This window comes from Mixophyes fleayi, chromosome 2 (genome assembly GCF_038048845.1).
Source record: "Mixophyes fleayi isolate aMixFle1 chromosome 2, aMixFle1.hap1, whole genome shotgun sequence".
NCBI lineage: Eukaryota > Metazoa > Chordata > Amphibia > Anura > Limnodynastidae > Mixophyes > Mixophyes fleayi.
Genome location: NC_134403.1, coordinates 303,558,565 through 303,681,814, shown reverse-complemented (window position 1 = coordinate 303,681,814; position 123,250 = coordinate 303,558,565). Strand labels below are relative to the sequence as shown.

At 41.3% G+C, this 123,250-nt stretch overlaps 1 protein-coding gene across 1 annotated transcript; it reads right to left on the bottom strand.

The window, feature by feature from the left end:
- Window positions 1-33,374: 33,374 nt before the first annotated feature.
- LOC142140431 (arylsulfatase D-like) lies at window positions 33,375-98,571 on the bottom strand. The gene is made up of 9 exons (XM_075198183.1): window positions 98,428-98,571; window positions 93,024-93,145; window positions 91,681-91,803; window positions 72,491-72,914; window positions 50,328-50,464; window positions 42,410-42,544; window positions 41,585-41,747; window positions 40,282-40,403; window positions 33,375-33,789 (listed from the first exon to the last, which is right to left on the bottom strand). The coding sequence occupies exons 1-9, from the start codon at window positions 98,568-98,570 to the stop codon at window positions 33,437-33,439; spliced, it is 1,722 nt and encodes a 573-aa protein (XP_075054284.1). The 5' UTR covers window position 98,571; the 3' UTR covers window positions 33,375-33,436.
- Between the last annotated feature and the right edge of the window lie 24,679 nt (window positions 98,572-123,250).

The window sequence follows — 123,250 nt, the reverse complement described above, 5'->3', positions numbered from 1 at the left end:
ACATAAAATATATGCATAGTAGTCAATTATTTCTTAAACTAATACAATTTGAATTTAACATTTAAAATCATATGATTCAAAATATGCATTATTGTACATATCGCTGATTCAATGGATTTCATATCATAAAATAATTCATAAAAACAAACACAAAACCCTATCGTCAATCCAGAAGTATCTTTGATCTTGGAATCTTGTTTGCATTCAAAGCCTCTTTCTGATATCCCCATTTGTTCACAAATCAGTGTTAAAGTTAGTACCAAGCCTCAATTTAATTTGCTGCCAAGCCTCATTTTCAATCCCATTGTGGCAGGTAGGTATAATGATGTTTTATATTGAAATTCCACCGTGAATGCCAAAAACTGTTGATAATTGTTGTGTATTCTACGTGTCACCTCCCCCTTATCACCCTTGTTCTCTGTTGGGCACCTAGAGATGGTCAGACATGGTGCCTCAAGAGTATTACTCCGGCTGGGCGCACTGCACTCATACCCTGTGTCCTGAAAGCACCAGTTCCATCTGTTGTGCTTGAGTCCCACGTTGGGTGCCATTTTGTAGCCCCCTATCTCTGTGTGTAGTGTTGAGGTGCACAGTTTAGGCAGTGCACCTCCTTCTCAGCCCTGGCATGTATGTAGATGACCAGAGGGCCCCCCCACATGCAGGTCATTTTACATAGACTCTGTGAAGATGTTGGGACACAGGTGACGTAACTTAGTGGTGCAGTTCAATCAGATGTCTCCATAATGTGAGCACCGTACCATCACTATATTGCAAAATAAACTCTTTATTTACACTCCTTCACTCCAGCACATTTTTAACTGTTGCAGTGATAAATATATACAGTTCCAACATACATCTCCTGTCTCCTCCTGCACAGTTCTTAAGGGCTACATGGACAGAATATCTATGGGGCAGTCACATCCAAAATGGTGGCTCTCTAGCTCACCCTCATCTCTTGCTCACAACAGTGTTCAGTCACCCTTCATCTATGGGGGTGATATCTCTCTCCCGTCCTCTGCGGGGGTAATCTCTCTCTCCCATCCTCTGCGCGGGTACTCTCTCTCTCCCATATTCTGCGGTTGTAATCTCTCTCAGTTCATACCAGCTTGATGTTGCTAAGCAACATTCCCAAGGTGGCTCCTCTGGGTCCTAGTGCTAGGCCACACACTCAGTCACTGAGACGTGTGAACAACAACACTAGAAGGGGTGTTACAAATAGAACAGATACAAATCCAAACAGGCAAATATAATGTGCAGGTATTTCTACCAGAAAGATGTAGATATAAAGTATATAAAGTATATGTCATATTCAAATTCTGGGATAGATGATAGCTGACAACCCTTATCCATTCAAGCAGTGGCTCCTACCTCACATAGCCAGTATTAGCCAAAGTGTTTCAGCCCAAACAAGAGGGTCTTTTTCAGGTAAATACTGGATAGGTGAACAGGAACCATATTTATAGTGTTTGAATCGATCATGTGACATGAAAGTCACATGATCGTTTTCCTAAATCAATTCCTCTTTCTAAAATAACGTTTAATAGATATACTAAGCTAACCACAAATATCAAGACCCAAATGCATTCAGTATTACATAAAATATATGAATAGTAGTCAATTATTTCTTAAACTAATACAATTTGAATTTAACATTTAAAATCATATGATTCAAAATATGCATTATTGTACATATCGCTGATTCAATGGATTTCATATCATAAAATAATTCATAAAAACAAACACAAAACCCTATCGTCAATCCAGAAGTATCTTTGATCTTGGAATCTTTTTTGCATTCAAAGCCTCTTTCTGATATCCCCATTTGTTCACAAATCAGTGTTAAAATTAGTACCAAGCCTCAATTTAATTTGCTGCCAAGCCTCATTTTCAATCACATTGTGGCAGGTAGGTATAATGATGTTTTATATTGAAATTCCACCGTGAATGCCAAAAACTGTTGATAATTGTTGTGTATTCTACGTGTCACCTCCCCCTTATCACCCTTGTTCTCTGTTGGGCACCTAGAGATGGTCAGACATGGTGCCTCAAGAGTATTACTCCGGCTGGGCGCACTGCACTCATACCCTGTGTCCTGAAAGCACCAGTTCCATCTGTTGTGCTTGAGTCCCACGTTGGGTGCCATTTTGTAGCCCCCTATCTCTGTGTGTAGTGTTGAGGTGCACAGTTTAGGCAGTGCACCTCCTTCTCAGCCCTGGCATGTATGTAGATGACCAGAGGGTCCCCCCACATGCAGGTCATTTTACATAGACTCTGTGAAGATGTTGGGACACAGGTGACGTAACTTAGTGGTGCAGTTCAATCAGATGTCTCCATAATATAAGCACCGGACCATCACTATATTGCAAAATAAACTCTTTATTTACACTCCTTCACTCCAGCACATTTTTAACTGTTGCAGTGATAAATATATACAGTTCCAACATACATCTCCTGTCTCCTCCTGCACAGTTCTTAAGGGCTACATGGACAGAATATCTATGGGGCAGTCACATCCAAAATGGTGGCTCTCTAGCTCACCCTCATCTCTTGCTCACAACAGTGTTCAGTCACCCTTCATCTACGGGGGTGATATCTCTCTCCCGTCCTCTGCGGGGGTAATCTCTCTCTCCCATCCTCTGCGCGGGTACTCTCTCTCTCCCATATTCTGCGGTTGTAATCTCTCTCAGTTCATACCAGCTTGATGTTGCTAAGCAACATTCCCAAGGTGGCTCCTCTGGGTCCTAGTGCTAGGCCACACACTCAGTCACTGAGACGTGTGAACAACAACACTAGAAGGGGTGTTACAAATAGAACAGATACAAATCCAAACAGGCAAATATAATGTGCAGGTATTTCTACCAGAAAGATGTAGATATAAAGTATATAAAGTATATGTCATTTTCAAATTCTGGGATAGATGATAGCTGACAACCCTTATCCATTCAAGCAGTGGCTCCTACCTCACATAGCCGGTATTAGCCAAAGTGTTTCAGCCCAAACAAGAGGGTCTTTTTCAGGTAAATACTGGATAGGTGAACAGGAACCATATTTATAGTGTTTGAATCGATCATGTGACATGAAAGTCACATGATCGTTTTCCTAAATCAATTCCTCTTTCTAAAATAACGTTTAATAGATATACTAAGCTAACCACAAATATCAAGACCCAAATGCATTCAGTATTACATAAAATATATGAATAGTAGTCAATTATTTCTTAAACTAATACAATTTGAATTTAAAATTTAAAATCATATGATTCAAAATATGCATTATTGTACATATCGCTGATTCAATGGATTTCATATCATAAAATAATTCATAAAAACAAACACAAAACCCTATCGTCAATCCAGAAGTATCTTTGATCTTGGAATCTTGTTTGCATTCAAAGCCTCTTTCTGATATCCCCATTTGTTCACAAATCAGTGTTAAAATTAGTACCAAGCCTCAATTTAATTTGCTGCCAAGCCTCATTTTCAATCCCATTGTGGCAGGTAGGTATAATGATGTTTTATATTGAAATTCCACCGTGAATGCCAAAAACTGTTGATAATTGTTGTGTATTCTACGTGTCACCTCCCCCTTATCACCCTTGTTCTCTGTTGGGCACCTAGAGATGGTCAGACATGGTGCCTCAAGAGTATTACTCCGGCTGGGCGCACTGCACTCATACCCTGTGTCCTGAAAGCACCAGTTCCATCTGTTGTGCTTGAGTCCCACGTTGGGTGCCATTTTGTAGCCCCCTATCTCTGTGTGTAGTGTTGAGGTGCACAGTTTAGGCAGTGCACCTCCTTCTCAGCCCTGGCATGTATGTAGATGACCAGAGGGTCCCCCCACATGCAGGTCATTTTACATAGACTCTGTGAAGATGTTGGGACACAGGTGACGTAACTTAGTGGTGCAGTTCAATCAGATGTCTCCATAATGTGAGCACCGGACCATCACTATATTGCAAAATAAACTCTTTATTTACACTCCTTCACTCCAGCACATTTTTAACTGTTGCAGTGATAAATATATACAGTTCCAACATACATCTCCTGTCTCCTCCTGCACAGTTCTTAAGGGCTACATGGACAGAATATCTATGGGGCAGTCACATCCAAAATGGTGGCTCTCTAGCTCACCCTCATCTCTTGCTCACAACAGTGTTCAGTCACCCTTCATCTACGGGGGTGATATCTCTCTCCCGTCCTCTGCGGGGGTAATCTCTCTCTCCCATCCTCTGCGCGGGTACTCTCTCTCTCCCATATTCTGCGGTTGTAATCTCTCTCAGTTCATACCAGCTTGATGTTGCTAAGCAACATTCCCAAGGTGGCTCCTCTGGGTCCTAGTGCTAGGCCACACACTCAGTCACTGAGACGTGTGAACAACAACACTAGAAGGGGTGTTACAAATAGAACAGATACAAATCCAAACAGGCAAATATAATGTGCAGGTATTTCTACCAGAAAGATGTAGATATAAAGTATATAAAGTATATGTCATTTTCAAATTCTGGGATAGATGATAGCTGACAACCCTTATCCATTCAAGCAGTGGCTCCTACCTCACATAGCCGGTATTAGCCAAAGTGTTTCAGCCCAAACAAGAGGGTCTTTTTCAGTTAAATACTGGATAGGTGAACAGGAACCATATTTATAGTGTTTGAATCGATCATGTGACATGAAAGTCACATGATCGTTTTCCTAAATCAATTCCTCTTTCTAAAATAACGTTTAATAGATATACTAAGCTAACCACAAATATCAAGACCCAAATGCATTCAGTATTACATAAAATATATGAATAGTAGTCAATTATTTCTTAAACTAATACAATTTGAATTTAACATTTAAAATCATATGATTCAAAATATGCATTATTGTACATATCGCTGATTCAATGAATTTCATATCATAAAATAATTCATAAAAACAAACACAAAACCCTATCGTCAATCCAGAAGTATCTTTGATCTTGGAATCTTGTTTGCATTCAAAGCCTCTTTCTGATATCCCCATTTGTTCACAAATCAGTGTTAAAAAATAGTACCAAGCCTCAATTTAATTTGCTGCCAAGCCTCATTTTCAATCCCATTGTGGCAGGTAGGTATAATGATGTTTTATATTGAAATTCCACCGTGAATGCCAAAAACTGTTGATAATTGTTGTGTATTCTACGTGTCACCTCCCCCTTATCACCCTTGTTCTCTGTTGGGCACCTAGAGATGGTCAGACATGGTGCCTCAAGAGTATTACTCCGGCTGGGCGCACTGCACTCATACCCTGTGTCCTGAAAGCACCAGTTCCATCTGTTGTGCTTGAGTCCCACGTTGGGTGCCATTTTGTAGCCCCCTATCTCTGTGTGTAGTGTTGAGGTGCACAGTTTAGGCAGTGCACCTCCTTCTCAGCCCTGGCATGTATGTAGATGACCAGAGGGTCCCCCCACATGCAGGTCATTTTACATAGACTCTGTGAAGATGTTGGGACACAGGTGACGTAACTTAGTGGTGCAGTTCAATCAGATGTCTCCATAATGTGAGCACCGGACCATCACTATATTGCAAAATAAACTCTTTATTTACACTCCTTCACTCCAGCACATTTTTAACTGTTGCAGTGATAAATATATACAGTTCCAACATACATCTCCTGTCACCTCCTGCACAGTTCTTAAGGGCTACATGGACAGAATATCTATGGGGCAGTCACATCCAAAATGGTGGCTCTCTAGCTCACCCTCATCTCTTGCTCACAACAGTGTTCAGTCACCCTTCATCTACGGGGGTGATATCTCTCTCCCGTCCTCTGCGGGGGTAATCTCTCTCTCCCATCCTCTGCGCGGGTACTCTCTCTCTCCCATATTCTGCGGTTGTAATCTCTCTCAGTTCATACCAGCTTGATGTTGCTAAGCAACATTCCCAAGGTGGCTCCTCTGGGTCCTAGTGCTAGGCCACACACTCAGTCACTGAGACGTGTGAACAACAACACTAGAAGGGGTGTTACAAATAGAACAGATACAAATCCAAACAGGCAAATATAATGTGCAGGTATTTCTACCAGAAAGATGTAGATATAAAGTATATAAAGTATATGTCATTTTCAAATTCTGGGATAGATGATAGCTGACAACCCTTATCCATTCAAGCAGTGGCTCCTACCTCACATAGCCGGTATTAGCCAAAGTGTTTCAGCCCAAACAAGAGGGTCTTTTTCAGGTAAATACTGGATAGGTGAACAGGAACCATATTTATAGTGTTTGAATCGATCATGTGACATGAAAGTCACATGATCGTTTTCCTAAATCAATTCCTCTTTCTAAAATAACGTTTAATAGATATACTAAGCTAACCACAAATATCAAGACCCAAATGCATTCAGTATTACATAAAATATATGAATAGTAGTCAATTATTTCTTAAACTAATACAATTTGAATTTAACATTTAAAATCATATGATTCAAAATATGCATTATTGTACATATCGCTGATTCAATGGATTTCATATCATAAAATAATTCATAAAAACAAACACAAAACCCTATCGTCAATCCAGAAGTATCTTTGATCTTGGAATCTTGTTTGCATTCAAAGCCTCTTTCTGATATCCCCATTTGTTCACAAATCAGTGTTAAAATTAGTACCAAGCCTCAATTTAATTTGATGCCAAGCCTCATTTTCAATCCCATTGTGGCAGGTAGGTATAATGATGTTTTATATTGAAATTCCACCGTGAATGCCAAAAACTGTTGATAATTGTTGTGTATTCTACCCAGAAAGAGAATATTCAGAGTACCATCCAAGTACTAACCAGGCCCCAATGCTGCTTAGCTTGCAGTTGAAATCTCATTTTTAGTGCCATTTTAGAAACTTAACATTATATGGTACATATTCCACTGGAAATTATGTTTTATTCAAGGAGATTGGGATAGCTCTTATAAATTTAGTATGAGTAAACTCTCCAATTCTCATATACTGAAATTATGTGAGTCCATTCATTTTCCACATAATTAAAAAGTTTAAACAGTGGGTATCAGGAGATATGACTTTCAAGTGACAATATAGATATATATTGGAGCTTAATAATAAAATTACACATATCATTCTAGGGGATCAAAATGAACTCACAGAGGAGAGTGTTTATATCTCCAAATAGCAGAGATGACCCAAAATGTCTTCATGAAAAAATATTCTAAAGATAACTTCAATTCAAAGTTCTTATTAAGATCAAAAGGGGTTAAACTGTTTAATTTATAAATCCACATCTTCTCTATTTTTGTTAATAAGCTCTCTAGGTCTCTGTAACTCCATTTTTTAAACACCATATCTATGGCTATATAATTCTTCAGATCTTTTGTGGAGCAGCATGTTTGTTCTTAAAGTGAAGACAAGGAATGTGGTTCATAACCAATTTTAATATTTCTTAAGTGTTCATAAAGTCGCTTTTTTAGAGGTATTTTATGTATTTTTATCAATGGGATAAAAATATTATCATTAAACTCGCAGACAATGGGGTGGGGTAGTAATCATGAATAGGGAGGATTATATTAAAGAAGTAGAAAGACTATTAATTTATTCAAAATTAAAGAATTATCCCATTCAAAAAATACAGGAACATTTTGAGAACTTCCTTGGCATATAATATGGTAAACATAATGTTTTGAACAAAGACCAATTAGATTTCTTGAACATTAAGACTTCCACTACCCCCTACATTCTTCCCAAAATTCATAAAAAGCAGGCAGATTGTCATTGAAGTAAATAGCATTTCATCCAATATACCTCTTTTTATAGACTCATGTCTGCAACTATTAGTAAAAAAGACGTTTTAAAAAAATTTAACGAAATACAATGCAATGATGAGATGTTCATGATAACAGCGGATGTTACCTCACTGTACACAAAAATTGAGCACTCAAAAGGGGTAGAGGCAATAAAATATTTTTTAAATAAAACTGATTTAATTGAAGAATTAAAGAACTTCTTTTGTAAGGGGTTACCTTTATTCTAAATAACAACTATTTCTGCTTTACGAGTGAATATTACATCCAGAAAATGGGAATGGCGATGAGTACCAGGTTCACCCCAAGCTATGCTAATTTATTCATGGCATTTTGGGAACTACAATTTATAGATGGGCGGCTTGTGGCGAACCTGGTATCCTGGAAACGTTGATCTTTTTTTGGAGGGGTGGTAGGACTCCTTCTGTTCATATCTTAATTCCAATAGTTGGAATATAAAGTTTACTTTTGATATTAGTAATACCTCTATACATTCCTTGGATTTAGAAGTGTATATTAATAAGGGAAAGATATGCACTAAGTGTTGCAAGAAACCTACGATGGCAATACCTATATCCTGCATAACAGTCAACACCTCCAAGATTGTCTGCATGGTATTGGCCAATTGGCATGTGTAAAAAGAAATTGCACGGAAGATTCAATTATGTTTAAACAGATGGATATTATGCTACATAATTTTAGGGAGAAGGGGTATGAATCACAAGTATTGAATATAGCAAAAGAAAGAATCTCCAAGATTGACAGACAGGAATTATTGTTCCCAAAAGAGAATGATAAGGAAAATAATAACAATACAAAAAATATTAGCTTTTATTGCAGAATACAAAATTGCTATTATAAAAAAATTGAAAACATTTTCAATAGACACTGGCAGACTTTCAATATAGAGCAATACCTACAGGAATACTTTCTTCTAAACCCCAATTCATTTATAAATGATCAAAGAACTTACAGGATAATTTATTCAAAATAACCTTGGTACAAAATTTTAATAGAGGGAAATTATCTAAAGGTTACTATAGGTGTGGTCTGTGTCCAGCATGGAAGGCAATAAAAAGTGATAAAAACAACATAAAAAAGCAACCAAATATATAATACATAATATTCATCACTTTTATTTTGTGCAATTCATGTTATTTATGTCCTTAAATGTACATGTGGATTATTCTACATTGGAAAAAACTACCAGACCTCTAAAAAAAGTGACTTTATGAACACTTAAGAAATGTTAAAGTTGGTTATGAACCACATTATTTGTACTTTTACTTTAAAAACAAACATAATTGCGTAGTCCATTTTGCGACTTTTCAACTTCGCTAGCTGGGTGATTCATATGGGCAGGATATTTTGTCTCAAATTGGAGCAAGTGACTGCGGGGTTCACCCAACTTCACTGTCAGATTCCGCTATCGGCTGAGATCAAGGGGGATTTGTCTGTTTGGGACATGTTTCTGAGTGACTTTAATAAGGTTTGTGTATGGCCCGACCCCGCCGGACTCCAGTATGGAGTTGCAGCTGTTTACAAATGCAGCAGGGTCGGTCATTTTCGGGGTTATTTTTCTGTGATTGGTGTGTGGCACCTTGTCCCTGTGATTGGATTGGACTGTTTCTTCTCTCCTGTTACTTCTTTTTTTACTTCTCTTTTCTTGTTTTTTGGTGCATTTTTCTGACCTTAATTTCCTCACGGTTTGTAGGGCTCCTTTTATTCCTATATCTGTTTTTGTTCTACAGCTGCAGTATCTAATGTCTATTTTGCTTACTGCCTTTACAGTTCATGGGACTCCACTGTGGATCTGGGTAGTTGGCCACTCCTTTGTGTATTAGAAAGCTTTGCACTGGGTGTCTAGAAATGCTTTCTCTTTCCTACGCGCTCTGGTAGTCTCTTGATTGGGTCAGCGGGGGTTGCATTGGCCTGGGTTCAGGGAGCTACTGTCTAGGGAAATTGCCTGGTGTGGGGTGCCCCATATTTTTGTTATACACCTTGGGGAGTAATGACTTTGGCCAAGTTAAATCTGTGTTGCTCATTTTGCATATTCAGTCCTATCTGGTGTGGATACATGTCTACAGGCCCAATTTGCTCATATGTTGATCTGACATAGTTCCCCGGTAACTGTGGCTGTTGTTTCCTGATGGGCTAATAGTGGATAGAGAAAATTAATTCAGTGGTGGCCAGGTTTCTCAGCTCTATGAGTGGGCTACAGATTGAGCACCATTTAATTCGGTTTCAGAGTGCATGATGAGATTCACTTAACTGAGGAATGCTTGAGTTTACTTTTGGTGAGATTTATGAAGGTTTGAATAGTACCGGTTTGGTATGATGGCAGCCCTAGGTTCTTGAGACAACCAGGTGTAGCCCGAGAACACTATGCATTCAGCGGGCAAGGTTGGTGGGGTGCACATTACTTGTATTGAGGCATTAGGGACTAATTTCCTTTCGAAGATTCAACTTAGGTTTCGATTCAAGTACCGCCATTGTGGGTGGGCTTGCAGATTGCATAACATTAACTCAGAAGGTTTTTCGTGTTCTGGAATGCCTGGGATAAATTGTCCCTATTTAAAGATAAGGATAAAGGTGCGCACAGGTAAAAGTGGTGTACAGGCTATTAATATCCAGAGGGTAAGTGACCCGCGATTGAACCCCTGACTTCACGAATGTTATTGTGACTAACACCTTAGTGCTGTTTGTAAATTTTGTGCTCACCTGCACAGTTTCTCATATGTTTAAAGACCTTAGTGACCTTTAGAACTATAAGGCCTACTATTCAAAATATGATAATATGATATCTACAGTAGGGTACACTTAAGTGGTTGTATTTAATTATTACAAATGCATGTCTCACAATGTTTCTATTTTGAAATATTTCTCTGGACTGATTGCAATGCAGTTCATCAGCATGTGTATTTTATTTGTTACAGACAACACTACTACTGCATCAACTGCCCTTAAAAATTGAAAAATTACTATTTAGCTCATATCATCATCATCGTTTATTTATATAGCGCCATTAATTCCGCAGCGCTGTACAGAGAACTGACATCAGTCCTTGCCCCATTGGAGCTTACAGTCTAAATTCTCTAACACACACAGACAGACACACAGACTGGGGTCAATTTGATAGCAGCCAATTAACCTACCAGTATGTTTTTGGAGTGTGGCAGGAAACTAGGGCACCCGGAGGAAACCCACGCAAACACAGGGAGAACATACCAATTCCTCACAGATAAGGCCATGGTCGGGAATTGAACTCATGACCCCAGTGCTGTAAGGCAGAAGTGCTAACCACTTAGCCACCATGCTGCCCAAATATATCATATTTTATTAGATACAAATTATGAGGCTCTACTTCAGATTCTAGAAGAATTGTCAAAGGAAAATAAAGGACCAAAAATATCAAAACTATCCAATGTTTAGTCTATGATTTTCAATAATTAGTTACGGAAACTTGATCAGAATAAGTCATTTATGTTTAAACCTAAGTCTACTTTTTTCCCTTTACAACACAAAAGCTCCTTTACTGATCAGTTTTACAGGTTGACCCATAGGGATTTTAAGAACCTATGTAAAATGGAGGAAAATCATGGTGTCAGATCTTATAATCTTATTCCCCTTGGGATTATAAAACAATGGAGAACTGCCCTCTTGTCCATTATCATCAAACCAGCTGACAAGGGGGATGGGATTGTAATACAAAACACCATACATTATTTACAGAGTGTATTGTTATGTGGGAAATTTAGATTTTTATTGCAAATTTGATTCACATTCTACTAACCAGTTCCAATAAAATTTGAAGGAGCTGCTTCTGGCCGCTTTGATTGAGGGTGTGATATAGAGAATACAATACCTTTACTTATTTACATCACATCTACAGCTCCCACATATTAGCACTTACCGAGATTGCACGTCATTTGTTTCACATCCTGATTATATCTGTTGTTGGTTCCATCAATTCCAAATTTCCTTGTTTTTTTTTATTCATTTATACTACATATTTCTTATGTTTGATTAATAATGTACAATGGAAGCCATCTTACCGCCTTATTACATGTTATGTACAGTCTTTGTACTGTAGTATGACACATCACCTCAGATAAAAGAGCATATATAATACTCTCCATTCTGGGAGTCTCAGGGAAGGCAGTTTATTTTGGATTCAATTTATTTTATTTTTAAACATAATTATTTTATTTGTGATGGTATTTATTATTTAACAGACACTTCCCACCAGTTTTGCTCATAGAATCAACAAGCTCTATATGGGTGAATTTGAGGAATGGTACATTTGGTGTAGCGACTTTGGGGCAAACCTTCTGCTCTCATTGATGATTTATTTTTTGATTGGGATAGGAATGCTCTATTGAGAAATTTATTTGCTATTTAAATGATAAAACTTTAACTTTTACTCGCACCCATAGCACTTTTTTTTGTAAATTAACACATTATTACCCTCACAGTTAAAGATGACAAAATTCATACCAGCACTTCTCCAAAACCAGTGGATTGGAACAATTATTTAAATAGAGCAATACCTATCTTCCTTGACTGAAATTGTACCTTGTTCTGATCAAAAAATGTTTAAAATGGAAGCTAAAGGTTTATTACATAATTTTAGGGAAAAGGGTTATCTTGCTTACCTACTGGATGACATTTCCAGCAACTTTGCAAACTCAACAGAGACTCTTTTTTGGAAGACAAAGAAGCAATCAGAAAAGAAAGAGAAAAAAACCCAGATACATTAATACTGTTTATTTCCAAATACGTTAATAAATCACATAAGATCAAAATAATTGTGTTTATATATTATCCTGTTTTGCAAATATATCCAATTCTTAAGCATTTTTTACCAGTGAGACCAATGTTGAATTTTTAAAAAAAATTCAGAACTCTTTAAGATTATCTAGTATCTCACCTAGGGTGGGAAATAAAATGTTACAATTACAATCTCTTGGGGATAAATGTATCAAGCTGAGAGTTTTCCGGTGGGTTTGAAAAGTGGAGATGTTGCCTATAGCAACCAATTAGATTCTAGCTATCATTTTGTAGAATGTACTAAATAAATGATAGCTAGAATATGATTGGTTTTTCAAACTCGCCGGAAAACTCTGAGCTTGATACATTTACCCCCAAAGTTGCTATTGCTTTAGGAGAATTTCTTGTGTGACATGTAAAGATATGAAACACAAGACTATTGAATTCAGATATGAAAGAATAAAATTGTGCATAAAATATGAAACTTTATAAACTGTGATATAAGATATGTTGTGTATGTTGTGGAATGTACCAGTTCTTTATGTTGGACAGACTATCTGTTCCCTTGGGATTAGATTTCTAAAATATTGTCTAAATATAGTAAGGCACTCCATTTAAAAAAATGGACAGTGTTTCATGATAGTAGTCCCGCAGAACTATTAGTCAGTGAACAAGTTAACCTTACTTGGGGTGGGGGGGGGGCGAACCAAAAGTAGTGTAAGATGGAAACATATTGGATTTATCATCTTGTCACAATGACCCCTGGTGGATTAAATGGATTAATAGCTCTTAATGGATTCATTTGTAAAGGTCCTTTTGTGCCTTTCTCTCTCCTTTTGCTAAGTATAAATATGCAGCGGGCAGTCTTTTTATAGGTTAATATATGTGCATCTCTTTTTCCTAGATTTACATGTGTATGTAAAGCATATTGGATTTCATTTATTTATTTATTTGGAATAGACATTTGCATCTGCTCAATATTATTTCATGTATTGAATCATCTCATAGACTATATATGTTTATGATATAGCAAATACACTTTCACACTATAAACTAAGGAAATATATATATATTTATTTATTTATGCATCAAAATGAGAGAACTTGATTTAAAATTGTACCTACATATGTTATTTAGGGGTTAATGGAGGGTTAGTCCAGGTAGGTTTTATGATTGGACAAAGCTGATTTAAATGTCCCTCCTTTTTCTCGACTTAAATACCTCTGATGAAGTCAATTTATATATGGAAACGCATCAGGTGAATACTGTTTTCTGTGGTGCAACATTTTGATACATTTCCAACTGATAACTGTTATGTTCAGTTACATACTCTAAAAACCAATAATGAGCATATTGTATATATTTCTGAATAACTATAGGATATGAAAGCATGTAAACACAGCTTGGGAGTTTGCATAAAAATCTCGCAAACCACTCTGTAACGGCATGGTATGTTTACCATCAATACTATGAGGACTGTGATCATTAAATCGGAAAATATTTGTAAAGGTCTGCTTGTGTCCCTGCTCAGATATGGGTAATGTTGAGCGGTGAGAGACATTTCCGATACACAGCAGGATGAGCTATTGGAATAAACCGTTGTAGGGTAGTAAGACTGGTCTGTTATTGATATACAATCCCATGTGTGGTTCTTTGGTTCTGCTAGATTGGAACTTGGTATATATATTTACACATCTTTAAGATTTTCTCCCTGGATGATATCATACTGTGGGACTTCCATTTTCTCACAATGCTTTTTCATCTGTATTTTGTAGCTGCACTTGGTGTTAAACCACTAGGTATATATACATACATACATACACGTTGTTATGTTTCTTTTTATGTGATTTTATGTTTTTTAATAAATTAGTTTATCTTGTGATTTAAACTATTTATATCATATATATGTGTTGTTGTCTCCTCTTTCTACTTTTTTTTATTTGTTACAAGGCTTATTTATTATCATTATATAGTGCAAATATGTGTACAAGTGTGCAGTAACCCTCATCTCTGGCATCTCACCTTGATAAGTGTCAATGTCAAAATATAGTGCTGTCAGGAAACCTGTATTTTCATAGAGGACTCAGTATTCAACTCTCACGGCACAGGATGGCAAGCACAGCTGATGCAATCAGGCCATTGCTGATATCACAGAGGGGTTGAGCTTCTAAACAGTACAGTCATGGCTAAGAGTTTTGAGAATTACACGAGTATTGGTTTTCACAAAGTTTGCTGCGTCAGTGTTTTTAGACCTTTTTGTCAGATGTTGCTATGGTATACTGAAGTAAAATTACAAGCATTTAATAAGTGTCAAATGCTTTTATTGACAATTACATTAAGTTTATGCAAAGAGTCAAATTTGCAGTGTTGATTCTTCTTTTTAAAGACTTCTGCAATTCACCCTGGCATGATATCAATCAACTTCTAGGCCACATACTGACTGATGGCCATCCATTCTTGCTTAATCAATGCTTGGAGTTTGTCAGAATTTGTGGATTTTTGTTTGTCCATCCGCCTCTTGAGGATTGACCACAAGTTCTCAATGGGATTAAGGTCTCAGGTGTTTCCTGGCCATGGACCCATAATTTTCTTGTTTTGATCCCTGAGCCACTTAGTTATCACGTTAGCCTTTTGGCAAGGTGCTTCATCATGCTGGAAAAGGCATTGTTTATCACCAAACTGTTCTTGGATGTTTGGGAGAAGTTGTTCTTAGAGGATGTTTTGGTACCATTCTTTATTCATGGCTGTGTTCTTAAGCAAAATTGTGATTGAGCTCACTTCCTTGGCTGAAAAGTAACCCCGCACATGAATGGTCTTAGGATGCTTTACCATTGGCATGACACAGGACTGATGGTAATGACTTTACCTCAGTTCTCAGCATTCCTGTACCTTTTGCAGAATATCAGTCTGTCCGTAATGTTTTTCTTGGAGAGAAATGGCTTCTGTGCTGGCCTTCTTGACACCAGGTCATCCTCCAAATGTCTTTGCCTCACTGTGCATGCAGATGCACTCACACCTGCCTGCTGTCATTCCTGAGCAAGCTCTGCTCTGGTAGTACCCAGATCCCGCAGCTGAATCAACTTTAGGAGACGGTCCTAGCGCTTGTCGGATGTTCTTTGGCATCCTGAAGCCTTCTTCACAACTATTGAATCTCTCTCCTTGAAGTTCTTGATGATCCAATATATAGATGATTTTGGGGCAATCTTACAAGCAGCAATATCCTTGCCTGTGAAGCCCTTTTGTGCAAAGCAATGATGACTACATGTGTTTCCTTGCCGGAAACCATGGTTAACAGAGGAAGAACAATGATTTCATTCTCCACCCTCCTTTTACAGCTTACAGTCTGTTATTCTAACTCAATTAGCATGACAGAGTGATCTCCAGCCTTATCCTCATCAACACTCTCACCTGTGTTAATGAGAGAATCACTGACTTGATGTGAACTGGTCCTTTTGTGGCAGGACTGAAATGCAGTGGAAATGTTGATTTTGGGATAAAGTTCATTGTCATGGCAAAGAGGGACTTTGAAATTAATTGCAATTTATCTGATAACTCTTCTTGAAATTCTGAAGTATATGCAAATTGACATCATAAAAATTGAGGCAGCAGACTTTGTGAAAAATAATATTTGTGTCATTATCAAAACTTTTGTCCATGACTGTATATAAACCAGCTCTCTATTGTGTTATACTGTTTATTGCTTGATTCCTTATTATTGACTTGGCTTATTACTGACTTACTGAAACTTGGATCCTGACGTTATACTGCATTGACAGATTTGACTTTGGCTTTTCCTGACTATCCCTCTGCTTGCTGATTCTGTTCGGTTTAACTGCATAAGTATAGTAATTAGTCCTGAGGAAGCCCGCCTAGCGCGGGTGAAACGCGTAGACCTAAAGGGATGGCACTTCTTTTTTAACATTTTTTATTTATTTTTTGGTGGCCGAATGACTTTTTAGGTTTCTTTCACTATTTAGCTGCAAGGACCTTTGGATTTCTCTCATGCGCATGTGCCAACGATCGGAGGATACTGCAGGGACTGTTACCATTCAGCTATACTGTCAGATGGAGGACAGAGAGCGCTACCGCTGAAACCCCCAGAGCAGATGCAGTGAGTAGCAGGAGCGCTTGTGTACATTCGTTTCAGCGCTACCAAGGACAGTTTCTTTGACAGCAGAAATTGATCAGTGGACCATTAGAGCATTTGTATGGTTAAGCATGGTTTTTTCTCTATCAGGAGGACTATAATGTATACTATTAAGTGGTTACACTTACTCTCAGGCCCAACAATTTTCTTTTTATATACACATTTTTTTCTTTTGTTTTGTGTTTTTTTATATGCATATAATTTTTTATTTTTCATTGTGTCTGCAGACCTTGTTTTTATTCAGCTTTTGCAATATCATTGCTTATACAGGTGTTTGTTTCTATAAATTTACCCATTTATCCTTTACATTTCTGTCTCTGCATTTCTATTTAAGACTAGCGCCGGGAACTGTTGTTATATATTAATCTGTGGTTATTTGGAGAGATTTAGGGATCACCTCTTCTTGTTCCCAATTTGGCAGCTTATTCATTTAGGGTGAGCGCTGGTATATCTATTTAATAAAGTATAGTGCTTTGCCCACCCTGCAAAGGGCCAGTTTGGTGGACTGCAAACTGGTTACTACATGCAGCAAGATCCATCCTGCTTTGCATTGGGGACCGGATGAATATCGGTAGAAACTTAAATTCCGCACCACCGTACTCTTGTTGTGTCAGTCTTAGCCTGTGTTGTGTTCACAACCCTAGACCGGATAATATACTCTGGCCATGGACCAGCCTGGAGCAGCTAAGCCTTGTGACTTGCTGCAAAACCTCATTGGAAGAATTGAGAAACAGGAGAGTAGTCAAGTCCAAATCCTGCAATGCCTCGATGGGTTATCCTATTGCCTTGATTTCCTGCAGACAATCACAGGTTACCCCCAGCTTCTCCAGCACCTCCTGTTATATTAACATCCAGCCAACCTTCTGTTCTCAGGATTCCAAACCATCCATTGTATGATTTCACAGCTTGCAGAGGATTCTGAACCAGTGTGCCATCCATTTACAATTACAGTCATTTCCCAACTCTCATTCCAGGTCTTGGCTTGGGCATTACCATTTTGGGAACATGATCATCCTATGTTGCAAAACAGTGCATTTTTCATTAAGAAGCTGGGCCACAGATTGTGGGTCAATATACTATCCAATTTCCCACTTTTGCCTCTGAAGTAAGTTGGACACCTATAGCTCCGATGAGTCTATGCAGTTCAGCAGCAGCAGCTATTTATATAGCGGCACTAATTCTGCAGCGCTGTAAAGAGAATTTACTCACATCAGTCTCTACCATACTGGAGCTTACAGTCTAAAATTCCATGACATACAAACACACATACATACACACACACACACACACACACACACACACACACACACACACACACACACACACACACACACACACTCACACACACACACAAACACACAGACTAGGGCCAATTTGCTAGCAGCCAATTAACCTACAAGTATGTTTTTGGAGTGTGGGAGGAGACCGGAGCATGCGGAGGAAACCCACATAAACACAGGGAGAACATACAAACTTCACACAGATAAGACCACGGTCGTGAATTGTACTCATGACCCCAGTGCTGTGTGGCAGAAGTGCTATCCATTGTTAGGATGTTCTCGGTTGACAATCAAAGTCAAACGAGGCATCTGCTAGAGGGGGCGAAGCATGAAATCATTGTATACACTGATCATAAAAATTGTATTTACAGTTATTGTCTGAAAACTTGTCAAGTAGAACCACATATCATAGCAATAAGTCTTTATTAAAACAAAAACAAAAAAAATATATAAGCCAAATCACTTTCGATTCATAAGTAATGTGAAGTAAATTGAAGGGATTTGGTTTATACATCTTTTTTTGTTTACTGTTTTAATAAAGAGTCATTGTTAAGATATTTGGTTCTCCTTAACAAGTTTTCTGCAATCACTTTGATTATACCTATTTGTAAATTTCCTCATCTGAGCTGTTCCTTATTTTCGATAGATGGAATCCACTTATTAGGGGTTGGTATTTTCCCCAGTGAAAGTTCAGATCTCTTTTTCTTAATTGCAACTGGACCCTGGATTGGTCCTTTTAGTGTCTGATATTCATATTATTTTTGTGATTCTTTACCCTCAAGGGTTTTCCTTCTATGGCTTCTCTAGCCGATCTATTCATTAAGGAGGTCTTTGGCTTCAAGGATGCCTGGAGAATATCATTTTAGACCAAGATATACAATTTGCATCCAAGTTAACTTAGTATATTTGTCTCTGGTCATTAGGCTAACTGGGTAGAGTTGTTGCTATGGGCAGAGTTTGCCTATAATTTCCATACCATTGGTAGGATTGTAATGTCCCTTTTCTGTACTCTTTATGAGTATCATCAGTTTACACCCATACTGTTTTCCCTCCCGACATCTGAGGTTCTTGCAGAAAATTCTGCTTTATGCAAATTTGCAGATGTTTTGGCTCAAGTTGCGGGCCAGGGCTTGCCGTGGTACCCAGAGCCCACTGGGAACTGCAGTGAACCAGAGAAAAACATAAATGAAACACACATGCACTGATTTAAAAATGTAATTGAAATAAAAACACCCCCATACAGCCAAGGTTGATCCTTTTTATTTCCTCACCTAATTGTTATCCTGGCATGCATGTTTATCTTTATATGTAAGCAATACTGATCTTCACAAAATAAAAAAACTCATAGGCACCATCAGGGCCGCCTTCAGAAAAAATCGGGCCCAGTACGGGCCCCCGTGCCACCCGGGCCCCTCCCATGAGTGCCCCCCCCCCCCAAGAGCAACACATACTTACCTGGGGCCCACCGCTGGTCTCCGCTATTCTGTCTTCAGCCTGGCTGTAACCGTGACAGCCAGGCACCAGGATCCGATCGCAGGGGTGGAGGAATCATTCCCCCTGCGATCATGTGATCTGTCACAGGCAGAGCACATGATCGCAGGGGGAATGAATCCTCCACCCCTGCGATCAGATCCTGGTGCCTGGCTGTCACGGTGACAGCCAGGCTGAAGACAGAATAGCGGAGACCAGCGGTGGGCCCCAGGTAAGTCTGTGCTAAGCTGTTGTACAGGGCCCCCTGGTGAGCCTGGGCCCGGTACAACTGTACCCCCCGTACCCCCCTGATGGCGGCCCTGGGCACCATAGACTAGCTCCATTAAGAGCTCTCATCGCAAAAGACTTCTTAGTGCCATGCAGTTATATTTATAACCAGGAGATTTCCCACAGGTCACAGGATTACAGCGATATTGAAGAAGTTGTCAAGCAGGTCTTTGAAGCAGAGTGATGTTTATTGCTCAAGTGTCCTGACAATGACAGTCTCACTGATTTAAGGTATCAGTGGGCAGGTCAGATGGAACATCAGAATGATACATTTCAGTGAACAACCAGCCATTTTCCCCTGAAGGATTATGATCAGTCCCCACAGTAAAAAGTCGTCCATACAAATAAGGTTGTAGTTTTTTCACGGCCCACAAAATGGCCAAACATTCCTTCTCAATTGTGGCATACCCCACCTCCCAGTTCAGCAGTTTTCTGCTCTAATAGGCCACGGGCTGCTCCTGCCCATCAGGCCCCACCTGGCCAACTACTGCTCCCACTCCACACTGTGACGCGTCAGTTTGCACCATAAAGTCCTTGTCATAATTAGGCGCCAACAGTACTGGAGCAAGAACTTCCTTTAATGACTGAAATGCCAGCTCACAAGCGGGTTTCCAGTCAACAATTTTGCAGAGTTTATTCTAAGTGAGTTCTGTCAGGGGCTTCGCTACAGTACTAAAGTCTGGGACAGAATGTCTGTAGTCCCCTGCAGTCTTTAAGAATGTTAGTACATGTAACTGGGTCATGGGCTGGGGTCAGGCTCGGATTGTCTCTACCTTAGCTGGTTCTGACCTAACCCTTCCACCCCCACATGATCATCCAGGTACTGTAGCTTTGACATCCCTTCTGGCACTTCTCTGCCCTAACAGTCAAACATGCCCACCCAATCTTCCCTAACACCAGCCCTATTTGCTCTAGATTATCTTCTCAAATCTTACTGAAATTGGAAATGTCATCTAGGTAACCCTGAACTCTGCCTAACTCATCTACAGAAGCATTAGTACAGGGCAAGAGGCAGGTGTCAGACATGGGCACAGACAGGGGATCTACTATATCCACAGTCACTTGCTGTAAAGGTTCCCCAATTATTGGCAAGGACCTGAGGGGAGCACGAACACTGGGGTGCCCAAGATGCTGACACACATCACAGGACTCATCAGACATTCCAGGCCAGAAAAAGTTCTGTGTCAGGCGCTTCAGTGTTCGGTCTCTGTCCTGGTGTCCCGCCGTAGGTATTTCATAAGCAACAGCCATTAATTGCGCACAAAAGCCCCGTGGTACCACCAGTTCAACTTGTTCCCAGACTGGTTTATCCCCATCTACCTTCCTAGCTACACAGTACAACATCCCTTTACGCCAGGTCACACTCCTTACCACCCTCGCTGGAAGGCTGCCTCTAGCCTGGCACCTCATGCCTTCCAGTGAGGGATCAGAGAGCTGCGCTGGCCTGAACTCTTCCCTCACTATCGTCTCAGTCAAGATATGCTGCAGGTGGGTCTATGCTGGGGTGACTAAGGTCAGTCAAAGTGGGGAAAGTCAAAGGGGGGTCACTGTGGTCAGCTGTACTCACCGCTGGATCTGGCATACTGCTAGGGACAGGATTATCACCGGGCACTCCCACAAGATCAGGTTGGCAAGAGACAACATCCTCTGCATTGCTAGGGGACGTAGTTTTTCCAGAGACAAAGGGCTGGTTGTTTCCTGAAGAAATAGCAAATGTGGCCTTTTCCTCTGGCCTGGCTGAAGCGGTGGTTGCAGGTGATGGCTGTTGTCTAGCAGTTGTGGTCTTTTTCTCTGGGCTGTGAAGGTGTAGATCCTGAAGACTGTAGCTTAGCAGCTTGGGTCCAGGTAAGAGAGTTCAGAAATGCGGTCACAATTCCACCCCCAACATCGTTGCCCAAAATCACATCAGTTAGGAGGCCATCTATAACGGCAACATCTCGCAACTCATGGCCATCTCCCTAGTCCAGAAACACCCTCGCTACAGGCACTTCTTTTTCCAGTCCATCTGCCACAGTAACCTTGGCAGTGCGATCCTGCAATACTGCAGCAGGATCAATAAGATGGGGACTCACAACAGTATTTGAGGCCCCTGAGTCTCTCAGTCCTTCACCCTGCAGGGGTCCAACTTAGACCAGCTGCAGGTTTCTCAACATGTTTTTAGGGATTCATTTAAACACACAGGTGACTCTCTCCGCTAAGTCACCTTCAGACACGCCACACTCCACTGGACTGGCAGGGGTGGAAACAGTCTCTACTGGCTCACCTTCGCCAGTTAAGCAAGTCAGCTGACCCCCAGGACTCGGATTAGGGGCGCGAGTCTGGGGTGCTGTGGCTGTGGGACAGTCCTTCCTTAAATGACCAATTTTCCCGCAACTGTAGCACTTTCTCTCCAGCCTGGTCTCCGATGGTCTCTGATAACTCTCAGGGACAGGGCGGGGCAGTGGCTGGCGAGGGGTACCCGAATGGTTAGGTACTTGCTTTTGGGGGTGAGTAGAAGAGGGGTGTCCCCTTGATTGTACAGTCATTTGGTGTTGGCTGTTAACCTGGTGCTTCTGCCAGTGTGGCCTTACTGCCACATACTGATCCGTCAGCTGTGCGGCTGCTTCCAGGGTGCCTGACTTCCGGTCCAGCACCCATTCTGTCACGATGAAACTGCTGTTGGCACATCAAGTCTATTACCTCATCCACTGTCTGGGCACCTGCTCCGCGCACCCACTTCCTGGAAAACTCCCGCAGCAGGTTGACTCCTCATGAGTGGCGTGGAAGTCCTTTGCTAAGTCCCAGAACTTCAGATGATAGGTCTCTGGGGTAATAGTGTACTGTTTAAGGAGTGCCCTTTTCACTATATCATAGTCAGCACAGTCCTCTGTGGGCACCCCACGGTAGGCCTCCACTGCATGTCCTTGCAGTGTGGGCACCAGATGCTTAACCCTTTCCTCTTTGGGTACACCTTGTAGCGTGCAGGTCCTTTCAAATACCTGCAGGTGCTCAATATTCCCAATACAGTCCTCAAATTTAGGGCAGGGTAAAGATAACAGTCCTGATAATCTAGGTGGCACCTCCCCCCTAGGCTGCATGGCTGGTGCCCTTCCCTCTTGGCGCCATGCCTCGATGACCTGTGCCCGTTCAGCTGAAGATGTGTTGTCCCCTAAGGCCGCCGGCTGGATCTTTAGCCAGGCAGCCCAGCATAATAGGTTAGAGGGGCTGGTTGTACGGGTAAAGTCTGCTGGGTAGAGGTCGTTGTTGTCTGTTGAACCAGAATCTCTGCTGTCTGGGCGTCTGGGGTACCATGCTGTCGGTGCCATTCCCTCAGCGCCTCTCTCATCTCTGCCGTGTTTGGCGAATGGCTGATGTCAATGCCTTTGGCACTGCACAGAGTCTCGAGATCCGCCCTGGACACATTGGTGTAATCAGACATCCTGTGCATTCTTCTGGCTGCAGTTATTCCTCTCCTGAATAACTGAGTTCTCCTGATTGCTTCACAAAAAGCCGCCTGCGGTTATCCCACCGCTCGCCACCAGAAATCTGTGACAGGATGGACCGCCTATGCCACCCTGTCTGTTGTTGCTGGGAACCGGCTGAGCTTACTTTGCCACCATTCCCTTTCGTTATCCCAAATGCGCCCTTTTGCTGCAGTGGGAGGGGCTTATAATGCTGCCACCACTGAACTCCTTTATGGCGCTCAGAACCACGTTCCTTCTGGTTAACTGTCACTGCTAGTGTACTCCTGTGCTGGTACACTTGGGCTGGTAACTCCAGACCTCTTACTATGGATCCGGGTTGCTGTGGATGGATCCTCCCTGGCCTATCACACTGACCAGAGCTGCAGGTAGCAGGCAGAGTGGTGGTACTGGAAAAGCTTGGGTCCAAACCTCAGAATCAGCCGGAGAACGGATTAGATTTAGGGTCTAATCGGCAGGTCACAGGATTACAGCGATATTGAAGAAGTTGTCAAGAAGGCCTTTATAGCAGAGTGATGTTTATTGCTTAAGTGTCCTGACAAGGACAGTCCCACTGATTTAAGGTATCAGTGGTCAGGTCAGATAGAACATCAGAATGATACATTTCAGTGTACAAGTCAGTTCATTTATACCTTTCAGACACATGCTATTTTTAGCATCAGGATATACTCTATTTACACAAACATAGATTTACATACATTGCAAAGCCACTAATATTTATACTTAGCTATAAATTTCTTAAAAATCTTGCTGTGATTTCCTGCATCTTATTTCAGAAGAAGGAGACCCACTAGCAAGTCAAAAGGTCTGAATGGCATGAATACTTCAGACAGTCGCCGAATACCCATTCCCACAGAACAACAAAAAACCCCAAAACAAGCTACTTCCCCACATCACAATACACCAAAGCCTTGGTAAACACAGGCTGATTGTATCAGATATATACATCATAAATAGGCATATTCTATAGCAAGGTTAAACAAGAGACAAATTTCTTCCTCATGTCTCAGAAATAACGATTTCCTATATCACAATATACACAATTTCAAAAAATAAGTGCATTGGCAATTTATATAAATCAGCGGCCTGCGCAATTTGCTTTAAATAAATTTTTACCAAAAGTTATTTAATAGTGATCCAGTCACAGGTTGCTTATGAGAGAATTGCAAGCTGTTTAACCGACAGTTGCTTGGAGAGTGTTGCTTATTCCATTAGACGGATTGCTAAGTGAACACCATTGTTTACGGAGCTCAGGAGTCACACAGGCATCAAGGTGACTACTTATTTCAACTTGTATAAGTAAATAAGGTTCATGTGGCAGCTGAAACTTTACTTAAACCTGTGGATTACAATGTACCCCCTTGGGTTTTGTAAAGTGATTCTAGTCTACAGTAATTTCTTCAAAAGCATCTAACCTGAATTAGTCTTTTTTGCATCTCTATTGATTTTTGTGTGATAAGTATAATCTGTATCGTTGCACTAAAAGATTGTGATTGATTGGTCTATATTATCTGCTGCCACAGCATTTAGTGTAATGGTCTAATTAACTTGTAGCAACCAGTTGTCTCCTAAAGTATCTATCAAATGAAATCCATTTCACTGAAACACAGTGCGTAAAGTGGGATACATTTTTTTTAGTGACCTATGTGTGGTGTTGATTCATGTTTGCATATTGGTGAATCAAGATTCCTAAAATGTAATTTATTTTGTGACATGTTGAATAGCATTAAACGTTGATGGTATTGTGGTATTACTTACCTACACCACCGCTATTTATCTGATGCTGTGGTAAAACCTAATGACACAAGCAAAGAGAATAAACCACAGAGTTTATGCTGCTTTAGCCATGTGTTCCTTGTTTTATTCCAACACTACTGAGGGGACCTTCACCTCTCTATCATACCCCAGGACTGTAGACTCCTTCCACTACTTCTGGGGTGCCAACCATACACCCCAATACATATATATCTATATCTACACTGAGTGCATTATAGTAACTGATATACAATTCAGCAAACATCTTGATGATCAATATACAATAGAGATCATATTAGATAGACAATACAGAAAAGATTCTAGTGACCTCTATACAATACATGGAGCATTCTAGTAACTTTTATTTTTTTAAAAAAAGGGAATAATCTAGTGATACCTATGCAATTCAGAGAGTGTATCTATAACCACTATATGATACACAGAGCATCGCTATTGGTGGCATAATGCATACCTTAGATGACTGATGGCTACCCAAATGAAATATTTACAGAATCTGTTTTCCATACTGTCTCTCAGGGATCTGGAGAACAAGTTTTGCTGTTCTGGGACATCGTCATAGCCATTAGGCAGCTCCCAGCACTCTGAACGGTGGATAATTTCAGCCATTCAACAATCAGTGTGTGATGACTTCCAACACACTAATTGATGACTAGCTAGTACAATCCACCAATCAGTGTACTAGGAACATTCTATTGAGTATAACAAAAATCATTTTACCTAGTAACATGGAACGGTTCATTGCTGTGCCTGGCAGCAGAAAGAAAGGCAGAGAATGCACCCTTGCTATTCCAAATTGTGTATATAATTAAACAAGCCCAAGAAAATTCAAATTGTACCAGATTGGGGCAGGTAACCAAACATGCATTTGAAAATTAAAGTATGCCTATGTTTGTGTAGATGTAGTGTATCTTCTGGCAAAGCAAGAATGACCAGTGGAGACAGGACCAGATCTGCCTCACTCTGACTGAGCCCTGTTGTCAATGACTGACTTTTTTTCCAGATTCATAGCCATTGTTGGCTAACAAAAAATGGCATGCACATCCTTTCCTCCCATGGACCTTTGTGGAGCCAACAGCCGCTGGGAGAAGAAGAAAAAGTTTGGTGTCTGCACCGATTTTGTGTATAATTGTGGCTTATGTTTGTGGTGATGATCATTGTCAAACTGCACCAGCAATCATCAGCATCAGCATGCAACAATATTTTGCCCCAGAAGGATGATAAATAACTATTATCACTCTTGGTAGTTATTAGGCATGACAGTTGAGCTTTATTAATAAAAATATTGTTAAATTGCAGTTAAAATTAATTTTGTATCACCATGAAAAGCAGCGATACAAAGTTACACTTATTGCAACAAGAATTTTAAAATATAGGTCCCATACTGTTACATATAAACACACAAGAACATATTCAGAATCCAAATCACCAATAAAATCAGTCAAATAATTGTAAATAGTAATTTTTTGGGTATACAACTCCAAATAACCACAGGGTCTTTGTAGCTTAGAGTAAAAGAAGTTCATCAAAAACCAAATGGGCAAATCTGAGAAGAATTGAATAGAACTAAGCAGCTAAGATATCAGCAACAATTTTTTGATAACTGTCTGAGAGGGAATGTCCATTTTGAATAAATGAAGAGGAGGGAGCTCTCAGCACAGCTTAAGGAGATTTAAAAATATGTCTAAATTTGGTGGGGGGGTGTGGCCTGGTGGTCAAGTAGTGTGGATGTGCCCTGGTTGAGCTCTTCAGGACAGCAATATATTTGTAGCATTTGGGGCTCCCCTTTCTCCCCAAAACCAGCATACATTGTTGGCTAGATCCTCCTGTTACTGGAAGTTCAAAAAGTAGAGCCACGAACCAAACATCTTCTCCAGCCCATGCTAAAAATGTGAGGCCTACCTCCCACGGCGGACGCCATTACCAAGCTCTGCACTGCTGGCGGTGCCCACTACATCTGCTGACTTCATGGGTGGTCATCCTGCTCATACTCCGCGGCTGGAGCGGAGTGCCCTTCCAATATTATGTTTATCGGTAGAATGAGGATTTGTGGCACATGATGGGAGTACACCTACCTTACCTTTCTGGGCCTCCACTTGTCCTTCAGCCCAGGGTGCCACTCACACATCTGCTGATGGCAGGGGTCTCATGTGTCAGGATTCTAGGACCAGATAACCTCTGTGGTGCAAGTACTTTCCATCTCTAATCAGTACTAACATCCAGCCTATGGATCCCCACCATATTGTTAGCACGGTCCATATTTAATGGCAATCCCTGCTCATTACAACAATATAGATCCACTGGGGCTTCTGCAACCCGTATCTGTGGCATTCTTGCATAATTTTTCCTGCTCCAGCTCGCTGTTACATGACTTGCTAGACCTGGCTGGCTACTATACTCTTTTTCCTAATGGTGATAAAGAACTGAATAGCATTGGAGGCTGCTTGGTGAACGCGGTCTAGTTTCTCATTAGACTTCTCCTCTCAAACCTGTCACACTTCATGGATGTTTATAGTCTCCTAAGTGGCCTACCTACAGCTTCATCCACCTTATGGGCCTATCTTTGCCTGTACCATTCACCAAACAAGAAACTACCACCACATTTGTATACTATTGTACAGCTCAGGGTGTGCTACCTGGGCAGCATATGTGTTCTGAGAGCTGACACGGTTTTCTCCTTCCTGGTCCCTGGTGTACCCTGCTGGGACAAGTCATCCTCTGGAGATTATCTGCTATGAACCTGTGAGAATGTATACTAATTATCTTCTCTGGGCTTATACTCTGACCTTGCATCCATCCATGCCATAATATCTCTGTGCATCTGCTACAGGAACAGTCCACTTCTCTTCTAGTGTCTACACCATTCAGCCAGGCTCCCCGATCCCCTACTGAGGACATGCCACCCAAAAAGATACAGGCTTCTAAATCGGCTCCTCCAGTGAACTTTTTTGGTGCAGGCTCCACCACTACCTCATCTACCATACCTCACTTTCATGCAACAGTAAAGGCAGCATGATAAACTTCCCAGGCCTTGTCTCCAAGCCCGCACCAGATGCCTACTAACTCCCTGGGGGTATCCCAGGCTCTCAAAATTGACAGCCACATTACTCTGAGGTCTATTCAATTCCTACTAACAATTCTCAAGACAGACATTACCTATGAACTCATCGTCGATTAAAGAAATTAAAATCGGAGGTGGCGAGCATAGGCTCTAAAATGGATCATCTTGAGAACAAGATGTAAGGGCTTGATCTTGAACTCTACCCGGATATATCTGCTGCTAGTCTGGGCAAATGTAGACTGCTACTACTGCCCTACACTCAACTAACATCCAATATTTATGGGGTTTTCCAACGAAAATCCTCGTCCACAGGAATGGCATATGGTTGCGAGCCCAACCTCGGAAAAAGGCTTAGAGTTGTTGAAAGACTGGGATATTCAAGAACTGGAGTCGTTCCCCCCTCCCAAGTGGTGGTGTCACCAAGGACTAGTCAATGACTCTCACTTGAAATTTTCTTCTTCCCACTAACACCCTGTGGCTGTCAATGTAAAGTTTGTCTGCTGATGGTCATGCAACTCACAATGTTGGTTCTTGACTTGCCTTAACCTCCTTGACCATCGGCTGGTAAGACACTTTACTGATCCTGGTTACCTTACCCCTCCCTCTGCGGATGCACTGTTTTAATTAACGTAATATGATTGTTACTGTTCTGATTTTTCCTTTATTTTCTGTGCTCAAGTTTGGCTAATGTTTTGCCACTGTTTGTAACGGTTTCCCTCACATGTAGTTTTATCATTGCATATCATTTAGACATCATGTTAGGTATGTGTAGTTTTGATTATGCTCGTTTGTTATGTTTCTGTTTAATATGATGATAATTAAGTTAGAGTGCTCTAGGCCTGGCCCCACACCCCCACACCTATTATTTTATGCCTTTCTATAGTGGCATAAGTATTAGTTCCCTAATAGATACTATTTCAGATTCCCCCTCTTTCCTTCTCCCTTTCTTTCATCCTATCTTTCCCCTTTTTCCCTGTCCAGTGGTAAACTATCTGGAAGAGGCGCCTGCTCCACTATCACGTCCTACGGAGATGGCCTATGCACTTTTTTTTTACCAATACCAATCGTTAGGGTTCTTTCTATAAATGCCAAGGTACTGAACTCCCCTAACAAGTGCAGACTTGTCCTCAAATACTTTGAGATGCAAAAAGCTGATATTGTCACAGTCCAGGAGACTAATTTCTCTGTGCATTCCCCTCCTCAATTCCATAATTCCAAATACCCTACTTGTTACACCACCTCCAGTCCATTGAAGCATAATGGCATGGCTAAATTGATTTATGTTAATTGCCCTTTCAAACTGGAGAAAGAGGTTGCTGATAAACATGGGAGCTACCTGATCTTAATGGGAAAAATTGGACAGCAATATTTTACCTTGGTCGCCTTATACGCCTCTAAAGATGTGCCAGATTATACATAATATTAAACATGGTATCCTTTTTTATGTGTGTGAGCCCAAACTGGACCATACCTCTAACCTCTCCAGACAGTCATTTGCTTCACTTAGTTCCATTTCCTCAGTTTTCTCCTAGCTTCTAACAGAGTATGATCTATACAATGTCTGGCGGGCTTACCATCCAGGTGAAAAGGACTACAAATATTTCTCTCATGTACACAATTCATATTCCAAAATTGACCTTTTACTGTCAGACAGCTGGTCTCTTCAACGACTTGCAAATGTGGCTATCCTACCTATACCATGATCGATCACACTCCGTTGCCGTTGGTGTGGGAGTTGTACCTCATTGCTGAAGGTCGACCTCCTAGGCCCTAGAGACTGGCTGATTTTGTATTGACAGACATGGTGGGTGCTCAGGTTTTGCAAGATGCTCTTGATTACAAAATAACAAGTCTGAGGACACCTTGGTCTACACCCACTGGTGTGCCCTTTAGGCAATTATGAGGGGGGTCACTTCTTGAATCTGTAGAACCCAAACCTAGGTACTCTCCTCCTATTGATCACAGTTAATTTTGCTAGAGGCCCAATACAAGCTCTTTCCCTCAGACTCCACTATCAAAGATGAACTGGGTGCGCTGCGTCAGAAAATCAGTGATATCTCTTTTCTCAATAATGCTATCGCAAGGCTCAATCATAAATTCTATCCTTTGGGGAACAAAGCAATCAAGCTATTAGCTCACAAGCTCCAGGAGAGAAATACCATCAATCGGATCAAGGCTTTACATACTGATCGGATGATCACATTTCCAACCTCTTGGAAACTGCAAACAAGTTCAGTGCTTACTACGGACGTCTGTAAGTCTCAAAAACAAACAAACTCTGACCCATCCCATTGTGAAGACTATCAGTGATTTTCTGGCTTCAACTGAGCTTCTATCTCTGTCTCAAGATGAAGCTTCAACCATGTGCTCGGACTAGATGGAGGACGAGGTTAGAGGCACCAACAAATGTATGAAATGCGGTAAGGCCCTGGGCCCTAATGGTTTTACACATGACTTCTACACCTGCTTCCAGTCTGCACTCATACCTGTTCTAACTACGCTATTCAATAATGCCACTCAAGATGAGTACCTATCCAAGGAGATAATTACGAAATCTAAGCTAGGCAAGGACCTGTCACATTGCTATAACTACCAGCCTATTGTACTTCTTAATTCAGATCATCAAATTTTTTCAAGGCTCATTGAGAATAGGCTGAATCCCATCTTGCAGCAACTGATTAATCAGGATCAGGTGGGTTTTGTACTTAGTAAACAGGCACCAGATAACAAGATGTGTCCTCAATAGCTTAGAGATGCACACAGACAGCTCGGCACCTCTGTTGCTCCTCTCACTAGACGCCGAAAAGGTGTTCGATAGGAGTAACTGGAATTATTTATCCTCTATTCTAAACAGATTTGGGTTCTGTGGTTTCTTTACTCAGGCTATATACTCTATACTCTAGACCCTCGGCCAAAATCTTCAATGGCTTCCTCTCCTCTGTCTTTTGGATCACCAACAGCAAAAGACAGGGCTGCCATTTGTCACTGCCAATTTTTGCTCTGGCTATGGAGCCCTTGGCTGAAAAGATTAGATCATCAAATTCTGTTAAAGGGACCCAAATCGGCAACTTTCATCAAAACATTTGCCTTTTCACTGATGATGTCCTTCTATTCGATACGGAGCCTGAATCCTCATTGCCTGCTCTATCCAAACTCTTTTCAGACTCCAAGACTTCCTACTATAAGCTCAACTCATCTAAGACAGAAACACAGGGGGTGGCCCTCTTGCAGGATTCCCTCCAGTCCCTTCGGGCTATACATCAATTTCACTTGTGTTCGGCTTCAATGAAGTACTTAGCAATCCTCATCCCCCCAGATCCTCTGCAGGTTATTGAATGTAACTATCAACCAAAGTTGAGACAATATGAATCTCCCTCACAAAGTCCTGGACGAATTATGAATTTCGTGGTTGGGTAGGATGGCGTTCCTGAAGATGATGGTCATCCAGAAAATCCTGTACTAATTCTACTCTATCCTATACATAGTCCCCCTGTCACTCCTCAACAAATTTTATTCTATTACGCTTCAATTTGTCTGGCATGGTAAGGGCCAAGGCTATCTCGGGGCAGTATGGTGGCTTAGTGGTTAGCACTTCTGCCTCTCAGCACTGGAGTCATAAGTTTGATTCCTGACCATGGCCTTGTGTGGAGTTTGTATGTTCTCCCTATGTTCATGTGGGTTTCCTCCGGGTGTTCCGGTTTCCTCTCACACAACAAAAGCATACTAGTAGGTTAATATGCTGCTATTAAATTGAGCCTAGTCTATGTGTGTGTGTGTGTGTGTTTGACTGTAAGCTTCAATAGGGCATGGACTGATTTTCTGTACAGCGCTGCGGAATTAGTGGCGCTATATAATTAAATAAATAGTGACAAAATGATTACCGTATGTTCTGCTACAAGCTAAGAGGGGGGTAGCTGTCCCCAAGTTGGAAACAAATTAGCAAGATTCCTTATTGGACCAGCTTAAAGACTGGCAGTCCCATCCTCAGTCTAAAAAATTGGTCATAATAGAATCCTCTCCATTCCCTTTGGAGGTCTTATTACGGTTGGACAAAGCTAGTAGACCGATCTCGTCCACCACTCTTGGTAGTATTACTGACTTACTTAGTGTTTAAGACAAAATAATAGCTGGGACCTAGGATACATGCCTTCCCTCCTTCAATCTCTCTGTACTGGCACTGTAAAATTTGATCCTAAACCTCTGCCTAGATTTCTGGAAGAGTCAGGGTGCGACTCAATTAGAGGATCTTTGGGAGAATGATGCAATCTTGTCCTTCTCCCAGCTACAGTCTCCCATTATAAGATACCTCCAAATTAGACACTGGATGCAATCATATCTGCCTCACTCCACCTCGCTAAAACCTGGCCACCCCCGATTGCCCAGCTGTGGTAGTCCCCAGCTCTCGAACCTTTCCCTAAAATCGTTGTAAAATCCAACGCAGTTATGTAATGGAGACCAAAGGGTTTAAATATTCTACCTTTGTCTCCTTTCCTTTCAAAAAGTGTTCTTGTATGAGATTTATGTGAGACACCCGTCCTGCCAGATCCATCGGACTCTGACTAGGGCCAATATATCCTGCTGCTTGCATAGTCCAGCAACTCTAATGTTGGCTAGATACTCAACTAATGTCGATGTCTCCTCCCGCTTTCTCCCCATCTTCCCTCCCATTTCCCCCCTTCTGTCTTTCTCTTTCTGGTTAACTTATGTTTCTCTGTATTGTTATATTTAATATTTTTTTTATATGCTGCTGATTGTAACACCAATGATATAAATGACTGTATTTTGTTTCTTTGTTGTAAAACTTTAATAAAAAGTATTAAGTTAACAAAGAAAATGCCTGCATTGGTGGCGTATTGTGAGTATTGCACCTATTTGGAAAGGAGCAGCAACCAATCCAATGAGGTGGCATATACCGCACACTATATCCTAGCTGTCTGATTTATTCACTTTGCTAGTGCTGACAGTTCTCTCTCATTTGTGTGCTCATGATGCGCTGATGATTAGGTACAGGAAATGGGTCCTAGACAGACTACTTTGGTGGGGCTTGCTAAAGGGGGTAATTTAAAGTTTATTTTTAATAAAGTCAGCAGTAAATTCTGCTTCACTCAAAGACAGAATTAAACATGACAGTACTTTTTGAGGCTGATTTTTATTAGATTAATTCTATTACATTTTCAAAATGCAGTTTTCACTAGTATGAGACCAACTGGTTAATACATTCATATGTTCAAAGACCAAATTGTGTAGCTTGCAGCAGGAAATCAAAAGAACAAATCAAGGAATGTTTTTCACAAAAATATATAATCAAATGAAGGAATGTATTACACAATAATTTTATTTCTTGAATTGGTTCTCACCACAGATCAACAATTTGGATTATTTGTCATTATAAAACCACATTTACATTTATTTGTAAGTGATTAATTGGTCTCGCCTTTATTGCACCAACAGAGTGGAAAGGTTCCACAGCATAGCTGTAGCCTAGGATCCCACATATTGTTTAAGCCATTCAACTGCTGAGGTACAGGATGCAAAGTTGAGTTATGGTGTGCTATGGCCTCTTCTACTATCTGCAGCACCTCATTATACAGTGCCAAGTCACTGGGAAGAGGATTGTTCTCTGAAGGATCATTGGAGAGGTTAAAAAGTAATGGTGGGACATGGTAGATGACCTGATCACCAGAGCATCCACATACCTTTGAACCATAACATGCCCCTGCTCCTTCTGGTTTGAACTTCGGAGAATAGAAGTGGACCTTCCAAATGGTATCAACTGATTGAAAAGAAAACAAAGCACACATTGAGTAGGATTGTTCTTTTCGATTGATTCCATGCAGTGTTACTTTTAAATTACATATTGCAGTAAGGACAATATATCTATATCTATATATTTGAAATTTGAAAATCAACATCTTAGTCACAATTATTAGGATATTATTGGGCTGTTATACACTGATGTAAAGAACAATATTGTTTGAGAATCAGTATATAGATGTCCGCTGCTTTAAGTCATTTGCATTTTGTGGGTGAGCTTGAACATGAAGTATGTATTTGAAATGTAAATGCAGTCTCCTACATGTTGCACATACTATTTTATGCATGGAGAACTTGAAAAATAGAAGCTACACAATTTTGGAACTTGTATGTACATATGTAGGTAAATCAACATTTAATTATGTCATTGGTAAAGTAACCTGAAAAGTATTATCTACATTTGTCCATAATCATGTTAAAATTATGTTGTAAAAGTATTATTTTAGCTATTCCAGTGTCTTTAACCAAGCCACATTAATCAAATAATTCATATTAGAGGTATTTATTAGTGAAACAACATCAGTCTATGCTGTGAATAGCCACAGGTTCATAGCACTTACACATAGAGATGAGCGCACTCGGATTTCGTGAATCCGAGCCCACCCGAACGTTTCCGATCCGTGTCGGATCAGAGACAGATCCGGGTATTGGCGCCAAATGAAAACCTGAAACCGAGGCTCTGAGTCATAATCCCGCTGTCGGATCTCGCGATACTCGGATCCTATAAATTCCCCGCTAGTCGCCGCCATCTTCACTCGGGCATTGATCAGGGTAGAGGGAGGGTGTGTTAGGTGGTCCTCTGTCCTGCTAGATCTCGTGCTGTGCTGTTTAGTTCTGTGCTGTGCTGTGTTCTGCAGTATCAGTCCAGTGGTGCTGTGTGCTATGCTCTGTCAATTTTGAGTTCAGTGGTGCTGCTGGGTCCTGTGCTGTGTCCTGTTCAGTCCAGTGGTGCTGTGTCCTGTGCTCTGTGCTTCTAAGGGCATAGTTATTTCCCCATTATTCCCAAGTGTTTAAAAAATTTAAAAAAAATTATAAAAAAAAAAAAAACAACAAAAAAAGTAATTATAACAGAATTTGCAAAACCAATCCAGCAGTATAAGTCCATTGGTACTGCAATATTACCAAGTTCACACATTCTGCAGTATCTTGTGCTACATATAATGGAGAGCAAAAATTTGGAGGATAAAGTAGGGAAAGATCAAGACCCACTTCCTCCTAATGCTGAAGCTGCTGCCACTAGTCATGACATAGACGATGAAATGCCATCAATGTCGTCTTCCAAGCCCGATGCCCAATCTCCTAGTACAGGGCATGTAAAATCCAAAAAGCCCAAGTTAAGTAAAAGTAGCAAAAAGAGAAAATTAAAATCATCTGCGGAGAAACGTAAAGTTGCCAATATGCCATTTACGACACGGAGTGGCAAGGAACGGCTTAGGCCCTGGCCCGTGTTCATGACTAGTGGTTCAGCTTCACCCAAGGATCTTAGCCCTCCTCCTCCTCCTCTCTCCCCCTACAAAAAATTGAAGAGAGTTATGCTGTCATCAACAAAACAGCAAACAACTCTGCCTTCTAAAGAGAAATTATCACAAATCCCCAAGGCGAGTCCAAGGGTGTTGGTGGTTGTCAAGCCTGACCTTCCCATCACTGTACGGGAAGAGGTGGCTCGGGAGGAGGCTATTGATGATGTAGCTGGCGCTGTGGAGGAACTTGATGATGAGGATGGTGATGTGGTTATTGAAAATGAGGCACCAGGGGGGGAAACAGCTGATGTCCATGGGATGAAAAAGCCCATCGTCATGCCTGGTCAGAAGACCAAAAAATGCATCTCTTCGGTCTGGAGTTATTTTTATCCAAATCCGGACAACCAATGTATGGCCATATGTAGCTTATGTAAAGCTCAAATAAGCAGGGGTAAGGATCTTGCCCACCTAGGGACATCCTCCCTTATACGTCACCTGAATAACCTTCATAGTTCAGTCGTTAGTTCAGGAACTGGGGCTAGGACCGTCATCGGTACAGGGACACCTAAATCCCGTGGTCCAGTTGGATACACACCAGCAACACCCTCCTCCTCAACTTCCTCCACGATCTCCATCAGATTCAGTCCTGCAGCCCAAGTCAGCAGCCAGACTGAGTCCTCTTCAATACGGGATTCATCCGAGGAATCCTGCAGCGGTACGCCTACTACTGCCACTGCTGCTGATGCTGCTGTTAGTCAGTCATCTTCCCAGAGGGGAAGTCGTAAGACCGCTAAGTCTTTCACAAAACAATTGACCGTCCAACAGTCGTTTGCCATGACCACAAAATACGATAGTAGTCACCCTATTGCAAAGTGTATAACTGTGGCTGTAACTGCAATGTTGGTGTTAGACGTGCGCCCGGTGTCCGCCATCAGTGGAGTGGGATTTAGAGGGTTGATGGAGGTATTGTGTCCCCGGTACCAAATCCCATCGAGATTCCACTTCACTAGGCAGGCGATACCAAAAATGTACAGAGAAGTACGATCAAGTGTCCTCAGTGCTCTAAAAAATGCGGTTGTACCCACTGTCCACTTAACCACGGACATGTGGACAAGTGGTTCTGGGCAAACGAAGGACTATATGACTGTGACAGCCCACTGGGTAGATGCATCCCCTTCCGCAGCAACAGCAAAAGCTGCATCAGTAGCAGCATCTACAAAATGGCTGCTCGTGCAAAGGCAGGCAACATTGTGTATTACAGGCTTTAATAAGAGGCACAACGCTGACAACATATTAGAGAAACTGAGGGAAATTATCTCCCAGTGGCTTACCCCACTTAGACTCTCCTGGGGATTTGTGGTGTCAGACAATGCCAGTAACATTGTGCGGGCATTAAATATGGGCAATTTCCAGCACGTCCCAAGTTTTGCCCACACCATTAATTTGGTGGTGCAGCATTACCTCAAGAGTGACAGGGGTGTGCAGGAGATGCTTGCGGTGGCGCGCAAAATTGCTGTACACTTTCGGCATTCAGCCAGTGCCTACCGCAGACTAGAGGCACATCAAAAAACCATGAACCTGCCCTGCCATCACCTCAAACAAGAGGTTGTGACGCGCTGGAACTCCACCCTCTATATGCTGCAGAGGATGGAGGAGCAGCAAAAGGCCATTCAGGCCTACACAGCCACCTACGACATAGGCAAAGGAGTGGGGATGCGCCTGAGTCAAGCGCAGTGGAGACTGATTTCCGTGTTGTGCAAGTTTCTACAGTCGTTTGAACTTGCCACACGAGAAGTCAGTTCCGACACTGCCAGCTTGAGTCAGGTCATTCCCCTGATCAGGCTGTTGCAGAAGCAGCTGGAGAAAGTGAGGGAGGAGCTGGTAAACCATTGCGATTGCACCAATCATGTAGCTCTTGTGGATGTAGCCCTTCGTACGCTTTGCCAGGATCCGAGGGTGGTCACTCTTTTAAAGTCAGAGGAATACATTCTGGCCACCGTGCTCGATCCTCGGTTTAAAGCGTATGTTGTGTCTCTGTTTCCGGCGGACACAAGTCTACAGCGGTGCAAAGACCTGCTTGTCAGGAGATTGTCCTCTGAAGAGGACCGTGACATGCCAACAGCTCCACCCTCATTTTCTTCCACAGCTATGGCTGCCAGGAAAAAGCTCAGTTTTCCTAAAAGAGCCGCTGGCGGGGATGCTGATAACATCTGGTCCGAACTGAAGGACCTGCCAACCATTGCAGACATGTCTACTGTCGCTGCATTGGATGCTATCACAATTGCCCTCCAGATAGTACAGAGGGACCTATGGTTGTGGAGTCCAGCGGGGACGAATTGATAATGTGTGAGGAGGAGGAAGTACACACTGTAGGGGGAGAGGAATCAGAGGTTGAGGATGAGGACGACATCTTTCCTCAGTAGAGCCTGTTTAGTTTGTACAGGGAGAGATGAATTGTTTTTTTGGTGTGGGGGCCCAAACAAACCAATCATTTCAGCCACAGTTGTTTGGTAGGCCCTGTCGCTGAAATGATTGGTTTGTTATAGTGTGCATGTCCTATTTCAACAACATAAGGGTGGGTGGGAGGGCCCAAGGACAATTCCATCTTGCAACTCTTTTTTTGGCATTATGTGACCATTCAATAGTCGTTTGCCATGTTCAAAAAGTAAAACAAAATGTCAACAAATTCAAAAAATTAAACCAAAAGTAAAATGCCCTGTCATTATTTAAAACAAGAGGTATTGACATGCTAGAATTACTGTAGTGTTTATATGTTATAAACACTATACTTGGAAGTTGGAGGAGGTAATGTGGCCCCGGTAAAAAATTGTGTAATTGTGTGTTTTTTGGAATTCAGACCCGTGGAGGGTTTTTTAATTATATTGTAGGGTCCAGATAAATTTTTTGGTGCGATTCAGACCCGTGGAGGGTTTTTTAATTATATTGTAGGGACCACTCCTCTACGCAGTCCAGGTACATTTTTTGGTGCCATTCAGACCAGTTCAGGGTTTTTAAATTATATTGTGGTGACCACTCCTCTACGCAGTCCAGGTACATTTTTTGGTGCGATTCAGACCAGTTGAGGGTTGTTAAATTATATTGTGGTGACCACTCCTCTACGCAGTCCAGGTACATTTTTTGGTGCGATTCAGACCAGTTGAGGGTTTTCTTATTATATTGTGGTGACCACTCCTCTACGCAGTCCAGGTACAATTTTTGGTGTAATTAAGACCAGTTGATGGTTTTCTTATTATATTGTGGGGACCACTCCACTACGCAGTCCAGAAAGATACCTCGTTGCAACGTTTTGGACTAATAGCAATATTGTGAGGTGTTCAGAATACACTGTAAATTAGTGGAAATGATTGTTATTGAATGTTATTGAGGTTAATAATAGCGTAGGAGTGAAAATAAGCCCAAAAATTTGATTTTTGAACTTTTTATGCTTTTTTCAAAAAAAATCCGAAACCAACACCTTAAATCCGAACCAAAACCTTTCAGCAGGTGTTTTGCGAAACAAATCCGAACCCAAAACCTCAAGAAAATCCGAATCCAAAACACAAAACACGAGACACCAAAAGTCGCCGGTGCACATCCCTACTTACACATCTGAAGTATTACATTTCAAATCGATCATTGAAAAACTTGGGGGAATTACTTTTACTTGTACACAAAAAAAATGTACCGTCATCTAATAATTGGTAATCAGTGGATCCTGGGTATAGAATAAGACTTGGGCTCCCAATCACTGATAATCCATCTCTGATAAAATAGTGACCAAATGTTATAGACACTATGGGGTAAATGTATGAATCTCCGGATTCTACATCTCCGGCGTGTTCAGCCTCTTTAGCGCTTAAATTTAAAGCGGCGCTGCATTGTAAAGGGAAGTTTAAATTTAAGCGCTGAAGAGGCTGAACATGCCGGAGATGAAGAATCCGGAGATTCATACATTTACCCCTATATCTCAGGTGGAAGTGGGGCAGCCTTTATGGCTTAAATTAATGAAGAGAGTGTGGGGACATCTGAACATTTTTATTACATGTGGTACTTTGAAATATTTGAAGATTTGCAAAATATTGGGTAAAATGCATCTAGAAATGTGCCTCTCCCCTGAAATGCAACTATGTCTCATAAAAAAGAAAAAAGAAAAAAATAGATGCTACAGAGTCTTTACCATCTCAGTCCTGGTACAAAAGTAATTTCCTATGTGAAGAGTAAATAGCTTACACTCCTCAGCACAATTGTTCCCCTGCACTTTGGGGGAGAGCTCAGTGCACTTGTACAACTCATGGAGGATAACACCACCAAAAGAGGCTTTGCAGCCCACTGTAACCCCATGTGGACTTTAGAGAAGCTTCAGATATTACGGTGTACATCTCCATTTTATGTATTAGGAGGTCAGAGTGCAAGCCTTGCATTCATCTAGCCAAATAAAACATCAAAAAGCCAAAGTGTGAATCTATATTTCATGAAGAGCAGCAATTACCTTCCCAGCAAGAACCACTCTGAGTGCAAAAGTTTCAATTGATTAATGATGTTCTTCTATTGTGATACCTTATGAATAGTTTGTTATGTTTACTAAGCAAAACAATGGTATAACCAATGTCTGGAAGTTTCTTTGTACTTTATTAGTATAACAAGTGATTTCTCTGATGTTCAGGATAATTTGGTGGCACTATCCTATTACAGTCTGTCAATTATATTTAATTTTACTTTGCTTAAACAATATGGTAACTTTCACCCATATTATCAAAAGCAAATTGGCAGATACAGAATATATGATTATTTGATTTACTGAACATTTATTTGTAAATTGTACCTAAAACACGATAAAACATTTAAGTATATTTCTTTTTTACTTTACTGAAGTTTTGCAGATATGTGGGATTATCTAGAACAATACAATTTATATTATACCCCTTGCAACTGTATCTAAACACAGTAAAAATATGTTTAAGAATTACAACAGTATACTTTCCTATACTTACTACTGGTTTGTTGCCATCGCACTGCGTGTAAGTACTCATTACAATAATGAAACATGAATTTGTGATCGGAGTTTGCTACAAGTCCTTGCACGAGAGGCATTAGATCCTTGCCATCAATTATTCTAAAACATGAAAAAACAACGATTCATTTATAACAGTACTAGCAACCATAAATTTATTTCATATTCTCTATAGTTCTGCACACATATAATGTAAGCATGTACGAAAGTTTCAGAACTCTGAATGCCAATGATGTCTGGAAATGAGACATATTGGTAGCTTGTAGTTGGTGACAGTTACAGTATGAAGATAAAGTATTCTAAGGCCTCATGTAGAGTTACATGCACAACTGCTTTATTACAATACACTATGCATTTCCATATTATGAATGTGCTCAAAAATTATGCACACTCACATGTCCATCTGCAAATTTGGTCAAATCTTGTACTTGCGACTGGAAAGAAGGAATAGAGGAGCAGATGTGGAATGGGGAAGGAGAGTGGCGGCGTTTACAGCAAAGGTAAATAGAGATAGAACTTAAAAGTGTTAGTAGTAAATATGAGAGTACAACAAAATATGCCTTCACGATCTGCCTTTGGCTGCAACCCTGCATCTAGATGCTGCTGTGCCTTTCCCTGATATTGCCTGCAAGGGATATGTCTGAACTCTGTCATATATGTTTCCAGTCTGCAGTATCACTATTCCACCAAAGCCGCCACTGTTGTACTTGGACTGTTCGACCTGCTACTCCAGGATTCTTAGCACCTGTCTCTGGCCTTCAAAAGACTGCTTCTCCCAGCAGTCTTAGCCAGTTCATCTGTTCCCTTAACTACTGCTAGTTTTCCTGCATATGATTCCTGATTGATTTCCTAAATTTGTCCTCTGCTTAACCCTCTGTTCTGGCACCCCTTCCTATGACCCCTGATCTGGCATTGTTGTGACATCGCTCCTGCTTTCTCCCTGGTATCAAGGTGGACCGTCTGACCCTTGGTTTGTTTGACCCTCCTGCTTTTCTGTGTCTGTAGTTTATTGCTCCTCTAGCAATCCAACACCTACAGTCTGCAGCATCTCCAGCTATCTAGGTCCCATGTCTGGGTTTATTAAAGATATTAGATTTCTTCCCTGCTCTTCAAGTACATGGCCACTTTCAGTCATCTTACTGGATGCAAAGACACAGAAATAGAGTTTACTGTGCAAAATATCTTATGTATATGTTTTTCTTCAAGGAAATATAAACACAACAAATAAAATTGTTATCTCTCCCTGTAACTGTAGTATATTTACCCTTTCAATAGGACCATACCTGTCTTGTGGTAGCTTGCCTCCTCCAAGTTTAGCAACTGTAGGGAATATATCCATGAGACTTGTTGGCTTATCATTAACTGAATTAGCAGGAATAACACCTGGCCAGCGTAGTATTCCTGGCACTCGTACTCCACCTTCTAGACCTGCCATGCCTTTACCACCTAGAATGTTAAGATCAAATAGCCTAAGTACACATACAGCAAGAAACAAAAAGAACAATCTGTATGTGTCAACAGTGGAAGTGCTCTTAATTATGTTAATTTTAATCTAAGGCAGACAGCCGAATAGTTATGGTAACTATAGTTTACACAATACATTTATAGATAAAGGGTCTATCTCTAAAATGATTGTGATTCAAACTCCAGCCCCATATACAATAGCAAAGATGACACTATACAGGCCATGTGTTCTCCTTATGTGGAGGCACATTTTTGGGGTTAAGAAAAATAGCCCTGCTAGACTAGATAAACTGTTGCAAAACAGGTTATCATGTCTGGTAAATTAAGTGTTGTAGTGCTGGTGAGGGCAAGTCCTCCTGAACTGCAAGAATCGCTGTCACAGGACCGCATGGTTCTGCTAATTAAGTATTAACTATCAGAATTATATACTATTTAAGTTTTATTGATCTCTACTGTAAATGTATCTGATCATGAATATTAGAGTAACCTCATGGTGAAGTATTAATAGAGAAAAATTATGAATGTTGCATTTATGCTCTGCACATGCTCATGGGCTAATTACTGCTCTCTTGATGACTTCACTACAGAATAGTACACCATATTCAATAAACATATACAAAGACTAATGGATGTCATGTCCTCACCTCTGTAAATTCCACTGCTGCCTTTCAGATGAGGACTTCCCGCCATGCCTTCCAAATATCCACCATGGTCAGAAGCAAAATAGGTAAGTGTATTATTAACTAAACCTTCCTGATCAATAGCATCTAGTATTTCCCCTGTATATATAAAAAATAAAATTAGATAAGAGATGAGCGAACACTTCATATATACCGCATTTATAGGTGATGCTACATTAGGCTTTAAGAGTGAGTCTGCCATGAATTAGTGATTGTGAGCCCATCAGGGGTAAATATTATTTAGGTTCTTTCTTTTCATTTGACAGAGACACTGCAATGTAGTTGGTACATAAAAACGTTCTATGCATTCAGGGTTAACCCTAACTCTAAACACCAATATTCAAGAAATATTTGGTAAAACAACTGATTTAAATATAATCATACAGAAAAGGTGTGGTTACTCTGGGTAACATGTCATATTCCTGCTGTCATTTTTGTAGTAAGGTGCAGAAAATGACAGCAATATCTGATAGGTTGCTATGAGTTTGAACCTTTTCTTTCATAACTTGTAGTTTAAACAGTTTTCATAACTATACCCTGGAATATCCATATAACTTCTCATGTTTTGTGCTCAAAAATGATGAGGCAAAATGAATGTTTTTGTTTTAAACTTGTCTTTTTCTTAGAAAATAGGGGCCGCACCAGCCCTGGGCCTAAACAAATTCAAATTTATTAGGTGAAGGGGGCCTCCACAGTGAATTAAATGACAGAGCGGCCACCATTAGGCAGAGATATGTTGGAGAGACTTCTGCATTGAAATAAAGAGGCAGCAGGAGGCACCCTTGTAGGCAGCGCGTCTGCTTCCACTCAGACCTAGTCCCCCAGGTGCGACAAAATTGAAATACTCCTTGCAGCATCACTGATGTCATGTAACTAATAATGTCACAATGCGGTCAATAGAGAGGAGCTGAAAGGAGCCAGCAAGGAGAAGCAGAGAGATAAGCAAACTACTGTGGATAGAACCAGGGAATGAGGGACAGGTGGTGGTGTGTGTATGAAGAGAATGGGGAAGAGGGAGAGGCAAAAATTGTGTAGAGGATTATTTTAACTTGAGGGTAGGATGAAAGAAGGAAGGAGGGGGGCTCTGTCTTTTACATTTGGATGGGGCCCCGCAGTTTCTGCGGGCAGCCTTGAGTAGAAGATTCCTCACTCTCGGCTGCCGAACAGAGGCTAGGTGCTGAACCTTGCCACCCATAGCTTTAGACTCCCTTGCACTGTCCAGGAGCAGTAAATACATTTCCTCATTTATGCGATCACCACCAATTCTGGTCATCACTGAGTCTGAGCGGGGCAAAGGGGGGTGGGGGGTGAGACCACATGACAGGAATGCCCTTGAACCTCTCTGGGGTCTTTACTGGGATCAGTGATATTCATAATTTGCAGCAATTGCCAGGACAAAGATACCGGATACTTCAACATGACCACTTTCACCCAGGACTAAATACACGGTTTTCAAAAATACCCACCTAATTCATTACACCAGCTGAATTAATACATTGATATTAACAAAAACCAAGCCAAAACACCCTTCTTCAACCAAGTACATTAAGTGGGAAACTCGAGAGCAGAGAATTTTGTACTGTGTCAAAGAGGTGAAATTGGAGGCTCTGGGAAACAACAAATTCTACATAGTACGTCAGTTTCCTATAGTGTACAGCACTAACCGTTACCATAATCCTGCCTTCAATACACTCTTAATATCCCTGCTTTATCCTATCAATTAACAAAAAAACATGAAGCACGCACTTATATCTTTGCCATTGATGCCTGCAAGCAATGACTCCTTTTAACGTGCAAATGCCTTTTTTTGTGCCATTCCAGTTCTGGACATTTTTCTGTGTGGACAAAATTAGGTACACTTATGGTATCTTTGTATGTGGAACAATCTATGCTTTTAAGATTTTGGGATTTTTCAGGGGGGGGGGGGGGGGTTACAAAAAGATGGTGGGTGATATAATGGTATTCATTATTGATGCACTGTAATTTAAAATATGGTGGGAAGTTTAGTTCAAGTGAGATATCAATGAAAAACAGAAGTTATACTGAAAAAAACATATTTATAACTTTGTTTGTAAATAGGAACCTATTAATATAAAGTAATGCCTAATAAAGCAAAGTCTGCACAATTGGCTCACCCACCTGAGGTGCAAAATATCAACCACCCTCTAGCAGCTAAAGTGTTAAACTATGTCTGTGATGAAATTTTACAAACTGTGATCACTGCTGATTCCCCCCTGCCTACAGGTCTCAGCTGACAAACTTTGACAAAATGACAAGTTTTAGGGGCTGGCATATCAATAAGCGAAAAGTCTTATTGCTGGCTAAATTGGGAGTTTTCAACATAGTGCGTTTTCTCCCTTTACCATATATCATCACCACGGCTGGTGGAATGCAGTAAGCAAGGCGAGGGGGCGCTGCCATCCCCGCTTGACCGCCGGCACATAAAAAAAAATAATACAAAAAAAAAAAAACAAACCTCCTCCCCCACCCATCTGCTACCTTCTCACTGACATTATTGGGCATAATGTGATAATGTCTCGACACTGGCAATGAAGAGGGTTGCAGAAAGGAGCAGCACACAGAGACAGCGAGAATAGACGACTGAAGAAGAGAAGGAAAGAAGGTCATAGAAAGGTAAGTAAATAAAGGAGGGGGACAGTATGTGGAGAAAAAGTAGGGGGACAGTATGTGGGGAAAATGGAGGGGGACAGTATGCGGAAAAAGGAGGGCTAGAGCAACGTTAATGAAGGAGGGGGGCAGCAGTGTGGATGAGAAGGCGGCAGCAGTGGTATTCGGAGAGGGTACAGTGTGATGGAGGAGAGGACACAGTGTGATAAAGATGCACAGTGTGATGATGAAGGGACACAGTGGGATCAAAAGGGGGGACAGTGCAAAGAAGAGGGTGCACAGTGTGATGAAGGATTAATTAGCCAAAAATGTATAATATTATTACAAAGAATACATATTCTTCATTTATATTATTCATATAGCAATACATGTTTGCTGTTTAATGTATTTGTATTAATCTCTTAATACATAAGCGTAAGCTGTATTTACTGTATTACAGCTTACGCAAGTAGCGTAGCGCATGCGCAATGAGCTACGTTACTTGCGTAAGCTCTAGGTACAGTATTATGTGATTTCCCCACTAGTGTGGGAAAATCACATTATACTGTAGTTTTAACTTACGCAACCAAGGGCATTGTGATTCTGACCTCCTACTAGGTAGGAGGTGGTTGCGGCGGGGAACGTTTTTTTTTATTTTTCTGCAATCAAGCACACAGAGTCGGGATCTTACAAATATGGGCCCCTTCTGGGCGAAGTGTTCCTGGTTTTCTTCAATCGTTTTTGGAAGTACAAAATGGCTGGGACTGGGGCAAGCCGGCATGATTGGAGGTATAAATATTAAGGGACTGGGGCAAGCCTGGACGTTTGGAAGAAGAAAGAAAACATCTTTGGTGAGTATTTGGGGTGTTTTGTTTTTTAATAAATAGATGTGGTTAAAAAGAGGGTGGTTAGTGTATTTATTGTGGGGGTTTTATTTTTAATAAATTTATGTGGTTTTTAAGAGGGTGCTGTTATTTATTTAACTTTTTTCTTTGTGGAACTACAGGTCACAGCAAGCCAGGGATGTCAGGGCATGTTGGCACTCCAAGTGCTAACATGCCCTGGCTGCCGTGGGTATGCTGGTGCTTGTAGTTATACAAGCAACAGCATGGCCACAGTTTTTAGGGCAACCTGGCTGGCTGGGACTTGTAGTTCCACAAAAAAAATTGGTGTCAGTTTGTTTTTTTAACACTTTCTCGCCGTATTACCCTACTACCCACAGCCCAGGGGTAGTAGGAAGATCCCTAGTGCTATCAGCACTGGGCTGGTTCTTTCTAGGGGGGGGGCCCGCTCATTTTTTTCGGCGCACCCCACTCCCTAGGGAATCCAGCCCAGCGCTGAACAGCCTAGGGTTGGTTAGTCATTATGGCAGGGGGACCCCTGCCGTGCGTCGCACTGCTATAGTGCCGCCAACCCTGGCTGGTTTGCCTAGTGCTGGTAAAGTGAAAATCGGGGGGACCCCACGCTAAATTTTTCCCCGATTTTCATGGGACCAGCACTGGTCAGGCAGCACTAGGGTTAAGCATAAATAGTGGGGGGACCTCACGCTTTTTTTTTTAAAAAACTTTTATCTATTCTTTAAATTTTTAACACTGCCAGGGCAGTGTAACAGTGATGTGTTGATACAACACGCTGCTATAGAGCAACGTGTTGTATCTGGCGTGTTTAGAAGCAAACTCTACTGCGTTTGCTAACTCGCAGCTTCATACATTGGAGACTTGTATAGCTGCAGTGGCAAACAGTGGTGAGTTTGATCTCTGGCGATTTTGCACGTAGCGATTTTGACAGAAGCAGAACTCTGGCGATTTTGTATGAAAACTCACCTTCATACATCTCCCGAGAAAATCGCTGGAGTTGCAAAATCGCACTTTGATACATTTACCCCCATATCTCTTCTCCAGATCTTTCCCTTCATCTCCTCTCTCGTGTATCTGACTGCCTCTCCGCTATCTACTCTTGAATGTCATCATGCTTTCTCAAAATTAACATTTCTAAAGAAGAACTCATTGTCTTCCCTCCTTTTAGAGTCCCACCCCACGTTGATCTCTCTATCAGTGTTGACACGCCACCATCTCCTTTGTCCCCCACCTCCGCTGCCTGAGTGTCACCTTTGACCCCTCTCTTTTGCACCTCCATATTCAATCCCTTGCCCAATCCTAAATGCTTCCAGTTTTGCAACATTGTCTGCATCCGGCCCTTCGTTGCTCAGGATGCCACAAAAACCTTTATCAATGCATTTATCATTTCCCGTCTTGATGACTATAACCTTCTCCTCACTGGCCTCTACCAGTCTCACCTCGCCCCCCTTCGCTCTATACTTAACATGGCCGCTAGACTCATCTTCCTTTCACGCTGCTCCTCTTCTGCCTCTCCTCTCTGTATTGCTTTACACGGGCTCCCCTTCCCTTACAGAATCCTTTTTAAACTCCTTACCATCACTTACAAGGCCCACTCCCACTCAACACCCTCATACATCTCCAACCTCCTCTCTATTCACACTCCCTCCCGCTCCCTAATCGGCCAATGACTGTCTCCTCTCCTCCACCCTGATCACCACATGCCATTCCCGAATCCAGGATTTCTCCTGAGCTCCCCCTCTCAATTGAAATCTCACGCTCCATACTGCTGTCCCCTAATTTAAGTGCCCTCCTTCAAGCTGGGAACTACCAGTCTTTCACCTAACCCTCTCTCCATGCTCATCTCTTCACCTCTCTCTCTCTGTCCCCTTGGAGGGAGGGAAGGAGCGAGCTGCAGCAGCTCCCAGTTCCCGGACAATGTGCGGCATCACACACTGTCCCAGCAGCCTGGAGAGCAAGGAGAAGGAGTTACAGCTCAGCATAGGTAAGTATGTGTATGTGTCTAGGGGGGTTATGATATGTCTGAAGAGGGAATATGCTGTGTCTGAAGGTGGGGGTATGCTTTGCATGGAGGAGTTTGTATGATGTGTCTGTGGGGGAGGTATGTTGTCTCTGGGGGAGTATGCTGTGCCTGGAGGTGGGCGGTGTGATTTGTCGGGGGGTGGTGTGTTAAATGTTATGTTTTCTTTTAATGCATGTATTATATAGTGCATGATCTGTGTTTTGTACAGTGTTCACTTATTATTTTCCATATTTCATGTACCTATACATTTTCCAAACAGATGCCAACATTCCAGGATTCATACAAATATCCAGCACCTGGTTGTGAAAGCTGCAATAACAGGTAGGTGAGAATAACACCATTTTAATACATAATGTGGGGGATTCAAATGCCGGCTATGTGACACACAAACATCACGCAGTGCACATTTCCGGCAATTAAGGTGGAAATCTCCACTCATTTTTCCACGCACCTCTATGGGGTACAATGAAAAATGAGCAGAGATTTCTGTTAAAATCTGCGCCGCAAAGTGTCTCATGGACGTTCTGGAGACACTTTGCAGCTAATTGAATTCCCCCCATAATGTCATGTTTAAAGATGCGCAGCCTCAGCCCATGTTGGCCACGCCCCTCAATGGGCCCACTGCATACCAGCGGCGCACATCCCTTCTCTATGTGTGGAGTGGAGAGGGGGCTCAGAAAGTTGCTGTAGCGGGGCCCCAAATTCCTCTTGGCGGCAGGGCTGGATTTACCGCTAGGCAACATAGGCACCTGCCTAGGGCCTAGCGGCTCTCGGGGGGCACAGCTGGGGGGGACAGGAGTAATTTTTTAAAAAAATGAAAAAAAAAAAAATTGGCCCCTCCCCCGACTCGCGGCACCCCCCCCCCCCCCCCCGCGACTCGTGCGGGGAGGGGGTGCCGCGAGTCGGGGGAGGGGGGGTCGGGTGCCGCGAATCGGGTCCATAATGCGCGGCGGCATAATGCTTTCATATCTACGTAACTATAGGGGTATATGGTAGGCTGCAAAAATATAGTGCTATGGATTGTTTCAGGGAGGGGGCCCAAAAACAGTATCCTGCCTAGGGCCCTATGAGGTCTAAATCCGGCTCTGCTTGGCGGCCCTGATAACAGTGCACAATACCTAGCAAGCCTGCACCTGTAATACTGCATAAACCTGCATAAACTGTATTGCTAGAACTGCTGCTGTACTACAAAGTTGACAATTGCATATAGCTACTGTAAATCAAGATCATTAAACAGCAATCTGTTCAAGATCAAAAGCGTTGTGGCCTCACATCCACACTATCACCGCTGACACCTTTAATAACATCCAAAAGTATAACCAACAAGCCCGTGTCACTGTGAAAATCTATAACTAAAGTAATGTAATAACCCTATATAGGGCATAACAAGGAATATAGCATTATTTAAGTGGATGCAGCCTTTAATTGTATTGCAATTTGTTAGAACCGTAAACCAAATCGTGGGCATGGCTTTGTGGGAAGATAGAAATAGTTAGCTCAGTTATTTGTCTGTTGCTCTGCAGAAGGTGGTGGTGGAGCTTATTTCTCTTTGTTTTTGAAACATTTCTATCTCAAATATTAAAACTACAGTAACAGGAGATTATTGGATGATGTTAGGTAATAGTTCTCCATGGAAATACACAATTAATTTCTTACTCTGTAGCACTACACCTAATTATTTCTTTATCTATTCAACCACAATGGGCCTGGGGCAGAATTCGTCACAAATTGGTGTGATTTATGCTAAAACAGCCAGATGTAAAACTAACATATTTATACTCATTTGCTTAGCGTACGCATCTTTAGATCCGTGCTGGTCACCACCAGTAGTATATGTGCCTGGTCAGCTCCAGACACATGCCACAGACACTTATGTCCCACATGTGCCAATCTTTTTTATCAATTTGTTTTAAGTGCAACAATACCATTATTAGACATCAATAAAACTTTATCAAGCTGTGAGTTTGTGGTGGGTTTGAAAAGTGGAGATGTTGCCTTTAGCAACCAATCAGATTCTAGTTATCATTTACTTCGTACATTCTACAAAATGATAGCTAGAATCTGATTGGTTGCTATAGGTAACATCTCCAATTTTCAAACCCGCTGGAAAATAGAAACTTGATAAATTTACCCCCCAGTCCCATATGCGATGAGCAATTTCATGCAAAATATGATATGCAAGCTGACGTTAAATATGTGTATTTATTTAATAAAAATGGTCTATGTGCAGAAATGTGTTGTGACCTATAGTAAACAGAGTATTGCTGTATTTTTTCCAAGCAAAAAAGCAAATGTATATTTAGTTGCAACAGATTACAGCACAATTTTGCACTTAATTAGGCTCATTTGTGTCTAATAATACTATGATAAGGCAATTTATAATATGAACTCTTACCAATCATCCAGTCCACTTCCTCTACATTGTCTCCATACAAATCATGTTTGCTCCTTCCTCTAAACTCCTTGGTAGTATAAAGAGGCGTGTGGATATGGAGAAATGATACAAAGAGAAGAAAGGGTCCATCTTTGTTTCTGAAATAGGATAACATTTGTTATAACCATTTCATATTATGTGTTGTCATTTAAGCATTAAATAATAAAGCTGAAGGATATGATTTTTATTTTAAAGCAGCACTCCTACTTACTCAGTTAATTTCACTAAATGTGTACTTCCCCTTATTGGAGCCCTGGGAACTGCTTGCTGAAACAGTTTGTTCCGTGGCTCCTCCATTTCGGTGGTTGAGCACTGCATAGGGGTGCGTTAGTAGGAGAACCAATAAGAAAAAATAATCTCTGTGCTTCTGGATTTTTATTAAACATGGCAGAATTGATATGTAGTAAACACAGAACTGGCTTAAATAAATAATTTACATTTATTTCAAAACATACACATAATAGAAGCACATCGACTAAAAATAATATTCTCAATGTAAGAAAAAAATTCTCAATGAGGAGTGAGATATTTTGTAACAATTGCAAATATTATGTCAAAGTCTTATTATGCAGATAAAACCCACAGTTTGAAATTAGGAACTGATAAATCCCACATTATGAAGCATCCTCCATCGGGAATACTATGGAATAATCGCTCAAATCTGTAGGACGGTACCCACCCCACTTGGGATTATGGTTTTGATATCCAGAAAGAGCAAAGAAAGTTCTTAGGAGAAATGTGGCTCAACTAAAGTCCCAGTAATAATAATTATGAGAGATCACCAATATATCGAAGAGAGCCAGATTAAAGGAGGACATGCGCCGTGTCACCCTCTCCCGACAGTACCAGCTCAAGAAGTGCCTTTCTCAAGGACCAGCCACCTTACTTCCTTACTTTATGCTGCAGCAGATTATCCGTTCAACCCTGACCATATGTGTGTGGCTGCCTCCTCCTGTGTGTGCCTGCCTCCTCCTATTTCCCTTGCAGATACATGTCACATGGAATGTGCACCACATCACAGGCATGTGCACACTATTTAATCAGTGCTAAGCCAATGGATAGAGAAGTATAAATAATTATTAACTAATACTAAAGAGCTGATCAAAAATGGATGGGGGGAATGGGTAATATATTTTAAACTTGAGAACCCTTTTAAAAATATATACACATCAACATAAGTGACAACCTATTCTCCTGAGGCAACATCCACCCAGTCACACTAGCATATAGCTGTGACTACATCAAACTAATTGGCCAAATCATCTGCCTGTATAAAATATGGACTATCCAGTGAAAATCAGGACTGTTGAGGAAGAGTTTTATGTCTAGTTGACAAGTGTCCCTAATCCCAGACACAGTGTAAGTTTTTCAGAATTTGACCATGGAAATGCTTGTCCTATTCTATTACATAATATTTATACCATACTTTTCACAATATTGCTCTGGAAGCCTCAGTTTTGTTCTATGGAACATGCAAATATTTAGAACCCTGATTTGAGTTTACAGTTCCACTGATATTACAGCAAAGTAAATACAATCTTCTTTTAAGTATACAAATGTAACAGAAGATATAATTTATTGTTGTATTATGTATACCATACTCCCATCCAAAAATTATATTTTCATATATGCATTTTAATAGATCCTCACTGAAAAAAAAAGAAGAAATTAATCAATAAATAAATTATATCAGTGTTTTCCTTATGTTAATGCCATCCGGAGATGATTTTAACTTTTAGCGAAAAACTTTATCTTTATAGTATTTCTTTGAACTACTTCTTAAAATATATATTTTAGTCCCCCATTATGCCCTATTAGGGCAGCGGAAGCCAGCAAAAACAGTGTTATTGCTGGTTGTAACCCTGTTAGTATAACTAGGAAAGTGAAAACAAGCGATGAACACACACAATATCTGGTAAGAGTTATCCTTGTTTGAAAGAAAAGATTTCCATGTTTCAAACTAGGTTACCCCCATGCCTGTCGGAGACAGGATGAGGGAGATCACATTTCTTAAAGCCTCTCCAATCCTTGGGTTCTCATTCTCTCTCTTAGTATTGGGGGCTGAAAAGATGCATTTTGACATTATTGTGCACGTCCAAAAAGATGTCACTAGCTCTATACCCGTTACCCAACTGTGAAAGAAGTAATATGCACAGATCAATTGCAGATTGCCTGGAGAGTATTCTTTCATGATCCCCGAAACCTCTGCACTGCAGACAACATGGGGAATACATAAACTAACATAAAAGAGCTACTAATAACATTCACAGATATATATGAAAAAGCTTCAGAAGCTTATCAGAAATTATATATTTTGATATATATTTGAGATAAAGTTATGACCATGTAGAGAGAAATGTTCCTACACGCAGCTGACTTCCTGTCAATAAGGAAAATGCAGCCAACTTTTTTTGGTTAAATTTATCAGAAAATAGCTGGTAACAAAGAACAAGTTACATTCAGCCATGGCTGCCATCAGAAACCCCTTAAAACCTTCTAAGCAGGACCCCTTTCTGTCCCACCCCTCATTTAGCGATTTAAATACGATCGTTCTTGGTGGCTAGTATACAAATCAGAGCCCATTTTGGTGAATACTGTACAAACAAGACCTCCAAGCTGGTGTCTAGTGTATGGCTATATCTCCAAATTGGTGGCTAGTGTACTGTATGACAGGTCTCCACCTCATACAATGTACTCACCATCTGCCAGTTTTTTTCTTGTTCATTTGGTGAAGAACCACAAGGAATTACATCTTATAGAAAGGTCCCAGCATGTGTGCTGATTTGGTAAGTGTAAGACAGGAAACTCTTTGTATCATTCCTGAAGAATGCTGTGAACTGTCAGACAGAGGTTACTGGCAGCTCCTAGTGGCTTTTCCCTATGGGCAAGAAGTGAATTGCAGTGCGAGGCCCGAACATGATGGTGGAAGGAGAGCCCCACACTACCAAGTAGAAATGTGCACAGACCACTGTGTTCTGATTTTGGTTCTAAAACCATTTTTGTGTTTTGGTTTTGGGCAAAACAATTTCATATGTTTGCTTTTGGTTTGGATCTGAATTTCATTAAAATTGTGAAAAACAGGTAAATTGTGTAATTTTGAGCTGCTTTTGCATTAGTATTAATATAATTTACATTTCGACTATTTTCTAATGACTACCTCACACCTATCAATATTTTTACCAATATTGGCCAAAGGCTGCAGCAGCATGGCAGATAGGATGACAGTATAATAAGGAAAAGAACACCTTTAAAATATACAGACAGAGCACTGCTTGATAGGATGGTAGTTTTAGAAAAGAAGATAGACCAAGGTGCACCTCACCTAGAAGTGAAATGGTGGGAGAAAGACAATTGACTTGTTTATTCTCAACATTAGACAGCATATGTGACACATTGGAGAATGGCAGTAATAAAAGCTTATAAGACAGATATAGGCATCAATCGACTTTTAAGACAAGACAATAGACCAAGGTGTGCTGCACCCAGAAGTGCAATTGTCGGAGAAAAGCCACCAACTTATTTGTTATCTTTAATGTTAGACAGCATTTGTGATACATTGTAGAGAGGCAGTAATAAATTACTCATTACTCATTAGATTGATAGCGGTGGAATAAAAATACATTTTATAGAAGACAAAAGACTAATATGGGCAAAGCCATTAGATAAAATAGTGCAAGATGGGCTTTGTGCCCTCCTACCCACCCTCATTTTAAAAAGGACATGCATAGTTTAACAAACTAAGCTATTCTGTTGCAGGGAATGCCACTTTTTATGATTGATTTGTTTGGGCTACCAGAAAAAAGAACATTTTGGTTGTTGCTTGTTGAACTGTAGAATATAGTGATTTTAACAATTTACATTATGCTAACAGGGTCAACTTCCTCAATGTTGACAATATTATTACCCTCATCATCATCACACAATATTATTTCATCCCTACTGGAATCCAGCGTTAAAGATTCTGTTTGTTATTGGCAGCAACAATGGCATTGCTCATACAATTTGTAGTTGTTACGGCTCAATAGGTATCTGTGTCAATCCCAGTTAGCACTAGCAGACCAGAGACAGGGAATCTAACATATTCCTGAGTATTGACCGCCGCAAGGCGGTGAATACCGAGGAACACAAGGCCCAAGGAGGAAGACAGAGAACTCCTGGAGAATCTGAGACCGAATAGAGAAAAGGCAGGAACACACTGTAGTAGCACTTGAGATCTGGCCGATGAGAACAGGTACACGGGAAGTCAGGCAGAGTAGTCAGACAGCCTAGGATCTGGTACACAGAATAGTAGGCAGCGAGTAGTCAGTCAGGCAAGCATCTGGTGCACGGAATATCAGACAGAGAATCGGCAGACAAGCCAAGTTTGCTACACAGGATAACAACAGCGCATAGTCAGACAGGCCAAGTTCGGTATACAGGGAGATCCAGCAACATGCAGTCAGACAAGCCAAGTTTGGTACACAGGAATCCAGCAGGGCGTAGCCAGACAGGCAGAAGTGGTACAAAGAAGATGCAGCTAAAAGCGCCACACAAGGAGCAACACAGAGGAGTCAGACGCACAGCAACCAAGTTGCACTGACACTGAGCAAGTGTCAGTGCTGAGATTATATAGAGGCAGATCCAAAAAGCCCACCCCAACAGTCATGTGACCTGCTACCAGGAAGTGCCGATCGCGGCACAGAGGAGACAGCGCTGGGATGAGGAAAGGTAAGAGCATTTTGATAGTTCATTTTCATGAACACTAGGTTTGTTTGTTTTTTTTACATTTTTGGGAAGTATCCTCCTTCAATGATTGCTCAACAATATTCCCAGCTATGCTAAACACTCTTTCCGAGTGTGCACTAAAGGGTGGGCAGCTAAAATACACCATAGCTACCTCGTACAATAGGCTCCAAATTGCCCTTTTTCCTCCCTGATTTCAAATGGATTGTCTGAAATACAAATCTGTACGCTGTCATTAAAGTAATGATCCACTAATACAAGGTGTATCAGATTGAGGCATGGTAGAAGTGTTAATATACTTAGACATTTCTTTTAAGCCTAACAACATGTCATAATAATCTTTAACATTGGTCCTTTGTACTAATTCATCATTGGCGTGACCCTTAGAAAAGGTAAGTTTTTTTTTAATCTTTAGGAGAGTTTTAGCAGGGTGAACCATTTTGCTATGATATTCCTGAGTTTTTGTAACCTAGTTAGACCAATATGTTTATTAGTGATGCCATGCAGCTACAGAAAGTAGCTTGCTTGTGATTGGCCTGGCATTGTGCAAGCACTACACTGCTGCAAGGGTGAGTAGGAGAAGGTTGATGATGCTACAGCCGCTGCTGCTGCTGAAGGCTATACACCTACCTAATGGGCTTTTATGGTCATGTGTAGTTTTGTTTAACCAGTAACACTTGTCCACATATCCGTAGTTAAATGGAATGTTGGTACAATGGCATTTTCTAAGGACTAAAAAACGTTGTGTTTAATCTCCTGGATGAACTGAGGAAGAAACAGAAATGAGATGGAATATGGTAAAAGCGGATGTATTGATGGCGGAAATTGGACACACATCCAATGCTAGCATCTCTATTATGGCTTTAGTGATCATTTGTATGCTGGCTTTCATGCTTGGTTTCTCTTGCAAACGTTTCTCCTGTTGTTTGCTGATACTGGACTGCATGTTAGTATGCATGTTTTTCCAGCTTCCAGCTCAGTGCAAGGATGTAACAGGGAGGAAGTGCCTAGATGGACACATTCCTACCTCTACTTATTGTGGCATCACATAGGCTACAGATGCCTTGACAAATGTTATTTGGGTTGGGATATATTTCCACGTGCAAGAGGTAGATTTTTTTTATCTTTAACCCCGGCATAACAATGTGCTTATCATAGGCATGAGGTGGTAACACTGGTGGCTGCATTTCTTGGACGCAATCATAATCATCCTCCTCATTACCTTGTTTAACTACACATTCATCATTGTCAGATCCACAATTATCCCCCTCATCCTGTTGCACATTATCAAGTTTGAAAGTAGCATACTCAGTTTCAATGTCTAAATCATCATCATTACTACTCATCCTCACATTTCCTAATAGTTGAGAAATATTGGAAGGAGGCTGCTATATAATTACAGTGTCATAATCTGTATGTCAGACTGACATATCGGACGCATGGACACCATTAGACTCTCCTGAGTTTTCTGTAAATGCCCAATTTGTCCTTCAGCCTCAGTGTTTATTTCATGCACTCATTTGGCTGTTTTGGATATGGAAGAAGGTTTTGCATGGGAAGTTACAGAAGATGTATGACCGTGTTGGGTACTAGCTTTTGCAATGGACATTTTAGTGCATGTAAGAGCAGTAGCAGAACTACTATTAGCAAAAAGTGGCCATGGTCTGAGATTTTTCTTGCCACTGCAAGTGGTGTATGGAAGGTTAGCAATTTTTTAGACAAATCTCCACATTCCTCAGTAACTTTCCCATTAATCCTTACATCTTGTGATTTCACTGCTTTTTTGATTTCAAGTGCTGTTTTTGTTTAAAGTGTGGAGTTGGTTCCATTAAGGATTGCTGTGCTGTGCTGAGAGAGTGATATAGTTTGGGGAATTATTCTGTGTGTTTATTGAACGGGATTCGTTTTTTCTGTGTGTTTATTAAGTGTTTTTTTTTGTTTTTTTTTCCTTCTCTCTGTTAGATCTAGTGGGTGTGGTTTAATTGCATAGTTGATACAGCTGGTTAGTGCAAGCTCTATTTAACAGGAGGTAGCAAGCGATTTCATTGAGCTTGTGATTTCACTGCTTTTTTGATTTCAAGTGCTGTTTTTATTTAAAGTGTGGAGTTGGTTCCATTAAGGAGTTGAATCCAGGAAGGGGTTTAAACTGGTAAGTGGCTAGGGAAGGCTAGTACTAAAGTTCACTGTAGGCTATAAGAAGTTAGGTTAGCCATAATAAGATGAGTAGTAGCAGGCTTGATGATCTCACTCAATGCATATCTTGTCATATGTATGCACACTTGGAGCAAGTGTTCCAAGGTTTATACCTCTGTGAGAAATGTGAGCAATTGGTCTCTTTGGAAGCCCAGGTAACTGATCTAAAGCAGACCATTGCAACATTGAGAGACATTGCCAACCTGGAGCAGAGTTTACAGCTCACCGTTGATGCGTTAGCTGAGCAGGGTGGAGCAGAGACAGAGGAGGATGCACAGGTAGGCAGCTGGGTAACAGTTACTAGGGGTAGCAGAGGGAGGAAGAGGCAGGCCAGTTCTGAGCTAGGCAATCCCAGCAGATTTGCCAGATTGGATGAAGATACTGTGGAAGGCAGTTCAGAATTGGTAGAGTTGGATGACACTGCTTCCTCTAGCAACCAGGGGAATGGTCTCTCCAGCACAGAGGGGACCAAAGTTACTCAGGGACCCAGGCAGATTGTGGTGGTAGGGGATTCAATTATTAGGAAGGTAGATAGGGCAATCTGTTACCGGGACCGTGCATGCCGAACAGTGTGTTGTCTCCCGGGTGCTCGGGCTCGGCATATTGCGGATCGGGTGGACAGATTGTTGGGAGGGGCTGGGAATGACCCAGCGGTTTTGGTGCATGTTGGCACCAATGACCGAGTTAGAGGAAGAAGGGGTGTCCTAAAGAATGATTTCAGGGACATAGGTCGCAAACTTAAGGCAAGGACATCCAAGGTAGTATTTTCGGAAATACTACCTGTGCCACGCGCTAGTCCAGGGAGGCAGCGGGAGATTAGGGAGGTTAATGCGTGGCTAAAAGATTGGTGTAGGAAGGAGGGTTTTGGATTCTTAGAGCACTGGGCTGATTTCTCGGTCAGTTGCCATCTTTATTGTCGTGATGGATTGCACCTGAATGAGGAGGGGGCTGCAGTGCTAGGGGAGAGAATGGTTAGAAGGTTGGAGGAGATTTTAAACTAGGCTCCGGGGGGGAGGGACAAGCAAGTATTTATGGGATAGACATTGAGAGTAGTAAGGAGGAATTTAACAAGAGTAAAGGGGGTGGAGAGGGGGGAAAGGGAAGCATAGCCGATAAGGAGCGGCCCTTTTTAAAGCAAAAAGAAATACCTAAGGGAGCCAATAGACTTAAGTGTATGCTTGCAAATGCAAGAAGCCTGACAGGTAAAATGGGGGAGTTAGAACTAGTAGCAATGAATGAGCAGTATGATATTATAGGTATTACTGAGACCTGGTGGGATGATACACATGACTGGGCAGTCAACTTGGAAGGCTATTCTCTCTTCAGGAGGGATAGGGTAAATAAAAGGGGAGGAGGAGTATGTCTTTATATTAAGCCAGAATTAAAACCAAGTATTCAGGAAGTTATATATGAGAATATTGGTGATAATATAGAGGCATTGTGGGTGGAAATATCCAGCGGAGGAAAAAGTTCAGAGAAGTTTCTGATAGGGATATGCTATAAACCGCCAGATATTAGTACGATTGAGGAAGCCCAACTTCTACAGCAAATTGAAAAGGCTACACAACTAGGTCAAATTTTAATTATGGGGGATTTTAATTATCCGGACATTGATTGGAGTACTGAGACCTGCGGTACAGCTAGGGGAAATAGGTTTCTGAGCACGCTAAAAGACCATTACATGTCCCAATTAGTTGAGGAACCAACTAGGAACCGGACTATACTGGACCTAGTAATAACAAACAATGTAGACGTAATATCAAATATTCAAGTAAAGGAGCACTTGGGAAACAGTGATCATAATATGGTCTCATTTGAAATTAGTTTCCAGAAACAACAGTATAAGGGATCAACTAGGACTGTAAACTTTAAAAAGGCAAATTTTAATATGCTAAAGGAGTCTATAAAGAGCATAGACTGGGACAAAGCCTTTGAAGGAAAAAATACGGAAGAAATGTGGGCTGTCTTTAAAATGTTGTTGGAAACATACACGTATAAGTTCATTCCTATGGGAAATAAATGTAAAAGAATTAAGTCTAAACCAATGTGGCTAAATAAAAAGGTAAGAGAAGAAATGCAAAGGAAGAAGCATGCATTTAAATTGTTTAAGTCTGAAGGGTCAGAGGAGTCCTTCCATAGGTACAAGGAATGTAATAAAACATGCAAAAAGGAAATTAGATTGGCTAAATTAGAAAATGAAAGGCACGTTGCAAAAGAAAGTAAGACAAACCCCAAAAAGTTTTTTAAGTATATAAATGGCAAAAGGATTAAAAAAGATAATATAGGACCACTAAGAAGTGAGATGGGTGAATTGATAAATGATACTAAGGAAAAAGCAGAGATATTAAACACGTTCTTTTCTTCAGTATTTACCAGAGAGGAACAAATGGCAGGAGTAATACATAAAAATGGAAATGAAACCATGCCATTAATTAATACTTGGTTGTCAGAGGAAGAAGTCCAAAGGCGACTGAAGAATATTAAGATAAATAAAGCTCCAGGTCCAGATGGCATACACCCAAGGGTCTTTATGGAATTAAACTCGGAAATAGCTAGACCGCTATTCTTAATTTTCAGAGATTCAATCTCATCAGGCTCAGTACCAAGGGATTGGCGAATAGCAGATGTGGTGCCGTTGTTTAAAAAGGGGACGAGATCACAACCAGAGAATTATAGACCTGTAAGCCTGACATCAATAGTGGGGAAACTACTGGAAGGTATTTTAAGGGACAGTATTCAGGATTACTTGGTACGCAATAAAATTATTAGTGGGAATCAACATGGATTTGTGAGGGATAGGTCATGTCAAACTAATCTAATTAGTTTCTACGAGGAAGTTAGTGGGAACTTAGACCAGGGCAGGACAGTAGATGTGGTCTACTTAGATTTTGCAAAGGCCTTTGATACAGTGCCACACAAGAGGTTGGTTTACAAAATAAGGGAACTGGGTCTAGAAATCAAAATTTGTACTTGGATCGAAAACTGGTTAGAGAATAGGGAACAGAGAGTTGTGATAAATGGAACATTTTCTAATTGGTCAAAGGTCTTAAGTGGAGTTCCTCAAGGTTCCGTGCTGGGACCACTCCTTTTTAATATATTTATTAATGACCTTGGTGATGGTTTAGAGAGTAAAGTTTCTATTTTTGCAGATGACACTAAACTCTGTAAGGTAATAAAATCAGAGCAAGATGTAGCTTCTCTACAGAGGGACTTAAATAAACTGGAGGATTGGGCGGCTAAATGGAATATGAGGTTTAACACAGATAAATGTAAGGTTATGCATTCAGGGATCAAAAACAAGAACGCAATCTATAAATTAAATGGAATTAATTTGGGAGAATCTATAATGGAAAAGGATTTGGGAGTGCTCGTAGACAGTAGACTTAGCAATAGTGCTCAATGTCAAGCAGCAGCTGCAAGGGCAAACAAAGTATTGGCATGCATAAAAAGGGGCATAGATGCAAGGGAAGACAGTGTAATTTTGCCACTGTATAAATCATTGGTAAGACCTCATCTTGAATATGCAGTACAGTTCTGGGCACCACTCTATAAAAAAGATAATTTGGAACTAGAAAGGGTTCAGAGAAGGGCGACAAAATTGATAAAGGGTATGGAGTCATTAAGTTATGAGGAAAGGTTAGCCAGTTTAGGCATGTTTACTTTAGAAAAGAGGCGTCTAAGGAGAGATATGATTACTATGTACAAATACATTAGGGGTCAATACAGAGAGCTTTCATGGGAACTTTTTAACCCAAGGACCATACACAGGACACGTGGTCATCCCCAAAGGTTAGAGGAGAGGAAATTTCACAACCAGCAAAGGAAGGGGTTCTTTACAGTAAGGGCAGTCAAGATATGGAATTCATTGCCAGGGAAGGTTGTGATGGCAGATTCAATAGATATGTTTAAGAAAGGGTTAGACAAATTTTTAGCGGAAAGGTGTATCCAGGGATACGACCGTTAATTTAAAATAAAGGATAGTAGTGGATATAGGGTAAAAATTGGATTGCAATATTGAGTCTGGGGGGATTTTCAAAATTGAAACAGATGGGCGGTTGCCTACTCCGGATTAATTTCAAATATAAGTGCAGGATCGCAGGAGATCCAAAATAGGTTGAACTTGATGGACTGGTGTCTTTTTTCAACCTCATCAACTATGTTACTATGTTACTATGTTACATCAAAAGCTGATATATTTTTGTGACTGCTAGTATTTCAGTGATAGCGCCCATCACACAATTGCCTTCAGATTGAAACACTTGGATTTAAAAACCAGGAAATATTTTTTTTTGGTGGGGAGGAATTGCTCAGTATCAAATAGCACTCTGTTTTATGGCCAATTACTAATACAAAGGCCAGTGATTCTGCTCCTCACACTATAGCCATCACAGTGAACCACTTGGATTTTATTAGCATTAAATAAGTTAAATACTGTCTGTTTTTTCATGTAGCACACAAATACTTGATAGTTTATTTGTACATTGAAATTTAAAATATTTGTGTGCTACATGAACAACAGACAGTATTTAACTTATAAGCAAAATAGAAAACTAGTGTCACTCACCGGACTGTGAGTGCTTCTTCCCGGACATTTAGGAACCGTGGCCGTCCTCCATCCTGAGGGACTGCGCATGCGCAGCCCTTTCTAAACCTTCAGTGTATGTTCCTTTAACTTAATTGGCAGATCAGGCAACCTCCCTATATTAAGCACCTGTGGTCAACACCACGTTGCCTGATCTTGGAGTCTCATTCCCCATGAGTCTCTGAAGGTGTTCCTGTGTTTCCTCGTTTATTCAGCCCAGCTGATTCCTGTGGTTTCCAAACCACTTCTACCTCTGTGGTTTCCAAACCACTTCTACTTCTGTGGTTCCCATACCACTTCTACCATCTACTGTATCATCGTGACTGTGAGCTGATTCCTATCCGCTGCCTCCGTGCACTACAGTCTTCTAACCACTTCAACTCTACCATGTATTATTGGGACTGTTAGCTGATGCCTATCCGCTGCCTCCGTGCACTACAGTCTTCTAACCACTTCAACTCTACCATGTATTATTGGGACTGTTAGCTGATGCCTATCCGCTGCCTCCGTGCACTACAGTCTTTCATTCACATCCACTCACCTGTTCATGATTGTGACTGCCAGCTGATTCCTATCCGCTGCCTCCGTGCACTACAGTCTTCAACCTGCAACTCGTCTGTGTTTCATCATCGTGACTGCTAGCTGATTCCTATCCGCTGCCTCCGTGCACTACAGTCTTCAACCTGCAACTCGTCTGTGTTTCATCATCGTGACTGCTAGCTGATTCCTATCCGCTGCCTCCGTGCACTACAGTCTTCAACCTGCAACCCGTCTGTGTTTCATCGTGACTGTTTGGCTAATTCCTATCCGCTGCCTCTGTGCGCTTCAGTCTTCAGTCCTTGTCAACTCTCCCGTGTTTCCTTGAGCCTGCTGCCACTATTGCTACCCGCTATTCTCCGTGATCAACAGTTCCAGTTCAACTCTGCTCTCCCGTGTCCCATCGTTACTGCACCTGCTGGTTGCTATTGGCTACCTCCGTGTTCCCGCAGAGACCCGCTGCTGTTACTCCTCAGCGCTACTCATCCATCTACTGCTGATCCGCTCTCCACGCCTTCCTGTGTTCCCTGCTGGTCTACCTACCTGTGCGCTGCACCTGCTAGACCACCGCTTCACCCATCCAGGGACTTTGCATCCTGCCGGCCTCCTGCCGTTCAGGTATCTCTGCACTCCTGTCTGACTGCCTTCTCCTGAACCACGGTATGCATACTTCCCATTGACTGTGCTGTGTATTGCATACCTTGCTGGACTGTGTTGGTTCTTCTCTGGAGTGTGCTATCCGCTGAGTCTATTGCCATCATTGACTGTGTTATCTCGTGCTGGATTCCTTCTAGAGACTTTCTATATTGGCAGTGTTGTTCAGTCATCTATACATTTATATTGTGCATATTACTGTGGATCAAAGTCAAGGTGCCCGTGTATATCTTGTGTTGCAGTCTCTCCCCGTGCACCTCCTCACATATATATTCAGTGGTACAACTTGCTGGTGGCAGACCACTGACCCCTGTTTCCAGTTTCACCTATTCCAGTATCCTCTCACATAGCAGTGGTACAACTTGCTAACGCAGACCACTGACTCCCCGGATACCTCCACTTGGATTCTATTCCTTCACTCAGACAGCGGTACAACTTGCTATCCGCAGACCGCTGACTCTCATCACCCCCTCGTTTCTGTTGGACATTCCTCCTCACTATAGCAGTGGTACAACTTGCTACCGCAGACCACTGACTACCTTCACGTGTCCTTTGTCCATACAGTTCCTCGTGTATTACTACCTTCATATTGCCAGTGCTGCTAGTCATAGACTTTCCTGAGCATCTCATCATCTGCTATTTCCTGTTCCGTGATCACCCTGCTACCAGAGTACCATATTACCACCTACAGAGCCGTAACTAGGGTGGTGCGGGCGGTGCCGTCGCCCCGAGCGCAAGCCCGAGGGGGCGCAGCAGCCGCCCGCTACCTTCCCCTCTGTGGCTCAAAGTAAAAAAAAAATATCTAAAAAAAATAAAATAAAATAAAATAAAAAAATATTGCCCCCCCCCCGCGACTCATGCAGGGGGGGTGCCGCGAGTCGGGGGAGGGGGGGGTCGGTTACCGCGAGTCGGGGGAGGGGGGGTCGGGTGCCGCGAGTCGGGGGAGGGGCTAGTGTGGTGGCTGGTCAAAGAATGATCACACTGTCTGTCAGACAGTGTGTATAAAGTTATTTGTCAGGACCCGCCCCCTCCCCTTCCAGGATGCTGTGCTCCGCTCCACCCCCCCCTCTGAAAAGAAAGTGAGGAGCGGCCATTGCTGAGCAGAGAGAGTGAGTCCCCTGCATCTACTGCTGACTGCTATGCTGACCATCCAGGAGGGAAGAAAAATAGGTAAGTAAATGTTATATTGTAATTAAAATATATATTTAAAAAAAAAAAATAGGAAATAGGGTGCTCCATCCAGGAGCAAAAACTGAGGGAGTGTAGTGGGGAAGCAAAATCTATGGGGGCAGGGGACATGAAAATGTATAATGATTATTTTTTGGTATTGTATTTTTTGGTATTTTTCTCCCCAGTCCCTCTCATCTACCCCCTTGTGCCACCTTCTCCCCAGTCCCTCTCATCTACCCCCCTGTCCCACCTTCTCCACAGTCCCTCTCATCTACCCCCCTGTGCCACCTTCTCCCCAGTCCTTCTCATCTACCCCCCTGTCCCACCTTCTCAGTTCCTCTCATCTACCCCCCTGTCCCACCTTCTCCACAGTCCCTCTCATCTACCCCCCTGTGCCACCTTCTCCCCAGTTCCTCTCATCTACTCCCCCCCCCATGTGCCACCTTGTCCCCAGGCTCTCTCATCTACTACCCCCTCTGTGCCACCTTGTCCCCAGGCTCTCTCATCTACTACCCCCTCTGTGCCACCTTGTCCCCAGGCCCTTTCATCTACTACCCCCTCTGTGCCACCTTGTCCCCAGGCTCTCTCATCTACTACCCCCTCTGTGCCACCTTGTCCCCAGGCTCTCTCATCTACTACCCCCTCTGTGCCACCTTCTCCCCTGTCCCTCTCATCTACCCCCTTGCACCATCTTCTCCCCTATTCCTCTTACTTGTCATCCTGCAGCCCACTTCCAGCACTGGGTTTATATGTATTTAAAAATCCAAATTTATATAGTGTATGTCGTGTAAAGTACAGGAAATAGAAAATTTGTCATTTTCATATTCATAATCTATGATTTCTATTTTCCTCCACATAGTGTCTATTGCAAAAAATACAGGTGTAGCCAAGGGCTCTTATATTTCTTCCCTATAGTGAGAGAAATTTGTATAGGTTACACCTGTATTTTTGAGGCTACCAACTACACAGCAATACAAAAGAATTCATTCAGTAAAGTGCTAGCCACACCCCCACATTAGGTTGGCCACACCCACTTGGCAAATGTCACTCCCACTTAGATGGGGGGCGCCGGTGCCCTGTCTCGCCCAGGGCACTAAAATGTCTAGTTACGGCACTGACCACCTATACTGCTCTGGTAAGCCTATCACCTGGTGATCCCTGGGTAAAGACTCCTAGTGCCCGTGACAGTAAGATCAGGCCATGACAGACCCAGATACGGAACCTACCGCTAAAGAGATGCTGCAGCACCTGGTCAGCCGTGTGGAGCAACAGGATGCTCGCCAACAGCTGTTACTTCAATGTTACCAATCGTTAACCTCCCAAGGAACATCTGGACAGACTGTTACAGCTAATATTGAAGCTCCTGTGCTTTCCTCCGTTTCCCCAGTGCCATCCCAGGTGTCTACAGTTCCTACGCTTCACCTGCCTACTCCGTCAAAATACGACGGGGACCCCAAAACTTGTAGAGGTTTCCTTAACCAATGTTCAGTCCATTTTGAACTCCAACCTCAAAATTTTTCTACCCATCGTTCCAGAGTGGCCTATCTTATCTCATTGTTTTCTGGACAAGCCCTGGCTTGGGCCTCCCCTCTGTGGGAAAGAAACGATCCAATTCTACAAGATAGTGCCAAATTCATTTCCACGTTCCGAAGTGTGTTCGATGAACCAGGTCGTGTGACCTCCGCTGCTTCCAGCATCCTTCGTTTGCGACAAGGCTCCCATACAGTAGGACAGTATGTCATTCAATTTAGGATCTTAGCCTCTGAACTTCAGTGGAACACTGAAGCATTAGTTGCCGCCTTCTGGCAGGGGCTCTCCGATAAAATTAAAGATGCACTGACTACTCAAGAGCTTCCTTCGTCACTAGAAGATTTGATCTCTCTTTGCCATCGTGTAGATATGAGATTTCGTGAAAGAGAGTCTGAGAAAACAACGGCTGTCAAAGCACCTCTTCGTTTAAACCCTCAATTTCGTCCAGCTCCATCCTCTGTGATTCCCATGGAGATAGGACGTTCCAAATTATCTTCAGAGGAGAGGAAACGAAGAGTAAAGAATAGACTCTGTATCTATTGTGCTGATTCCACGCATATGCTCAGCTCTTGCCCTAAGAGATCGGGAAATGCCAGGCCCTAACTAGTTCTGGAGAGGTGAAGTTAGGGTCCCTGGAGTCCTCTCCATTGTCTATGAAATCTAAAGTCTGCGCTTTTGATGTTACGATTTCCTTTGCTACCAAATCCTTTGAGTCACAGGCATTGATTGATTCCGGAGCAGCAGGAAATTTCATTTCTAAATCACTAGTGAATCAATGGTCCCTACCAGTGATCACTTTAAAAACACCCATTACTGTGACGGCTATAGATGGATCACGCCTCATCAATGGTCTCATCACCCAGAGTACGTCTCCAGTAACCCTTCAGATTGGTGTACTACACCATGAAGAAATTTCGTTTTTAATTCTTCCAGTTACGACAAGTCCGATTGTCTTAGGCCTTCCATGGCTTCAGTGTCACTCTCCCCAGATTGACTGGCGCACCCCTCAAGTTACGTCTTGGGGGTCTGAATGTCACCATCGTTGTCTTTCTCAAGTTATTCCTCTTAAAGTACAGCAATCTTCCATCTCATCTTCCTCCCCGGGACTCCCTCCTCAGTATGCTTCATTTGCCGATGTGTTTGATAAAGCTCAGTCTGAACGTCTTCCTCCTCATCGTTCTTGGGATTGTCCGATCGACCTTCTACCTGGCAAGACTCCTCCCAGGGGTCGGGTCTATCCTCTCTCGTTACCTGAAACTCAAGCCACATCTGAGTACATACAGGAGAATCTCCAGCGTGGGTTCATTCGACCTTCCACCTCTCCCGCTGGAGCTGGGTTCTTCTTCGTCAAAAAGAAGGATGGATCATTACGCCCTTGTATAGATTTTCGTGGACTCAATGCCATTACTATCAAGAATCGGTATCCCATTCCGCTGATCACTGAGCTATTTGATCGCATCAAGGGAGCTCGGATATTTACTAAGTTGGATCTTCGTGGTGCCTACAATTTAATTAGAATCCGTTCCGGTGACGAATGGAAGACCGCGTTCAACACCAGAGATGGGCATTACGAATATTTAGTAATGCCCTTCGGGCTGTGTAATGCCCCCGCTGTTTTCCAGGGTTTCATCAATGAGATCTTTCGGGACTTATTAAATGTATGTGTCGTTGTCTACCTGGACGACATATTGATCTTCTCACAGGACCTGCCTTCTCATCACCAACATGTGGCAGAGGTCCTCTCCAGACTACGGAAAAACTCATTGTTCTGTAAATTGGAAAAATGTTCATTCGAGTTACCCCAGATTCCATTCTTGGGGTATATAGTTTCCGGAGTTGGCCTGAAGATGGATCCAGACAAAGTAAATGCTGTACTACATTGGCCTCAGCCAACTACTCTTCGTGCCATCCAGCGTTTTTTAGGTTTTGCCAATTACTATAGACGCTTCATTCAAGACTTTTCATCCATTGCATCTCCTATTGTGGCCCTAACTCGGAAAGGGGCTAATACTAAGCAATGGTCATCTGAGGCTCTCCAAGCCTTTCAAATTCTCAAAGAGTCCTTCTCGTCTGCTCCCATTCTTCGACAGCCTGATGTGACACTCCCCTTCTTCCTAGAAGTAGATGCCTCTAATGTGGGCTTAGGAGCTATTCTCTCCCAACGCTCGGAGCAACAAAAATTACATCCTTGTGCCTTCTACTCTCGGGGTCTTCTGCCCGCAGAGAAAAATTATACTATCGGGGACAAGGAGTTGCTGGCCATCAAAGCTGCATTAGAGGAATGGAGATACTTGTTGGAAGGAGCTCGCCATCCGGTGACGATCTTCACGGATCATAAGAACTTGTCATATTTGCAATCTGCCCAATGCTTGAACCCTCGTCAAGCAAGATGGTCTCTTTTCTTTTCCCGTTTTGAATTAATTATAACCTTCAAACCAGCCGCTAAGAACAAGAAAGCTGACGCTCTATCTCGAGCTTTTGTGACGTCCTCTGATGTAGAAGAGGTTCCCAACCATGCTATTCTAGACCCCAAATGTATTTCTCTGGCTGCTTCATCCACCAAAATGCTACCATTTGGGAAGACCCTCGTGCCTCCTACTCTGAGGAGGAAAATCCTTTCGTGGTTCCATGCCTCTCGTTTTTCTGGACACGCCGGTGAACACAAGACCTTTGAGATTCTCTCTCGAAGTTACTGGTGGCCTTCAATGAGGAGAGACGTCAAAGAGTTTATTGCTTCCTGTGATTTATGTTCTCAGTTCAAATCCTCCCGCAGAACTCCAGCAGGGTTGCTGCGACCACTACCCATTCCGTCCAAGCCTTGGACCCATATTAGTATGGATTTCGTTACTGATTTGCCACCAAGTAAGAATCACAATACTATTTGGGTAGTGGTAGACAGATTTTCGAAGATGGCTCATTTCGTCCCTTTGTCCGGTTTACCTTCCTCGTCTACTCTGGCTGAACATTTCATTAAAGAAATCTTCCGCATCCATGGATGTCCGTCTGAGATTGTGTCAGATAGAGGAGTACAATTCGTTTCCAGATTCTGGCGGGCCCTTTGTAAAACCTTGGGCATACGATTAGCACTCTCATCGTCTTACCATCCGCAATCTAACGGACAAACGGAACGAGTCAATCAAGATCTTGAGACTTTTATTAGGATGTTCTCTTCAGCCAACCAGGACAACTGGGTAGAATTGCTCCCTTGGGCTGAATTCGCCCATAACAACATGTACCATGAGTCATCATCCAAAACTCCATTCTTTGTGGTCTACGGTCACCATCCGTCTTTTCCGGAATTTCCTGCCCTCCCGCCCACCCAAGTCCCTGCTGTGGAAACTGCTTGTCAGACCTTCAAAAATATCTGGTCTCAGGTCAAAACCTGTTTAAAGAAGACATCTAACAAATATAAGTCTTTCGCAGATAAGAAGAGGCGGGCTATTCCACCACTAAAAATTGGAGATCGTGTCTGGTTATCTACCAAAAATATTCGTTTGAAAGGTCCCATCTATGAAATTCGCCCCTCGTTTTATTGGTCCATATAGGATCATTCAAGTTATCAATCCAGTATGTGTTAAACTTCTTCTTCCTAAGAATCTTCGGATTTCCAATGCCTTCCATGTGTCCTTGCTCAAACCTCTCATTATCAACCGTTTCTCGGCTCCTCCCTCAGCACCGCAGCCAGTTCAAGTTCATCAGGAGGAGGATTTCGAGATTACTGAGGTATTGGATGCAAAAATTTCGCGAGGAGTCCTCCGTTTCCTCGTTCATTGGAAGGGCTTTGGTCCTGAGGAGCGTTCATGGCTCAAAGCTGAGGATCTTAATGCTCCTGCCCTTTTGAAGAAGTTTTATTCCAAAAATCCGGACAAGCCCGGTTCCAGGCGTTCTGTGCCCACCTTTAAAAGGGGGGGTACTGTCACTCACCGGACTGTGAGTGCTTCTTCCCGGACATTTAGGAACCGTGGCCGTCCTCCATCCTGAGGGACTGCGCATGCGCAGCCCTTTCTAAACCTTCAGTGTATGTTCCTTTAACTTAATTGGCAGATCAGGCAACCTCCCTATATTAAGCACCTGTGGTCAACACCACGTTGCCTGATCTTGGAGTCTCATTCCCCATGAGTCTCTGAAGGTGTTCCTGTGTTTCCTCGTTTATTCAGCCCAGCTGATTCCTGTGGTTTCCAAACCACTTCTACCTCTATGGTTTCCAAACCACTTCTACTTCTGTGGTTCCCATACCACTTCTACCATCTACTGTATCATCGTGACTGTGAGCTGATTCCTATCCGCTGCCTCCATGCACTACAGTCTTCTAACCACTTCAACTCTACCATGTATTATTGGGACTGTTAGCTGATGCCTATCCGCTGCCTCCGTGCACTACAGTCTTCTAACCACTTCAACTCTACCATGTATTATTGGGACTGTTAGCTGATGCCTATCCGCTGCCTCCGTGCACTACAGTCTTTCATTCACATCCACTCACCTGTTCATGATTGTGACTGCCAGCTGATTCCTATCCGCTGCCTCCGTGCACTACAGTCTTCAACCTGCAACTCGTCTGTGTTTCATCATCGTGACTGCTAGCTGATTCCTATCCGCTGCCTCCGTGCACTACAGTCTTCAACCTGCAACTCGTCTGTGTTTCATCATCGTGACTGCTAGCTGATTCCTATCCGCTGCCTCCGTGCACTACAGTCTTCAACCTGCAACCCGTCTGTGTTTCATCGTGACTGTTTGGCTGATTCCTATCCGCTGCCTCTGTGCGCTTCAGTCTTCAGTCCTTGTCAACTCTCCCGTGTTTCCTTGAGCCTGCTGCCACTATTGCTACCCGCTATTCTCCGTGATCAACAGTTCCAGTTCAACTCTGCTCTCCCGTGTCCCATCGTTACTGCACCTGCTGGTTGCTATTGGCTACCTCCGTGTTCCCGCAGAGACCCGCTGCTGTTACTCCTCAGCGCTACTCATCCATCTACTGCTGATCCGCTCTCCACGCCTTCCTGTGTTCCCTGCTGGTCTACCTACCTGTGCGCTGCACCTGCTAGACCACCGCTTCACCCATCCAGGGACTTTGCATCCTGCCGGCCTCCTGCCGTTCAGGTATCTCTGCACTCCTGTCTGACTGCCTTCTCCTGAACCACGGTATGCATACTTCCCATTGACTGTGCTGTGTATTGCATACCTTGCTGGACTGTGTTGGTTCTTCTCTGGAGTGTGCTATCCGCTGAGTCTATTGCCATCATTGACTGTGTTATCTCGTGCTGGATTCCTTCTAGAGACTTTCTATATTGGCAGTGTTGTTCAGTCATCTATACATTTATATTGTGCATATTACTGTGGATCAAAGTCAAGGTGCCCGTGTATATCTTGTGTTGCAGTCTCTCCCCGTGCACCTCCTCACATATATATTCAGTGGTACAACTTGCTGGTGGCAGACCACTGACCCCTGTTTCCAGTTTCACCTATTCCAGTATCCTCTCACATAGCAGTGGTACAACTTGCTAACGCAGACCACTGACTCCCCGGATACCTCCACTTGGATTCTATTCCTTCACTCAGACAGCGGTACAACTTGCTATCCGCAGACCGCTGACTCTCATCACCCCCTCGTTTCTGTTGGACATTCCTCCTCACTATAGCAGTGGTACAACTTGCTACCGCAGACCACTGACTACCTTCACGTGTCCTTTGTCCATACAGTTCCTCGTGTATTACTACCTTCATATTGCCAGTGCTGCTAGTCATAGACTTTCCTGAGCATCTCATCATCTGCTATTTCCTGTTCCGTGATCACCCTGCTACCAGAGTACCATATTACCACCTATACTGCTCTGGTAAGCCTATCACCTGGTGATCCCTGGGTAAAGACTCCTAGTGCCCGTGACAACTAGTTTGCATCCCTTGCCTTGTAACATGGTTTTGTCCAGGAGACTAGTAACTCAATTTTTTTTACTTAACTTTCCTTAATGAATCAGGCCCCATATCTTCCCCTATTAAGATTAATGAGTATAGTATTTAAGTTGCAATATATATATATTATATATATATATAGTGGCAATAGCCCGCTACTGCAGAAGTACACGCAAACAACTTCTTCCTTTTTATGTAGTTTTATTGTCAGGATGGTAAATGTTTTGACACCGTACAGATTTCACAGCAATACTTGGAGACCCTAAACACTAGCTAGACATAGCTCAGCTCTTTCTCAAGGTCAGCCAGCTTCCCCAGCGTTGATCTCCCTGAACAAATGAAACAAACAAGCTTTTATACATGATGCTCCTCCCCCAGCCTTAGCTTGATGGACAGGTGACACACCCACCTTCTCTTTAAAAGAAAACATCCATCACTGGCTCTTTTTGCACAACCAGACATGTCCTGTCTGTTTGCTGAGAGGAAGGATTTCAGATCATGTAAGTTTAACCAAATTTAAACTATTGCTTTTCATACATAAGTCTTCACTCTAGGTGCATTACTGCACAAATGTTTTACTCTACTTCCCTGCTTTCTCTGCATATTGCCAGCTAAATGCCTCATTTTGTTACAATATATATATATATATATCTCATGTATACCACATAATTTATTTAATCAGGCTCTGGTGGTAATACTTTAGTATTTCATTGTTACAGACCCTGATGCTTATTATACATATCATACACAATAAGAATTCAAAGTCGATTTAAATATTAAATACTGATACTGTGCCACAAATGTACATGTACATCAGTGTATATTTTACCTGTTAATGAATGCCTTGACCTCACCAACGATTTGCCCAGCTTTCTTTTCCAGATCCATTGGCTGTTCAATAATTTCAAAGTTCTTCATCAATATGCAATCCCAGTTCATTTGGAATGCATACGCTACATACCAATATGCAAAGTAAACTGTGCCGAAAAGGGTGAAAGCAAAAATAATTTTCCAAGAAATGTTGATAAAATGACAAATCTTGCCAGCTACAAGTGTCAACATCGTGATAACAAACACCTGTGCATAAAACCATAATGTTTTTTTAAACCTCATTTGGCTCTCACTTGGTCTTGAGACTTCACAGTCATTAAAAAGTGAAAAAGGCGTACCATAAAAATAATCAAACCCATGGTTTAATGGATGGTGGCAAAAATCATTTCTCGATTCACAGTTTACACCAAGGTGCCATTTTCCTGAAAAATAAGAATAAAACAAATTATACTTAAAAGGAGACCATTTAAAATTAATATGAAAAATGGTGAGTCATTTATAATATAATGTGGTTGGGCACTTCTTTTTTTGTACAAGTGTGCCTGATTGTCTGCCATGTGCTTTTCAAAATGCACACCCAGTTTTTGATCTTTGGAAACACCACAGAAAAAGGGGGATGTACCTATAAGTGCAGGTTTGTAGACTCTCCAAAAATGTTCAGGGTGGAATTTAAACTTTCCCCCCCGCCCAATAAACCTGTACTATTGCAACAAAGAATATCTTGTATATAACATAATCCAGTGAAGGAACAAATATTCTTTATGAATGTGATATGGTGATAAAGTCCATTTATTGTGCTGTAAAGTGAGTACTTATCACGCTTGCCATAATTTAAACCATATCTTCATATAGCATGGCGGGAACATTGAACAAGTCTTTACTACGTGTCACTTTTGTGCATTTGAATAGTTTTTATTTAGTTGATGTGTACTTAAATCTGTTCTTTCCTCAAAAAGTGTAAAATATGTCCTATAACAAGTAGTGGGACAGATAGGGTTTCTGTTATCTCTGATTAGCTGGAGACTTCAAGTTGTTTTGCAGCTAAAAAAAATGCTCTGTACCTAATTGTAAAGTAGGGAATGCCTCTCCCAATGAGCCATATCCATCCCTGCTAGATCATTTAAGTGATTTCTCTGTCATCTTCATACTGCAAATCCACTCACCCATAAATATAAGCACCACTGTGAGGTCAGTGACAAGTAGGTTAGTTGACTAGCGTGGTATACTTGTTAAACCATAATGCAGGTGTACAAAGGGAAACTCATGGAGGACAGATATCTCCAGTGGAGCAGAAGGTCACAAACAAAAGTAGGTGTAGAACATAACTAATTTGCACTGCACATGGTGAAACATTCTTGAATGAATAGTGAAAGCAGAAGTGCATAATGCGATTATTAATTCCGCATGTGGAGTAATAGGTTGTATGCAAACCAGAGTGCATGGTGGATATCTATAGTTATGTTTTATGACAGAACTGGGAACAAGTAGAAAGGAGTGAATTGATTTGTAAGACTATAACGTTTGTATACATTTGGCAATTCAGCAGAGCCCATATTATGGTGACCACAGTGCAATGCAGAGTCCATATTTTGCTGACTGCCGTAAAATGTATAGCCTATATTCTGATGACTACAGTACAATGAAGAGCCAATATTCTGATTAACACAGTTCAATGCAAAGACAATATTAGGGCTACCACAGTGCAATGCAGATCTCATATTCTAGGTACTAGAGAAAAATGTATGTAGAGTTTTAGTGACTACCAGGGCCTGATCAACCCAAAGATTGATCAAGCTGCAGCCTAGGGCGTGGAATCCTGGGGAGGCGTAGCTCCGGGCACACTAACATTTTTTTTTCAAATGCTGGCGATCAGCTTCCTCCGTTATCAAGGCCACCCCTAGTTTAGAGAGGGCAGCCTCGACTGCCACTGTATCGAATTAGGCTGAGGCAGACAGCTAATGGCAAATCCAATGCTTTTAGCTGCCATACCAGTGCAGGTGCGGTACATTTATTATGGTGTTGGGAGATTATCACATCTCATGTGACCAGACTAAGCACACAGACCGCGCACACACTGATAGGGCAGCTAACAGCATTGGATTTGCTGTTAGCTGCCTGTCACAAAAAAAGAAGTACCAATGACTGAAGAGAAGAGGACCAGAAGACAGCAAGGTAAGTTCTATTTTTAAATATCGGGTGTAGAGGAGGAGGTGATACATTGGCTGCAGATGGGGAAAGATAACTGGTCGGGGAGAGGAACTGATGAATTGGATAGGGGGGGAAAATGAATTGGCAGCAATAGGTTGATAAATTGGCTAGGGGTAATGAATAGGCTGCAATGGCATGATGAATTAGCTAGGTGTGGTGTTAATGAATTGGCTGCAATGGGTTAATTAATTAGCTGAGGGATAATGATTTGGCTGTAATAGGATGATGAATTGGCAAGTGGGGGTTAATGAATTGGCTCCAATGTGATGATGAATTGGCTGGGGGGGTTAATGAATTGTCTACAGGGGCATGATTAATTGGCTAGGGAGATGTGAAGAATTGGCTGGGGGAATGGTTAATTAATTGGCTGATGGGGATGATTAATTAATTGGTTGGGGAATGGTTAATGAATTGGCTGGGCATGATGAATTTGATAGGAAGGGTTAATGAATTGGATAAGGTGGGGTGATTAATTGACTGGGGGTTGGGTGAGCAAATGAATGGTTAGGTGGGTGATGAAATGGATGTGGGGAGGTCTTAAACTTTCTGGTGAGGGTAAATAAAAATGGGTGGGGGAGCTTATGAAATATCTTGTAGGGGGCATGATCTCTGTATTGTGTAGCGGTGACATGGATGCTCTCGGTGGTCTCAGTGGTCAATGGAATGCTAAACACTAGACAGACAGGACTGTAAAAGTTAGAAGTTAGTAAATGATTATAAATGATTTTCATATTTTTTATTGTCTATATATGCCTGTACTAGGTGATTGTTTTATTTGGTCATAATGGAGTGTCGTGTTTGTATCATTCAGGATTTGTTAAAATTTTGCTTTATAATACAATTTTTGAACACTTTTAATACAGGATTTCAAGTTCCAGGAGCCTGACAATTGACAACAACGCTCCAAGAACAAGCAAGAAAGACCATCAGGTAGTCTAATCTCCAAGATCAGCTAATGGCACAATCTTACTGTGATGACATTTTAATATGTTTGCAGAATGAAGGTTGTTTTATGTATTAATTAATATTTAACAATTTTGTATATAATATATATATATATATATATATATATTTATTGTGGCAAGAGCCCGCTACTGCAGAAGCACACGCGAACAACTTCTTCCTTTTTATGTAGTTTATTGTCAGGGTGGTAAATTTTTTGACACCGTTCAGATTTCACAGCAATGCTTGGAGACCCTAAACGCTAGCTAGACATAGCTCAGCTATCTCCAGATCAGCCAGCTTCCCCAGCGTTGGTCTCAGTACACAAATGATACAAACAAGCTTTTATACCTGATACTCCTCCCCCAGCCTTAGCTTGATGGACAGGTGACACACCCACCTTCTCTTTAAAAGGAAACGCCCCATCACTGGCTCTGTTTGCACTAACAGACACACCCTGTCTGTTTGCTGAGAGGAAGGATTTCTCTATCATGTAAGTTAACCAAACTTAAACTATTGTTTGTTACACATAAGTCATCAATCTAGGTGCATTACTGCACAAATGTTTTACTCTACTTCCATGCTTTCTCTGCATATTGCCAGCTAAATGCCTCCCTTTGTTACAATATATATATATATATATATATATATATATAGTGAAAGTCAAATAATTGGATGAAGTTGTTTCAATTAATAAACATCAATTTAATTGGCTTTATCTGAAAATATGCGAATAGATTGCAGCGGCGTGGAAGGGTGTATTACGCAATAACACTATCGTACACTTCTACATACATTTACACTCACACATTCAATTGTGAATAGATTACCATATAGTATTTTATAATCAAATGTAATAGATTTAATAGTTTAATATAATAATGTTAAAAGCACTTTAATTGACATCTAAGGTTCAGGATAAAGGAAATGTATCATGCTTAGTGTCATACTAATTCTTTTTCTACCATCAGACATCCGCAATCGGCTAAGCGATCGAACCTTGCGTATACTAGTTATGGATGATAAAGGATTAATGCTCAAAATTATATTGTGTTTGGAATGCTAATAGGCTGGTTTGAACCAGTATTTTAGCGAGTTCCTGAGGGAAAACACGTAGGCAGCTGTTAGAGAGTAGAACCCAACCTTGGAGAGCATTGTTTGAACCAACCAATGACCTGCATTATACTGGACTGTCCTAAATCCTGAAACAATGGAAAAATGCCATGAACATCACCGCTGTTTTTTATGTACCACAAACTGTATATAAACTAGGCACTGAGACCATTATTCAGTCTGCTTTGACCACAGGCTTCAGGATTGAATGACCGTATGCTGGAATTAGTGCGCTATGTATGTATCGGTTGTACTTTGTTTTATATTAATTATTTGTTATATCTTGCTATTGAATCTCTTAATTTCCTAAAATGAGCTACAGTAAACAACCCTTTGACACTATATATATAATTAATTATAATAATGTAATTATAATGTTGTATTGTCTATGCTTGTTTTGTCTGCTGTTCAATGAAAATCTGTCTTAAAAAAGTCTGGATGTAAGACCGAAACATCAACTATAATATAAAGGAACTGGATTGAAAATACTTTATCTTCATACAGACAAAGCACTATTAAAGAAGGAGCACCTCACTTGACTTAAGATGTGTGGCACTACAACACCCAACATATGTCTCAAACTTTTCCTCTGCAGGGCAAAAGTTGTTTTTTTTCTTCTTTAAACTGCTTCTCAGTAGTTTTGCAAACACATTTGCATGCTTCTGTTTCAACACAGAAACATCCACTTTACACTGACAAAAAAAATCCTAAAACTTTTCTTCTTTAAAGTCTCTTGCTCTTTGCTTATGCACAGAACCAGGCCACACCCAAATTATGCTTTGCAGAAATACACATTTCCTAGACTTCTTCAACATATACTTGGGTTTTCTTCTTAGTCTTAATGAACACAGCTGTTTTAGAGCAATTGACAGACTCAGTCCATGAAAACACTTTAATGTATTTGCCTTTAATCTGTCTCTCACTGGTCTTTGCATACACTTCTGTTTTTCCAACACAAGTAGCCAGTTTTCACTGACAACATTTAACTCCTCTCAAATGTTCATACACGCAGCAAATCTGTTTAAACAGTATTCCACAGTAGGATTTATTACTTACATCCACGTGGTTCTCTGTTTCCCACTTTTGCTGTGCATAAACACTGCAATTGTTAGCTGCTTTTATACACATGAGAAGACATGCACGTATTGCTCCACGGTGTCTGTCCCTTTTAAACTTTCCAAGCACACACATAGAGCTGGTTTCTGCAAGTATCTCCAAAACTGCTGCTATTCTTGACATGTGCAGATCATTGCAAGCCAATTCTCCACCATATGTGACACCATCAGGGGAATATGTACCATCTCCTGGGGAAGATGGCGACGAACAGCAGCAGTAAACCACACAAACCCAAAGGTTTCAGTTTAAAGCCACAGCTAATTTTATTCACCAGCTTGCAAACAAAACATAACAAACAAAATCCTAGCCGTCTGGCTACAAACTAATATATTTCTGGAGGCCCTCTCACCTGTGCAGGACCTTATGTCGACACACAAATCAAACATGTATTGTTGCTCACCACAGCATAGTGTCTCAGGAGGCAACTCACCTCCTCCCCAGGTCTGAAACAATGATTGCATATTCTAGCTGCCTTTTCACAGGCACCTCACAGGTGCACCTCTTGATCATCTGTTTAGAGACTGGCAGGCCAGAAGATCCATACTGGGTCTTAGGTATGGAGTCCACCCTTCTCCATACATAACACCAGGGACTCTTACCATGTTTTGAGACACAGACAGCATCGCCTGCATGTCATTGTCATTTTTTATAAAGTTCTGTACCACCAAGTTGATTGTTTGAGCCAAACAGGGAATGTGATGGAACTCCCCCTGCTGTAATGCTCTAACAATATTGGTGGCGTTATCAGAAATCACATGTCCTCAGGAGAGTCCAAGCAGGATAAGCCATGTTGCAATGACATCCCTTAGTTTTTCAAACAGGTTGTCAGCGGTATTACATCTGACCTGCGCCTTCTCACGTCTATGATAACCACATCTCACTTCCGCTTCAAGGCTTCTCCCATGCTGTTCCCCACTTATGGAATTGCCTACCACGCTCAATCAGACTTTCCAACAGCCTTCAAATCTTTAGATGCTCCTTGAAAACCCATCTCTTTTTTAGAGGTGACCTTCTTCTCGATAACACTAGTCACACTAATGCACCCTCACAACTATCCCAATCTCCACTCTGAGCCACACTCGCTCCTCTTGTTTCAGCTGTGCCTTCTTCCCTTTAGAATGTAAGCTCTCTAATGAGCAGGGTCCTCCATACCCTTTGTTTTAATGTCTCCATTTTGTCTGCCTTGGCTGTTCTTGTTTTAAGTATGCCTTGTTTTATGTATGTCCTTGTCTTCCCTACTGTATGGCGCTGTGGAGCACTGTGGTGCCTTACAAATCTATGATAATAATAATAATACTAATAATAAAATGCCTCTTTGTGAAGCAGATGATACACAGAGTAGCCTGCCTCTGAAAAATGTGCCGTGCTTGTGTACATGCTACTTCTGTTCCTGCTGGTGAAGGCGAATCACCAACCCAGTGGGCTGTCACAGTCATATAATCTTTAGTTGGCCCAGTTCCGCTTGTCCACAATCTGTGTTTAAGTGTACAGTGGGTAGAATGGCATTTTGTAGCCCAATAATTCCATTTTTATGAACCTTCTTGTAGAGGTGAGGAATAGCTTTTCTAGTAAAAATTGTGTCATGATGGAATTTGGTGATGGGGACACAAGACCTCAAGTAATTGTCTAACACCAGCTGCATTAATAGTGGATATTGGACGCAGATCTAATACTAGCATAGTCGCTATGGCGTCTGTGATCCGGTTTGCGACTGGGTGACAGTTTTCATACTTGCTAAGCATTGTTTAACAGTCAATTGTTGTAAACTACTAGTAGTCTTCTTCTTGGTCTGCTTCTGGGTTGAAGATCCACCCCCAGAAGCAGGCGCAGCAGCAGTGGGCCTAACGCTCAAGAATTCTTCTGAGGTGTCCTGGATATTGGAGGAGTCATCACTTGTGAAGATATTGATGATGAAGGTGTTGGGGGTGTAGATTGCAGGGAGATAGCTTATGCTGGATTGCTTTTTGTTATTTTTTTAGCATAAGTTTCTGATTTTTCCAAGAGCTTTCCATGAACTCGCTTCAAATGACGTAACATGGATGAGGATCCTAGATGGTTATGGTCCCTACCTCTACTGACTGTGGCTTTACAATGCTACAAATGGCTAAACAACTGTTGTCACAATTTGGGTAAAAATAATTCCACACATAAGAGGTGGATTTTTTGGTCTTATGCCCAGGCATGACAATGGCCTACTTATCACTGGCAAGAAATGATTTGTGACCTGTAAGGTGGTCAAAATTGAGTACAAATGACTTGAAATTAGTATTATTGAGGATAATAATAATAATGTGGGAACAAAAAATTAGCAAAATTATGTGATTTTAGCATATTTTAGCTATTTTTCTAAAAAAAATACAGATCCAAAACCAAAACCAAAACCAAAGCACACTAGGGCGGTTTTGCCAAAACCAAAACACGAAGTTAGTCCAGATCCAAAACCAAAACACGGGGTCAGTGATCATCTCTAGTATAAGTGAGGTGGGTGAGGTGGCAACCGCTGTAAACCGGCTGGAACCCTTAATAGGGCCCTAGTGACTACAGTTCAATGAACAGCTCATATTCTAGCAAGCACAGTACAATAAGAAGGCCATATTCTGGTGAGATATTGAAACGGAGAGCAAATATTTTTGCGATCATAGTGCAGTTAAAGTGTTTAATATACATTTAGGAGCTGAAACACTCACATGTACTTTGGTGAGCTTTCTCCTCTTAAGACAGCTCACCAAAGTACTCTTTGCTACACTGAACACCTTTTGTTACCTCTGACTTGCTGTAACTGCTCATATCGGGATCTTCTTGTAGACTGGCAGGTTGAGCATCCTATGCAGACATCTGGAATCAGAAATTACTGCTGCAAGGCATATAAGGGCTATGTCTGGTTCTCAAGCTACTGAAACCCAGGGAAATCCTCACAAATTGAATAGACTGCCAATTTGAAAACCAGACAGGTGGCAAAGTTATGTGACATTGGCCCATTTTGGAGTCTAGTAGTAATATATATTTCCTATAGTAAGTAAGTCCCAAGTTACCGATCTATGTGTATTGAACTCCAGGGAAAATGGTTGGTATTGGATAGGTGGGTGCAGGCCCGGGGCTCCCATTAGGCAACCTTAGGCAGTTGCCTAGGGCACCGGTACCTGCAGGGTGGCGCTGACTAGATTTTCTAATCTAGTCAGCAGCTTGGGAGAGAAGTGCAGCGGCGGCGCGGTGCAGCCGCTGTTTTTCAGTGTTCGCGGTCCTCTTCATTCACTGATCACTGACGTCAGTCAATGATCATGTGACAGTCTGTCCGGTGGCGCCTCGGTGAAGTAAGTATCACACTGTCTGTCAGTGACAGTGTGAATAAAGTTCTTTCCCGACGCCCCCCTCCCCTACCAGCATGCATCGCTGGAAGGTAGCATGGTAATAACAGACACATATATGCAGTGCAACAGAGGATATTAAACACTTGAGACCATTTAAAACTTAGACAAATGTTTAACCAGTGTAACTATATGATTCAGAAGTCCAGCGATTTGTAGTATTCAATTCTCTTTGTCATCCAAAAACAGATGACAGGCTAAAAATCAATCTTCAACTTTAAATTCTGCTTTTAAAAAGACAAACCACCACAAGGATGTACTTATATCCGGTCAAAATGCAAAGAGCAGCCATTGAAAAGAAGAGCAGAGAAAAAAGAAAAGAGAAGAGAAGAGGTTTGAAGAGTCCCCCTGCATCTACTGACCAGACTTCAGGAGAAAAAAGAGTGAGTAAATAAAATCTAATTTTTTATTGATTTATTTTTAAAAAAGAGGGTGCCCAAAGTTCAATCTAGCAAGTAGGGAGGTTAAAAAAATGGGTGGGTAATATGACTTTTTTTGGCACCTCATGCTCTATATTTGATTTGCAAACTATGGGGTAGAATTACGGGGTAAGTCAAATATAGAGCATGAGGTGCCAATAAAATTGTAATTTTTTGCCACCATAGTTTGAAAATAAAATATAGAACATGAGGTGGCAAATAATAGTATTTTTTCTCCCACAGAGTTTGCCAATTAAATACAGAGCATGCGGTGGGAGGATATACAGAATTCTGTGTGGCTGTCTCCCAAACAGGAGCTCAGAGAAACTAAACCCCGTTGATGCCTGAGGCACCTACCTTATCGCAAACATGAGAAAGGGTACCAGGGTGTCCCAATCTCTTTTATCCTGAAAACAGCTCGTCTAATCATTTGCTTTAGAGTCTTATTAAACCGCTTAACTAACCCGTCAGTTTGCAGATGATAAACCAAGGTCCACAGTCTTTGCAACCTTAGTAATTTGCATAACTACTTCATTAATCCTGACATGAAGGGGGTTCCTTGACCTGTTATGATCTCTTTTGGGATTCCCAGTCGAATGTATATTAACAATAACTCTTTGGCAATAGTCCTTAGTGGAATTTCCACATGATATTTTGTAGCGTAATCAAGAACTACTAATAGATATTGATGCCCTAGGGCGGACCTCTTCATGGGACCAAGTTTGTCCATGGCAATTATAGGAAGAGGTACCAGTGGAGCTCAATAGTCTGGTTTAAGGGCTGTCCACTGGCACACTAGGCAAGCTTGACAGTATCTCTTGAATGCCATATGGATTTCTGGCCAGTAAAAACCTCAGGAGCACTTGATTTAGAGTCTTCTTTCACTATCATTAAGTACTATCATTAAGTTGGTCTCTTGCAAAGTCCTGGAGTGACACAGTCCTTGATATTGGGGACCAATCTTCACCCTTTTGCAGGTCCTCTGTTCCCTCCTGACTTTCTCCAGATAAGACTTTCCTCTCTCATTTTATGAAACTTGATGGTGGCCTAGTTGCAGCCAAAGCCTGGTATTCAGGCTCCAGCTACTTCGGCTTCTCTGCCTCTATCTCCAGTTCCGGGTTAGGAAAGACAGGATCAAGTAGGGTCAGAGGTCCGGCTAGTGACTCAGTTGCCGGCATGTCCTGACTGATCGGGCCGGCTATAATTTCCCAGAACAGGGGAAAGTCTTGCCCCAGAATAAGAGGGTATGGCAACCTTGGGGCTATCGCTGTTACCACTGTTCGTCCCTTCACAGTAATGGGAAAATTGACATGGTCATATTCCTCTGTGACCCTGTGAATGCACAGAACCTTTTCTGATGGTAGCTGGGTTAACGGGCCTTCTGGAACCACAGTGTCGTATACCAAGGTGATTTCACTACCTAAGTCCACCAACGTTAACACTGCTTGTTGCCATATCAGAACAGTCACCAGGAACAGCAGTGGATTCCCCATGGACGAGGACATGGTGAGACAAGCAGGAAACCTGGGATTCAGTCCATCACTTCTGGACGATTTGGACAATGGCTCCGGAAATGCCCCTGCTCACCAAACTCAAAACACTTTGCTGGGGTCAATTTGTGGTCTGTCTCAATCTCTGGTGTTGGTTGCGGTCTGAAGTCCGGGCTGGCAACTTTCACACCTGTCCGAGCCATATTTTTGACAGGGTAATATCGATCAATAGCTATTGCAAGCGCCTCAAATGACTGAGGGGCAGTCTGCAGAACTCATTATCTGTAAGTTCCGACTTTGGTTTCGCTCGTGATGGTCAATAGCCAGGATTTCTAGCATTCTGACAGGTGTATTACAGTCGGGCTCCAATCAACTTTTTGTTAAATTTGCCAGGTCTGCCACCTGGGCACGCGTTGCAGATCCTGGTCTAAACTGTCAATCATGGAATCATTGTGCCTTCTCGGGCCCTGTCACTCAGATCCGTGGCAAAATGGCTGCCTTTAGCTGCTGAAAGTCCGATGCCTGGTCTCCAGGCACATCCATATAGCCCGCTGGGCTTCACCCTTCAAATAAGGAACCAGTTTTTCTACCCATTCACCTGTTGGCCACTTAAGATCTCCATATTCCGCCGCCTTTTCAAACAATAATAAAAACACCTCAATGTCATCCGAGGAGGTCATCTTTTGCAAGACAGCAGGTTCAGGCTCACTTTTTCTGAGCTGACTGAGCTCCGCCTGCAACAGTCTGTTTGTTTCCACCTGAGCCTCGGCCACGGCTAGCATTTGGCCCTGCTGTGCCCGATGTGTGGCTGGCACGTTACTTAATGCTCTGAGGATTTCCTCCAACTTGCTATCTGATCTGGTGGGATAACAAAATTGCATTCCATTATGCTACTATTTACTTAAATAGTAGCTTAATGGAACACTATCTTTGTGACACATTGCAGACAATAGAACAGAACTTAATCAATAGGGTATTCCATGGGGTAGAACTATTGGAGAATGTTGCTTCACTTGATTTACAATATTGGCAATTATAAACAAATGGTGTTTTTCCTATTGGTCTAGATGTGACGCTACTCGACTAACAAGAGAGTATGAGAGATGGAGCCAGTGGGAGATATGTCTCCGATTGGCTGATAGTATTGTCAATCACTATCACAGACCTCACCTCTGATTGGCTGATGAATTTCACATCACTCTGTAAGCCTCTCACAGGAATTATATAAGAACTGTCAAACAAGTTTGTTGGCTTGACTTTGAATAAGCACATACAAGCGAAACGCGCATCGGCGTATCGCTGGATGCACTTTTGATCTTTAATATTATCAAATAAGAGGTCATATATATGGGAAAACAGCTCCATTAAACCCACAGCAAGTACAGAGCATTTGGGAGGCAGGTAGCAATTCACTACCCATATACTTGCAATATTTAAGCAGAGGCAGCTGATCTACTTCATCCCACTTCACCAACGGACTTGCGGGTCAGTTAGTATCATTGTTCTCTACAACAGCCCCACTTTAATTTGTCTATAAGTGGAATAAATATGGTTACCAATATTAGGTGTGGCAAAGGATCATGTAATAGAAAGTGTAATAAAATATTATTTAACAGACAAAACACACTTCATTCTGCACTTCATCTCTTACCAGATCTTGCAGAGTAGACTACCTGATGTTCTCTCTTGCTTGTTCTCGGAGAGTTGTCAGTTGGCTGGCTTCTGGAAACTTGGATTTCTGTATTTGAAATGTGCAAAAATTGTATTGTAGCGCAAAATGTTAACAAACCTTGAATGATTCAAACCCAACATTCCATAATGACCATATAAAGCAACCCACTCGTACATACATAGTCAATAAAATATATGAAAATTATTTACAGTATGTTTACATATGCTAACATCTACCAACTCTGCTTGTCTAGTATTTAGTATTCTAGTCATCGCCACACAATACAAAGATCAAGCTATTTCATCAGCTCCCCCCGGCAGCCACTACATCCCCCTAGCCATTTTTATCAACCCTCACCAGAAGGTTTATGACCCCCACCATCCATTTCATCACCCATCCAACCACTCATTTTTTCACCCCCCCAGTCAATGAATTAACCCTCCCTAGCCAATTCGTCACCCCCCAGTCAATGCATTAACCCTTCCAGCATAGTCCCTTCATTAAACCCCCATTCATTTCATTAACCCCTCCCAGTCACTTCATTAACCAACCCCAGTCACTTCATTAACCCCTCCAAGTCACTCCATTAACTCCCTTAGCCACATCTTTAACCCCCCTCCTCCCACTATCAAGCAGTTTCCATTTAATCATTCCCGCCCCCCAGTCATCTGCCTCCCCCCCCTTATATTTAACAAATAGAACTTACTTTGAAGTTTTCTGCTCCTCTTCTCTCCAGCACTTCTGTCTTATTGACAGGCAGCTAACAGCACTGCCCTGTCAGTACAGCGTGCTCAGTGACTAGTATGGTCATATGATCATCTCACATGACCACACTAAGCTTAGCACCGCAGCTGCACTGATAGGACAGCTAACAGCATCAGATTTGCTGCTAGCTGCCTGCATCTGTGTAATTGGATACACTGACAGTCTGGATCGCCCCCTTGAGACCAGGGGCGGCTGATCACTGAGGAGGCAGCGCCGACATTTTAGGTAAGAAAATTTTTTTTTATTATTTTTTTTTTAAAAGGCTTGTTAATTGTGCTGGCACTGCGCCCCCCAGGGACCCAGCGACCCAGGCTGCAGCCTGATCAGCCTAATGATTGATAACAGTAAAGATTCCACGACTTTCTGACACGCTAGCTTAGCCCACAATCCTTCACTATTGTCCGGCTACTATTCGGCATTGGAAGCTCCGCCCACCAGATCCCGCAATCCTTTTATACATACAGCACAGCAATCACACCCATGTCATGCACCTGTTCTCTCTAGGTAACAGCAGGACCATTAACCCTGTCTGTACTTCATCCTGCTGGACAGGTCCTATCCTGGCTACCTTTGTCACTTTATATATATATATATATATATATATATATATATATATATATATATATATTTATTTATTTATTATAGAAATATATTTAAAATCTAATAAAAAGGCAGGGCCAGATTAAGGTAGCGGAGGCCCCTGGGCTAAGGGTACCCCCCCCGTGAGGCCCATCCCCTGTGCCCCCCCCCCCAAGCGCTTACCTCAGTTTTTTCTTCACTGCTCTTCCGTCACTCACTCCCTGCTGTAGTCCTTCTGCGGCGCGCAATAATCACCTTACTGAGGAGATCTCCTGAGTGTGAGACTATGTCTCAAAGTCTCACTCTCATGAGATCTCCTTAGTAAGGAGATTACTGTGCATCGCTAAAGGACTACAGTGCCTGCCATTCTATGTGACGTTCATCTGACAGTGGGAGCTGCCGGCCGCGCTACAGCTGAGCAGCAAAAAGATAATAAAAAAGAAACAAGCACTTTCAAGGGCCCCCCAGATGCCCGAGGTCCCTAGGCTGTAGCCCGGTTAGACCACGGGTTAATCCGGCCCTGTAAATAAGACATGTCAACTTATACAACAGAAAACCTCAACCTACCCTCCCAAACTCCCATTAAGATTAGTCAAACTAACCTAGCTAAAATTGAACTTCAAGTAGGATGAGCAAACAGTTTCATGTTTGCATTTATTCAGTCTGCTGTTTTAATATTTTATGTTTCAGTTGAATAGTCATCTGAAATTCTAAGCCCCGTTGTTTTGTTATAAAAATGATGGAACAATGTGATTTTTAAAAGGAGAGTGTGAGTGGCAACTTTGTTTACACAGGATGTGCTTTGCTCACTGCAGCAAGAGATGAAGGGATTCTTTCCAGTCCTGTACTGGCAATATTTTTTTGGTTCTTCAACCCTCTATTTATATTTTATAATGTCAGTGAGAGGAACTGGCTAAAGGGACAGAGAAAAGGCCTCTATTGCTTCCCATTAGATCTGGCATTGGAAGGAGACAGTGGAAAGAAAGCTGCAAATTCAGCCTCTTGTACAGATGTGACATTTTTGGAGGACACTGGGTAGCAAGGGAAGATACTGAAATGATTTGTAATTTTTGACAGGCTAAAAGTCTGCTGCTTGCATCCCATTGCGTCATGTGGGTGGCAGCTCATCAGCCTTATCCATTCTGCTTCAGATGAGTGTTGTGGAAAAGGTGGAAACATTTCTGGTAATGACATTCACACTCCTGCACTCACTTTTGGTATTGCAGCCAACTTTCAATACCAGCTACCTTGTTAAGGACCAGATCCCCCACATGACACTAACCTCATGCACCAAGCATTTTAATCTGCAGTGTGAAGCAGTGTTAACTTTTACACTGTTTGAGAGTGAATTGAGACAGGAGACTGATTCACACAGGTTGGGGACCAGTGCCATCTTTACCAATTTTGAGATCGCCCATGGTATGACTCAGGAGCAGGTTAGTCAGCCGTTGACCATGTGTGCTACTTCTCATTGTTGGAGTAATAGTGAAGACAGCTTATCCACCTGTGTATCTGTTAAGAGACAAGATGCTTATTCCTACTTCTCAGTTGATATAAAGTATCCAGGAACAAAGATTGGGCGAGAACGGCTCATGCCATCATCACTGACCCATTGTTTAATGCTGGTTCTTCCTTACAACCTATCTAAACAAACCATAGGCCACAATCAATTAGGCAGAATGGAATCATATTACCAGTTTACGTTGCAGTGTGTGCTAATCAACCTGGGTACCTCTAGATGTGCCACACACAAAGAGGTTATTTATATGGGTGGGGCAAATGGGGCATCGTTTCAGTGTGTATGGAGTCACAATCTTTTGAGACAACGTTATGACTGACACCAAACAGTGGCCAGACAGTTAGTCGGGTAAAAATAGTTTAAAACATGTTTAGTGTGTACGCATGAATCGAACCACTGTTTGGAACTTCCATCGTAGGTACAATCATTCCAGATAAAATATTGCTAGGAAAATTCTGTAGTGTGTACCCAGCTTTAGACATTTAATGAGCAACAATTAGCTCTGGAACAGAGTGAACTATGTCCTAGAACATTCACTTGTACATTCTCAGGGTTAAGAGAGTATAAAGTGCAATGTTTCTAGTTAGTGAGTTTCTGCAAACTAAAGAGATTATTCACTGTAACCTAAAGTTTTTACTCAATGCATTATCTCCCTGACATTTAATAGTGGTCATCATTTGTAAAATTTCAATAGTTGTTATCTTGCTTGTCAGCTTGTAAAATCCTGTGGTAATTGTATTACCGAAAAATCAACAGCCTTTACTCCTACAAAAAACATCCGACTTGTCACAAAAACGAATAGAATATATAGAGACTTACCTGCAAAACAAAGCTCCAGATCCCCGATGGAAGCGGCATGCTGACATGCAGTCATTGTGAAGACACAGGACTCTTCAGGTTGACGTCAGCGCGACTTTGATCATTGTTAATTTAAAGCGGCAATGTCTGGACCCAGAAGCTTCGATTTTCGGGTTACCATTGATCAAAGTCACGCTGACGTCAACCTGAAGTGCCGGAGTCCTGTGACTTCGGAATGAATGCCTGTCAGCATACCACCTTCCATTGGAGATGTGGAGCTTCGGTTTTCAGGTAAGTCTCTATATATTCTATTCATTTTTGTGACAAGTCGGATTTTTTTTGTAGGTGTAAAGGCTTTCAGATTTTTCATCATCGATAATACGTACTCAACCCTTAAAATCAATAAGTCTGACTGTTTTATTAAATAGATTTTGTCTGACCTCTCTCTAGGAATCCACATTGTAACCCTACATAAATTGTCATTTTAGGTCAGACAGATTAACCTACTATATATATTGAAGCCATTACATATTATCAGATCTGGATTATTATTTATGACAGCATGGTGTTATTCTATCTTGTTTTTTTGTGATGAAGAAAGTAGGAAGGAAAATCTTTGTTTACTACTTACCCTCTGGACCTCATTTTTCAACCAGAAACAAAAAAGTTTCTTATAGGCGCTTTCCCAAATTCTTTTTTTTATTACCTCCTTGAAATCATGCTACACCTACTTTTATAGGACTGCAAAAATGTGCATAGTGGAAACTGTGTAAAGAAACAATTCACAGTTCAGTCTTCTATATCTTTAGGACCATCACCTTTATTACTTTCATCTCAATTGTTCTAATAAAATTCTGCTCAATTAAAACTCAGTTTGGCCTTAAATGAATTATGAAACTGAGGCAACATCAGGGCTGTACCTTTACCATGTGTCACTATCATACATTTGAATGTTTTTATTACATTTGATGAAATGCCCTTTCCTGTATAAATGAAACTGCAGTTCTTATCTACAACGATTGTACCTGCGACTGAAGGTCCGATCGGTTGGACGATTCATGCATACATACTAGATAGATTTACCTTCAGACAGGGGCGGATCTGGAAAAGTATCCTACCCCGGGCGATCTAGGGGGGCGATTTAGGCCCCGCCCCCTTTTTGACTTCAAGGCTGCCGGCGGCTGCACACTATGTGCAGGTCCGCTCGGTAGTGACAATGTGCTGCCCGGCTGCTCTGATTGTGTTTTAAATCGCCCAGATCGCTTTCCCCCCCCCCCCCCTGGATCCGCCACTGCCTTCAGATCTGTTGTATTCATATGGTCCACTATTTGTTTAGAGAATGACAGCAAAATAGTTACTCATTCATTCCTGTCACACTGATTAAAACCACCTTGTTATAGCTATCCACATGTCATAACGAATTTCGTTAGCTTCAATGACTCTGAAACTAAATATTCAGTCTCAGAATGAATAAACAAACTATTCCATCTACAGCACTCTCTAGATTTATTCACAGAGACATGTTCATTTCCGGCATTGGCTGAAAAGATCATGATCCTGTAAACTCTATGGAGATCGTGATTGTGAGTGTATACACACTACATGATCGACAGGTGATTTGAACGAGATTATTAAACAGTGCAACCAAATGAAACAACAATTGGCACTTTTAAACGATTGTAGTTCATCGGTTGAGTATACACACTAACGTGATATGTGGCCGAGCTGTCGTTTATCGGCTGAAAAACCTCTAGTGTGTACCTAGCATTATACAAAAATACAAACAAAGGCAGTCATGTAACTTTGCATTTGAACTAAACTCTCACACAAGAAGGTAGGAGTCATGATTTTATTTACAATATATACGTTAGGATTGGGAGAACTATTATCCTTGTCAACGGTTGCTATTCTACATATTTGTGTATGTACGTGACATCAGTAGAGATCATTTTCAATACTTATCATCTCACTGTGCATGACCAGAAAGGCCTTGTTGAAAAGTTAGTGGAAAATAACTTTAAACAATCAAAATTTGCTGCTATGAGCTGCAGAGGAAAGAATATTTAAAATAGATATTGTATATTTTTTTGACTGAACTAATGTAGACACCATATTGCTAAATGAACATAGGGTCTGTATTGTACGAGAAAGAGAACCAAGATAAGGCTGATTATGAAACAGTGACATGCACTGTCTAGAACTACCAGTTACTATATCAAAGTATTTATGTCTATTGTTCTCTCACCTTGCAATGTAAGAAAAATATGTCTTGAGCCAAAAACAGATTTTATCTTACCCAGACTGTAAGTGGTTAATGCATATTGCTTTCTTTTCTTTCCAAATTAAGCACTTCTGACCATTTGTAAAGTACAATAGACCATACTTGCCAACTCTCCCGGAATGTCCGGGAGACTCCCGCATTTTGCGAGAGTCTCACGGACTCCCGGGAGAGTGTGACAATCTCCCGCATCTGCCCACTTCCTAGTGAAGTGGGCAGAATTAGGTCCAAAACGCAGCGAATCACCGGGCCCCGCCCCTGCTGTAAAATGACGCGTTCGCGTCATTACGTCACGGGGGCGGGTCCAAAATGACGCAAATTTTGGAGCCCTGCCCCCTTCACGCCCACCTCCCCCGGCAGGCTCCCTGAAGCCAACTTCATAAAGTTGGTAAGTATGCAATAGACTTTGCACAGAAGGGATGCCCCCATGTGGTTATACCATTTATGGTAGGAATTATTTTAAGGCACCACTAAATGTGTACTTTATTTTGAAAATGCGCAGTGATCAAAATGGGCTGGTATATGGTGGTATGACTTGCCACTACTTCTCATACTAATTTCATTGCAACCATCATATTCCATTGACTTACATTTTCCATAATGCCACTTCAAAATGTCCACTTCGACCACTGAAAACGTGTATAACAAAATACAAGCTCCATCATCCACTGCCCACTGCTGTCTCTGTATGTTTCCTATGTCAGTCTGAGTCTATCTTCTCTGATCAATTTAGCTGTCACACTTGACTCCAGCAGAATATGGCCACCAGCTGATAAAGGAGAAATAGTGTTGTCCCAAGAAGTTTTGTGACGGTAGTAGGCATGGATAGGTATTTTGTAATATGGGTATTGCTGAGTAGCTTTATATAGTTTTTAGTGATCATTTAATGAAATAATTATAACTATGTTTCCAGTTAATGCTCACCAATGATTCCTGTGGAATAATCTTGTTCCTTCAATATTTTTGCAAATGTTGTTTCATTTCTAGGAAGCCCTCCAGACACAGCACTCCACAATAGAACCGGATAACCATCATGACCAGTCATGCCTAGGGTTAAAATAGAACAAGGAACACAAGTGTCACAGCCTTCCAGACAGTATCTTCAAAGGTAATACAACATTCCACATTAAATTACATCATGAAAAAATATTTAACAATGGTGGGAAATAAATACTGCCTTAATAATATTCTTATGACTTTAAACTAAGCTCTGAGCATAAATATTCATAAATTTTTTTTCATAATTCCTATATCCAATAGCTTAAAAAGGAATTATAGGCATATTTCATAATATTTCATTATTTGTATTTATTGGATTAGTGGTTATCCTATTGATGTAATTTAGGCCGTTTTGGTTTATTGAAGTGCTCTATAAGATATTTTTATTTTTTGCTATATTTCATAATATGTTAATTATAAAATATCTAGTGCTAAATTATAAAGTGTCCAAAGAAATTTCATATAGTATTCAGCGATCTAATTTATAAGAAACCAATCCATCAATGATTATCAATTTCTAATATCCAATTAATGAAATACTCTAATACATATACAGGTATATGTCCAAACTATTCCTAGATATCTATCTGCACGCTAAGTTCATGATATGGAGGTTGTTCAAATAATCAATGACCCAAATAATAAATAAGTTAAACATTAAACAGCCAACTGCCCCTATATTGTTTATTTTGGAGGTGTTTCATTAACTATAGCTTAATACAGAAGGTTAACTCTGTGAAATGTTGCTACATACGCTGCACCAATAGAAAAGGTAACTGTACCAATTCTGTGTTAAAATATGGCTCTGCTACTGTACTAAGCCCTCCTATTCTGAACAATAAGATCACTGACCACCATCAAACAATATCACCTTTTTAGTGCTGGTGCAGAGGAGTATATGACTAATTTACACATCAATGCTTAAAATGCAAAAACAGAGTTAGTCATTTACCATTAATGTGACTGACATGAATGAGTTACTTTGGAATTAAAGTTTAACAACTTTCAAAAGTCTTGCATTCTGTTAATTCAATGAATTTATGTTTTGGGAACACAATGTACCAGAAGTATGCTTGACCCGCAGAGTATACCTCCTTTTTCTAGTAATGCACCTTACAACATTCAGAATAAGACTTCACAGTAGTTTAATAGAAAATAAATATTTTAATACATTAAAACAAATAATAGTAATTTAGACATACAATTTGTTAAAATTACAAAATTGGAGTTTAAAATTATCTTTAAAATGTAATATCTGTACACATTACCTGTTCTGATGGGGTATCGGCCAGTTAAAAAAGCTGATCTACTTGGGGAACATACCGAAGCTGCAGCAATATGTTGAGTAAGCTTTACACCTTCTCTTGCTAATCTATCAATGTTAGGAGTCCTGAAAAGACATGATGACCTTCATTAACATAGAAATAGAATATAGCGTATTGATTCACTAAATTCACTATTAGACAGTGACATCACTGAACCTTATGTTTACACTCTTTAACAGAGTTATCTGTATCTGAAGATTCACCTCAAATACTTATTGTATTGTTCACAAGCAGTGCTCTTTACACATCTGGCACCCACTAAAGAGAAGGCATTTCAGATACAGGCATTAAATACACTGTTAGAGAATGTATCTAACCAATTGTTAAAGAAAGGCAGGAGTTTGGATTTACAAAATAGATTTTTTTAGTCTTTTATGTCTATTTCACTTAAAGAACAATGATAATGATAAGTCAAAGTGCAGAAAATGACTGCCCCCTCTGTGTGTATCTGATAGGTGTTATTTAAGAAAGTACAAATATTTTGTGCCCTGGCCTGAACCCAAACTTGGTGGTATCTGCTTTTGAAAAGAAGACACATAGAGATGGATATAGGAAAAAAATGGGATGGAGGGGGGTAAGAAGGGAACACCATGTAAACCAATCAATATGGAACAATGAGTGAAATTGCAATTGTGACATGGGTAAAATGATATTATGTCTTTGCCAGTAGTTAAAGTCTTTATGTTTCTGGCCTGGTGAAAATGCTTGATTGTTCCATAGAGGTATCAATAGGCATGGTAAGATCTCAGTTGGTATGTGCAGATGCTACAGTCCCGCATTGTGAGAGTACATTTTACAGTGGGAAATAGATTTGTGTTTTTAGGATGAGTCTGCGGTTTTATCCCAGGTAAGGTGTGTGGAGAATACAAGTTTAGAAGGTCTGCCTCCAATGAGGTCCAGATTAGGGTGTAATAAGGGTTTAATACCATAGGATGGAGTGGGCCAAGTGTGTTGCCAGGTAGTATTTGGATAAGTTAGGAACTATATCGCCCCCGTTACAAAGATGTCTAAACATAGTCCCCATCTTCACTCTAGGAGGTAAATGTATCAAGGTCCGATTTATTCAGCGTGTTAAAATCGCTGCAAATCGTGGGTGATAAATTTTCTCAAATGTATCAAGCTGCGATTTTTATCCTGATCTTCAAAACACTCCCGTGTTAGCCAACTCTCCTGTGTTGTAGCAGCGAGTTGTATAAACACATCACTATTACACTGCCTGTCATACAGCTGACTGAGCTCCATCAGCTGGCAAAAGTGTTAAAAATAGATCAAAGTTAGAAAAAAGTTGTGGGGTCCCCCCTCTATTCAGTATTAACCCTAGTGCTGCCAGACTACTGCTGGTTCTGTGAAAATCGGGGAAAAATTTGCGTGGGGTCCCCCTGATTTCCAAGGAACCAGCACTAGGCAAACCAGCCAGGTTTGGTGGTACACGCGGGAGGGGTCCCCCTGTCATAATGACTAACCAACCCCAGGCTGTTCAACGCTGGGCTGGATTCACTAGGGAGTGTGGTCCGCCAAAAAAACACAGCCGGCCCCCCTTCCTAGGGACACCCAACCCAGTGATGATAGCACTAGGGCTCTTCTAACAACCCTGGGCAGTGGGTGTAGGGTAATAACGGCAAATAATGTCTAAAAAAACAGACGCCATTTTGTTTTGTGAAACTAGAAGTCCCTGCCAGCCCGGGTGCCATAAATAGTGTTGGCATGCTGCTACTTTTTCAACTACAAGCACCATGGCAGCCAGGGCATGTTGGCACAAGTGCCAACAAGCCATGACACCCAGGGCTGGCTGGGACCTGTAGCTCCACAAACCAAAATGTTTACAAATCCAAAACAACCTCGTTACAACCACTAACATTTAATAAAAAATAATAAACCCACAATAATGACAGTAAACACCCTCATTTACACATCATATTTTTATTAAAAATAATAAATCCCCAATATACTCCCCAATTAAGTTTTCTTCTGTTGTCAGCAGCTTTTAATCCCAAAATGTCTGTAAACAAAGTCCAAAATAATTTTGTATCCCACAGTCCGGCTTGTCCATGTCCAAAATAAATTTGTAATTCCAAAAGTCCTGCTTGTAATGTCTTCTGTTCTTCAGAACAGGTCCCATTGTTGATTGCAGTCTTCTGTTCTTCAGGCAGAGGAGCCCCATATTTGTAACATTCCCACCCCCCTGGCCAGAAGAATGCAAACTTTTTCCCCGATTTTCACGGAACCAGAAGTAGTCTGGCAGCACTAGGGTTAAGATTGTTTTGACAGATGCCGGAGCTCCGGCAGTATGACAGGCAGTGTAACAGTGATGGGTTTATACAACACGCTGCTAGAATGCAGCGTGTTGTATCTGGCGTATTTGAAAGCAAACTCTTCTGAGTTTGCTTAATCGCAGCTTCATACATTTGAGACTTGTATAGCTGTAGTGGCAAACAGTCGGGAGTTTGATCTCTATCGATTTTGCAAATAGCGACTTTGACAGAAGCACAACAATTTTACATGAAATCTAAACTTCATATATCTGCGAGTTTCAACTCTCCCGAGAAAATCAGTGGATTTGCAAAATTGCACTTTGATACATTTACCCTGTTCTACCTGCCATATAATGATTGCTGAATGTTTTATAAGGATTTTGTCAAGAACAGCTATAGGGAGTATCTGCCATAAATATAAAAGAATGGATAAGGCATTCATTTTTATAGCAACAATGTGCCCTGAGAGATGATAATCTTGTTCCACTTTTTCCAGTAAGATTTTATAAATCCTATTAGTCTGGGAAAGTTAGCATCATAAAGTTGGTTATAAGACCTTGTCAGCTATACCCCCAGATATATAATTTTTTGGCTTTGCCAGCAAAATTGTAATTGAGTTTTAATTTTTGTAAAACATCAGGCGGTACATTGAAGCCCAAGATCTAGCTATATATATATGGATTTTTTTAAACAGATTGAGAAGGATTTGGATATGGCCAGAATATTGTCAGTGTATAGTGCCTTCTTATACTCGCCTTATCTTTTAGTGTATGTAGTCAAACACTCACATGAACAGGTAAACAAAGGAAACACATGATGAAATTAAGTATTATAGCAAGTTAAACTGGCTTCTCCCCACATAGCCTGGCTCATATGTACTACTGGGCATAAGAGGCATGAAGTCAAGGATAAATATGCTGCACCAGGTCACATCAGGAAATGCAGCTTTTTTTTTTTTTTTAATAAAATGAGGAGACTCCCATGAGGTTTATTAAAATACAAGTTAACCCGTGCATGATACTCATGCATTCTAGTCAAATCAACCTACTTAAGGTGTTAAAAAGGTTCTTGCCATGCATTTGGGGCTAGGCCAGGCCTCCTCAGGGGAAGAGCGTTACTTACCGACGTAAGCGCCCTTTTTAACGTGGTTTTGTCCACATGTCAACACCTCATCATTCTTCTCCATTAACTCATCCTTCATCTTCATCGCCACATCCTTAATCTCCATCGTCTTACTGTTCTAAAACCTCTCGATACACAACGTTATAATTTCTTATGTTTTCCATAAATAGTTTGCTATACTTATCAATTTTTTTCTCTGTCATCAATTTTTTTAGAATGTCAGGAAAATCCTGCTGTTCTAATCTAACTTTTCCTTTCTGGCAGCATTGAGTACATTTTTCATCTTGTGGCCTTTCGGCCAAAAAATTATTTGAGTTACAAAACTCGCATCTTACATTCATGTTTCCACAGTAGTGCTGGTGTACTGCATTTTCATCTTTGTTAGCTTTTAAAGGTAACGCATCTGTCATTAACTTTTTCTTTTTAGCGTCAGCTAATCGTCTCCTTCCATCTCTTTTTGACTGCCTTTCCTTCTCTCGCATCTCTTCAGTCTGACTTTCCCTTAACTGTCTCATTCCAACTCTATTTGCCTCTCTTTCCTGCTCTCGCATCTCGTCACTCTTACTCTCTCTTAATTGTGTCATTCCAACTCTACTTGTCTGCCTTTCCTGTTCTCGCATCTGGTCATTCTGACTGTCTCTTAACTGTCTCATTGCAAATCTATTTGCCTCTCTTTCCTGCTCTCGCATCTGGTCATTCTGACTCTCTCTTAAGTGTCTCATTGCAATTCTATTTGCCTCTTTTTACAGCTCTCGCATCTGGTCATTCTGACTCTCTCTTAACTGTCTCATTGCAATTCTATTTGCCTCTCTTTCCTGCTCTCGCATATCTTCACTCTGACTCTGTCTTGATTTGCGCATTTGGGCAGTTTTCGCCCTTCGCCTATCTTCTTCATTGGCGTATTTTTTTGACCTCCCCATTTAAATAAGAATAAAAAAATAAAAATAAGATAATGAATTTGATTGATATTGTTTGATAGTGAGAGCTATAGAAGTTGGATTGTGGTTTATATTTCGCGGACTTATTAGTACAGCGTGAGTAGTAATTTTTGCTGACTTGTTAGGAAAGCGTCAGTAGTAGTTTTTTGCGGACTTGTCAATAGAGCGTGAGTAGTAATTTTTGCCGACTTGTTAGGAAGGTGTGAGTAGTAATAGTAGGTGTTTGCCAAGTTGTAAGGAAGGCGGGTAGCACAGTAATGACGTCCATGCATATGGTGCTTTCATCAGGTTTCTTCACTGTGTTAAGTATACTATGTGTGTTCATGAGGTAAAATTACCTCACGAAAAAGAGTTTGAGCCCTCAACTCGTAAATTTAGCCTTTACTACCCCTCCCACGGGGGGAAGGGGGGGATGATGGAAGTTAACTGACTTCACTATTATAATTTTTTTGTCAAATTATGTCAGTATACCAAATTTCAGGTCAATTGGATGAGCCCTTTCTGAGAAAATAGTTTTTTCCACACACACACACACACACTAACACACGCCGCTAGGCTTATATATATTAGATTACTGTTGTGCAAGTTTCATAATAATTTGACTACTGTTTGTCACTATTGGTGTCTAGATAATATTAATGGAAAACAACAATAGGGCACTTACACTCAGAAAGACATATATGCACAATTAGTTACATCCTCATGTTTTACAGACAATATATAAAAATGCAAATTGTTAATAATTAATATTTTTTCCACTTTAAAACCTTTGGCATTTAATGCTAGCATTTATTATAAATTCTTACTATATGCTTGTATATCATTTTACAGTAATACATTTTAAATGTATAGCCTAGTCCATTATAAAAATGGCCAAATAGGGTCAGCATACAAAACACTTTACCAGCTTTTACATATCAAATTAATAGAGTAGTAATTTAAATTACTATTTTTACACAATGTGCATCTCCATACAACAGTCATTGGAGTAGCACAGTGTGCAGTAGATGCCAAACTTATACAACAAATTGTTACCTTATTGTGTTATTCCCATAACAGCCAACATCCCCAATTCCAAGATCATCGACCATGAGCAATAAAATATTTGGCTTTTGAGCATTTGCTTCTTTTATTGGATATAAACAAAGGAGCAGAAGTAGAAATGGTAAAATAGCCATGGGATTCCTGTAACAGAATACACAGAGTAATGAATGAAAGTAAAAAGAGTGGAAGTCAAAAGCGCTAATCACTCAATATATAATTGTAAAATTAAATGAAATAAATCTAGCTATGAAATATAATCCAAAATATATCACAAAAACCAGCCCATAGAAAACGTATTTTTTAAAAACACCTAAAACACCAAGGCCCCGAATCACTAACAAGAACAAATGCCTATACGTGCCGTATTTTGTCTAAAAACTAGAGATGCTCACTAACCCCCGTGTTTTGGTTTTAGTTTTGAATCTGGATTACCGTCGTGTTTTGGTTTTGGTTTTGCCAAACTGCTCTTGCATGTTTTGGTTTTGGTTTTGTTTGGTTTTGTATTGTAATTTTGTTTAAAAATTAATGTTTTTGGGCATAAAATAACTGAATTTAGTGCTCCACCTGTTTCTTGGTTAAGTAATGTAATTGTAAAGCTAATAAATTATGAAAAAAAGGGTTTAACTTTTGGTAGGCCGTCATTAATTCTACACACAAAACAGATTGTCTTCCTCTCCATCTATGCATATTGGCAATGCAGCCATTGTCTTTGGGTGTATATTACACTCTATACTTATAGTTAAATATGTAAAGAAATGGACAAAGACAGTTTGCTTTCAGTCTCTATAGGCCCCCCTCCACTTGTAGAAAATAGTAAAAAATTCAGCCGTTATAGACTGTACAATATTAATTGAAATGGACAAAGCCAGTTTGGGGTCAGTCTGTGTATGACACCCTACCCTTATTGAGAAATTGCCAAAAACAGCAGCCTTTCAAGACGGTACATGATATAGAAATGCCCCAAGTCCCTTTCCTCTTTGGGGGTAGATTGCACCCTACACTTAAATAGAAAGTTTTAAAAAGATGTTATCGTCATCATCTTCATCCTCACCCTCATCAGTGTGTACGTCATCATCACAGACTATCAAAATATTGTTTTATATAGATACGGCTTGCAAACATAATTTTTGACAGCCAGAAAAATTAGAGGACGCCGCTTGAATTCGCCATTAGAGAACAGTCAGTGCTTGGATGTCTTTGATGGTGAAGGCCTTCCTCGTGGAAGATGTAGTTCATTTTTATAAACATAATTTTCTCCACATTTTTTGGAAGTAACCTTCGACGGCGATCACTGACTAAGTTCCCGGCTGTGCTGAATACTCATTCAGAGTACACAATGGAGGGTGGGCAGCTTAGGTATTGCAAAGCAAGTTTGTACATGGGTTTCCAAATGGCCTGCTTTTCTTCCCAGTAAGGAAAGGGACTGTCTGATATTTCCATATCAATTACCTCTTAAAAATAATCCTCCACCAGCCTTTGCATGTTAATACACGTATTGGATGGAGTTATTGGCAAGGTCACACATTTTTTTGAAAAATCCTTCAAAACAGCCCAGATGTTAAACTGTTCTGGTCTGCCCCCTTTGTCTTCCCTGCTTCTTTTTGGAAAATTTAATTTTTTACGAGCAGCAGCTGCTTGAGAAACTGAAGGAGGACACGTCGTCAAGCCAAGGCCCAGGTCAGCGGACAACTTGCAAAAGTTCACATCTCGCTCATTTTGAAGCAAAGACTCAATGTAACTTTTAAATCTTGGATCAAGCACAGTGGCCAAAACGTTGGGATCCGAGTTCAAGATCTTAATAACTCGAGGATCATTGTGAAGTGAATTAAGTACTTGATCTACAAGGCCAACATACTTTGCGGAATTGCTTGCTTTCATCCCCTCCTTCAGTTTGTCAAGCTGCTTTTCCAATAGTCTAATTAAAGGAATGACTTGGCTCAAGCTAGCAGAGTCTGCACTCACCTCACACATCACAACTTCAAATGGTTTCAGCATCTTGTACAGCTCTGAAAGGATTCCCCACTCTGCTAGAGGGAAATACATCCCCCCTCCTTTCCCAATGTCATGGCTTGTGCAATACGCTTGAATGGCTTTGCGCTGTTCCTCCATCCTCTGAAGCGTGTACAGGGTGGAATTCCACCTAGCTAACACCTTTTGCTTAAGTTGGTGGCAGGGCAAGTTAAACTGTTCTTGGAGCTGCTGCAGTCTCCTACATGCTGTGGCAGAATGCCTGAAATGGCCTGAAATTTTACGGGCCAGCGAAAGCATCTCCTGCACCTCACGTTTATTTCTTAGGAAGCTCTGCACCACCAAGTTGATGGTGTGAGCAAAACAGGGAATGTGATGGAATTCACCCAGTTGTAATGCTTGCATTAAATTGTTGGCATTATCAGAAATGACATATCCTGGGGAGAGTTCAAGTGGTATAAGCTATGTATCAATCACATCTCTGTTTTCGTAAAACAAATTGTCAGTTGTACAAAGAGTGGCTTGCCTGTGACAAATGTTACGTAGTGGTGTACATGCTGCTGCTGTTCCTGCTGGTGAAGGTGAATGACCAACCCAGTGGGCTGTCAGTCATATAGTATTTGGTTTGCCCACTTCCACTTGTCCACATATCTGTGATTAAGTGGACAGTTGGCAGAATGGTATTTTTCAGCGCAATCTCTACATTTGTACACACTTTTTGGTATAGTTGTGGAATAGCTTTATGGGAAAAATGGTGTCGCGATGGAATTCTGTAATGCGGACACAAAACCTCAATTAACTGTGAAAAACCAGCTGCGTTTATTGTGGATATTGGACGCAGATCTAACACTAACATGGTAGCCATGGCGTCTGTGATTCGCTTGGCGACTGGGTGACTGCTGTCATATTTGCTTCCCCTAGCAAATGATTGTTTTACAGTTAATTGTTGAAATGTAGGATTGCTGTTTTTTTTGGTCTTCCTCTGGGCTGACGATTCACCCCCAGCAGCAGCAACAGCAGCAGCAGTGGGACGAACGTTTTCTTCAGAGGAATCAATTATAGTGCAGGAGTCATCCAGCCTTACTAAGTGGGATGCAGGCTAACTCCGAGCGCTACTGAGGATATTGATGAGGATGGTGTTGGGGTTGTATTTTGTGGCCGTCGGGATGTCGGTGACCGAAGGGTCCTAGCTGATGATGGAGTGCTTGTAATTTTTTTGGAAGAACTTTCAGCTTTTCCCAACACTTTGCCATGAACTCTCATCAAGTGGCGTAACATAGACAAGGTTCCAAGATGGTTTAGGTCCCTCCCTCGACTGACTGTGGCTTGACATACACTACAAATGGCTATACAACTGTTGTCTGGATTTGGGTAGAAATAATTCCAGACATAAGTGGATTTTTTTGTTTTATGCCCAGGCATGACAATGGCCTTTTTCTTGTCACGTGCCAGAAGTGCTGCCACTGATGCAGGACTTACTCAAACAACCTCATCCTCATCAACATCCTCATTAGCGCCCTCGTCGCCTACACAAATCTCCCCCTCATCCTCTTCTAATTCCAAAGTGGCATCCTCAATTTGTGTATCACCAGCTACACTCGGGCTGTTCAGGCACACATCAGCAGAACTGCTGAAAGGGCCCTTCTTTATGGGTACACTAACAGAATGCTCACAATTAGACATAGCACTGGTGGATGGACTCTGCACAGGGATTGGTGTTATTTCTGATTCTGAGCATACATTATTCTCTAAAGCTTTAATGTTTTCTTGCCGCTCGACTTTGACGCATAACAGTAGTTGTGCACCACTTTTAGACTCCAAATTACTTGTCTTGCTTGGTCACGAGTGACCATACAAGAAGAAGGCTCAGTAACATTTTTTGATCTGCCACTAATTAGGGATGTGCACCGGCCACTTTTGGTGTCTCGTGTTTTGTGTTTTGGATTCGAATTTGCTTGAGGTTTTGGGTTCGGATTTGTTTCGCAAAACACCTGACGAAAGGTTTTGGTTCGGATTTAAGGTTTTGGATTCGGATTTATTTTGAAAAAAACATAAAAAGTGTTAAAATCAAGTTTTTTGGTTTATTTTCACTCCTACGCTTTTATTAACCTCAATAACATTCAATAAAAATCATTTCCACTAATTCCCAGTCTATTCTGCAGAATCAGTGAATATTGCAGTACCAATGGACTTGTACTGCAGGATTGTTTTTGGATATTTTTATTTAATTTCTTTTTTTTATAACTTTTTTAAAAATTTTCGTGCTGTGCTGTGGAAATAACAATGCCCTTAGAAGGACACAGCACAGCACAGCACAGTACAGCACGAGATATAGCAGGACAGAGGACCACCTAACACAACCTCCCTCTACCCTGATCAATGCCCGAGTGAAGATGGCGGCGGCTAGCGGGGAATTTATAGGATCCGAGTATCGCGAGATCCGACAGCGGGATTATGACTCAGAGCCTCGGTTTCAGTTTTGCAATTGGCGGGAATACCAGGATCTGTCTCGGATCCGGCTCGGAGCGGCAACGTTCGGGTGGGCTCGGATTTCAGATATCCGAGCCCGCTCATCTCTACCACTAATAGAGAAAGGTGAAGGCCTCATTCTTTCTTTGCCACTGCGTGTGCAGAATGATATGTTGGCATTTTTTTTTTATCGACACTAAACTTTTCCTCAGTTACACTTTATTTTCACTTCAACACGGTGAAAATTTTTTGGGTGTGTGTTTTTTCCCAGATTTAAAAAGACTATATACTGTAACAAAAGGAGGCATTTAGCTTGCAATATGCAGAGAAAGCAGGGAAGTAGAGTAAAACATGTGTGCAGTAATGCACCTAGATTGAATGTTAAGACCTATTTATGAAAAGCAATAGTTTAAATTTGGTTTAACTTACATGACTTTAAATCCTTCCTCTTAGCAAACAGACAGGGTGTGTCTGTTTGAATTACAGAGCCAGTGATGGGCGTTTCCTTTTAAAGAGAAGGTGGGTGTGTCACCTGTCCATCAAGCTAAGGCAGGGGGAGGAGTATCAGGTATAAAAGCTTGTTTATATCATTTGTGCAGGAAGACCAACGCTGGGTGAGCTGGCTGGTCCTGAGAGAGAGCTGGACTATGTATAGCTAGTGTTTAGGGTCTCCATGATTGCTGTGCAAGTATACGGTGTCAAAACATTTACCATCCTGACAATAAAGCACCATAAAAAGGAAGAAGTTGTTCGCGTGTGCTTTTGCAGTAGCGGGCTTTTGCCACAGTACTTTTACATAGGCTTTAGCAGATGACGTACTGGGAACACTACCATCAGGACTGGTGCCAGCACCTGCTTGCTGATTCTGCTCATATGTGGACTGCTTTAAATCCATTTTAATGAGCCCAAAGCACTTGTAGTGCAAGAAATTTTATAGATACTGCTGATAAATATAAATTTTGACAGACAGAAAATTTGTGTTTCACACTAGGGAATATGGGACACCCCAAAGCACTTGTAGTGCATAAAATTGAAAAAAAAAAAAGACTCCTCTATCCTCCTCTCTTCCTGCTCTAACAATTGGTAATAGAATTGGTAATAATAATAGAATTGAATAGAATATAATTTAAATAATAATACAAAGAATAAGGTGTACAATTATTGCTCTGTCCTTGCTCTAATATAGCCTGTGACCTAACCCTGCTCTGTCCCTCTGTCAAATGGCGATGAATTGCTGTGGAGGCGGGTATTTATGCATTTCAAATATCGCGAGAACCGAGCCCCGAGATTGTGACGTTTTGCCTCGATTTCGATTCCGAACTGGCAGGAGGCAAACTTCGGGTGGGTTCGGATCTCGGGGAACCGATCCCGCCCATCTCTACTAAAAATGTTTTGTGCATGCCCAGAACCAGAGCATACACCAGTGAACGCAGCAAATGTCCATTTTATCATTGAGCCCAAATGACTCTTATGACAGCCTACAATTTCAGGGGAGGAACGGGGAAGGGAAGAGTGTTTATATGGAATCAATGTACAGCAAAGGCGTTCCCCGGCGATTCAAGCTTCAATACACTCGGAAGTAGGGATGTTCACTGACCCCCGTGTTTTGATTTTGGATCTATATTAACTTCGTGTTTCGGTTTTGGCAAAACCGCCCTCACTTGTTTTGGTTTAGGACCCGTTTTGTTTTGCAAAATTGCTAAAAAATGCTAAAATCACATAATTTGGCTCCTTTTTTGTTCCTACATTATTATTAGCCTCAATAACATTAATTTCCAGTCAATTTTGACCACCTCACAGGTCACAATATTATTTTCATCGAGTTTAGGCTAAAGACAGCAGCGAGCTGAGTTACTAAACGACAGAGCAACAGCACTGGAGACTGGAGAGTGACAAGAACAATGCTACCCCTCCTGTGTCTCTGTGAGCAATGGCACTCATATCACTATACAACACTATATAAGACCGACAAAGGGAGATTGCTACGATGCCATTTATTTAAACAAATTGTTTTTTAGTGTTTGCTGAGGATTATAGGATTTTCAACCAAAGAGGTGCATTATTTTTTATATTACAAGCACTGCACACTTGTGCGAATGTTGAAATAGTCATTGTTTTTCAGATTATTTTCGTACATTTTTAGTGTATCCATGTGTGAACACCACCAATGCTTGTCTATTTTAAAATGTTATGAGGGTGTTGTATAGTGTTGTCTAGTATATACATTTTTGGATTATTTTACCGAACATTTGAAATGTACATGAATAGATCCAAGATAATTTTAAGTATGTCTGTAATGTACAAAAAGACTACAAAATCTGCAAGGCATTAGGTTTTTTGATTTTTTTATCCATCTTTCTCACATATATTACCAGGCATGGGCAAATCTGAGGTACAACAGGCGTCATCAGTGACCGTGATTTTAGGCCACATGTCAGCCTCTTTGGGATGTCTGATGCTGAGGAACTTAGCAGGAAATTAAAGGGGAAAACCTCTGCACATGGTAAAGCTGGATGGGACCGGGCAGTGGCCAACTAACAGTCACTAGACCACCGGGGACCCAGAGACAGCAAATAGTGATGATTTCCCAACATCTTTTTCAATAGATTGCAAAGACAGAAGAATTTCCAATTGTATTATTGTTGATCACATCAAAGAAAATATTTTATTTTATAATAAAGTAATCAAAAGGGCTTTGTAGAGTGTTTATATTAAACTTTATTTAAAAATAGGCCTGTGTGTTTTATTTACTTATTTATAAACTTGTGTAGATTTGACCTAGGCCCCTTGGTCCATTATATTGTGGCGCCAACTCATTCAAAACCATTTTCATTGCCCTGGTACACACAGCCCAGGGAGACTGTAAGTGTTGCATGGACCTTTCAGTGCTCTCCTACACATAGAGGCAAGGGTCCTTTGCTGGCTAGTCTAGGGCTGGTTTCTATTATCACAGGTAACTCCAAGCTTTTGGTTTTCATGTAATAGTAGGAGCCATTCAAGGCTGTCTTGCATTGGATTTGGCGAGGGAGAGGCCCAATTATTTATTTATTCAAATGTTCAGGGTGCAGTTACAAGGGCTCTGGCCCACCCAGGACCCAATTTAGCAGTAGATGTAATATAAAAGTCAACCACTGGCATGTCTGCAGGGGTCGGCAACCGCTGGCACGTGTGCTACATCTGGCACGCTTGCCAGACCCCTGCATTAAACAGTACAACAGTTACATGGCACAGTATATTGTAAAGTTCCAAATGCCACCTCTATATAATAAAGGTCCATCAGATGTAGTTAGCATACAGTAGGGCTAATGCCCTAAACACACAGTAGAGCTGACATGTCACTAGTCCTTACCCGCTCGTTGTGATGGCACTGGTAAGGCCAAATCTAGCACTGAGCTGCTATTTACTACCATTATGCTTAACTTGTGCTCTGAATATTTTCCATACACTGAATTTTTTCAAAGTTCACTGAACGGGAGTCAACCAGAGCACTAAAAACATGTGACAGAACAGGTTGCAAACAACTCCTGACTGTCAGCGCCCGCTGAGTAAGAAAAGGTGACAGTACTATTTTAATAAGAGCTACTGCACACAAACACATAAAACAAACACAGAACACATATCCACATCGATTTCTCCTATGAAACCTTAATTTCCAGAGTGCTAAAGGCTTTGCATTGACTCTCCATGCAAAGCATAATGACAGAAACACAATAAACATTTACAAAGGAAACAATAATATTGTTCCATAAACGTAGAGGGGATGGATAACAGGTGAATCTTTATAGTGATAATTTTAATGTGATACATAACACTTAATTTATGATTTAATGAGAAATGTACATATATAAAATCAAATCTGAATATTTAGATAATAGTGATAAATGTACCCAATAGAGATAAATGTAAATGATGGAGTCCTGGTTATGATATGGGCACTGTAATGTCCGGCCCACCAATACGTAAATGTGTGTATCTTTATTTCTTAATATATTTATATGGTTTGTTCTCACTGCTTGTGTACAGGTGTGGAAGTTAGTGCCACACCTACTATGAGGCTGCTATGGACCAGCCGTGGTGGTTTGAAGTTTCATCTACCTAGGTTCAGGAGCTGAGATCTGTCTACTCCTGGTGTGGATCACTGTGATTCCAGGGAGTAAATGTATCAAGCTGCAATTTTTAGCTTTATATGCAAAACTAAATTTGCCTTACTAACATTATAAAAAGCAGGCTACTTCCTTATTTGAGTTGATGGGGTTTCAGGAGTATAGAGAGAGCAGTGGAAAGGATAGGAGAGGTGATTGTTGTTAAAGTAGTGTAGAAACTGAGATTTGTGTGTTTTTTTTCTTATTTGCTTTATCTGCCCTTGCTTGTCTCATTGTCTGTGTGTTTAGTTTTTGGGGTTTCTTGCCGAGTAATTTATTTTTGTTGGCTTCTGAATTTCCCATGTTTTGTTTGTGAGTCTATTTGTTGTTTTCTGTATTTCCCCTGTGTTTTCTTTGTCATTAAGGATGGTGAGAGAATGGAAAGTTGCAGAGCCTATTATGTGATGCAACAAATGTGGAGGGCCCCATCAAAATGAGGTCCATAGAAAAATGGCACAAAAAATCCCTGGCATCAAAAGACGAGGGCAGGAGATGACAGAGTGGAAGCGAGCAGCTACAGTGACTGGTTGTGGGTCCGCACTAGTGGTAACATAAACCTCATTTGAAGAAGAGTTCAAGCAGCTAATCTCAATTGAGCTCCTGGAAGGTGTAAATATGCAAGACCCAGAGAGACCTCTGTCCCAACATAAGGCTGGTGAGTAATGCATCATGCTTCAAATGTTTCTCCTTTATGGTCAAACAGTAATCCTGTAGCATGCAAATGTTTTATTGTTGTGCACATTGAAAACAGTAGCCTGAATTTTTTTTAATGATGTTTTTGTTTTGTTTTTTTACTGTGTAATTTTTTGCTTTATCAAAATATACTATTATCAAACATGTCCAAATTTTCAACACACAGGGTCCAATCAAATGCAGACAGCACCAGCAGTCACTGGCCAGGAGGATGATGACTCCCTAGAAGGTAAATCCACCTATGTTGTAGTGGGAGGGGGGGGGAAGCACTGCCATTAAACATTTGCCTGTAAGCAAAAATAATAATCACAAGTCGCAAGGTAGGCCACTGTGGACACAGAGACACCAGACATTGAAAGTGAGGAATATATCAAATAAGAAACGGTGTCTATCTTTCCAGGAGTTGAGGAGTGTGTGCGGCCTGCACCAACAACCAGTCCTCCAACTTCCACACCCAGCAACTGTACCTAACCGAATCAATTCAGCAATTTAGTCAGGTACAAGCGAATTTGGTGGCATTCAGGACTCCCTGAGGGATATACAGAAATTTGATTGACCTTAAGATGTTTAGAAGAGCAATCTGGGTAAACTTGTGCTATTCTTTTTATGTTACAATTAAGCTTAATTTGTTATTTCAAAACACATACACATATCCTTTAAATGAGGTTATAGTTTTTTTTCAAAATAGTCCTGTGCTTATGATGTTGATTATGAAGTTGATTTTACAAGAATAGATAAAAATATAAAACAAGATAACTGGTAATTAATAAACATTTACGCTTACTTAAAAACCACATGAAAAATACATTTGGATGATCCTTTCTCTAACCTGCTTCCCCCCTCTGCATTATCCACATCAGCTGTGGAATGAACTCACCTGCTTCATCACTGTCTACTGCTGGAGTTAGGGGTATACTTTGGTTTAGGACCAAATTATGCAGTAGGCAGCGCAACAACACAATATCACCCACATTACCTGGGGCAAAGAAAAGCACACCACCAGATGTATCAAGGCACCTGGATCTGGTATTTAAAAGGCCAGAAGTATGTTCCTTCACCCCTCTAGGGGCTGTGTGCACCTCATTATATCTATGTTGTGCAGGACTCTGTGGATTCAGAGGTGTATTTAACCAGGATTGACAACCATCTCATGTTTCAGAATGAAACAAATACATTTAGATTATTAAAAATACCACATAAAAACACCAAAAAAACAACAACAAAAAAAACATACCCATGCGGCCTGTACAGCCTAAGAGGAGCCTGGTGCTAGGGATATTCCTCTCTCCCGCTCTGTGCTGACTCCAAAATGATGTTGCTGCAAAACCACCCACCAACAAATTTCCTATCAACTTCATTTTCAACCACCCTCACATTAATGGCCATTTGAGGCTCTTTTTATAGTCATCATTAGCCTGCATAAACCAATGGTTGATGTGTTTGGTAATCACGCCTATACAAAGCAGCAAGTTGTAGTGTCACAAGTATGTACTTTAAAGGGTGTCCCTTTGGAAATATTAAGTGTTGCCATATCAGGAAAAAAAAATATTGCCCCACTGGTAATGAAACAGTAAGCCACTACAACATAATAAAATAAAAACATATAATGATTAATGAAATTTTGCACACTAATTTTCAGAAATAAATTTGCCCCCTGTAAGATAATTAATAACAATATTTTTTTGCCCCCCTAAACCAGAAATCATGATTACCCTCATATATTAAAGCTTGTATTATGCCTCCTGTTATGTGAACATTGGGCAGCATTGTAAAGTTGATGTGGTTGCTAATCTCACCTATGAAAAGCAGGATTTTGATTCTGGCGATTTTCAGTCTAAAATAGCAGCGATTTTGCAAATCTCAACTTCATACATAGAGTGACTTGTATTGCTAGAGTAGCACAACATAGGTAATTGTCATTTGTAGCGATTTTTGGAATGGCGATTTTGGAAAAACCCACTTTATTGGCGATATTCTATCAGCTCGCACTTTCATACATCAGTGAGTTTGGTTCATTTGCATTAGAAAATGCAGGTACTAAGTGCATGTGTAAACACATTTAAATGCAATGGTTGGCTTGATATACAAAATACCAGCAGTTGATATGTGCTGGATCTATTTGCATACGAATGTGCCCTGACATAAGTGGCATCTGTATTACAATAGCACATTAATTTCATTTGGTTTCCAGCATGTGGAAAACCATTTAGCCCCCCTGGGCTCCTGGTCTTTAGTAATGAATAAGATTAGGATCCCTTTAGTACCTGTATAATGAACCAAGATTTAAAACCCCTGCAATTGTACCAAAAGCTGATTAGATGAAGCCATGTGTCCACGCTACCATATTCCATCTTGATTCTATTTTTCCCAAACAGCAATTCATCTATCTCTGGGCATTTTAAACATTCAGTGACCACTTGTAGAACATTGCAGCGGCTGCAAAATAATTATCCTTATACTGCCACAAGTAAGGTGGAATTCCACATTTTATATGCTTCAGCAAATAGAGGAACAACAACAAACCATCAAGACCTACTTAACAAACCATGAGATATGGAGAGGGGGGACATGCAGGGCCGGATTAAGGGAATGGAGGCCCCTGGGCTAAGGGGCCCTCCATTCCCCGCGAGGCCCCCAATGTGAGCTGTCCGCCGCCCCCCACCCCCCGCGAGGACCCCCCCAAGCACTTACCTGTCAGTGCAGACCTCCGTCCCGGCGCGCTGTAAGCTCCTTACTGAGGAGATCTCGCGAGAATTCATGAACTCTCGCGAGATCTCCTCAGTAAGCAGACTACAGTGCGCCGGGACGGAGGTCTGCACTGACAGTACTCAGCAGCATCGATCGGGCCGGGGGCGCCCCCGACCGATCAATAATGCTGCTGAGGAGTTTGAAGGGCCCCCTGGATGCCCGAGGCCCCTGGGCTATAGCCCAGTTAGACCTCGGGTTAATCCGGCCCTGGGGACATGTTACCTTACTTCAGGACATTGGAGAATTCTTACTGTTTTGTGCAAGCTACTGAAACCATTTGAAATTGTAACAAATGAAGGGAGTTCAAACACTGCCAGCCTGAGACAAGTCATACCCCTAATCAAACTACAGCAAAAGCAGCTGCAGAAGCTGAAGGAGGAGAGGAAACGTAGCAATTCTGCAAAGTATGTTGGCCTTGTAGATGAAATTCCTTTTTCACTTCACCAGGACTCAGGGGTATGTAACATCTGACATTGGATTGCTACATTTTAGCAACCATGCTTGATCCTAGATTTAAGTCATATGTAATGTCTTTCTTTTTAACTGACACAAATCTTCACAGATGCAAACAGCTCGTTGTGACCAAGCTGTCGGTTCAAGTCGCACATGACACGTCTCCTGCTTCAGTTTCTTCTAAAAATGGTTGTCACACATATGATGATTCAACACAGCACACCAATGAGAAAGGTTATGACATCTGGTCAGGCTTGAAAGAAATGGCAATATATTTTGACACCTCTACCATGTCTCAATCTGATACATTATTAGTAGAATGGTGGAGGGTTACTCTAATCATAATGTACAAATTAACATCTCAGACAGTCCCTTTGATTTCTGAGAGAAAAAAAGGGCAATTGGAGCCCCTTGTACAATATAGCTATGGTGCACTTAAGATGCTTACCCTCCAGTATAAGTGATCATCAGAGGAGAGTACTTCCCAAAAATGTAGAAAAACTGGTGTTCATCAAAATGAATTACAAATTGTATGAGGAATAGCATTCTTGACACGAATTACAAACAGAATCTATTGTGCTAGATTCCAGTGTGTGTGAACTAATATTGTGTAATTATGTTCTTGATCAGTGATGAGGGTGATGATGACATTGTTAACATAGAGGAAGATGACCAAATGCCCATGAGTAATTTGTTAAAATGTCTATCTATTCTCCAGGGTAACAGCCAACAACCAAAATGTACTCTTTTGTGGGGGCCCAAAGAAATTAAGCACTTCAGCCAAAAAAGTGGTAGTTTGGTGTTTGGTTTATTAAACTATGTCCTTTTTAACATATGTCTGGGCAGGTGGACAGGCAGGCTCAAGGACAATTCCATCTTGCACTATTTACATTTTTGGCCTTGGTCTATCATCTTGTGTAAATGCAGTCGACAGCTAGACATTCATTTGGTCAACAATCAGAAAGTCTACAACATTAGTTCTACAAATCACATGATCGACCGTATTATTAGGTCAACAATACAAATTTCAACAGTTTTATAGGGTTATGAACAGAGCTATGGCCATTATTTTCGACCTAATAATACTGTCTACATTTCAATTGTTGCCCTAATAATACTGTTGATTTTAATATTGTAGATCTTCCAACCCTATCTATAGTAGAGTGCCCACAATATTATAAATGTCAATAATGTAACTATGAAACATATTTATCACACCCAGGTGGAAGGGCCCAAGGACACTTCAATCTTGCACCATTTTTTATGACCTTGGTCTATCATCATCTGTTAAATGTCTACTGATGCCATTGCTGTCAGTTTAATGAACTCTGATATTGCTGCTTCTGTCCTTCTGTGATGTGTTGCTACTGTCCCTCTCCAATGTGTCACACATGTTGCCTAACAGTTACCTACTTGGTATATCTTCTTTTGTACAATGAAAATGTAGTTGATCTAGACATCTGTAATGCTCATAATGATGGGTGATGAACAGTGGTCATGGTCCTCATTGGTGACAATGTAGCCAAATGACCATTAGTACATTTTTAAAATCTCTATCTAGTCTCCAGTTCAACAACCAACAACCAAGATGTTGTCAGAGCCCCAACAAATCAAGCACTCAGCCAAAAAAGTGCAGTTTCTGTCACTAAAGTGCTTGGGTTTGTTAAAATATGCACAGAAACAAAGAAAAGTATAGAAGAATAATTAGGTGCTCTGGAGCTCACTGGGATAACCCGATGTAGCCTAAGGCTGAAAAATAAAATTATTATGGGAGGTGTATTGTTAACTACCTAAATAATGCTCTGCTAACTCTGGATATAATAGAGCAAATCTACCCATACAAAAATTAACCCCTTTTAATATAAGCAATGTGGCTGAAGCATCCAGCAAGACGCCGACGTGCGTTTCGCTGAGTGTTGAGTGTGCATTGTCTTGGCAAAAGTTTGTTAAAATATATGTACGTCCTTTTAAACATATGGGTGGGATGGAGGGCCCAAGGACAATTCGATCTTGCACCATTTAACATTATGCCCTTGTTCTATGATCATCTGTCAAATGTCTACTGATGCTACTGTCCATCTAATGACCTCTTATTCTTACTATAGTAACATCTAGCCTATCATCAGCTACTAGCCGAATGGATAGACTCCTCATGTAATCTTCATCATCAACAATCACTTTTCACATCAACCTCCTCAATATTAGTACTTAATACAACATCAAATTTTTAAATTCGGGGGCATGGCCTGGCAGCCAATTGGGCCCCATTTAACTTTTGAGTTCTTTGTACATCTAAGAAATAAAGCCACTGCCATCTGCTACAAATGGCAGTAATTCCATGCGAAAACAACAGAATACACTTCAGGAACAGCATAGCTTTCGACTAAGGGGCAGATTTTCTGCAGGGAGGACCCTCAAACATCACCCATCATTGCCCTCTCTGGAGCACCATTTTGTTGCGAAATCCTACCAGACGCCGTGCTCTCTGCTGCTGGGTAGATCCCTCCTTCCCTTCGCAGAGGATCACCTTTACTACTCCAGCAGACTGCAGTTAGTCATTTTCCACACTTTAGTCACCCACTCTATGACTGGTTGGCCCGATATACTTTGTGGCTGCAGCTTACAGCATCTGGGTGCAAATCTGATAACCCCCCTCATTACCCATCCTGTAGTCTCCCTGGACACTGCTGTCAGGAACAAACTACCTACCTTTGGCTCCTGAGATTGGTCAGCTGATCAACCCATGGGGAGGAGAAGAGGCAATGCTTGTCTAGCGACGTCACCTGGCTGTGTCGCCCTGTGTTCATCCGGTGGCTGGGGTCAGTGAGCGACTGTCAAGAGCCCTTTCCTCAACAGGACCCCACTGTTCTCATTCTGCAGAGGTTCCTTGTATGGTGGCTATGTGAAGCCTACTTCTGCTTCAGACCTACTGTTTGCTGCCACTTTAAAGCGGCAGAACTTGTATATGTGTACTCAGCACCTCACTCCATTTGGACATGGAGCCCACTGGGTAAGAGACTAAAGTATTTCCATTATTTCCATTTCTACACTTTTATTTTTACATATGACTGTGGATGATCACAGCATTGACACTCCTTACAGTCCTGAGGAACACTGATTGCCGGAATCTCACCTATCCTACATTAACCTTATCAAGCACCAGGCTCTCCTTGCTGAATATATATGTTTTTCCCATAGGGTTATGGCAATTTGCAGAAATCAGAGGATGATACATTTACCGCCAGGACTTTCATTGTACTCCCTTAACTAAACCTATGGTATCGACTATAGCTGTATCTCATTTCATCCAGAACTTATGTTTTCCATTCAACTGCTTGATGCTCGAATACCATCTAGTGGCTGAAACTGTAACTGCAGTTTGGACTTTATCAATCTGCTTCTGGAATAACATTTCTCTCATGCTACCATAATCAACATTTGCACTGGTGTCAAATGGCTGCATAAAATTTTACATGGGGGAATGTCACCAGTGACAACGCACGCTCTTGTAACCACTTTCTAGTAACTGAGAAAATTCCTACCCATTTCTGCTTGTTCATACATCTCCCTCCCAATGGGTAAGAAAAAGAAAGTCTTTTCGAAGAGAGATGCAGAAGTATCAGGAGAGGCCTCTCAGCGTTCTGATCTTCTACAAATTCTAAAGATCTACAGTACATCCCACACGGGCAACAACATGCCAGCTTCCTCTCCCTCCCACATGTCCTTTTCCAGCTCATCCACTCCAGGGGTCTCTCAAACCTCTCATCCGCTTACTCCAGGGAACCAGGACATTAGCACAGTTTTGTAACTTCTTCAGTCTCTTCCAATCAAACAGGAATTACCAACCCATCACATTTTCAAAATACTAGAGGTAAGGCTACATGAAATTGTATGTAAAGAGGTGCGAGTCTACATGCCGACTTTGTTACTCTCGCTTCCAGATTATCGATATTGGAGGAAAACAAGGAGGTTGCAGAACAATCTTTACCGATAAATCGGCTCAATGTAGTACCCTCTGTTTGTGCTGCCCTGTGTGGATGCCCCGCCACTGGACGAATGCAGAGGAGGTGTTTACCGATTCTACGGTTTAAAATGATACCTTCCGCTTATAATTGTCCTGTGTTGCTGTGCTTTGGATGTCACAGAAATTACATTAAAGATGAAGTGTATACCATGCCTGCTGTAGATATTCAGTATTCAATAGTGTGCAAGCTCACTAAGGAAGTAGTAAGGAACATTGACGCTTTTCTGAAAATTCAGAAATCCCACTACCCTTTGTGACTGCATCTTTATATTTAATATTATTTTTATCTATTAAAACTATTAGCACCCTTAGGGTCTGAGTTGGAACTGTGCCTCTGTGGACACGTCACGCCAGTGACTGTTTTGCACAGCCACACTCCTACTCATATACAATTTGGACAACAGAGACTGCAGGAACAACTTACATAAAAGAAGCATCCTGGAGAACATCCTGACTGAAGGTCTCATTGACCTTTTTACTAAGATCTTTAACAAAATTCTTGACCATGACCCTAATGAGCTTATAACATTCAAAAACCCTTGAGAAAGTCCTGTATGGGACGAAACGCGTTGGGCCACGCCCATTTTATGAAAACGCCCTCTATTATTCATCACGGAGATCTCCTACAGACGCCACGGCTGCACAGCTCTATTCCATCAGAACTTGCAGTGTTCATTTCCACCCCGCCGCGCGGTTGGTTTGAGGATCAATAACAGCAAGTATTCTGTGCATTATTATATTTTTTTATCCTCTGATCACCTTGATTCCACAACTGGAATTTTTTTTAACTTTTTTTAACCTTTATGCTTACAAGCCTTGATAATTTATCATGGAATTTGACTTTACTACAACAAGGTACACTTATCTAGATGCACGCCAGATAAATAACCTCAAGTCCGCTATCCTCTGGGATCCGGCATTGCGACATTAACTTGCACTAGCAACTTGATTATTACGGATGTGCTGACATTGCACAGCTCATACTACCATAAGGACTTTTTTGCTACTTATATGCCTGTCTATTTACCTTGAGCATGCAATCCTCCTGGAATCCGGCATAGCAACATTATTATCAATATTGGCTGGAGGCTATTGACATTTATTTTATATTGTATTACATTTGCATTGTTTTCTACTGTGCAGAATGCTTAAGATAACTACATATTGGCATTTTTATTGTTGTTTTTATCACTGTTCATAATTGTCTCAATATTGTTGACATGCAGGCAGTTGTGACATTATTGTCTGCATCCTTTCAATTGTATTAAATTGATTGCTTTTTATCTCTATTGACATCTTGCATGCATACTTCACTATTTATTTATTTTTAGTAGATAGGGATCCATAGTCAATGAGCGCCCAGTTATATCTGTATCTAATTGTTATTAAGGGAGGGATACCCTTCAGCTGGTGCAGCTCTTGCGCATTCAATTAGAGAGCGCGGTTCCATGTATTTATTTACTTATAACATTCAACATAGCGCCATAGGGCCTTGAGACCCCAGGGTGCCCCAACAGACTAACAGAGACGTGATTTGTCACCTACACTATTACACGCAAAAAGAAGAGATCCTTACCCAAACGAGATATCTAGATGGAATTGGTTATGACGGCCAAATATTTCAAATTTAACAGGACTTATCGTGGCACACCCTGCAACTGTGCAGGATGTTCAGACTGCTAACAGAGGCTCTTCGTAAACCTACAGCAAATATAGATGGCGCTTCCCGTTTAAACTCCAGGGGGGTAAATGTATCAATGTCCGGATTCTTCAACTCCGGCGAGATGGGCGTCTTGAGGGCTTAAATTTAAAGCGGCGCTGCCTTGTAAAGGGAAGTTTCCTTAATGAGCCAAATGAAGGTAATTTTGAATGTAAAAAACCCAAGTAATGGGGATAGTAAGCCTAAAGATACTATAAGAAAACATAATTAGTGGATAAGAGGCACAACTTACTCCAAATTTTTATTAACTAGAAACAACCTGAGTAAGTTGTGCCTCTTATCCACTAATTATGTTTTCTTATAGTATCTTTAGGCTTACTATCCCCATTACTTGGGTTTTTTACATTCAAAATTACCTTCATTTGGCTCATTAAGCGCAATCTCCAAGTACACCAGTGTTACAATTGTTACATTATTCACAATTACTATATTGTTCTCACTAGAACCGTGGTTCTACATGTTTATCTGAAGTTTACACTTATTTCAGTAGTTGTCACTGACCCCCCGTAACCCCCAACCGCTTAAATGGGAGCGGCACCGTTCCTCTTAAATCCCAGGAGCGATTATCATAATGCTTTATTGTTAACGTTTTCACTATTTGTGTTCTTTCTTACCCTCTCCCATCCTCCCATCGTTGTCTCCTGCCACCCTCCTCGCTCTCCCTCCTCTCCAGTGCCTTAGGGTCCAGGTCTCACCCCCAGTGGTTCATACAATTCTCCACACTGTTGATCCACTATGACCACCAAACTTAAAATTATTTCAAATTATGCCAAGGGACTTAACATTCCAGAAAAAAGATCTAGGGCTAGATTTACTAAGCTGTGGGTTTGAAAAAGTGGGGAAGTTGCCTATAGCAACCAATCAGATTCTAGCTTTCATTTATTTAGTACCTTCTACAAAATGACAGCTAGAATCTGATTGGTTGCTATAGGCAACATCCCCACTTTTTCAAACCCGCAGCTTAGTATATCTAGCCCCTAGAGCCTTACATGAGGGACAGAGTGAACATTGGCCTTGTCTAGGAAACCCATTTTAAACAGGGTGTGGCTCCTTACTTCCACATCCACCATTTTACATTGTCATACTTTAGTAACAACAGTAGTACCGTCTATCTATGTTGTCCTTAAGAGACCCTGGGTTATCATTCATGACATTCCCTTTGTTCCCCTCTCCTCCATCAACATCCCCTCCTTCATTTCCCTCCCCTGAATGTTAATATATTTGTGTACTCTTATGCCGTTCCTCGCTCTCAAGTGGAAGATAACCTGTGTTTCATTTCAATGTACATTTGTTTCTTTTTTGACTGTTATGAATGCTACCAGCAATTCAAGGTATATTTGCATTAATGTCCAGACACTTCATTACACTTTATTTCGTTCTATCTTGTTGTGCTCTATTTGTATGATGTATTACCAAAACATCCTGTAGCTCTGTCCTGCTCTTATCCATTTACTGCTTTGACACTCTTGCGTATGTTGTACCTGTACAATATTGGTTTACTTTTTTCAATAAAAAGACATTTTACAAAACATAAACAGCTCAAAATCACATGATTTTACCTATATTCCATAATTTTTCATTATATCCAGTTTCAAAACCATAACCAAAAACACATGAGGATTTTTGCGTAAAACCAGAACCAAAAACAAAACACAACAAAGTTTTAGAACAAAAAAAAACCACAAGGGTCTGCAAACATCTCTAGTATAATTACTGAGCTGTGATGTTTTATTTCCTAGTTCCATTTGTCCACTGTGCTCTCTCTTTTAAGCACTTTTTAATGACTGCCATCCTGATATTTTGAAAACAGCTAGGTTTAGATAGAATAATCTTCGGGAACTACATTTTATTTCACAACAGTTGCATATCAGTTTGTTAGTAATTACCCAAACCCTCTGTAATTTTCAAAGTGATTGTAAAACAGCAGAAATATGAAAGCAATAATATACTTACAAGTACGATGACATCCCTTCTACTCAGTTCAGCTGCTGGCTTGGCCCGGCAGGAGTTTCAGATGTAGGTGTATTGTGTGCATTTATGCTCGCCCTAAGGAGATACAATGTTATCAAACAATCAGCCAACAGAACTGTAAAAATTAGTTTTTGGAATCAATCCATAAGGTCAAAGTTAGGCTCTTCTACTATGTTAATTTTTAGAGATTGTTTAACCATTGAACAGAAGGTTTGTTATTTTCAATAAAATGACAATTTGTAATATTTGCCAAAACACAAGTGAGTAAGCACTTTTTTTTTTTAAAGTTTTATTTTTACAAGGTCATAATAACAAAAGAGAACAGTTGACAGAGTGAATACACTTATCAAACAGTAAACAACACAGAAAATCAAGTCTCCGACCAGCGTAAAACATGTGAAACGCTAAGTCAACCGAACTTATAGAAGTTAGAGTAACGAATGACCCAAATTTTTTGTATAAAGAGCAAAGAGGAAAAGAGAATGTGCAGAAAATAAAAGAGTGAGTGAAGAAGGAGAAAAGAGAAGAGGTAAGGAGGTGACTAGATCCATTGTAGAGAAAAAGAGAAGTCCTATAAAAAAATGAGGTTCGAGAGCTGAGTTATGTAAAGGGTGGACACGCCTGAAAGTAGGATAACCATGGGTCTCAAGCCCTGGTGAAGGTTTTCGAGGAATTCCGAATAATACTGGTCATGTACTCCATCCGTTGAGTCAGCCAAATTCTATTAATTATGGACTGCATGGAGGGAGGGGATAGCATTCGCCAGTCTGCTGCTATTTGACAGGTAGCTGCCAAAACAATGTGCCTAATCATTTTGTTCTGATGTCGGGATGCCGAGGGAGCCCCCACAGGGAGGAGAAAAAATTTAGGCTCCAGGGGAATATCCACTTGGAGAATTGAACTAATCAGGTCTCTAATTTCAGCCCAGAAGCCTGACAATTTTGGGCACGACCACCATATGTGGAGGAATGTGCCTTCATGGGAGCATCCTCGCCAGCACCGATCAGACGAATCAGGATGAATTTTATAAAGGCGCGAAGGTACATAATACCATCGGTATAGCACCTTGTAAAGATTCTCTTTAATTCTAACGCAGATGGAGCTAGAGGCAGCATTCTCATATCTCAGACCACTCTTCATCTAGCAGCTCTTCACCAAGGTCTTGTTCCCAGGATAGTTCATGGGGGCTCTAAGATTTGAAGAGGAGGGAGCAAGCTCATAGTAGAGCGTTGATATAAGACCTTTAGTTGAGGATTGGCGTAGGCAGAGGCCTTCAAAGGTAGAAAGAGGTCGAGATAGAAGGCGATCTTTAACAACACTATGAAAGTGGCGAAGTTGCAGAAACTGGTAAAAGTGCTATGAGGAGATGTGGATATGTGCTTAAATTTCAGAAAACTGAGGAAAAGTTGCAGAGGTGGTAATGTGATTGAGATAACTGACTCCCCGCGAATACCACGGCTGAAATGAACTATGGAGAAGCCCTGGAGGAAATTCCGGAGAATTGAATAGCGGTATAACCGGGGAGGGATGGGGCGACAATGCATATTTCTGGGAAGATGAGTCCCAGATGGTTAGAGAATGTGAAAAGACTGGATGAAGTAGTAAGCGCTTGGGACGACGAGATCTTGGGAGCCATAGGAGAGAAACTAGAGAAAAAAATCCCAGACCCTCGGCCTCTATTTTAGACCAAATCCTGGCTTCAGTCGGACCAGACCACAAAACACACTGAGTGAGTTGGGCGGAGAGATAGTATCTTCGAAAGTCGGGAATCCCCAAACCTCCCCCTTCCCCGCGGGGATCTCTGAAGAATCTTAAGTCGGATTTGGGGTCATCTACCTGACCAGACGAATCTAGAGACATGGAATTGCAGGAATTTGAAAACATATGGTGGGATGTGGATGGGAAGAGTCTGAAACAAGTAAAGCAGCCTGGGAAGGATATTCATTTTGACGGCATTAATGCGACCAATCCAGGAGATGTAAAGATGAGACCACGATGTAAGATCTGTTTTTACTTGGTCAAGTGGGTGAGGGAAATTGGCTTGAAAAAGATGTCGATAGTGCTTTGTGATAGAGACACCCAAGTATTTAATTTTATGGAGACCCCATTGGAAAGGGAAGGAGCGCTCTAGTAGCAGCTTATCTGTAGCCAGAATATTAAAATCGAGAACCTCTGTCTTATCTGGGTTGATCTTATAGCCTGAGAAGTAGCCATATAAGTCTAGCTCATCTAGAAGGGGAAGCACTGACATTTTGGGGTTAGTGATGGACAGTAGAACGTCGTCAGTGTACAGAGGAAACTTATGAGTAGAGGGGCCCACCTGTATGCCCGATATCTCATGATTATTTCGAATCCTAGCAGCCAATGGCTCAATGACGGGAGCAAATATAAGCGGGAAGAGAGGGCATCCCTGGCGAGTGCCATTCGTGTTCGAAAAGGGGATCGAGGTCAGGCCATTAGCAGAAACAGTAGCCGATGGGGATCGGTAGATGGCTAAAATACCTGTCAAAAATCTATTTGTGAATCCCATCTCTCGAAGCACATTCTCCATAAAAGACCAGGAGATGCAGTCGAACGCCTTTTCAGCGTCGAGCGCCAAAATAAGGGAAGGGAGGTTATCACTATTTATTGTATGTATTAAATCAATAATCCTTCTGGTATTATCAGGGGCTTGACGCCCTGGGATGAAGCCCACCTGGTCAGGATGGATGAGGGCTGGGAGGAGTGGGTTCAGCCTAGAGGCCAGAATCTTTGCAAATATTTTCAAGTCGATGTTTAGTAAAGAGATGGGCCTGTAACTCGCACAAAGGGAGTGGTCTTTTCCCGGCTTAGGAATGACAATTATGTTGGCCCTAGTAGTGGCAGGGTCAAAAGAAGCCCCTTCCAGCACCTCATTAAAAAATTTTGTCAGATGAGGGCCGAGGACCTCGACATCTTTTTGTAGTACTGGGGGGTGAGGCCATCCGGGCCAGGAGCTGAAGAAGACTTGAGAGATTTGACTGCCGCCACGACCTCTGGCAGAGTGATGTCTGCATTCAAAAGAGATTGCTGTGTGGTGGTAATTTTATGGAGGGGTGTGGATGAGAGGTAATCGATCACAGTTGGGGGTCAGGGGATCTCGGTGAGGGGGGAGCATCAAGATTATATAAAGAAGAGTAGAAGTCCCTGAATTCTCTAACTATCCCCGCTGGGTCATAAGTTATCTCGCCGGAGGGAATCTGATGTAATTTATCAATGTGTTGCAGGGCTATTTTTTTTGGAACTTTCTGGCTAATACAGAGTCAGCTTTATTCGCTTTATCATAGTAAAGCTGCTGGAGTTTCTGCCTAGTGACAGCTGCTCTATGGGAGAGAAGGGTATTTGTATTTCTTCAGGAGACTCATCTTACGGGAGCCCATACACAGCTGAAGGGTAAGCAATTTTCCCAGACCTTCCTTGCCTCGGCTGATTGTAAGAAATGGGGCGTTGCTATCCTAATTCATAGTAAGGTCCCCTTTCTCCATTCCAAGACCTATACAGATCCAGAAGGCCGCTTTCTACTGGTATGCGGTACTCTCCGCTCCGCTACCGTTACGCTGGTTTCAGTCTATGCCCCAAATCAGAGGCAAAAGCCTTTTTTCACAAAAATTTTCAGGCAAATTGAGCGGTTAGCGCGGGACCATGTTATCTTGGGTGGTGATTTCAATGTCACTCTTGACCCGGCTCTCGACAGGTCTCCTCCTTCCTCCTCCCGGCAGGGTATCTCCTCTTCTCCAGAATCCGCTAGCTTGTCTACACTTTTTTCACACCATAGCCTATATAATTCTTGGAGACTATGTAATGCGGATGCTATGGATTATACTCACTTCTCTGCCCCGCACCAACTATACACACGCATAGACATGTTACATATCTCGCATTCACTCGCTCACCATATGACACGAGCAGACATTACCCCTCTTTCCTGGACTGACCACTCAGGCGTATCCCTCGTATTAGATTTCCTTAAACCGCCTCCCCAACGCAGTAGATGGCGTCTAGATGATTCGCTTTTACTTAATAGATCTATTTATCTAGACATCATGACCTCCATTACTAACTACTTTCTAGATAATTCTACCCCTGACGTAACCCCAGGAATTGCTTGGGAGGTGCATAAGGCTACCATACGAGGCCAACTAATTAGCCAATCAGCGGCTTTTAGAAAAAAGGCAGCCGAGGAAATATCATCTTTAGAATTTAGAATAGCTTCACTTCTTACACAGCATCAAACTCACCACGACCCGGCCCTACTTCCCAAGATTGCCTCGCTGAAAGGTCAACTAATATCTGCTTTTTCTCTCCTACAGGCACCCAAGAGTATCGTGCGTTTAGGGGGAGAGTTGAGGCCATTCACATTAACAGAGAGAATCTTCAGAGCCATGGCAGTAACAGGGATCCAGCATCCAAAAATAACACTAAACAATTAGGTGGGGAAAATAACCAGTTAGCTTGTGGGAGGGACAAAAGCTTAAAGAGCCAGTATAAGAGTGGATCACAGTCACGAAAAAGGAGGAGAGTAAAAAGAGAGAGAAGAAGCCCAATTGGGCAAAAACCCTGAGTGAAAGGAATCCTTTGCGGATTCAAAGGCATTATTCAAAATTAGAA

Coding starts and splice junctions, on each gene's coding strand:
- LOC142140431 (XM_075198183.1), bottom strand. CDS start 98,570: ATGGCTATTTTACCATTTCTACTTCTGCTCCTTTGTTTATATCCAATA. Junction 93,146..98,427: donor TATGGGAATAACACAATAAG/GTAACAATTTGT, acceptor ATGTCTTTTCAG/GACTCCTAACATTGATAGAT. Junction 72,915..91,680: donor TTATTCCACAGGAATCATTG/GTGAGCATTAAC, acceptor CTTATTTTTCAG/GAAAATGGCACCTTGGTGTA.